General features: G+C 40.6%; 1 protein-coding gene across 8 annotated transcripts; it reads right to left on the bottom strand.

Moving 5' to 3' along the window:
* Positions 1-36,322: 36,322 nt before the first annotated feature.
* TBC1D1 (TBC1 domain family member 1) lies at positions 36,323-140,855 on the bottom strand. 8 transcript variants are annotated; one of them, XM_040063962.1, is made up of 22 exons: positions 140,751-140,855; positions 132,301-132,823; positions 90,671-91,204; positions 87,524-87,613; positions 86,424-86,528; positions 85,110-85,242; positions 83,595-83,686; positions 81,882-81,992; positions 79,230-79,358; positions 77,097-77,183; positions 75,720-76,009; positions 73,892-74,020; positions 71,447-71,566; positions 70,155-70,294; positions 59,613-59,798; positions 55,670-55,831; positions 53,741-53,899; positions 48,970-49,214; positions 48,370-48,529; positions 43,928-44,097; positions 41,076-41,246; positions 36,323-38,111 (listed from the first exon to the last, which is right to left on the bottom strand). In XM_040063962.1, exons 2-22 carry the CDS (start codon positions 132,715-132,717, stop codon positions 37,914-37,916), a joined length of 3,828 nt encoding a protein of 1,275 aa, XP_039919896.1. In that variant the 5' UTR covers positions 132,718-132,823; positions 140,751-140,855; the 3' UTR covers positions 36,323-37,913. The 8 variants fall into 8 exon arrangements, with proteins under 8 accessions (XP_039919896.1, XP_039919894.1, XP_058276587.1 ...); XM_040063960.1 differs by lacking the exon at positions 140,751-140,855 and adding an exon at positions 140,406-140,529; XM_058420604.1 differs by lacking the exon at positions 140,751-140,855 and adding an exon at positions 139,680-139,866 and having other exon boundaries at positions 73,892-74,050.
* Between the last annotated feature and the right edge of the window lie 3,324 nt (positions 140,856-144,179).

Raw genomic sequence — 144,179 nt, 5'->3', positions numbered from 1 at the left:
TTTCTGGAGACATGCCTGAATATCACTGTCTTGAGAGCACAAGTATTCCTCACTTCTGCGAGCTGAATTAACACTTCCTCTGAGTGCTGCAGCAAATTGCAGAGCTGCGTGTATTGTGGGTTTGCATAAGGCAAGACTGGACAGAATATTTCTAGGTTAGCTGGAATGTGGGGTGATGTGAACTGCCACACTCCTCTTGAATGCAAGGCTGTGGCATGGTTCCCCCAGCTTTCACAGAGCTCTTTAGGTTGCAGAAGTGAAGCCACCACAACATGCATGCTCACCATCCCACTAAGCCATGGCCACCATGGGCCTTGCAAAGGTCTCCTTTTGACGCTCGAATTTTGTACCCAGCCAAATTATGGTTCACCTTAAAAAAAAAATTGGAACAATTAGGAGGGAAAGGAAACACCCTCGTTGTTTTCTGTCTAACAATCCTCTGATGGGGGAGCCATTACTTAGCACCAAAGTATTAAGAAGCCTGTTTGATTAAGTACTAGGGGAAAAAATACACTCTGAAGGAAAAATATTGCAAGAAAGAACAACACTTTTTTTCCCCCTTTTCTCAGACTCAGGTCATGCATGTTTACATTGCTTAGGTGTTTATTCTACTGTAACTTAAAGTCTACATTAAAACTGAAACCATTATGAGATGCTGTTTGTAGAATAACTTCTAACATAGACTTTTAGGTATGAATCAAGATACTGAGGGGTAAAATGCTCATTCATTTCATAAATATTAGGATTTTTTAGCATCCTTCTGTATCAAGCTCTGATAAAACACTTGTATGAGCATTTTTATGTGGATTCCTCTTGACCCTTTCAAACCTCAGTTATGAGCTTCTAACCTCCTTTAAGGTGGTTTAAGAAGGAATAAAAAACTTTGTGCAGTCCTGACTCTACATCCATACACCAGCACTTCCCTGAGTAACAAAGGGAAACTTCTCAAAAGTGACCCAGAGGGGGACTGATTGTAGAGGAAGAACCACCACCATCTTCAGGGGTCAGCGTGAAGTTCCTTCAAGAAGGGGCCAAGAGCCACTTCAGTGGCACTGGAGAAGAGGTTCTTTGTAAGCCTGTGGGGTGAGGGTGAAGGGCAGACACCCTGCTCCACCCTGCAAGGTCCTGAGAGTGGCTTCCCCACCCTCCTGGCGCCCAAGCAAGCAAGTGCCTCATGAGTCAGGAATCTCTGTCCTCGGGTAAGCTGCTGCCTTAGGCAGAGGCAGGGAGCAGTGGAGTGGGAGCAGTGCCCTGCAAAGGCACTCATACCTCAGCCCAGTGCTGCAGAGAGCCAGGCAGCAGCCAGGGCTGCGAGGAGGGGCCACGAGATGGGAGAGGCAGGAAAATTCCAAAGGGTAAAAGTTATGTTGAGAAGATGCAGGGACACCTGTGGAAAAGACTTGGGCATAGCTCTCCCAGAAATTATTATTACTATTTATTAGCTCAAGAGCAAAGAGCAAAGGCTCTTCTGTGCCTCTTTTCTTATTTCAATGTTAAAAAGCTGGGAAAAACCAAATTAATCTTTAACAGAGAATACTTCCTCCTGTTGTGGTGTTTTTTTTTTTGTTTTGGGTTTTTTTTTGGTGGTTTTTTTTTTGTTGTTGTTGTTGTTGTTGTTGTGGTGTGTGGGTTTTTTTTTTTTTTGTTTTGTTTTTTTTTTTTTTTTTTTTTGTTTTTGTTTTTGGTTTTGGTTTTTTTTTTTTTTTTCTGGGAGCTCTATCATAATAATGGTGTGGCTGGGTATCCCCTGAGCAGGTACAAAGAGGGAGGCATAAGTCTTTCCTCACCAACCCTAGAGATACAGTCAGAATAGCCTTTTGACATAGTGCCTGCCGTGCAATGTGCTAAGAAGAAACACTCCACTTTCCTGGACCCCCTGTGTTTGCAAGAGTTCAGATCTTGCCAGGTAAGCACAAGAGGAACTGGTATTTCATTGAAGCACAGAATGGTTTGGGTTGCTAGTGGCCCTAAAGATCATCTAGCGACCCTCCTGCCACGGGCAGGGAACCTTCCATTAGGCTGGGTTACTCAGAGCCCCAGCCAATCTCCAGAACATCTCCAGGGATGGGGAGTCCACAAACTCTCTGGGCAATATTTTACTTGAAAATGGAAGAGTAAAGCCTTTGCAGAGCTTTTAATCACAAAACAAAAGTTGCAGGCTTTTTGTCAGAAGTAGGCTCTAAACAATTTTCACAATGTGAGTGGCACAATGCTCACCTCCTCAGAGTCCCCCTGAGGTTCTGCTTCTCTGCACACACCATAGCAGGATTTCTCTATCAGAGATTTTGTACTCTTCAGCCTAGAGAGGAGATTTTCATTTCTTTAAATGCTTAAAGTAAGGTTGGGAAAATCCTTCTTTTGTGTGCAAAATATTATTCTGCCACATACACGTTATCTCCAGCTGTGGGGTGGTTCATTATTCCATTGAGCCAGGACAGTATGTGGACTATGGTCTATTACTACTCTAACACCATTTGTTAACTGGCAGCAATGGAAGTGAATGTTGTTTCCTGAAAGGCTGACTGCTTGGCATTCATCCTGTCCTTGAAAAGTCCTTCATCAGCAGACAAAGGGTGGTGGGGCTGATAGAGCAGAGGAGGATACCTTCACTACATTTGGATGCGTGCCACGGAAAGCACCCATGTGCCAGAAGTGAAGTACCAGTGCTGGCCCTGGAGCACTCCAGAAAGGAAGTGTTCTGGGGAAAGCAGAATCCAGGTATCGGTCACTGCAAATATGTGCAATAGTAAGATCTGGTAAGAATATAGCTGAAGATGGGATTATGTGTTTTTCCCATAAATATCTACATTAATAAAGATGTAGTCTGCATTAGAATAGGAAAACGTGATAGATAATCGGATTATAATTTTCAAATAAATCTCATTCTGACTTCATGCACTGTATCTTTTACTTTCTGCACTGTATTTTATTCAGGTAATGTTTAAGACCTCCTCTAACAGACCGGGCATCTGTTTTGCACAAACACAAACTCACAAGATTCTCTGCTTGGGCCATTTTTTCTCCTGCATATTTTCTACAGTCTCCAGGAAGCATACATATGTAAAAGATGCTATTTGGTCTGTAACAGGGATATAACTGATGAGAGGTATAATGAAAATTCATGAAAATTTAGATCTGAGATAATGCTGGAATGTGTATCATTATTACTCTCCATGAATTTAAAAGTGTGAATGCAAGGATTATCTGGGTTTATGGCAATTGCACTTCTGGCATGTTAATCGTATTGCATTCACGATGGTGTAAATAGTGCATAGTAGCAGCAAGCACATAACCTGTGCTAGAAAGTAAATGATGGCACAGAAAGAGAAAAAAGCCAGCAGGTAGTTCCTCAGTTGACCATGGACATTGTCTTTCCCACACAGCAACAGTCCCTCAAATTTGGGTGAAGTGTAGCTCAAGCTTATTATAAAGATATAAAATCTTAATTGGAAGCAAAATTCTGTTTCCTCATTTATTCTACTGACAAAAACAGCTTTGTAAAAGTCCATTACTCCTTTAACCATAGTATATAAATGCTTTTGATTACATCACCTTTCATGATATGACATTAATTACAGATATCTAAATACTGTACATGGCTCAGGTATCACAGAAAACAGTTTCTCCTGAAGTATTATCCACAAAAGCATACATGTTACAGCTATAGATTTATGGCAAATAAATGCTAATTTTACTCTTGCTAGACATTATAAATATATTGAGATGGTTAAAAAATAAAAAGTATTTGTCAAAGGAAATTTCCAATACAAAGAAAAGTCTTTTTTCCACTAGGTCTCTCAAAAAAATATACTAACAGTGGAGAATAGGTGATAAAAGCCATTTTTCCCTATTACTGTTTATGGATAGTGCCCCACACACATGACCAGTGCTGGCCAGAAAGATGTAAATACATCTGAACTCTCTTGAATAATACAAATGTCGTTCCTTTCCTTGTAGATCAGGTTTAAAGGGGGTATAATCAGCTTATCTGTGAGAAAATAATTATAAGAACCATTTGTATATGACCATTTGGAGGAAATAAAATACTAAACTTGCTTTTCTTGCATATTTGTGACAGTAAGATCACTTTAAGTCTAATTAAGGATAAGGAATTATATCATGGGAATAATTTCTCCTAGTCACAACCATCCTAAAATTAAAATAACAAATTATGAAAAATATAAAAATGATCCCTTCCAAGTAATATCCAGTAAGAATCTTTTTGAGATTTCCCTTTTGCAATAGCTCTTTTGTGAACACTGTTTTCTGTGCTACAGTGCTTATAAAATGGGCAAAATTTTGATTTAATTGTTCATTTAGAAGTGGTCTTGGAAGCAATTTTCAAGCAGCTGTATTTCTGTGGGTTATTCCCTCAGGGTTGTTCATGACATACGGTATTACTAAATGTCACAAGTCATCCTGAGACACCGTGTATTGTGCAGTGCAGATTATTTATTTTGCCAAGTCCATGTTTTTCTTTCTTAGCTTTAGAATATGGAAACAATCCCAAAGGTAATAGGGAAGTTTGAAAACCTTCTCTTAAATGTGCCTCTTGCCTGGGTCCCTTTTCTGTTTTCTTGGCCTCTCTGGGGACACATAATCAGTGCTGCTCCTGCAGTCCTTATGAAGTTGCCTACAGGCCTTCTCAACTTCTTACATGTCAGAAAAAAAAATAAAAAATGAGCAGACCGTTTTGAAAACTAGGCTTTTTCCTTTAATCCACAAAGTCTAGCTGCTTTACAGTGCTGGAAGATGAAGCTACACGTGACTGCTCTCAGCTCTCCCACACCTGCAATGTGAGGGGTTATAAATCAAATGCACTAGTTTGCCTTGTTTGGCTTCTGACCGGGTCAACCTCCCCCAAAACAAAATTCCAGAAAGCAAAGAACCATAACAATCAGTTGCTGCACATAATGCTTCTCTATCATTACATAAAGAACTTCATAATAATCATAAAAAGCTGGACTGGTTAGTCAGGGATTTCACAACTGGAGTAATTTGAGGTATCTCAGTTTGTCTACACTTGGATGCTCCTTTCAGCTATTTACCTTTTTTTATGATTTTGGTACAAAAAGGGTTGGTTTCTTCCATATCCCTTCATTTACCAAACCAAACTCAGGCCAAAAGGCATCAATGAAGTCCAGTACAAGTTTATCGATTTATTTGTTTCTAGTTAAGAGGGAGAATGAAAGCTGAATTCCAGCAACAGCTACGTGTTTACATGAATTTGAATCTAACAAAATGAATGGATGTCTGCCAATTTAAAAATTCACTTCTCTTAAATCATATGGGCTTAGAACTCATTTGTCAATAATCTTGTTTTATTTATGAACATGTATTATAAAAGAAGAACCATCATTCTTTCTTCTTTCTGGAGATGTTTTGATTTCAAAATCTCACCTCTGTTGCTTTTACAGCTGAAATAGGCACCCTTTGCCTGGATATCAGATGATGTCCTCCCTCACATCCTGCCTTTCACACCCTCTCCCCACTAATATTGTGCAATACCAATGTTGAAAAGATTCAGCTTTGCTTTGAATGGAGCAGAAAGCCTCTTGAAAAGTAGCATGTGGTCAGGTAGTGAAAGTGTTGTTACATGATGTATGCCAAAGAGGTGACTCAAAGACATTTAGGCCTTTTGCTAACTTATTAGGCACCTCCTAAGCAAGGTTTTGGGCTTTGATCTTCCAGCCTTAGTGGCCTTTTACTATTGTTTAATCTAATTATATTAAACCTCACTGTCCCCCACACACTGATCATCATAAAGTGAAAGCACTCTTTTAATTACACACTTACTCCTATACGTGGGCAGGTGTCACAGGTGTGGCTGTCACATCCTCCTAATATCCCAGACTCCTCAGTGCAGGAGTCCTGTCAGCTCCATCCATGGTCACAGCTCTGGATATGTACAAGTGTTACAGAATAACATAAAATTTAATAGAGGATGAGAGCCTCAGTCCAACACTGCCAACGAGCATCCTTCTGGTGACACCCTGAGTTGAGGGCTGCTGAGATACACGTGACACTTGCTGAGGTAACTGCAAACAGGGATTTTGTGTGGCCCTTGCAGAAGGACTCTCTATTCCTCCAGAGCTTGTTTTGTGCTGTCAGGCGACTCTGTAGGGAAAGAAATTATCTCCCTGGTGCTACGTTGCCAAATCATGTTCAGCTCCAACAAAAGAAAGCCAGGAGGGGAGAAGGTCTGAGGTGCTGGCTTGCAGGGATGTGTAGAAGGTGACTGGGAAGGATCTCCTACACAACCCAGGGAGATGTAGCAGGCTCTAACAAACATTAGCTCTGGTTTGGAAGGGGGTTTTGTTATCTGGTGAAAAGGGCATTAGACATTGTCAGGAGGCCTGGATTACACATCCTCTGCGTTGCTGCCAAGTGCTGCTGCTGTCTCACTGTGTATTTCCTTGGGTCATCCCTCACATTTCTGTTTCCCATCCCAAAGTCTGACAATCTGATCTGGCTCTTAGGGCTCTCCTGGTGCCCTGATTGCCCTTGCACAGAGCAGTCCTGGCCCCAGCCTATGCTTCCACAGCAAACAAGGGCGATTCCTGCCCTTCCGAAGGTTTGAATTCACCTGTGGTAGATGTGGACATTTGCAATGCCTTTTCTTTGGTCTTTTAAATTAATTTCTTTTCTAGGAATAGAAGTATTTATCAGATAAAAACTGAGAGTAAAACAGAAAAAGCAATTAATTTTCCAAATTTTTTTGCTCATGGTGGAATTCACAGCCATCAGAGAAGTGAGCACAACAACTAATATATGCTTTTTTTTTTTTTTTTAAGATTTTGAAGCTTTTTAATTTTAATTTTGCTGTGACACTATGTATTAAGGAAATCTTCATTGATTCAGGAATTCCTTTAAAGGTCTTAAGCAATTAATAAGTTGAACTGAACTGATGAGTCTGTTACACTCATAATATTGTTCATGGACACAGAGGAAGCTTTACTTATATAAGTAAATACAAAAATTGTTACTATAGTGGAAAATGTATCAATCTAATTCTAGAATTGTTATTAGTCTAGATCTAATTGTTGCTGAAATAGAATGATAATTCTTTTAGACAAACTCTCAATTACAGTAATTGGTCCAACTCTTCTCTCAGGCAACCAGCAGCAGGACAAGAGGACACAGTCTTAAGCTGCACCAGGAGAGGTTTAGGTTGGACATTAGGAAGAAGTTCTTTACTGAAAGGATGACTGGGCATTGGAACGGGCTGCCCGGGGAGGTGGTGGAGTCTCCATCCCTGGAGGGGTTTAAGGAAAGACTGGATGTGGCACCCAGTGCCATGGTCTGGTTGACAAGGTGGTGTTTGGTCACAGGTTGGACTCAATTATCTCAAAGGTCTTTTCAAATCATATAATTTCTGTGATTCTGTAATACAACTGAAATCATAAGACTTGCAGTTCTTAGTAGACACCTATTTCTCAAGGTAATGGTCACCCTTGCACTGCGCCTTTGACTCCTGAAGTCAGCAGCTTTGGTCTGCTGAAGAGGGTGACACAGTAAGGCATCAGCCTCTGAAGTGCCTCTTTGCGAGGAAGATTGTATTGATGCAATTGGTTTTTTCTTGCTCCTTCTGAGATCCACCTGAGGTACTTTTTTTAGATTGCTAACATACTTACACACTTTTATTTTTCTTCTTTGGTCTACACTATCACATTACATCAGAATTTAATAGATATGATGCCTTCTACATAGGTGAATTACTGTTTCTTTGTTCTGCTTTCCCTAAATACAGTTTAGTGCAGCTCTGTACTTTATCATCCCACATTCTGTCTTTGTCTATGCCATCCCCTCTGCCTCTGCTTCTCAAGGCCTCTGCTGTTGTATCAGACCTAAGTTTCTCTCCATCGTTGTATTAGAGTTGTTAATGAATATTTTATTCTACAGGAAATAGCTGCTTATTGTGGGTACCAATATAAAACTAAGATTATACCATGCAATGATAAACAAATAAATTATCTGTAGATACTGAGTTAGTTAGAAAAATTGCTGCAACAGCCAAACTCAGTAAAACAAAGCTTCAGGCAGATAAGGGAGATAGCAACCTGACAAGGCTCAGCCCCAAGGTTATGAAAACTCACTGCAAAAGTGACGGCTTGTCTGTAGCAATGACGTGGCCACATTATGGAGTTACAGGGTTACCAAGGCCCTAAAGTCTTCTGCTCACAGGTGGTAAGGCTCTCCATCTCACTGCAGCAGCAGTGCTTCTTAGGCAGTTGTTTGGGTCAGAAGACACCTCTGGACATCATCTGGACCAACGCCCAGCTCAAAGCAGGGCCAGCTTCAGTGGCCTTCAGAAGACAGCAATGGCTCTGCTCTTCAGGGCTCTTCTTAACAGTGGCTTTTCTCACCAATTAAAATCCAAGATGTGATACTGTTGTGATTTAACCCCAGCTAGCAGCTAAACACCATGCAGTCACTCACACCCATCTCCCCTACCCTGGCCACATAGGGGAAGAAATAGGAAGGATGAAAGTGAGAAATCTCATGGGTTGATATAAAAAAAGTCTAATAATAATAATAAAAGAAATTTGTAATAATAATTAATAGTAACAAAAACAATATTAATAAATGGCAGCCAGCAGGGCAGAGTGGGAGGATAACAAAGAGATAGAAAAGTAAAACCCAAGAAAGATGAGATAAAAATTGAAACATTCATTGGAGGTGAAATTCCTCACCACCAATCAAATGATGCCCAGCCAGTCATCAAAGGGCAGTCCCCCCAGCTACATTATTGTTGAGCACAATGCCATATGGTACGGAATATCCCCTTGGTCAGCTGTCCCCTCCCAACTTTTTGTGCACTCCCAGCCGACTTGCTGGTGCGGCGGTGTGAGAAGCCTTGTGCCTTGGCTCTGTGTCAGCTCTGCTCAACAGGAACTAAAACATCCCTCTGTTATCAGCACTTCTCAGCACAAATCCAAAACACAGCCCTAGACCCGCTACTGTGAAGAAAATTAACTCTACCCCAGCCAAAACCAGCATAGGTGTTGTAAGGTAAAGAACCCAGAGTCAACGGGCTTAATTTTCTGCATGAAATAAAATAAACTCCTCAAGCATCCCAAAACTATTACTCTCAAAACAGATCCTACTGAACAGTCATGACTTTAAAATAATCCATTTCAACTTTCAAAATCAACTTTCTTTATGCTATATGGTTGGTCTAACATTATTTCAGCTGAGCAAGATGGAGAAATAAGAGCCTGGGCAAGGTATTGCTGCACACCTTTCTAACTCAAGTTCATCCAGTAAACTTGCCAGTCAATCCAGAGGCCGTATCTCTGATGAGGCTGCAGCTACTCCTGTGCAGAGCAGGAATTCCTTGTGACATGGGGGGTTCCCAGGAGCTGGAGTGTGTCTGCCTGGGTGAAGTGTGGAGCCCAGCAGCCTGGGGGAGAGCAGGGTGGGGGAAGTGAACAAGGAGGAGGAATACTGACCTTTTGCTCCCTGGGTGAGCTGGGAGAAAATCTGTCAGTGAAAGGTGCTGTATGTCCAGGATCACCAAAAGCAGCTGTATTTATAAGCTTATCTTGGAAGTACATGTTTTAAAAGAATTTGCTCAATGTGTCAATCTACTCAGATGGAAATAATCTGCAGGGGTAGTTTTATTTAAACACTCTCCTTGGTTATATTTCATGGGGATTTATATGCTTAAATAAGTCATAGAGGGATTACTTGAGTGAACCAGCCAATGGCTGATGCCAGAGCTGAAAAAGAGCAGAGGCATCCTGCAACCCTGCATATTGAGCTGACACTAGGCCAGTGTGCCCTTCTCACTGTCCCAAGGGGAGTACTCTGTATTTTGAAAAGGAAAGTGAGTTCAATGTGGCAAAAGTAAGATAAAGTTCAGAGGCTGTGAGCTCTAGTGGAGCAAATACAGCCTAGAAATATATAAAGGGAGGGTGCCAAGAGGATGTAGCCAGGCTTTTATTGGCGGTGCCAAGCAGGACAAAAGGCAAAGGGCAGAAAGTGATGCACACAAAGTTCTGCCTGAATATGAGGAAAAATTTCTTTACTGTGTGGGTGACCAAGCACTGGAACAGATTGGCCACAGAGGCTGTTGAGTTCACTGGGGATATTCAAGAACCATCTGGACACAATCCTGTGCCCTGTGCTCTGGGATGACCCTGCTTGAGCAGGGAGCCTGGACCAGATGACCCACTGTGATCCCTTCCAACCTGACCCATTCTGTCATTCTGTGAAATTAATTTCCATGCAGCTATAGCAATTAATCATGGAAAGGACTGAGATGCCATGAGCTCTCCATCTCTCATTTCTAAATATTCTCTGCTTTAAAACATATAACCATTTGGAAAAGAAATCATTCAGGTAAGGCTTTGACCCGTATTGTTTACAATGTAAAATGAAAACTTTCCCGACAAACAGTCTATAAATTGATCTATACATTTCCCTCTAGTGGCAAAGAGACATCGTCACTATTTGGTCTCAGGTTAGTAATTAATCTGATGTTGTTTTGACTTCTGGCAGTTTTTCTTGTAATTTATCCCCATAATTTAAATTACCACGTTCTGGATCACTATTTGTGATATTCCAGGAAGTTTTCATTCATTCAATTTCTCATTCCTTTTTTTTTTTTTTTAAGTAAAATATCTACCTTATTCACTTATTGTCCCTAATGACCTTCTTAAATTTTCCTATATCAGATTTCCTGTAAGAAAAACAGTAATGAATAAATGTTAGCTATTAGCTCTGTGAATCTCAGCCTAAATCAAGTAAGTGTGTAGACAAAGTCCTGATTGATTTATGGTAATGCAGACATTTTTCATAATCCCAAATAAATCCAATTTTTCTTAACAAAATTCTTTGTTGTTGTATCCTTAAATGACTTGCTAGTAAATAATATGTTTGCTATATAAACAAGTTCTTAGTAAAATACTAGCCATAGAGATTGGTTTCTCAATTTGCTCCTTAGCCAGTTTATTCTCAGTTGTCCAGTACCTGCACTAGAGAGGACTGACCAAAATGCTGGTAACAGGCCAGACAAGGGGTCCTAATGTTCCACCACGCAGTCATGGGCTGCCTTTAAGAATTTGAGATTTTTGTTGAAAATTATGTAGATATTCTAATATTTCCCCCTCAAAGCCTTAAAAGCCTTATCATTCCAACACTTTTTTTTTTTTTTTTTTTTTTTTTTCTGAGGCAAATAGCCACAGTGATACATTTTATAAATACTTTTACTCAGTTTTGGCTGGACCAGAATATGACTGATTAGGGTTACTTGTGACTGCAGCACTGGACTGTGTGGATATGGGCAGAACAAATGTGGACTGAATTGAAGGGAAGCAAAAATATGTAATGAGATTCAAATTAGGAAAACCACGAGTTTATTTGACTGGGCTGGGAGCAAGATAGAGGGGCCAATTGAGGGATGTTGATGGAGGGGAGTATAGAAAGATGCAACTGGGCAATGTTAGCTCAGTGGGAAGGAGTTATGGAGAAGCCTCCTCCCCTCCAAGCTTGGGTCCAGATTTGTAAAGTCTCTATAGTTTAATTCCCACCATTTCTTCTACACTTATTTCTGAAGCCTCTCCTTTGCCATTGGAAGTGGTGATATATATCACACATTTGACTTGTGAAGTAATTATCCCCTTCTTTATGTCTGCCTTGCAGGGCTCCTTCAAGAACAAGCTCAGTCATATCTGCAGATGATCTGTTTGAGGAAAACCTTTCCCAGTCCCACCCTTCTGGGTGTTGATAGGGCAGCAAATTAAAAATTCAAAGCCTCTGGCATAGGGGTGGCTGTTTCAGATACAGCAGAAACTGAAGATACCTCCTCCTATCTCTCTTTGATGTTAATCAGTTGCCAAGACACTGGCAGGATCCAGCACTCTGTCTAAACCAATGATGTCATTTCTACAAGTAGGCTTGAAGCCCTTGGCAAACCAGCTCTGTTTGTTTCCCCATCCTTAGGAGCTCTGTTATTGCTATTCCTGACTGAAATTCAAGGCCTTTGGAATTTCAGTTGATAGCAGAACCAAACCCAGAACTCTGAATCTCTCCATTCCTGATCACCTCTTGGGGCAGGGACCTGAGCATCCTTCCTGTGCTAGACCTGCCTTGCCTAAACACCACAGGCAGCATCTGAGTAACACTTTCTGCAGGGTCACTCTGTCCTTGGCTAAGCCATAAAATCTCTGTAAGAGATTGTACAACAAAATGTGACTAGTTGAAATACCAAGAACCGGCATGATGAATGGGTCAAGAATCCCTCACTTTTCTCCCATTTCTTCTCTCACAAAATGCTCGTGCATTACACAGAAGTCCTAAATCCACTCTTGATGTGAAAGAGCTTCTCACTTCATGCCTTGTCCAGTGCCAAATAACTTTTTTCAGGCATATGATTTTATAAATGAACATTTATCAATCAATTCCTCATCTCTATTACACGGTTCCTTACCATGACTAGAGACACTGAAATGAAGAAAACCATGTCTAATTCATGCTTGCTCAGAGATCCCAGCTGCTCTTCAGCGACTCCCTCTATGCAGGTTTTTTTTTCATGTTTACTGTCAGTTTTATACCCAAGGTAGTGGGAGAGTGCTAGCATTCCTCTCCCAGGGCACAGCCACAGGAATTCCCAAGGTGCTCACTGCTCAGAAATGGCAGGCATGGCACAGGCTTACACACAAGACCAAGATGGAAGTAAATGGAAAACTCAACATGGCTATAAATAGGCAGAGCTATTATTTAAGCTTCCACATATAGGAAATAGCTGCTTTAAGGAAGATCTTTGGTATGAAAATTCTCTGGAGAGAATAACTGGAGAGGCCCCAAATAATGCTATTTATATTTGCCAAGTGACAAAAGCCAGTAGTTTGCTGGTTAAGATCATTGCTGAAGTACAGCTGCAGAGGAGGTTTTCAAGGCCTCTGACCTCCAGCTGGGCAGGAAAGGGCAGGCTGGATTGAGTTTCTCAAATGTATGGGGATACTTAACTTATGTAACACCAACTGACGGCTGACTGTTACCATCAAATTATATACATTTGACTGAAACTTTCATTCTTTGCCATTTTAAAGACAAGGGGAAGTTTAGCCCTTTGTTTCTGCAGAAATGTGGCTCCTCAAATATGCGTAGAAATGGAAAACTGAGCTTGATCCTACCTTCTCTGCCACTCCTTTAAGAATAGGACTTTAGGCTCAGTAGAAGGGTTTCCTGGATTAAAAAAAAAAGTAAGAATGTGGTCCTGAGCTTTAGGTTCAGTTCTGAAACCATCATAACAGAAGTAAAAGCTGTACCATTGTCTGGGATAGGACAAAGATTGGGAAGGCAACCCCCTCCAAAACAAACAATGTAATTACAATGGCAGAAGGCAGGTGAATAAAGCAAACTGGATCCACCAAATGAAAACACGATGATGCTGCAACACGACCTTCCTTCACTGATCTCACGCAGTCCAACGCTCACATAAATCAGGCAGGGGTGTGCCTGAGAAGCGTTAGCTCACCGAAGACACCTGACCCCGGTCAGAGACCGCATGGGAAACCGGAGCGTGGCTCCAGGCACTCGCCTTGGGGCCGAGCAGCAAGCCGCACAGATATGCCCCGCTGAAATGCGTCCTGATGATCTGGTTCATCAGGTCAAAAGGACCCCAGCTTCCCACCCCACCCTGTGTCCCGCCTGGCTACTCCATAAGCAAGGCTTACCATTCCTGCAGGCTCCTGGCGGCTCGGGGCTGAGGTAAGCTGGCAGAAGGCTGCCGGGCCGCTCTCTTACAGGCACACGCTCCATGTCACACCAGGCAGCAAAGCGCACACACACGTGGCGTTTGCAGAAACTCTGCTCTCTGAGCCAACACGAGAATCCCCGCTGATGTCAGCGGCCGCAGGCGCAGGTCGCTGCTCAGCGCGCTCATGTGCACCCGCGCGGCCTTGCGGGCCGCAGGGCAGGACACCCGGCACACGCGTGCACCCCTGCGACGCGGGGAGCAGCGCCAGCCCTCAGCGCCCGGCCGCTCTCAGCTCACCCCCAAAACAAAGGCGCGGAACAAACCAGCCCCGAACCTTCCCAGCTCCGTTCTGAGGGAAGGTGACCTCCGAAAAGGTGCTCAGAGCCTGACCACACTGCCCCGATGGGAGGAGACTCCTCCTGGGAGATTCCCCAGAGAGAAATGCCTCAGGAGAAGCTCAGGACCTGACCACTTAGAAAAATTAGGGGAAAATCCAGTTGTCTTACTTCATATGATGGAAGGTCATTTTTACCAGTAATTGAAATCCATTTTCATACATTTTCTAAATAAACATACACAGTGAGCAGAGCCTTTTCCTTGTGAGCATCCCCTTACATTTCCTCTGCAGCCAGTCAAGCCACATCCTTTAAATAAAAACATTGATAGGGCAGTTGCAACCAGCAGTGCCTTTACACGTGTTTTCTCACAGTGCTCAGACTCTTTGCTAGAGCTCAGCCTGTTTAGGACAGAAATAGTTGTTGGGGTAAGTATATACCAGAGTCTCCAAGCAGCCCACACTTTCATCCCCTCTCCTCTCATGCCCTGGGGAAGCCTCTCTGCCTCCTCTGCTCCCACACCTGACCCAAATCCTCACCCTCCATCCTTGACACGATGCCATGCCCCACACCCAGTGCCCATGTCCTTCCCTCCCCTTACACAGCTGTGAGGAAGGAGCTGTGGTCTGCCTGCAGACGTGCCAGGCTGGAAGTCTCTCTGCAAAGCAAGCTTAGCTTGAGATGAGCGCTGTAGCAACATCTCAGGTGAAATTTGCTCCTCACATGCGATGGTCCCTTGTGATCACCTCTGAAAAGGTAACCCTGTGTTTCTGAGGAGCACCCACCAGACATTTGTGTAAAGGTCTGGTTTGTCTTACCCACACTGAGAGCTCAGGGAAGTGGTGGCTCTCCCAGCCAGGTTTTCTCATGCAGCTTGAGATTGTGATCAGGTGTGAAATCCAGTCCTGAGAGGGGCACTTCATGAGAAAAATCATATGCTTAAAAACCTTTCAGACTCCACAAAAATAAGAGCAGTCACTTAAGTTACTGGCACAGATTAACTCTGCTGATGGTCCCTGGAAATGCCTGCATGTCCATCTCGTTAGTGGAGAATACTCAAAGCAATTTCACCTGAAATCTCCCTCAGACGAAAGAGGAAAAGCAGAGACAGTGGCAAGTGCACTGGCAGATGGATGGGATATAAGGAAATTTTCATAATTCTACAACAGTGGAGCATGAGAAAGCACCTTTCTACGCAATATTATAAAGAAATTTCAGCAAGGTATGTGATGCATGCCAAGCAGCATTGCCCCAGAAGCTGTCATTGCAGCACCTGGTACTGGCTGCCTGGCAGGGAGTGCTGTGACATGTTTGGTTTCTCTAATAATTCGGAGCTTGCTCCTGCCAGCTGCTGAGCATGCCCATCTTGTGTCCCTTCGGCTGAAGGTAAGGACAGTCATCTGCAGGACAGAAGTTTTGGCAGGATGACAGGCTTTGAGGGCCAAAATTTCATCAATAAGGTCACATTAAACATCTATATGGTAAAAACAATAAAATCTGGAACTAAAATTAAAAAATCAACATCTCTATCTACCAATACACAAACCTCTTCATTTTCTTGGTCTGGGTTTTAAAAACATGCTGAATTGTGGGAAGCTGTTCCAGACCTGCATAATGAAAATGCAGTCTGTGGAACTGATGAATTGCAGTTTAGCTGTTAAATACAGGACATCCAAACTTTACTGCTGCCACAAACAAACTTCTTGGCAAAACTTGGAGAAAACGGAAAATGTTGTACATGAGTAGAAGGACATATCTTTATTAAATACCTCAAGGAGAAAGCTTATGTCTACATCATGCATGTTCTTGTCAAGAGCAGTCTGGAGAATTTGAGACAACCAATGGATTTCTTATTTTGAAATGATGTCAAATTCAGAATACAGAAATAGTAATAGGATGGTAAGATCATGGTATGGTCATCTACTTTACAGATCATCCCGTGGTATTCAAATAAATACATACATTTTGTAATCCCTGAGAACCCATTTGATCTGTGGAGAGTTGGACAGTTTGAGGTTTTGTTAATAGCTAGGAATGTTTTTTATGCTGCAATTGAGAAAGCAGCTTTTAAGTCATTCAAAGCAGAGACTTTGAGATAGGCAGATTTTTGAACACTCTAGCTACTGCTTCCATTCATTGACTGAGGAATATCATTGGCAGTGAACATTAGTCAAAATCCTGGAAGACCTAGATTTCACAGGTGATACCTGAATCATTGACCAGACATGATGGCATGTGACTGCAGAGACCGACAATGGGAGGAAACTGAAACACAAGAACTTACAAAGCAGGAAGCTGATAGGGCAGAGAAGATAAAAAGGATATTGAATAATGTAGCAAAACACACAGACTGCAGAAGTAGAGTCATTCAGGCTGAAAACTTTGTGAGTTTGATGCTGTGACATAGAAGGAGATAATAGTACTGGGACTGGAGGGGAACCAGTTGCTTTTACTGTTTCAAAGTGACATGTAAATTGAGATTAATGGAGAAATAAACTTCAATTCTAAACAGAAATGTAAAGGAAATTTTGAACAGATCAGAGACACTGGGGACCACAAAGGAACTGATGAGAATACTTCTAAACATTGCTATGCCTCCACATTTTAGACAGTAATGGATGGTTGGATGGATGACAAATCAGAGTACAGCACAAGGGAGACACATCAAAGCTACTATTAAAGAAAGTGGAAATAGATTAGCCACTGTCTGAGGAAATCAGATATCAGACCTAGCAGTCAAGCCATGGAGTGGAGTCTACAGGGAACAGAGAAAAAAGCAAGACCATAAAGGTTTGTGCTAAAGAAGATTTGTCTGGCTTGGAAAGATATCAAACAGCACTCCAAGAAAAAGATGAGTTATGGATCATCTCAGAGGCCCTGAGTGTCTCCTAGACAAGTCATATTAGGAGGAGACTTGTCCAGTATGCCTTTAAACAAGTCTCCGTGCTTTGCACCGGAAAATGGAGCTGTGTTAAGCAGGTGGATTACTTGTGTTCCCATGAGGGTGATGCTTGACTGTGCACTGATGAGACACTGGCTGCTTAATCAGGATCTGCTTGAAATGTATGGCAACTGTAATTTAGGGCATTCAAAAAAGACAATTTTTATTTTTTACTCTGTACTACTACACTGCTGATGGCTGCTAATGTCCAAAGCAATTGTGACAGAGACACATTTCAACTTTTACTTACCCTGTCACAGCAGTGACCTCACTCAGCTTTATTCCCTTCTCTCCACTCATTGACTCTCCTGTTTCTCACTTTGTTCTACAACAGCCAAAATTTTTTCTCAGCCACTTGTTTCCCTTTTACAGTAGCCACTGGTTCCCCTCACTGCCTTTACATAAATTTTGTTGTGACAAAAAAGCAAGAACCACAAAGTGGACTTCAAGTTATATGGAGAGGAGGAACAGACACAAGTGGGGACCAGACACAAAGACCTGTATCTTCACACATGTCTTGTGGAAAATACAAGTCACTTTCTTTCATGGAGGGGCGGAATTTACAGCAGAAATTGCTTTTAGAGGAAAAGAGAGAGAAATGCTTTGTATTCCATATTGGCACAGAGTTAGCTAGTAATTAGTTGGGGTGAGCTAACCAAAATATCAAAAGGAGCTATATGGAGCGCACACACAGCTTTCATGTCAAGAACCTTGCAGAGTGATTGCACTGTGCCTACTGCTTACGAGTCCAAGGAAACTATCCATCTAACCAAAATACAATATTTCATCAGGCAGGCTACTGGAACTAGACAGATTTGGAATTATTGACATTTAGAAACTCATTTTCAGAGACAGGCATCAGCCAACAAATAGGAAATATCTAAGCCAAAGAGACTATTGTAATGTGCAAAATAAATAATGCACAGACTGAATTATTAATTAATTAATGTTGTCATAAACAAACTTGTACTGTCTAGCCTTTCAAAGAGTGTAAACTCATCTAAGTAAAAGACAACTCCAGCTAAAATGAAGAGAAAATTATTCTGGATAATTAAAGCAGTGAAGTTAAAAAGCATAAAGAACATTTCTGCTAAACTTCCTACCTTGGGGTTCACAGAGACTGGAGCTACCAAAATACTGGTCAAAAAGATGGCGTCTAGTGTAGTGATTTATCAAAATACTTCACAAAGTTCTTAACATACATTGCTAAGAATACAAATTCCTCAATGTCATTTTAAGCTAATATCCACTCATCTTTAATTGCCAGTGACTTCACTCAGAACCTCTCTCAAAGAGTAGCAGTGGCACAAATATTTGTTAATGCAAACCTTTTTCCTTTAAACACACCATTATTAAAACAATTTTATATAAAGCGTTCTGTTTTCTTACCTTGGAGCTGCTTACCGAGAGTCAAGCTCTTTATCTCCTTGTCTGCTAAACTCAGTCGAAACGATTCCCAACCCAGTCTCAAAGAGAAACATCCTTCAGCCCAATTTTTTGCAATCATGCTTTTTTGGCTGAAAATGCTTTAGGGAACTCTATTCTATTACAAACTCACACAGTGATGCAGGCAAAATATGAAAAGCCCTGAAGTGAAGTAAACCCAACCATTCCTTGACCCCACTAAAAGTAAGCTTGACACATGAAAACTTAGATGTTCTGGCAGTTTCTTTGGCTGCTTCCTAACATATTTTCTGAGGAATAGTATCTAGTGGAAAATAGTTTCTTCCTCCCACAAAACTACAAGACTTTAAAATCTTTCCTATCCTGAGCTGGATGAAACTCAAGACTTTTTGAAGCAGTTTGTAGAAACCAGCCAAGAGCCTGATCTGAAACGTTCAGCACTGATTGTCCTTCTCCCTGGGCTAGCAAGCCATTTGTTCCACCTGCCTCAAGGTGAGAGGAACCATTAATCGATAAAAGAAACCATTACATCTGCAAAATGAGCAATTTTCTGTAACAAGCACAGGAGCTTTCATAGAAGCCACCCAAAACACATTCCTTATCACTCCCCAAAAGAGAAAACACTTGGGGAGGAAAACAGTGAGTGCTGTTCCCCTGGCCTGGAGCTGGCAGAGTATATATCCAGCCTTGGGCTTTTTTCTCATTCCAGAGGAGGGCTCGAATCCCAGCCAAATGGGATGTTATGACCAAATAGGCTGTTCTGTCCTTACAAACACTCCTCTTTCTCTCCCTTAAAACAAAAAGGAAGAAAAAGAAAGGGAGAAGGAAGGGAAGGGAAGGGAAGGGAAGGGAAGGGAAGGGAAGGGAAGGGAAGGGAAGGGAAGGGAAGGGAAGGGAAGGGAAGGGGAGAGAAGAGGTTTGTTTGATACATACACATCCTAGTGAAAGACTGTCAAGCCTGACCAGAGCAGGCAATATCTGATCAAAAGCATTTGGCTGCAAAATTCATGACCAACTCTATTTGAGAAGTGCTATTCAAAGGTAGCTTTAACCACCACCACCGCTCTCTCTGGGCTCCTCCGTATTTGTCTTTCCATATCCCCTGGTAAATGTGCACAAGGGTTGAAGGTCAGCTGCCGGGCACCCCTTTCCAGCCCGGTTCCAGGGACGTGCAGGGTGACCTTTGCCGTGCCAGCCCAGCCCAGCCCCGCCGAGAGCGGGCACGGGACGCGGGTGCGGGATGCTGCCAAGCGCCTGCCAATCTCATGGAGCAACGCGGAGCCGCTGGGGCTGCCCGACCCCGGGACAGTTCCCGTCACCCGGCCCCCAGCACGCAGCTCTGGGCGGATATGATTTCTTGGCTCTGCCCCCAGCACTCCCTTCCTGCCAATTGCTCCGCATTTGCATTCCGCTGGTGCTCCCGAGAGGAAAGGCGCTGCTCCCACCAGCGCCAGCCACACCTGCTGGAGGGTCACAGTGGCCCAATTCACAGCGCAAACCTTCCGCAGCTTCAGCCTCCCCCACTGCACTTCTGCAGCTGCTCTGAGGAGCCCCGGGTGCTGATCTCTGCAGGACAAGCCCCCGTTCCCCTTGCCCCTCTCCCAAGGGCACGTTGCATGAGCCAGCATGTCTACAAAAGACTCTCCAGAAGAATAACTTTGAAGTCTGTGTTAGTTACTGGTCTAAATGTAAAGGGGACGGCAAAGGAAAAAACAGAACAAAACAACATGAAAATATACTTCCCTCTAGCCACCCCCCGGCTCTCGCTAGCTCAGTTATTCAGGGGTTTTAGGGAAATATATTTCAGAGAGACAGAACAGAGATTTCAAAAGAGTGGCTCTCACCCCCAGCTTCTGTCCAAGCTTTATTCTCGATGTGATGTCCTAGGAGGCCGAGGGGAGAGAGAGAGAACCAGGAAGAAACAGGGGTATATCTAGTTTTGGGCCAAGGAAAGATATTGGCCCTGAGCCAATAGGGTCAGGAGTAGGTATGATAGGGAAAAAGGGTTGAACTACATAGCACAGGTTTCAGAGGGACTCTGAGGGGAAAAACCATTCCTCAGAGGAACACAACAACAACAAACAAAAATAACCACCCCCCCCCTCTACTTACCTTTGAGATCCTTGGTAATAAAAAACTTTGTTGAGTCTAGAACTAAAATAATAGGGAAAGACCATCAATAAATGAGATTTCTTTGGATGAACAGGGAGCTCTGCAGGGAAAAAAAAAAAAAAAAAAAAAAAGATACAAAATTAGAGTGGAGTAAAATCAGACAACTAGAGTGAGGCGAAATCCAGACTGGGATGAAGTGGTTGGTAGTGACTAAATTAAGAAGACATAGCTGAAGAAACACAATATTTTAGGCTTGATTTTCATTAGTAAATACAAGCAAGAATGCATGGAAAGTAATCCACACTCACTGTGCACCAGCTGCTCTGAGCGAGTGCAGTAAGGACAGCGCAGGCACTGGTACGAGCTGTACACAGCCCTAGGGCTGTGTCTATCCACAGTCTATCCACGAGTCACTTCTGGCTGCACTTCTGCACACCACAGAGGCAATGCAATTACATGTGCTCTTGCTTTTCCTCATCTCTTTTTTGGTTTTCTGACTCCTTTTCCTTAAATTCTCAGTCTGTAACTTATAGGATTTCATCACTTAGTGCAATGCAATTAGCCTAAACAAGGGAAACTGAATTTACGAGGAGGAAATCCTGGTTTTGCTCTAATGCTTCCTGCTTGTTCTGGATATTAGACTGAAAAAGATCAGAGGGGAGAGTACCTGTTTCATCACCAGTATGTTTTCCCTTAAAATCCCTGGACATCAAATGTATGCATTTACTTTCCTAATCATCATAGGTATTTATTCATAGCCCTACTGACTGGCATCTAATGACATCAAAACTCAACTTATAACACATGACATACACAGTTTAACCCCTTCCAGTTCTTCTGCAGGTTTGCCCCAAAGGCCTACACCAATTTCAGTAGTGCTGCCCTGCTTCATTAGCCCACCTTTTTCCTGTGCAAGCTTTCTTCTCTCAGCGCTGCTCACGTTTCAAAGCACACGCATGCTGCAGGTGAGATATTCAGCTCAGCTTCACCTCCTTTGCCTGCTGCAGGGGGTTCACCTTGCTGAAGAGGCTCAAAACAGGAGAAGCAAGGATGCACTGGGGATAAGAACTGAGGCAGCAGTTTCTCAGCATCTTTTGTAGAAACATTGCATTGGAGTGCAGCTTGCAGCTGGCCAGCTGTGCTGCTTCAGTGACCTGTAGAGAACTGGAATGTACCTATCTATCTCACACCGGTGATGGAAGTGGAAATAGACTCCACTATGCTGTTTTTTTAAGTTTATGTATGGGCAGCAATGCAGAGAGCTCTGCTCCAGCTGCAGAGTTGTCAGAAACAGGTGTTTAGCCTGTGGGAAGCCAAGACATGAGGTTTTGTTAGCCCATGGTTCCTTTGCCATTTCCATGAAGGGCCCAAGAAATTTTGTTGGTGTCACCCTCTCCCTGGACTCAGCCTGGTTGCTTGTAGAGAGGCAGCGCAGAATCTCACCACACTTGTTCTCAGGCAAAGGGATCTCAACCCCATCAGTCTGCCTTTTCCAGAGGTGTTTCCTGCTTCACCTCACCTCGTGTGTTTTGTTCTGCACAGACTACAACAGGATGTATCCTACCACCCACTCAGTCTGTCATGCTGTGCTCCATGAGCTGTCCCTCCAGGAGGAACAGGCAGTGACACAGGAGAATAATCTGGGAGGCCAGCCTGTCTCGGTGAGTATCAGTCGTGTCCCAACATGTCTCACGTGTTGATGCTTTTCTCAAGCCTCCCTCTAGTCTTAAGACTTACTCTCCCCTGGATCTGCCACCCCTGCTCACACCAAATACAAAGCTAGGGAATTTTAGAGGGCACTGCTCAACAAACTTTGGCTCCTGCCCTGCCCTGCTCCAGCCCTGCCCTGTTCACACATCCCTGGCCAGTCACAGTGGCCCCACAGCAGGCGAGGGGTGTTTGCTGTCCAGGAGTGCCCTGCCCAGCCTCATTGCTCACTGGTGCTGCATACATTTCTCTTGTTGCTTGGGAAAAAAACCTAGTCTCAGTGTCCTTGGATGTTTTTTTTATAGAAATACATTAATTTGGACAAAGGATGTTAATCACCTTTTGCTAAAAATAGGGATGACTGCAGTGCAGATCTAGCAGCAATATAGATCTGTGGTGATTTAATGTTAGGGTCCGCTCTTGGAAGAACAGCTAAATATTCCAGCTTTCTAAAGGTTAAGATACATGTCTGTTGATCATGATCATGATCATGATCTATTTAGAGAAAATAGTTCAGACATCCAGTACATAGCCAAAAGTGAAAGGTACTTCTCAAAGTCTTGGGTGGCAAGCAGCTTGCTGCCTATCCCTATGTCCTAGCACTACTCACACCCCCTCCCAGCTCAGCAAAAATTTTCAACATTTTCTGCCTCTACAGTTGAGCTTCTTTGTCCTGGCTCAGTGCCACCATGCTCTGCACTTTGATGAGTTTATGCCCAGGAAAGGCAGGGCTATTTCAGCATGAGAGTGTCTTGAATGGGGCTAAGGACTCTCCAGCACCCATCTCCCTTCTGCCTCTGCTTTTGCAGAGCGTGGTGAGCCCAAACAGAAACAGTAAACTCATTATGCTTCCACTGTGCTTACAAAGAGAGAAAAAATGGGACATCCTCTTCAAGGCACTTGAAAAATCTGCAGATGAAAAGTTCTATGGAAGAGCTTTGGAATGAGCTTTATGGAAGAGAAATGGAATAATTCTTTCTAACTAGCTTTTTGGTAACAGAGATGTAAAATTTCTGGATTCTAATTTGAAGTGATAAATTGAAAACATGGAATTTTTTCTAGGTAAGATTTATAAAAATGTTAAATTATGATATGAAGTATTAAATTTCATAACATTGAAAGATTATGAGCATGGTAAGTGCAATATGACACAAACATCTTACTCATGTCAACTTAAACAAAAAATTTGCATTTTCAGATCTTTTTCTCTGCATGTATCTACAAACTGAGCAGTGACATGGCAGCTATGCCATGTGTCAACAATGCATAACAGGTCCTGTCCCTCATGCCTGACTCAGAAGAAAATTGTGGGGTTAAGTATTGCCTTATCTGTGGAGTCTGACATCCAAGACATTCTGATGCCCCAGAATTAGATAGAGCAGCAGCTGCAAATTAGGGAAAAAAGCAAGGAAAAAAAGACATTTTTCCAGCTCTCTTGTGTGTTTTCTCTGGAAGAAGCACGTTTAGGCAGTGCATTGTGTAAGGTTGCGTGGGCCTCGTGTGTTGCTGTCACCAAGTATGGACAGATATTTGTATTGTGTGTAGAAGATGGGCTGCCCAGAGATTTTCTTAAGGACTTCTGCAAAACGTGTCAGAGGTGCTGCTCTCTTTCTGTGTCCAGATGATCACAACATGAAGAAACTTCTGCTCTGCATAGCTAGAGGCCCAAGAAGGTTGTAAAGGTCATTAACAACACAACGTGAATCTTAAATTATCTTGTTATGTTTCAGAGTAGCTGTTTGTGACAGAATATTGTGATAAAATCAGCATATATGCTGTGGTGTGGTGCAGACTGGTTAAGCACGACGTACTCATCTTTTTTCTTGGTCTTTAGACTTCAGAGGCAGTTTTGGCAGACAGCACCATTTAGCATCTTTAGAAATAACACCACCTTTGCCTTTTTAAACTAAGGTCTTTCTGACTTGTGTGATTGCTATTCAGCTGGGGACTGAAATAGACACAGGCACAAAAAGGTGTCTTTGGGAGGTAGGCCAGCAAGGACAACCAGTGTGGAATGCATGGGATGCCAAACCTTCCTTCAGTTCCCATTTGCAGCTTCCTGCCTGGACAAATGGATACAATCCGAGCCCAGAAGGATATCAGATGTGTCAGCTCTGATTAAAACTATTGCCTCTCATTGTAAATGTTGCCTCTCCAGATAAGGCACAGGCACAGCGACTGGCAATGGGACAGTGCCCTTAGAAGTGCCTGAGTGGAGATTCAGCTCATGTCTCTTGAGAGAGGGATAAACTTGTTTCTCTGATTTAAAGCAAAACTGACAGTTATCCATTTTTCCATCTGGCAAAGAATAAGGAATACAGACCCAAACTTGAAGCAGAGGCATTACATTTTTCTCCTCCAAACTAAATGGTGCCTTTCCTAAACTGTATAACAATCATAACAATGTCTGTAGCCAAGACCGGATTAATTAGTTAACAATAATTAATGGAATCACATTGCAGAACTATGAAAATCCGAAATTGCTACTTTAAATTGAACCTCTCTTGAATTTTCCTGGGTGGTACCTTTCTTAATCTCTTGTTCCAAGTGAAAGGTGAAAAGTCTTTTTTTAAACTTCACTTTATTACTAAAAATAAAACTAGCACAGATGAACTTTGAAGTATATGTAATTGAGTCTCATGTGATCAGAGGATCCAGTGCTGACAGGGACTCTTGTACTTTATGTAAGTTAAATTATGATGTTCTCAGCCAGTGCTAGAGGAGAGCAGGTTATTGTTTGCAAACAGCATAAATCTGCTTTTGATCTGTAACATTGGTGGGTCACCTCGAAGAAACAGACTGAGCTAATTTTAGGTTCGTATTTGTAACGCATCAGTTTAGCTCTATCAGCACATTACAGTAAAATTTAATGTTAGGGATTTCACTGAATTTTATGACAAATCTTAATACAGAAGCTGGAAACCTTGGCTCTCTAAGGTGGAAACGGTGTTTAGCTTTAATGCTACGTGCTGTTTAAAGACTTTAAAAAACATTTTCCAGAGCTGCGCTGGCCTGTGATATTGCCTGGGAGCGAGCCTGCAGTTGTTTGCTTGCAGCACACACTGGAACTGTGTTTCTTCTTATGGGGCAAGTTGGCGCCTTTTTGTTTCGTAGTGGTTGCCGAATGCAAATAAACAAACCATGTCTGTGTGACAAGGGCGGCCCTCCGGCCCCGAGCGCAGCCCGGGCTCTCCGTGAGCGGTCCGGGCCCGTCTCCTGAGCCGCGGGCTCCTGCACTGCCCGGCGGCGATGGAGGGTGCCCCGCAGGCTCCCCCGGAGCTACACCCGGGCTGGGATGGGATGGGGCTGGGATGGGATGGGGCTGGGGCTGGGGCTGGGATGGGGCTGGGATGGGGCTGGGATGGGGATGGGGATGGGACTGGTGCTGGGGCTGGGGCTGGGACTGGGACTGGGATGGGGCTGGGATGGGGCTGGGATGGGGCTGGGGCTGGGACTGGGACTGGGATGGGGCTGGGATGGGGCTGGGATGGGGCTGGGATGGGGCTGGGGCTGGGGCTGGGGCTGGGATGGGGCTGGGATGGGGCTGGGATGGGGCTGGGATGGGGCTGGGGCTGGGATGGGGCTGGGATGGGGCTGGGATGGGGCTGGGGCTGGGACTGGGACTGGGATGGGGCTGGGATGGGGCTGGGATGGGGCTGGGATGGGGCTGGGGCTGGGGCTGGGGCTGGGATGGGGCTGGGATGGGGCTGGGATGGGGCTGGGATGGGGCTGGGGCTGGGATGGGGCTGGGATGGGGCTGGGATGGGGCTGGGGATGGGGCTGGGGCTGGGGCTGGGATGGGGCTGGGATGGGGCTGGGATGGGGTTGGGATGGGGCTGGGGCTGGGACTGGGACTGGGACTGGGACTGGGACTGGGACTGGGACTGGGACTGGGACTGGGACTGGGGCTGGGGCTGGGACTGGGGCTGGGACTGGGGCTGGGGCTGGGATGGGGCTGGGATGGGGCTGGGGCTGGGACTGGGCTGGGGCTGGGGCTGGGGCTGGCGCTGGGACCGGGACTGGGACTGGGCTGGGGCTGGGGCTGGGGCTGGGACTGTCGCTGGGACTGGGACTGGGGCTGGGGCTGTCGCTGGGGCTGGCGCTGGGGCTGGGACTGGTGCTGGGGCTGGGATGGGGCTGGGACTGGGGCTGTCGCTGGGGCTGGGGCTGGCGCTGGGGACGCCAGCGTGCCGAACCCAGGCCGGGGAGCAGGTGAGGGAAGGGCTGCGCTCTCGCTGGTCGGCCTCATCCCCATGGGGCCAGGGAGGTTTGCTAGCACCATTGCAGGAGTGGTTTTCTGCTCCGCTGTCTCCATTGCCATAAAAGGAGGAGAAGGGCGCTTTTCTACTCCCCAGAAGAACTGTGGCTAAAAACAAATGAAGGATTTTGAGTCACTCAATAACAACGATGGGTATCAGATAGCATAAAGCAGAGATCACTCCGCTTGTCTTCTGCATTCTCTGTCAATTGATTCATCGCCTTCAGACCTTTCCAAACTTGTTTCATGATCTGACTTCCGTGATCCTAATAATTACAGTACATACAAAGTTTTCATCCAAACCTTTTCAAACCAAAAGTTATTTATAATAACTAGAAACTTTTTCTGCTTCAGGTCACCCGAAGATAATTTCTGGGACACATCTCATGGCTTCCGATTTCTTTTGGAATTGTTGGCAAGGAAGCTCCTTTAAACACAAACTATTTGAAACAACATTACCATCTAGTGGAGAATATCATCCAGCACCGATGTGAAGTCCTTACGGCCGAAATACACACTGTGTGACTGTTGCACAAATGCTGAATTAGGAAGTCAATTCAATATTCATTTTAAAAATCAATGTTTGAATACGTAGCTGTCTGGTTTAACACGGGAGTAAAAGAGTCTTTGAGTCATACTGTAGATCAGTAATATTAAAAATGCAGGAAATCAGTATAACGATCTCTAGATTAGTTTTAATTTCCTAAGGTTTTCAGAAGAAAACTTTGATAATCATTCTGACAAAGCAGCTACATCTTTATCTGGAAAAGAGATAGCAAATTGCAATTATTCTCTCTATAAAAAAAATTATGTAAAAACTAGAGCCTGAATTTAATCAATACAAATCAAACCCAAACTCTCATCTTTCAGGCTAGTGTAAATGGAAATCTCGAGGCAGACTCAGCCACATGGCTTGTTCTGGAAACTTCCTTAGGCCTGACCAGCTGTCCTTTCCCTGTCCCTTTCCCTGCGCGCAGGTGGTTCAGTGGCTCTGGTGCTGAATGCTGTGCGGCACTTCCAGTGTGCAGGACAGGGCTGGTGATCAATTGGCCAGTGGCAGAGGACAGGGCTGGCCACAGGGCTTTCACTTCCCGCACCTCCACGCTGCCCTTCCTACGCTGTCTCTCCGATGCTCAGTTTGTTTATTGGGTTTCTCTGCTGTGTCCCACCAGTTGCTTCCCTTGCACAGGCTTTGGTAAAACAGCCAGCATTCAGCGGGGCCTCCACAGTGAAGCACAGTCCTCGGAGCATGCAGGACATGTAACAACTCTCTTAAATCTGTCTGGTCTCATCTGTGTCGTTCCTGACCTACCATGCTTCTTCCCTCATTGCCACATTTACTTGAGCATTGTAGCTGAAACCAGTTTGCAGTTCTAGGCTTGGCTAGCTTGTCAATCCTCTGTGGCCCAAACCCGTCTGATTTAGGCAAAAGTTAACTGTTAGGAAAACACACCATTCTCTGGGGACACTAACTTTATACAGTGCTCAAATGCCAAAGTAGAAAGCTTTACAGAAGAATCAAGGCCAACGAGTGGTTTTAAATCCACCCATGATGGTTTTAAATCCACCACACTTTCACTTGTAGAAGGTTGCCGAGAGCGACGTGCACAGGTGTGAAAAGTCATACTAGGAACTTGGTTCAGCTCCTCTACTTTCCCTGCTGCTCTGTCCAACCCCTGGTATCACTGAGGAAAGCTGCATCTCGTGGGAGTTGCTGTCTGGAGGAGACGGAAGCGCTGTGTGCAGCACAGCCGCAGTGGTTGCACAATACTGAATAACAGCGTTCCAGCACCTCCTTTGCTTGGGGTCACGGTAGCTGCTCTGCTTTGGAGATTACAGGCTTCGGTGTTAAACTCCAAGGGTAATAAGCACATTAAAAAATAACCCAGCAACAACAACAGAGCCACTCCCCCAGAGGCGGTTTGTTCTCTCAGGCAGGACTAATCAGGGTGTCATCGTGTTCCTGTTGGAATCGATGATCAAATTCCTCCCTGGGGATAAATTTGGGCACTTCAATATCAGGCATTAAAAGGAAAGTAAAATGAGACAATAAAATATCTGCCAAAACTTTTGTGAGTTTTCTTTTTAGAATCAAATTTCTTCACTTCTGCTAAGATGCAGCAGGGTAGTACTTCACAATTGTTGGTGTTTCTTCACTTACATACACAGAACATGCTAGATCTGAGAGGCAGAAAGTCCTTAAAACTTGTAATTAAGAAGATCATTGCAATCTGCCCATGGTAAGGTTATATTGAAATCAGTCTGATTTTTGTGATGGACCTGGTTATGAGACCTGATTAATTTTTCAAACTTTCTCCAGTAACAGCAATGGCTAAATACCCTGGCTAATTTCCTGAAGCTTTATAATCCTTTTGCAAAAGATGTTTGGAGAGAGCTAGAAAAAGCTCTTTCATTACAGCCAGAAAGTAGGAAAAATGGCCAAATGAATTAAGGCAAGGGAATGGGCTTGGCATTTTCCTTGTGGAATATGCAGTACATCTTTTCACAATTCCATCTAACCTCCAGTGAGACTCATAACTGCTTCTTTTTGCTTCCAAATTAGGCCAGTTTGGTATCCAGTGAGAACATTAGACTGCATGTCCAGGGGCTTGGTAAACTAACACAGCTGACAACTCGTGAGTGCTTGCTTTTAAATGCTGCTTGCTTTTAAATGTTGCTCCTATCTTTGAAAAATACAACGATCTGGTCTCAGACCAGTGCCTTGCCCATATATGTAACAGTGGGGACTGGAAACACAGGAAGCTGGGTGGTCCTGATGTTCATAATTCCAGACTGGGAACTTCAGTGAATCTTGCAAACCTCCAAAGGGGAAAAAGAAATGCAAGTATAGAAGATTTTTTGCACAGCTGATGTTTCAGAACAAGAAGCTTCAGAAGGTTTCTGACTGGTCTTGATTCTTATAATGGTGTTGTGTCCTATGGAAACAAAATGCAGTGGAAATTATATAATCAGGAATGAATAATCTATGCCATAAACTACAGAATAAATCTTGGGATGATCAAAAATAACTGAAAATACCTTAGGAGCCATGTCTATTGCAGGTAAATTTAACATGAGTTCCCGGTGGGTGCTAGAACAAGAATGTTATCTACAAACATGGAAATGAAGGACTAGCCATGGGCATGCAGAAGACCACCAATGGACCATCCCATACAAATTCTGTGCCTGTCTTCCAAAAATTATGAAGAATGAAAGGTGGTACAGAAGCCCACAACATAAATGGTCAGGAGCTGGTAAAATGCTTCGTATTGCCTGCATGCTCATTGTACTTTAGTGAAGAGAAGTCTTGAAGTTGACCTGAAAACCTTCAAAGTAAGTCAACATGGAATGGTGTAGGCTGACATGAGCGAGCTCTTTCTATACTTCAAGCTTGCTGGGCATGGGCTAACTCCAAACTGGGAATCATGTAACTGCCTGAGTTTGGGACTGCACTGAGCTCAAACTAACAAACTTGGCCAGGAAACAGGGCAATAAGGTGTGGGTTCTGGGTAAAATTAACTACCTCTTTTGGAAGGCTTAGTATATCTCAGGTCACAGCTTTTTGTAAATCTGCTTCTCAGGAATTGTGGAGATAATGCCTTGAGAAGTAGCCAAGAATCAGGAATGGAAGGGAGGAGCTGAATTTGGAACCATTCGTCAGGAGTGGTACATGGTCTAACTTAACATCCTTCTTTCCTGACTGAAAGAGCAAGATCCAGACTGCCCATGCCCTTAGTTTCCTTAGGGAAGAGGACTGGCAGTGCCAACAATTTCTGGGCAGAAACCATACTTGGTAATGAAGGAAATCTGGGAGAAAACATAAAATCTTTTAAGAACTCCATTCCAGTGGTTGATCTGCCTGAACAACAACAACAAAATCTTTTGGCTCTGCAGGGTCTTCAATGTTTTGTTCTTTGTTTGACCCTTTTAGATCAAACTGTCATGGAAAGTGGAAGAGTCATCATCTCTTGACACCTGTTGGATCATATCCTGCTGGTTTTCCAGACAAGATTCTTCACCAAAATGCACACGACTGGTGTTAGTATGGAGCTGGTGACTCTTGTGGACCTCAAGCTCACAGAAGAAAAGTACCTTAGTCCTCAGGGATGGTTTTTTTTGGGTCACCATCAGGACAGGATGTTGTGACAGACAGCAGAGCTTGCAGATATTTGGCCTATGTCTGTGTTGTGTGCATGCCCCACCTTTATGTTGCAAGATAGAGTAGCTGGTGGGAGGGGAATACAGAAGAGGGAAAGTATAGTATAACCTCCACTCTGAGAGAATTTTTAGTCAGTGCACTAAGTCAAAATTCCTAAAATTTGTACCCCACAGCAGTGAACTGTTGCATGGTTTTTGCTGGGATCACTCTGGAGGTCATACAAAGGGTTTGGGTAAATCCCTGCTGTCAGCTGTTTGCTTCTGAAACTCTCATTTCCTCCTTCTCTCACATACACTTATGTTCCTTTAATCATAGAACTTCCTACTTCTTTTTTAAGAGAAAGCTGACAATAGAAGTTTTTATCTTTTGTTGAGACATGAAGTTTTTTAAAAGGGGAAATAAAAATTTACTGTACTTGCAGCACAAACTCAGCAAACAATAATTAGCACAGATCCACTCAAATGTCCAAATATATATTCTTTAATTTGTCCACAATTTTAAGCACCCATTGCCTTAATTTGTACCTATTTTGTCATGTCTTTTAAACATCAGCCCCAGTTAAAATGGTATTGCTTTCTGGAATTCAGATTCTGGAACAAATAAGGAGAGCTGAAATGCTGGTTGTGTTTTTGTGTTTTTTTTTTTCCTTATGTCCTTTCAAATAAATGCAGTAACACTGAAGGCAGCAGTTATATATGACTCCATCACTCTATAACATTAAATCCTGCAGAAGCTAACTGGGCCACCTGGAGTTTCTGCAGCTACAATTTCTGTTCAGGTGTGATAAAACACCTGCATATGTATGTTCTGTCTCACCATCCTTTTTCTTGTTTTCCTGCAAAGTCAGTGCATTAAAGCAATCTTTCTGTTCCTTTGATGTAGTTTAGCAGTTTAATGCCAAACAATGAAGTTAAGGTCAGAAACATGCCGATCAAACAATAAACCCCAAATTTGTGAGCAAATAACTTTCTCATTAAATGTAAGGTAAGGTGGCAGGTATCACCTGGTTCCAGCTGGGGCTGTATAATTATAGACCAGCATCATGGACTGCCTTTGTGTAGGCTCCAGCATAGTTACATATTTTTCTAAGTGTCTGTGGCTGAACTTGCTATTTAAATTACTTGGTTTCTAGGTGCTATGGAAGTTTGTTCTCAGCATGATGATGTCAGTGCGTCCCAGAGATATGCCAGAAGCTCTTGGAAGATATTTTTGTATTAACAAGTCTTCTTCTATTTTCCATTCTAGCAGGTCATTCTGACCAGCTGACTATGTTACGTAATCAGGTCTTGACAGTCTCCACTGTTTGAGAAGAGCAGAACATTTTCTTTATCAGAAAAACCCTGCTGACACTGAAGCCTGCCTTTATGAGCTCTGTCAGGAACTGCAAAAAAACTGAAGTTTTTTGAGGCTTATCTTCATTGTTTCACTATGGTCAGATTCGTATTGCCTCTCAGTTCAATGGATATTTGCACTCTCATCTCTTCATGGTACATCAGACATCCTACTTGATGTCTCCAGTATGGTCTCAAAAATGTCATGGCTTTATCCTGCCTGGCCCTACATGCCTCCCTAACAGTCCAACTCTTTCCATTTTTAATAAGCATCTTGGTTTTTCCTTCTCTCAAAATGAGCATAATGTCTATTAACAACGTGCTGGACACATTTTCTATACAGAATGCATTTCAAAGGCTCTAGAATGATTCTGTACTTACATACTAATTACATTGCTATTTTGCCATTCACAAGGTTCACTGCTCCTCTGTGTCTGCCTGTTACCTCAGTCTCTAACCACTGAAACCACCTGTAAGATTCCTTATCAAAAAATACCAGAGACAATTGGAGTACCAGGCCCTTAAACACTAAACAACAACCACATTTCAGGTTTTGTTTGTTTTGCAATCAGATTTTTTGTGATATGCCCTAAGAGAAGACTGTGAATAATGGGCTGGGAAGACATACATGTACCACTAATCCCACCAAGAATCCATGCCTTCATGAGCTCCAAGTCCCAGCCAGCAGCTGACTCTTGAAGGTACTCAGCTAATCTTAACTAGTACATGGAGGAAATGCTCTTTAAGACAACCATTGCCTTGGCAATTTCAAATCTGCAATATTACAAGAAATGTCACTATCTACAGAGCCAACAACATCCTGTGCATCAAATGCTGGAAACATGGAAAAAAGAAACCGTACGTAGGAGTGTTACTAGTGTTCACTCATCTTTTAACAATTTAGGAAAAAAAAAATCTGAGAAAACGGCACTTGAAATTTCTTAATGCTGGTTAAAGAGTCAACCCCTGCCCCTCCTTCTCCATCCCCTGCTTCCAAAAGAAACAGGACAATAGGACAAGCCAAATTGTAGCAAGACTTTTTGTACTGAGGACCATCTTGATTAGAATGACTTGCAAGTAACTAGTGAGGAATGAAAACTTGCTGCCTCATTAGTAACAGAAGAGCAGACAGATACAAAAAGTAAGTATCATATTCTGCTCTTAGCTAGAAAATGAAAAATGTATTTTTATCTCCTTTGTAGACAAGCAGTCTAGTCTGAAATGTTAACAAAAGGAAAGGCATTACAGAAGAGTGCTAGAGAGTGGCAGAAAGAAATAGGCATCTAATTGAACCTAGGATCAATGGCTGTTGTCAGAACATTTTTGTCAGTTTTTCCTAATCAAAAAAGAAATGTAATGAAATTTTCCTAAAATCTCTTTGGTTCTGAAATTATGCATGAGAAAAGTCAGGGATGGGGAGCTAGTACAAGCTTCTCCAGAAGCCCTGTTTTAATCATCTCTATTCTCTCTGCATGAGGAGTTCCATCATCTTTCAGCATCTATAGCCCCAACACTTTTTTAGCACCATGAAAATATAGGATACATTTAGACAGAAGGAAAAATGCATTTATACAAAAGAATAACTAGAGTCATATACATAATGAAGTCCTTGATTTGCTTTGGGTTATGTTGAAAAGGCCTGCTTTGAGGCACAGAATTCTTGCAGCCTCAGGTTTGTCTAGATGAAAGGAACATCTTCTGGCAGCTACATGAGCAAATGAGTACCTAGTGATCCACCCTAATTTAGGTTATGTAAAAGCTAGTGGGTGTAAGTTACACGTGCCTTCTGAAGGCAGTGCCTGGATTGCACTCCCAATGACTGGCCGGGCTGCCAGCGCTCTTCTCCCTCCCACACACCTGTCCTCGTAAAGCTCTGTTGAAGAAAAGGGGTGTGACACCATAGAAATGCTGTGCAATGATCTAAGGTGCCTCAAGCAGCCGTGGCATTCATCCAGCTGTAGTCAAAATGTATTCTTTTCATTTCAGGCACTTTTTGTGGTGTCATCAACACCAATATTGTGTTTGCAAGTATGGCGCAGTTTTTGATGTGGAAAAGAAGGTGAACACAGAATTTTGAACCAGACGGGAGACTAGTAAGAGCTGTGTTACACAGAGCACCCATTGTGCTGGAGCTGGCTTGTTCAGGGAAGAGCAGTGGCACGCAGACACCTGAACAAGCCCTGACCAGCCCAGCCCTGCAAACAGCAGCAGTGTGGATATGAAACCCGAGCTGTGTGCTGGGGAGCAGCAAGGGCAGGGCTGCTCCGAAGTGAGCCAGGAGCTGAGGGGGACAGGCAGCAAAGGGGACAAGCTTACTGACAAGGGGCATGTCCCACCATACCCAAAAAACACAAGCAAGGCAGATCAACGGTTCGGATCACCAGTCAAAGGCTGAGCTCAAGCAGGAAAGAAAAGCCCATAGCTCAGGCAAGGATCAAGCACGAGAGACTGAGGTTAAAGGCACCTAAAAGCTGGTGGCAGCGTGGGAAGCATCTGGCTTTTTCCAGCCTTCTATTGAATGGTTGCAAGTCCAGCAGCCATTGAGGCCCAAAGCTGCTGGAGGCCCGAAGTGCATCTAAACCAGATGTCTGCATTATCTAATTAAGCAGCCAAATCTCCAGGAGAGGGGGGAAAGTATTGAGGGCACTGACAGTATCCCAGACTTGGCTAAGAAGTGGTGTGCTCTGCCATTTTGACATACTAGGTTGTGGAATTGCACCACCTATTGTAGTGGGCTTGAAATAAAACACATTGGATTCAGTTCCTTGCTCCACTAAATGATGGAGAAAGATGTCAAAGGAGAAAAAGCACCAGTTATCCTGTCTTCTTTGCCATGCAGAGACTACTGTCCTTCATTCAGAGTCCTACTAGATGCAGTTTTGTGACTTAGTCCTAAATGATGCAATCCTTATCAGATTATTATGTTTGAAAAAAATCCAAGAACATTGATTGACTGCTGTACTACAGTCCTTGTTGCTCAGGATTGCTGGCAGTGCCTCCACTCCAGTATGTGTCAAGCAAGAAAGAGCTGGTGGTACCTGCAGAGGAGCTACCTGGTAAGGACACAACATGTTTTAGTGGGACTGAGAGAGTTAGTTTTGGGAGGGAGAAATAGCTGCCAGTAAAGGACAAGGTTCCAGGGACTGCACTTCCCATTTTACATTGTTTTGGCAGAGCATTGCCTGACATAGCAAGTACATGTTACAGACCTTCTGGAACCACCTTTCAGAAAACCAGTAAGACAAGTCTGATACTACTTGGAAGATCTGGATTGCACTGGATGCCAGCAACCAGTGAGAAAGTGAAACATTTGGTGCAAGCCATCACACTTTTTTGTGACTCAATTCTCACTCTAAACAAGGGAATTTGTGCCTTTATGAAAGTGCTTTGATCTTCCCACGATAGGCACGGTATCATTTCTCAGATTCTGTGTTAAATAACGATCTCTGGAAATAGACGACAGGGCAAAATACAGAAGTACATCAAACAGCCAGAAGCACGGGGAGTCCCAGGTACCTACCACAATCACTCACACTAGATGGAAGAAAACCAGAACTGGGTGACCACAACACACACTGCAGCTGGTCCTCCACACATGTAGTGCTGTTCACTGCAGAGGTTTCAGTGATCCTTGCCTTTTTCTTGCACATGTCAACATTAGTTCTTTCCACATTTCTGCCTAACTTCTCTCTGGACTACTGCATCCATGTAATTCATTATCAGCTTACACTGCATTCCTAGCTGCCTTTGTCATGCACCTTTGGATGCCTAAGCTGCACATATCAATGAACTCCTTCCTTCCTTCTGCACTGTTGTTTCTTTTCTTCAAAAATTAAGCATCACTGCTGGGGATTTTTATATGTAGAAGTGATACGGAGAAGATGTTGATTATTTCAACTTCAATTTTCCAGGAGTGGTTCATTTGCTATTTCTGCTGAGGGATTCGATGTATAGATTTTCAGGTACTCAGAAAATAGGAGATCTAATTTTACACGTTCTTAAGGATGTTCAGGTACAGCACAGTTGGAGCTTTTACAAAGTTGGGAACTTGGTAAGTGGTATTACTTCCCTTCAACTTCTAGTCCAAAGTCTTTTACTGAGAATTTGTGTAAGACCACTACTAAGTCCACTTAGATGAGACTGTTCTCAGAAAGCATGACTTTCTGAGAAATAGGGAACAAGCAATGCTTTTCTAACAAGATAGAACCAACTGTTTCATTGTACCAGGGAGCTGAATGGAAATTACCAACCACTGCAGACAGTACCGTACTTCCAGGAGGAGTCTCATCTTACGTGGTTCTGAACTGGCACCCCACCAGCTCTGGTTTTGTTTTTCAGTGTCAAAAAATGTAACAACATAGATGTAGGCATAGATTATTATTCTCTTTATTGCTCTTGTTAAAAAGTCAGTGTATGAACTATGCTTTAAAAATGCAACATTACTGAGTGATTTAACAGTATGAGGTCCATTATGACAAGATTTTAAACATGAAGCGTAAGCTTCACTATGGATTTCCAAATTAAAAAAAAAAAACCTTGGGAGGTAAATGGATTAATAATAACTCACGTATGTGGAATTTCAATACTAAGTGAATACAAAGTGGACTTGCAAAAACCAAACATATAAAAATCACATCCTGGGTGAATCTCCACTATAACAAAGCACCAGTGCCTACTAACTCAGCGCTTAGGGACTGAAAAAAACCCCATGGCAATATTCCTAATTCTGACGCAAACCCAAACAACAGCATATCCATGGGTGTTATTGCACAGTGTTGCTTTAAATGGCTTGCAAACTACTTTTGCATTAAGGAAAGTGAGACTTACTTTTTTAGATATGTAATCTAATTTGAAAGATGCTTTGCAAAAAGAATGGTGTCCTAATTAGAACTTATATACCCTTTACGAAACAGTTTAAACATATCTGGCACACCATGAAGCTCTTGAAACTACTCCACATCAGAAAAAGTCTTTACATTTCTCAGAGGATGCGTGGACACAGAGTAGCAAATAAAGGGAAAAAAATGACAGTGGACATTAGTTTCCCAGCAAAAAAAAGTCTTACATCACACAGCTGATCAGAAATAAATAAGATGAAATTTGAGAAGTCTGAATATAAATCCTTGAATGATCCTGCAAGAGTCACAGGCTTCACCAAATTAATATCTGTATATTTTGTTAAGAATAATGCAGTTACTATATACAGTATGTTTATCTGATAATGCTAATTAACAATACACGAAATTAATGGTAGTTAAACAAGAAATATACTAAACCAACATACTTTAAAAAAAGGAAGGCAACCCCCAGTTATGCATAGTTACATATAATAACGTCCAGCTCCCTGGAGTCCAATGGATTGACACCTTCAAGCATCAGGAAGCAGTTTTCTGAGGTGTAAACAACATAATTAACAGAACCCAGTCAAGCTGTAGGAGAATTACACTGTCAAAAATCTCAAGTCTAATCACAACTCACCTGTAAATGCTACCACTGCATAGCTGCAATGGAGCAGTCATCCACTCAAAGGTTTTACACTGACATATTTCTTCAAAAGACCTTCTAAAGGATGTGCTATTTAACATGTTGGTGGTCCAGACACAAACAAAAATGTGACAAACCCAAAGCACTTAGGGTTTAGAAGCACTTACTGAAGAATCCATACCATATTTACAGTGTATTGTGTATGACTGCACACACTAGTAAGTTTCTCCTGTTTACTGTTTCTTACATGGCATCTTACTCTTCATTGTATTTCTACATACTAAGAAGAGAAGAATCTTTTCCCCAGGAAAGCAACTTCTCCGATATGGAAAGCCACCATGCCCATATCTTGCTTTGCCACAGTAAGGCATATACAATGAACATGACAACATCAAATCCCCGTGGATCGTGACAAAATGACTTAGTTCTTCCCTTTGTTTCTTGCTCAGCTTCTCTGCTCCCTTTGAACTGTGCAGGTCAGTCAGCACACAGTTCTTGTCTAGTAAGTAGAGGCTTCCCATCAGTATCACCCATCTTTTTTTGCATCTCTTCCACAGCTTTCAGCAGAGCCGCTCGCTCCTGCTCAAGAGTGAGGATGGACTGCTTCAGTTTGCCTTCATTGGTCAATAAAAGCTCTACGGTAGCTTCAAGGTTTTGGATTTTTCCATTAGCCACCTATCAAAGTAAAAAGATAGGAGGAGAGAAAGGATGGGAAGGGGGGAAAAAGGTAAATTCATTAAGGACTGAAACCATCTTTAAACTATTTTCTGAGGTACATTAATACATATAAAATACTTTAGAAATTATGAACAATTAAACTCAGAATATAATGCAAAGTAATGTAAATAGAAAGTTATCAAATCTGCAAATTTTATACCAAAAAACTGAAGGTTAAGATAAGCTTCTGTATGGGTAAACTGGGAGATATTTTTGGCCAGCCACACTTGTCGCTTTGCAAAATAAAGACAACTCAGCATGTTAGCTGCATCCTCATTTCATCTCCGCTTTGAGTACAAGGAATACCAGGTTTGAATGTAAAGGACAAGAAGAGGATTTAGAGCAATATGCAAATGGAAAATACATTATGAAAAATTTCAACAATTCTTCCTCAAAAGGCTGCTCATACTGGTACTATACTTCATGGTGAAACAAAGTATTAGACTGTTCAAACTCATTATGTGAGACTGTAGGCACGTTGACAACATCAGATACCTGTCTGGAAGTCTCAGCACTGGATAACATTTGGAGACATGAGTACGGGGTGGTCTTTGCTTTCAGTGAAGTATTTGCCTTTCTGATGAGCTTACTACCCATCATGTGATTATGATGGGTTAAGAAGTTCAGCCTTTGGGGACAAAATATTGATAAATAATATTGACCCACGTTATCTGCCGATGCATTTTTCTCCTATCAGCAGTGAATCACTTTCCACCCTATGAAAAAAAGGGTGATGAAGCCCAACTCCAAGACAAAGGGATTGCTCAACGCTACGATGTTAGATAGTTAAGTTCCCTGCTGTGACTCTAGCTGCTTGCCAGCACTCAAGTGGAGATGAGCTTCGTAATAAACAGCTTAAGGCTGTCAAGTCTATAGGGACAGGAGTGAGTGGAAGATCACAGAATCACAGAGTTGATAGGGTTGGAAGGAATCACTGGAGGTCATCTAGTTGCAACCTCCCTGTCCAACCACGGTCCCTAGAGCATGTCACTCAGGACTGTGTCCTGACTGCTTTTGAATATCTTCAGCGAGGGAGCCTCCACAACCTCTCTGGGCCACCTGTGCCAGTGCTCAGTCAAGCACATTGTAAAGTCTTTTCTCATGTTCAGGTGGAACTTCCTGTGCGTTAGCTTCTGCCCGTTTCCTCTTTTCCTACTGCACTTCACCCTCCGAGTGGAGCCAGGCTCCATCCACTTCACACCTTCTCTTCATATACTGATGACCTGCTCCAGGAGCTCCATTTCTCTCTTGTACTCAGGAGAGGAGCTCAGAACTGGACACAGCACTCCAGATGTGCCTCACCAGGGCTGAACAGAGGGGCAGGATCACCTCCCTCCACTTGCTGGCAGGGCTCTTCCTAATGCCCCTGAGGATCCCACTGGCCTTCTTGGCCACAAGGACACTCTGCTGGCCCATGGACAGCTTGTTGTCCACCAGGACCCCCAGGTCCTTCTCCTCAGAGCTGCTTCCCAGCAGGTTGGCCCCCAGCCTGTGCTGGGGGTTATTCCTCCCCAGGTGCAGGACCCTGCACTTGCCCTTGCTGAATTTTAGATGGTTCTTCTCTGCTCATCTCTCCAGCCTGTCAAGGCCCTTCTGAAGAGCTGTACAGCACTCTGGGGTGTTGGCTGCTCCTCCCAGTTTTGTGTCATCAGTGAACCTGCTGAGGAGGCACCTGCCCCTTCATCCAAATCATTGACAGAGAAGATAAATAATACTGGCCCCAGTATTGAACCTTGTGCAACACTGCTAGTCACAGGCCTCCAACTAGACTCTGTGCCACTGATCACAACTCCTCAAGACCTGTCATTCAGTCAGTTTTCAATCCACCACAGTCCAGTGTCCAGCCCACACTCCTGAGCTTAAGATCCTTGATACAGGTATTTATAGGACATCACACCTTGAATTATCATCCCAGAAATCCATCTTCCCCTTACTATATTCAACAATTTCCTTGTCCATGTTGCCCAAAGCTTTATGAAAATGTCTTGCAGAAGAGTTCCTCTCGTTCTGACTTCTCTAAGGCTCAGCCTAGAACCTAAAACAGGATCAGATCTCACAGGATCAGAATGTACAGCTAAAGCAAATTTTTGTTAGGAGGGGCAATCTAAATCTGTATAATTGAATAGCTTTAGTCAGGATAAGGAAACAGTGTCTGAGAAACCTAAACTTCCCTCACCAATTATCTTACAAAGTTTATGTCTTTAACAATTATCAAGAGGTTTGAAATGTCTGCTTCTTACCCTTGAAATCCCTTTCTCCATCAAATTTAATGCACAGTCAAAAGTTTTATAGCAAACATCCTGTTATAAAGCAGCCAGAAAGCTGACTTTTTGCTCAGATAATCAAAAAATAACCCCTTACACAGAACAGGAGCATTGCCTCTGAAAATTCTGCAGACTGAACTGGCATTGAGCATATATATAGAAATTATTATTTCACATAATGTTCAAACAATCTGGATAACAGTTTAAAAATTGTAATAGAAAGTATGTCTTTAGAGACAATATATCCTTTCTCTAACATATCCCTAAATTGTGACATTGCATTTAGTTTACCCAATTTTGACAGAGTAGTATCCCTGTTGTAATAAAGCAGTGACTGAAAATGTAAAAATGAAGTTGAAAAAGCACTTTATTTTTAGTTATCTTCTACAGAAAAAGATTTTAATTGCAAGAGAAGAGGCAGTGTGTTGAATCAAATTTTCACTAACTACAATTATATGCTCTAACCACCCCTCTTTTAGAATTTCTTCTGCATGTAAACTTTGAGGGCTAAACTAAATAAACCTTTTAAGTGAGTACATTTTAAATTCTCTAGACCAAACATCAATCTCTCCTGTGATGTGGTGTAGGACAATCTCTTCTGAAAAGCGAATAAATCAGAAAATTAGAATGTTAATCATATATGAAATATAAATTGTACCTGCAGTTCTTCCAGGAGATCAAAGTTTTGTTTGCGCAGGCTACTGTTTGCCTTTTCTAATTTATCCAGTCTCTGATTGTCATTTAAAGATGAATCTATAAGCTCATCCTGAAGCACGTGATATTCAACTTCATAAGCTTGCAACTGCTTGGCAATATCCATTTCAAACACCTGTTGTATATAAAAGTATTATTAGGTGCTGTGCAGTTCAAAAACATTTCTCTTTCAAGGCTTTAAAAGCTATTGATCTAGATACAGACTTAGATATTTAATCAATGCATACAAAAAAAGGACTTCTTTTTTGGCATTGACATTTCCTGTTGTGGAAATGGCAAGCCTGAGGCAGAAGAGTGCAATACATTGGCATTGGATCTACTTAAAAACTTTGCTACTGATTTGCTGCCTGACTTCAGCAAAACTACTTGCACTAAAGGTTTCAAGGGTGTGGACTTTGTAGGGTATTCCCCTTTTCAAATTTAATACATTCAGTTCACACCCAGAATCATTGTCAGTTCAGAAAACGTGTGGTCCAAACTCACCTGCCACACATATAAGTGTAAGGCTAAGTAAAATAAAAGCTTTAAATGAAAACCAGTAGACTTTGCTATTTTAATTTATGATTCTATAGTATTTTTACAGACTGAAAGAAAATTAGATAATTCATCCTTACACACTTAACAAAAACATTACGTAACATCAAAATAGGTTTCTATTACCATTAACTACAAACCACTGAAATTAATACTCAGTCTTATCTATGAACATTGAGAAAACCTTTTATTTTAAAAGCAGACAAATAAATTGAGATGCAGAGTAACCCCAAGGAAAAAAACCTACTATTTTCTTTTCCTTTTTCTAGGTTTTAGCAAGCATCTGCTTTCAAATTATTCATAACTATGACTCCAATCTCCTCTACAAGCAGTGAAGAAGGTAATGAATTAAAAGGCAAGTGTGCCAATCACAGAACACTGAAGAAATAAAAGTTGATTTTAAAGTGTATTTGAAAAATAGTCCAAGAAGGGAAGTTCTAGGGTCATTCTTTGTTTTTAAACCTCTTCTCTTGTATGTTATTCATTCTGAAAGTAAGTCAAATGTCAAATCCCATCTTAAATGCCTATTAAAGGTAACAGGAACTTTTGCCTATTTTATTTATCTGCTCTGTCTACAAAACTTTAACCACTGGTTAAGAAAACATCAGTTTACGAAATGTTTGTCACATGTCCAATAAAAATTATAGTTAAATGGCAGCACAAACATATACTGAGCATCTAAGCACAGAAGGCTGAAATACAATTTTAATTCGAGTTTGATTACACATAGGGAAATTTCATTTTCTGTGAATTTGAGCATCTCTGTAGAAGACACCCTGTTCAAATTTCAATAAAACAAGCAGTGCAATTCAGCGGGGCAGAAGGTTAGCTCCTCTCATGACCTCTGCCACTTCTAGCCTCTGTGCTGCTGAGGAGGGAGGGAAATCCCTGCTGTCATAACCAGAGTATCAAATCTGAAAGAAGGGAAACATGAGGCAATAAAAAGTTTGATTTGAAACCTAGCCAGCCGAAGGCACATTAAGGCACGGAACCAAAGGCCACGCTGCAGAAGGATGAGGAGCATGGGGATTAACCCAGGAGCTGTGTATGGACTGTGGGCTGCTCAAACAGCTGCTCTCTTCAAAATCAGCCCTGATCAAAGCAGGGCAACTGCTCGTCCTTCTATTCACTTCTACCTACCCACACTTCTGCCTTCTACCTACCACTTCAAATTCGGAGCAGTCAGGGCTGCCTAAACAGAGCAGTCTCTCTCCTTCCACTCAAAGCACATGGTTTTCTGCAGGTCACCTAAGCACTAAAAGTCTTCCAGCCTGGCAGGTAACGTACAACCCCCTTGGCCCCTTGGAAACTCCTTGCTTTCCTTCCCTTGCGCTGACTTTCTAGGTCTCATTTCCCTCCTTTGACAGTAAGCACTAGGAGCCATTTTTCTGGCGCCAATGTGAGCTGTGTCCCCGAGAAGCTTCGCTGCCAGGGCTGGAGGGAGCCCCTCGCCAGCCCTCTGCAGAGCACTGCGCTGCTGCTGCTGCTTGCTTTATCAACCCACAGGCTGTGATCTCCGGCGGCCCCTGGGGAGCTGTCAGCATCTGCAGTTCTGCACAGTACAGACACTATGTTCTGGACCACACAAGGCCTTCAGAGAAACTGGCTAAAGCCCATCTTCTATTTGCCTGCTGCAGTGTAGATGTCAAGTGTAAAAACCCTTAGGGTTTTTAAACAGGCAAGCCTTAACTGAAATAATTTCCAGTTTTTTCATAGTCCTTAAGTATCATCTGGAGCATTCTGCTAGCTTAGCAGTATTGCATCATTTTCCTTGTCTGCTGTTTAAAAGACTTTTATCAAGGATTCCAAGTTTTGCTGTCTAGGGTCACTACTCACTGCAAGAGTCTGCACTGCCCCTGAGAGAATTACAAAGGTGCTGTTGTTACATAATGGGCCAGCACCATAAAAGCCAGTAGAGACAGAGTTGATGTAGGGAGGCTTCTAATTTCATTAAGTAAGGTTAATATTTGTGAGGCTCTTGTAAGTCAATTTTTGCTTTCGATATGAGACTTAGAAGGCAAGATTCTTTGGTGAAAAAAAAATTAATTTTCACTAAAGGCTTCATAAACTGACAATAACCAATAGTCAAAATAACATACAAAGTCATCTTAGTTTATAAGTCACCTGCTTCCAAAAAGTTTTCAACATCTTCCAAACTGCAAGAGAGTTCTCAGCTTGAAGTAGCTGTTCTGGTTTTTCTGTCAAGAACTTAAACAGGAGCATTCCTTTGCATACCACGCATGTGTGCAGTTTATTCCATACCTGACTAATGGTCTTCTCCATCTGTACCAAACCCAAGTTGGGGAGAGTGCTTTTAATGAAATCAACAATAGTTTCTAGATTCTCATGCTGCAGAATCAAGGGCTTATGGCTTCCCAAAAGACTTAAAGCCACTTTAAAAATAGCCTCTGATCCTTGAAGAAAGAGCATATCTGTGAAAACAAGGAAAAACCAGGTTATATCAAGCAAGCACATCTTTTTACGAGAATATCAAAACAATAAATTGTCCAAGGAAAACAACTTCTGACAGGAGTGACCTGGAGGTTAGATACACTGTGGTGTATCTATGTGCTCTTGGCTATGGCTTCAGAAGTTCTATAGGATCAAGATTATTACTGTGAATAGCACACTTGACTAACACAATCACTTACTCATTTGTTTAGTGAGTTTTCAAAAAAAAAAAAAAAAAAAAAAAAAAAAGGCAATTCAAGTTTAAGCTAAGTCTACAATAAACTAGGTAGTCAAGTTTACCAATGTTGCCACTTTTTGTGCATGTAATAGTTTAGTGGGCTGTTCTGATGTTTGTAGGAATATAAATTTGAACAGAAATCTAATCTCAATGCCCTTTAAAAATCATAATACAACAGGGAAAAAACTATGCCTGAAGACACAACTGAAGATCTGAAATTCTGTTTTTCCTCTCATGTGGTGGAAAAAGCCACAAAAACACAATACAACATTGAGCCCATGAGGCTAAATTCACACTTTCCAGTAGCCTGAAAGTTTCAGGTGTGTGTGTGTTTATTTATGTGTCTCAACCACTTCTGTTAATATGCTAATAAGGATATTAATAAGTACCCTGAAATCTTAGTCATACAGCTTAAGTGTAAATATTGCAGGTGGCCCTGCAATGAGAGCACCCGGCATACCAAGCACACTGAAACCACAGTACACAGTGACCTTTCAATGTAATGTCCTTTCCTTTCTTTTCTTTTACAAAGTGTCTATGTATTTAAAGAATAAAAAAATATAAGTCAACAATTGAGGCATCAGACAAGAAACCCAATCTGTATAAACAGCATTGTCCTGCATTTCCTGCTACTGTAACTCAGAACCTGCTCCTGGGTTTCACTGAAGGATGATCACCTTGCTATAGACAGAAGCATCTAACAAATGAAACAATACTGACGGAGGTGATAAAGGAATAGAAGATACTGTGGGGTTTTTATCATATTTCCTAAATATAAATTTACTTTGAAAGGGCTTCTCTCTTGTTCTTTCCCTGCTTTGTATTTGAAGCTGTGAATGCAGCCACAATCAATCACATACAAAGTAGCACAGTGACACAAAAAAGAAAGGTAAGTCTTGATGCTAAAAAAAAAAAGAGGAAAAAAAAAAAGAAAAAAAGGAAGAGTAAAGCAAAGATATAGAAAAAACCCACCATGCTGTAAGAGAAACAGCTACTAGAAAAACTAGTTATCTCTGATGTCGTGAAGAACCTATGAAAGCGCTGGCTAAGAGCCTTTCTTAGTAAAATCAAATTCTATTTCCAAATTTGTATCATAATGAAATTCCCCTCTTTTTCTCTTTAGCTTGCAATGTTGAAGCCATAACTCCTTTCACTCTCTCTCTCTCTCCAAGAAAGAGAAGCACGAGTAAAAACTAACCACAAATCTCACACTTTCTTGCAGTTTGTCCTAAAAGGGGTGTAACATTTTTCAGCTCTGTGTTGAGCTCAATGTGAACCCCAGTGGCAGAAATGATTAAAAAGTGGTAACAGAGCAGGCATCTGCCTCAATTCTCTATTGAAACTCAATACTATGGGAAAATGATTCCTAGGGAAAGCTCTATATTAGGACAGGAAATACTGAAGAACAGCTAGAAACACAAAGTGAAAAAAGCAGAACTAAAAAGAATGCGCATTTATGATTCAGCACCTGCCCCATAATGTGCAGGTTAACTCAAGGTTAGCACTAAAAGCTGTTAATGAATGTCTGTATGACTGAGCTGGTAATACATGGCTAAAATCCCTCATTTAAAACAGCAAGTACTTAACAAAGACCTGTTTGTTATCCACTCCCCATGCTTCATATTAAGTGGGCTCCCAGCCAACAACAATACAGTGAAGGTACCCAAATTAATGTCAGCTTGACTGGCAGCCTACAGGATTTTAAAAAATTAAGTTTTATCTACAATCTTGAAACAAAATAAATACTGTCGTAGGAAATCTCCTCTATTAATAAGTAAGCAGAGGTACTAAAGAATGCATCTTTCTTAACACTGCACCTTTCTTAACACTGCACTTTCATCAGCTCCTGCTCAGGAGAAGTGTTGAAACTTTGGACAGATAAAAACTTCAAAAGATTTTTGCTATTTCATTCATAAAACCGCCTAAGCCACTTCTTTTACACACTGCCTGTTAGATGTCTGCAAGAAGCACACTCTATGGAAATCCAAGGGAATGGTCTTCAGTAACAATTGTATAATGAAATAGGAGTGGGCTAGTTTCAAATACTAGCTCAGAGAAAACGTGTTAGAAAATGGCAGGGCAATCTCAGACTGCTAGTAACCCACAAATCAGTTACTTCAGCATCAACATTCCTTCCTCCCAAGGGTTCTAGTAAGTGAGCAATGAAAATCTATATATGTATATTCTGCAGGACTGTGTGACATGGGTCAGAAATTACTGGATTTTAACTCACCATGCTGTTAATGGCAGCCACTGGCAGAGTGACAGCTCTAGTCTTTTGTTTAAAGTTGTGTTTCAGAGTCTTTCGTATGGGTGAGGATGAGATTTTACTTTCTAATGTAAGAGAATGTCCAATGTTTCTAATCTACACAGCTCCAGTAAATACCGTTTTAATGAAATTAATAAATACAAAGGAAAATTAAGGAAAATACTAAATACAAAACTGCGGGTGTTGGTCACATTGAACTTTCTCTCTAAAAAACATCAGAGGTTTTTAAGAGGCAACAGCTTCTGTCACACATGCTTTTCCCTTCTGGACCTAAAATCAAATGTGTGTAGCTCTGTGCTTTCTATTCTAATGCAAAGCCTTTGTTTTCTAAAGCTCTATGATCCTTCAATGACAGAGAAAATACTAATCTGTGTATTAGGGCAGAAATCCAAACATACAGGATACACAAGGCACATTTATAACCTCACTGCAGACAATTCTTCAATTCAAACATTTCTTACAATGGATAATACTGTGAAAGATGAAGAATAACAAAAAGATGAGCTGATTATAAACTTGGTATATGACATTTGCATACAGCACTTCATTTGATTCCTACAGATTATTACTGTCAGCTACATACTTGTTGATGTACATTAACCTGCTTTGAACTCTTCCAGGAAAAAAACATGCTGTTTTCCCTGGAGTTTGGATGCTAATCATGGGACATATAGTTCTGCCCTTTACACCATCCTTTTCACTGTGAATTTTTCTAGCATTACTTTTAGCATGCCCTTAAACAGAAACCAGACAGAATTGCTGTTGGTTCTTCTTGAGCTCTATATTAGTGTTTGTGGTAGACAGGACCATATTGTTTGACGTGTCAATATTAATCCACTAAGAAATAATTTCTTCATTGCATCTCTTAAATGAGATGCAATGGAAATGAGATGCAAGGAAAATCAAACTAGCTTCTCACTAGAAGAGAAGAACTGGGGAGAAAACTCCAAACCAGCCCACTCATTATGGATAATCCAGTACCGCAGAATGAAGTTGAAAAACATAACAGGATTTTCAATTTCTTTGAAAAGGAAACAAAACATCTTCTCAAACACCAACCAATCTATGAAATATACATCCAGAAGATAGCATCAAGGTAAATTCTTAATTGGAATTTCATTTAAAAAGAGAGCTTCTGTAGATTCTAAAAACAGGCAACAGAAGTGACTTTGGAAACTAAACCCCAGATGATTCTAAACATTTTTGGAACTAAAATTGTCAGGATAAGAGACACTAGTTTAAATGTCTTGTGTTCTGCAGAGTAAATCCATGATTACACTGCAAGGGCCATCTCTATGTGTTTTAAAACATAACCCTCAAGCTAATTTTCCGCTGACACTGCTGGAAATGATGATAATGGAGTAAATGGATGTATTTCTCAGATGATGCCTTTGTTACATCTCTTTTCAGCTTGAAAATAACTAGTTGTTAGTGTTGAAGGATCTTTGTCATAATACAATGGCTGCCTTCGTGGCATTGCATTTTACATCCTCTCGAAAAGTGCTTACAAGGTGGGAAAAGGTAGCAAGGAGGATGAAAAGACATTAGGGACTGTCATTTACTTTGCACCTCTCTCTTCCAGTTTCACCGATATACTGCACACTTCTGTTGTTTTTCCTCTGTTCACAGTAAGCAAATATTTCTCCTGGGTGTCTGAAACAGTTTGGATAGCAATGCTGTTCCTAATAACGAGATTCCAAATGTAAGACTTCAGAAAGAGCAGAGAGAAGTTTTATGGAGAATTACCAAACACTCTGGATACAAATCCAAGGGGAAACTGGGAGGCAAACATGGTGAGAAACCAGGGAGCAGCGTAGAGGCTGGGGCCAATCTCATGTTCCTCTAGGTGGTTATAGAGGTCTCGATGGTAGTCATGAAGAAGTCGAGACAATTGGTACATCTGGATCTGCATGGAATAGGAACAGGAGACTAAAGATCAACATGTTTTAACATTCATAGCAAAGTTCATGCTTCATGCTTATCAGAAACAGAGAAAGGTATTTGTCAATTGATGTTTGGATGAAACTGTGTGGAAACAAGAAATACTCGGAAGCCACCTAGAAGACACAGGATGGGTCACCTGTGAGGCTACAACAGGCTCATCTGCAGGGTCATTTGAACTTCATTTGAACACAACAGAAGTCTTCTTATTTATGGTTTCCATAGTTTCCCCAGAAGTATTTTGATCTGAAAAATCATGCGTTTAAGATGAGGTATTCTTTTCCTAGATTATCCTTCCCCATTTTTAAGAACTCAATTTAAGTTCAGGTTTTGACAATGCTAGCTGTATTCCATTATTATTATTTAACATTAGCATCCTTTACTTAAAAAAAAATGAAATCATACCTGTAAAATTGTCATGTCAGGACGATATTGTTTTCTCAGGCCCACGTCAAACATAAGAAACTTCAGCATTTTAAAAGCATCTTCTTCACTCATATGGAGTAGTAAAACTCCTGCTACAAAACTGAGGCCCTGGCAATATCCTACTTCCTGGTCCAGAAGTGAATAGGCCTTCAAAATATTGTAGAGTGACAGCTGCCCAGCGCCCAGCTGTGCTGAGAAGTACGGATGGGTTGGAAACGTGCGCCCTGTGAAAAGAGCTGAAGTTAGTGACTTAAACTAAAAAATAAACAACAAAACCTCAAAACCTTGTCATGTTGTCAAATTAAGCGGTCTTTCAAAACTGTAGATTTTTTGAGAAGTAGATTTTGAACCAACCCAAAGAAAGACATTAGAAAGTTAACAATACAGAACAACTCTTACACTACTGTTTTGTTATAGTCATTGCAGAGTTAATTTAGAAACTGTCAGGGGAAAATGTGTTGTTTGGAACGGCTGAATACCTGATTCTTAAGACTGATCCCTGAACAGTTTATTAAAGGATAATAAACTATTATAAGGACTATTATAAGTTGTCCTAATAAGCTCAACTATTAGGATCCAGGCACAGACTTAGAACATCTGATCTACTCAGGCTGAGGTCCCTTCCCTTTACTTTTACTTTTTGTCTTTTTCATGTAAATCTGTCTCTTGTCACAACTGTCCTTGCCTTGGTCCCTCCCAGTCTCCATCTGCCTTTTTTTTCCCTGCAGCCCGTACCACACCAAGAATTGTGTGGCTGTATATAAGCTATGATATATGCTATATAAATATTATGTGAGAGCACGGCTAATCGAGGCAGCCAACAGACACAGCATTTTGTGCAGCCATTTCTGGGCTTTGCTTCCTTGAGCTTTGAGCATACACAAGACTATATCCAGGATCAGCAGGGGACTCCTGGAAGCATGAGGACACTGCTGCTGGCTGGTATAGCTGATGCTGGTAAAGCTGATGCTAACCAACCCTTGTCAGCTGCCCTTGATGACAGGGTGCCTGGAGCAGCCTTTGTTCCAGCTGATCCCTTACAAGGGCAGGTCACTAATGACCTGGGCAATGGGGCACAGCACACCCTCAGCAAGCCTGAAGGTAATATAAAACTGGGAGGAGTGAGAGATTCACCTGTTACCATTCAGAGGGTCCTCAACAGGCTGGCCAAATGAGCTTCAAGGACCTTTATGAAGTTCAGCAAGGTTAAGTGCAAAATTCCTGCACTTGGAGGAAACAAACCCGTGCACCAGTATTTGCCACCCATCTGGAAAGCAGCTTTGCAGAAAAGGACCTGAGGATTCTGGTGGCCACCAGGTCGAACTTGAACCAGCAATTTGCCCTTGCAGCAAAGAAGGCTGATGGTATCCTGGGCTGCATTCGGAGTGCTGCCAGCAGCTGCAGGCAGCTGATCCTTCCCCTCTACTCAGCACTGGTGAGGCCACATCTGGAGTGCTGTGCCCAGTTCTCTGTTCCCACTACAAAAGAGGTACAGCCATACTGGAGAGAGTCCAGCAAAGGGCCACTAGGACAACAGAGGGACTGGAGCATCTCTTGTATGAAGAGAGGTCGAGAGAACTGGGACTGTTCAGCCCAGAAGAGAAAAGGCTCAGGAGGATGTTACCAGTGTGCACAAATACCCAGTGGAAGGGAATGAAGAAGGAGCCAGGCTCTTCCCAGCAGTGCTCACTGATAGAACAAGATGCAATGGGCACACATTGAAAAACAGGAAATTCCCCTTTCTTTCCTTGTTGTTGTTGTTGTTGTTGTTGTTGTTGTACGGGTGGATAGACATTGGCACAGGTTGCCCAAAGAGGTTGTGATATCTATGGACATATTCATAGTCTGAGCAAACATGATCCTAGGCAGCCTGCCCACACCTTGCTTTGAGCAAGGGGGATTTGGATTAGATGATCTCAGGAGCCCCTTTCCAATCTCAACTACTCTGTGATTCTGTGAACAAAGACATTAAAGACTTAACCTTTATGGATTTTAAAAAAAAAAACTTCCAAAGGCAAATTTTTCACTTTTAGGAAAAACCCTTCCCGTATCAAACTTCCTCTGTGAAATACCTCAGCAGAGAAGAAATTTGAATACTTCTTTTGTTCTAATACTAAGTGGAGCTTGTTTGCTGGTTGCCCACTTGTTAAATACCACCCCACCCTTTAACTCCTGGAATGCTGCTGTGCAGCCAGATATTATCAGAACTCCCGTTTCAAGACAAAGCCTGGGGCAGAGTCCTTCTGCCATCTGGTAGCTGCTCTAGCCTGTCACATGGGACATGGCATTCAGTTCTGAGTAGGTCTCCTTGGCCAGGGTGTCACAGTTGAATGCTACAGAATAAGTATTTCTAGCTTTCAAATGAGAAGAAGCTTGGATTCCTTTGCTTGAAGGACAAATTACTACAGCACAGTCTAAAGGCATACCTGCACTGCCTCACTCAGGTGGCAAAGCTCATTTCATGTAAGTCATGAAATGGAGTTACAAGCTTAGCAAGAATAAAAACGCTAAGAAGTTCCAAAAACCAGTAAATGGATGAGGAAAAGAACTGCTAAACTCGCAAGCTGATGTGTTTCTGAGTGCTCTGATGTTGGCTTAACTAAGAATTTTAACCTTTATTTTGGAGCAAAGATCTCTGGCCCTGCCAAAAAGAGACTAAATTAACTGTGATACCTCTAGAGCCCCAGAATGTGAAAGTAAATACCTATTACTTTATTTTTTTAAATGTAATGAAACAAAGCCTAATTTTTTTGCCGTGTTCAGCCAACACCCAGTGATGGATGGTTTCCTACAGTGGCCAGCAAAGCAGCTGCTATACCTTAGCTCTGCATCCACATGCACATTCCTGGCCTCTGGAAGCACTATTTACGTCTGAGGATGCATCAATTCAACTAAGTGCAAGCAACACTGTTACAGCTTTGGCTCATACTGTGTTAACATGACCTATTTAGCCTAATTTGGGAAAGTATTTTAAGTATTATAATCACTATGTTTCGAGACCTTTTTTCTCTCAAGGTGTAAGTGTATGCTCTCAGAAGGATTCTTAAAGATTTGAGAGTAAACGTTTCTGATAGCCTGAAGGAACACAAGTCAGAACATGCAAATCCCTTCCAGCTGCCTATCTAGTTATGCTGTCTGTTACCATGCAGCACAGCTCTATTTCAATGTGAATCACTATGAAGTCTTCAGCTTCCTAAGTCACTTTATGGTTATGACAGAGCCCAATGCCCCTTTCAGCTAATGGCTGGCAAATAGCACCCTAGCAGAAACAACACCTTGCGTGAAAACCGCCATGAAGCTGCCAATTTGCCAACACATGCAGTCATTTGTTTCTACAAATTAAAAAGAAGAGCACATGGCTAAGATGAGAGAGTATTTGTGTGCAGAACCAGGTAGAAAATATGAACAGCTTGCTGAGCCAGTAAGCCTCAATATCTTGTCAGAGACAACCAAGCTCAGACTGACTGTGCTCCCTACTGTCCAACAGTCATCCCAGCACCATTCCTCTGCTAAAGTGTTCAATTAATTAACGCAGCACGAAACTGTTCACCTCTTACTGAACCACTTCAGTGTCCCACCCTTCACTGCCAGGGCTATCAACACCAGGCATGCTGGACAATAGGTATTTGCTAGGAAATCATCTCTGGCTGTATGCAAATGTCTCTCTCAAACACAAAAGATTCTTGTCTGGCACTGCTCGGTCCAGGGGATTTCCTAGACTGGTGTGCAAAGTCTGAAGGGAGACAATTTATACACACTGCCACTGCCTATTCCCTGCTGGCATTAAAGCTCCTTGGACTGTTACTTTCCCAGTGCCAAGTCAAAACCAGGCAGGTCTGCCAAGTAGGGGAAAGTGAAGGTGACATCCAGCACCACCCTTTCCCACCTCCGGTCACACCACTTTCTGCAGAAACACACCTGTGCCTTCACATTCTTATGTATTTTCTATGCACTGCTTTGGCATTTTGATTCACTTTCCCAAGTGTTGCAAAAAAGGAGAAAATAGCCTCTTTATCATCTAAAGCTCAGGTCACCAGTTAAACTTGACAAATCTTCTCACAGTTTAGTACCCACTGAAGACAGTCAGCACATTAATTTTTTAAATAAAATAATAAATCGGTGCTCCCAGGCAGCTCTGGGTAAAGGTAATCCTTCCTTATCAGGCAATAAAGGGAGTAGATGCATTTGCAGTGAAAAATGCTTAAACACTGTGCTGATAGTTATAAAGAGCAGAATTATAATGGGACAATTCTGTACTACTGCTTTACACAAGAGATGTAAGAAAAAAATAATGCAATGGGTATTAATCATTCAGATCAGGCCAAGTACAACTTTCCCCATAAATTTTTATCGTGCTTTCACATGACATTTGGTTACTTGCAGTGCATAATTTCCTTTGATGGAGTTTTTCACTGTAAATTCATTTAATCAAATGCAGTGATAATGGACTTCTTAAATTGAGCCACACAGCTCCTCAGAACCAAAGTGTCAGTGCTGTGCTCTGGAAGACATTGATTTTTTGCCTTTATTAGGGAAGAGCATAATGAATATTGAGTTCAATGTGGGATTATCCCACACAAAAGAGCTGTGATCCTCTTGGAAAAACATCAGGTCTTTGTTTCTCACACCAGATTCAAAGCAGTTCTTACCAACAACCTCTTATTAAATAGTGAAAGGCATTTTTGTTATCTTCTTTAAGCATCTTACAGAGATCTCAAACCCCTTGTTTTCAGACCACTATTGTACTTACCTAGGTCAATAAGGATTGCATGCTGTTGGGAAGTTAGTTGTTTCAGGAGTTCTTTATAAGGTGTGTCCTTTGGTTGTTGTTTACTTGGAAACTGATGTTTAAGATGGTATTGCTCAGCTAGAAACTTCCAGATCTCCCCACGGTGGTGACGTGGTACTCCTGAGCAGAGAAAGCAATTAAACCAGTAATTTGTACTCCTACTGAGGGTTCTGCCATAGTTGAGCTAACAGGATTGAGGAACTGAAGATGCCTATCTGCTACACAGGCAGGCAGATCCCAACTGGCTACCTCCCATGGACCATAGAAGCAGGTGAAACTACAGTGCTTTTACTTCCTCAACCAATAAAAGACATCATCACCTTAGCAGGAGTGATTTAAAGCAGAAAGAAATACTATGAACTGCCTAAGGTTAATGATAACATCCAGACTGAGAAGCACTAGAAGAGGCATCAAGAATTGCAATACTTGTCTCTGAAAAGCTATATGCTTATCTCCCATTTCTCCATGTAAAGTGCACAGTAAAGCACTGCAATAGAAGTAATTCACACTTTTCACTAATATAGCATGGATTCTGATGTTATGAGCACATTTTGGGAAGGTGGGATGCACACATACCAAAAATATAAAGAGGTACAAAAGAGACGTGATCTAGAGACTACAACACAAGGCAGATAGTCAGATAGCAAGTGCTGTATTTCTAGTTTTGCTATTGACTTGCTTAATGACTGGTATGTATAAAAATGTTTTAAAGTTTGAATTTATTTCTCTTTTAAAAGGGCAGATTTTCACCTACTGATAACCTTCATTTTTAAACTGTATGTAAAATTAATTCAGCATAGGACCATCACTCACTATTAAAGCATCTGCACAAGAAATCAATGCACTTTCACTTGGGGAAGTCTTCTGTCTAATCCATAATGCACTGGAACCAGATACTACAGCTTGAAGTTTTTAGGACTGTCTTTTTCTTTTGGTATATGTGCAACATATGGATGACAATAACAATAGGAGAAAACAAAACCTTCTCAAGCATACAAGTTACATGGAAAGATAACAAAACATATTAGGATTGGATATTGTTAGAAATCTAGACTTACCCAGTCATTTTAAATGGGCAATTTGGTTTAACTTGCTTGTATAATTGCACATAGTCAGGTGCAATATTTAAATATTAAACTTCTGACAGTGATTAAATCTTAATACTTCCTTTACATGTTGGAAAGCTTTGTAAAGAACTACAAAAAGCTCCTTGGAGCAGCCATCTTCACCACTGGTCCATATTAGCATTCAGCCTTTGGTTCCAACCATGGCAAATGTAACATTGAGTAACAGCCCAATTTCTTAGAATATTTAAAAAACATCCTTAGGTGATACTTTTGCTGCAGTAGGGGCAGCCCTGCAGTTGTGAGGAAGACTGTAAGTGGTGTTTGCAGGGACAAAGTGTTCTTGAACTCAAGAGAAAAAAGCAGTTCTGCAGAGATACCCATGTCTACTGTTTGTGCACAGACAGTACACAGGCTGGAACAGAGAATTTCCAGAAAACAGCGCAGAGGGCTTCTTCAGTTATTCACACAGTCATTTATTGGCATTATCCGGGCTTTTTTTCTTTAATTGTAGTTTTTAATTTATAAAATCAGGTTGCAAAAATTGTGATACATTGAGGTGACATACAGCTCTCCTGGTAAGGGCAGATGTTATTCAAAAATGTATGCTGTAGTTCCAGGGATACAACTGCAGCTAGCACTGAAAGGGACTGGTACTTGCATTTGCATAAGCACAATGGTACCAAAAGCTGTTACTTGTTTTGTCAGAAGCTTGAGGAACAGCACTAGAGAGAATATGGTTATAAGGGGTGGTTAAGTGGCCACACTGTTCCTTTTCAGACATATTTTACATGCATTTCAACAACTCAAAAAACAAACTGTTTACCTTGTCCAACAGCAGAGTGTATTTTTTCCACATCAAATTTAATCTTTGACCTTCCAGGTGTACTCAGCATTTTTTCCCAAATCAAAGTTACATCTTTTAAACATGGTGTGATTTCTTCGTAGTCAAGTTTCAGGCGTCTGTTCTGCAAATTGTTTTCAGATGCTAAAGAGTGATATAATGAATATAGCAGTTAATATTGTTTACTATTTGTAAAATTGATTAATTTAACTTACAGCTCTCTTGTGCTATCCACCTGAAACATTTCATATCTAAAATGTCATGATTCTGGGGCTGGATTGGTTTGTTTGATTTTTTAAAAGATACTGTATGAAACATTAATTGTATTAGGCCTGTTAAACTGAATTCCCTACTCCTAATCAAAAGATGATTGCTTCCTAAATATGAAGAAATACGAGAGATGATGGCTAATGAAATAAACATAAGATTTTCATAACAGGAATTTTCATTTTCCCAGCTCCGCAGTACAGAAGACTTGCAGCAAATAAAAACACAAACCCGATTTAGTAATTTATTTGTTACGCATACAGCCCCATAATAGTAATGACAAAGTAAAAACAATAGCTGGGAAAGCATCAAAAAACACGGCAGAAATTAAAACATTTCTGTAGCTGAGTGTAATTCCAAAGTTTAGAAGTAGAGCGAGAATTTCAAAGGGAGGTTTGGTAAAGCTTTTAAGTTTTTTTTCTATGGGGCATTGTAGTACTATAATGTGCCTGGAAAACAAGATTTATTAGTGTTAATCATGTAAAGTAAATAATAAAGCATGTTTTGTGACAGTGGATGGATTTGTGCAGGTAATAAGACTGAAAAAATAGAAGAGGAGAAAAAGAAGAGTAGCTCATATGAGATACAAATACGTCAGTCATCTATTCCTCAAAGGATGAAATGATGAAAGAAAATGCTATAATGAAACCAAGATGAAGCTACAAAGCACTAAGGGGAGACAAACAGTGGTAAATTTATGAAGAAATTAACAAAATAGGTTTCAGTTTTTTAACTAGGCTGTAATGTTGCTGAGTACTAAATGCACCTAGTTGCAGGACAAGAGCAGCCCTCTACTTGCAGAAAATGAGCAGAGCAAAAGTTCAAAATACATAAAAGACTGGAAATGTTCTATAACATTAAACAAAAATTAAAAGGTAATTCTCCTACAAATAGCAGGATTTGAAATTATGTTTATGAAATAGTGTATCATGAAGTGACCATGTTTTTTAATTAATTTTCTCTGATGTATTTACAGTACTTCTTTGTTGTGAAGATGCATTAGTATAATGGTAACAAGATACTCTTATTTTGTGGACATTCTGCCATTTATCATAAGCCTGCTGCTGCTTTTGAGGATTTCACAGTATGAACTCATAGAATCACTCGTGCATTTCAGTCTTGAGACAATCTATGTTAAAATGTTTTTATATTATCTTTTGGTAATTTAACTCTCCATTATTTGTATTTTCAACTCAATATAAATTTAATAAGCAGTTAAAGATTGTCTAGCATTTACATTGCCTAATGACACTATCACCACACTAAACTTAACTTGTTCTGAGATTATTAAGGTTTCTTAGATTGTTGAATTTTGACAATCAAAAAGGGTTATCTTGTCCTGTACTCCCACTGACTACACAAGATTTTAGATTTTAAAAACTGAAAAGAAAAGAACTGTTTATATCTGGGAAGTGTACCTCCTCATCCTCTAGCTGCTTTCACATGTGAATGACTTTATTCAATGAGGTTATTCATCTGAGTTGTGAGGTTACCTAAGTGTTTGCAAGATTTGGACCTCAGAATATTTAATTATTAATTCAGTGATTAACTACAGATACATGAAATACATGCACTCAATAGTTTTATTATAGCTGTGTGTTCACACTGAAAGTAATTTAGTCTATCTAAACTATTTGGCAACTTCATCACATTTTTGTCAGGTGAAAACCAACACATTTATAAATCAGAATATTAAAAACCTTAAAACACAGATGATATTGTATGGATATAACTAAAAAAGGGCCATTTAAATTTCAGCTTATAGGAAAACAAACTCAGAGAAATCTTTTAATGTTTCTGCAAAAAATGTCTTCTGGAGCTTGGCAACTTTTCAGACTTTTATGTCTTCAGTCTTCTTATGCTATGTGCAAAAGTGTGACGTGGTGACTGAGGAGAGACTATGCCTTTATCAACAAGCTTATTTAGATACTGACACTACCCAATTCCCAATTATCACATATAAGCACTACTAGTAAAGATGCTGTGCTCGCTGCAGCACAGTCATCTGTGGTTTTCACATCTGTCTCATCATCTGAGCTCTTCATGCAGCAGCCACCTAGGACAACTTCCTCACCTCCCAGGGCATACAGCACAGCTGGGCCTTCAGTTCTGCCAACACCCACCTCATTCATTCACTAACTATGGTCATCTTAATGTGTGTGTGATGGTTTTGCAATTTTTTCTTTTGGGCAGACAAAACTGGAGCATCTGGTTAAACGTGCTAAAATGTGTATGAATATTAATGACCTGCACTTGCCAGAAATTTGACTTCAGGCCATAGGTTCAGATAATTTGAATACAAGAGATTCTTTTTTTTTTTTTTTTTTTTTTTTTAAATCAGGAGTATAAATACACAAACCAGAGAAAATTTATTTCTAAATGCCATAAAAAAGTTACAGAAGCTCATTTACAACAGTTACAAAAGTTCTAAGCTTGAAGAGATTGTATAAATAATTTCTCTAAGTACCTCTTCTCCAGATGGTCTCAGCCTCTGGCCAAGGACACTGTATATCTGGTATCCATTGCCATATTTTATTTTACTGGATTAGCTAGCACATTGCTGGCAACATGCTTGTCACCTGTGGGGTTCTTAGGAAACTCAGGTTCATCAGGTGTCGGTTGTTCTTCAGATAGGGTTGAAATAGGAGAACTACACTGTTGGGAATAAACAGCCTACAGGGTGGGTCAAGTGCTTTGGCAGGCCATATCCAATATCCAAGAGGTGTTTTGTCCTTCCAGCCACGTGCCTTATCTTGAATTTAAAGAAGGATTTCATGTTTGGTGTACTGAAGTTTTCATACAGCTGGGTCCTCTCTCTACACACTTCTTGGAAGTCAATCCTTTCTTAAATTTAGACAAGAAAAATAAATATTGCCATTTTCATGCCAGGTGCTTCCCCTTTTGAGGGTTTAGATGCCTACTCCCTTCCTGAACATCTAAAATCACCCAGATAAGAATTTCTGTTGTCATAATTCGTATCTTCAAAGGAGCAGCTCTCAAAGGCAGCCACTTGTGATTCTGCATACAGCTGCTCTTTATGTGTAAAAATTGCCACCGAAATGGATTTATTGCAGCTAAGTCATTCACAGAAATATTGTGGTTAAGAACAACTGCAAATTACAGTTTCTCAAGTTCCTTCTTGTCACCCTTTAGACTGATCTAAGTCATTACTACTCTACAGAAACCTTGCCTGCACAGTGTGGGTACTACTGCAGGAACCCATAGTTTGAAGTCCACAACGACCTCTTTAAGAACTTTCTTTGAGCTTCGAGACTGGCTAAACACAACGCTGAAATAACCAATACTTAGACAAGGACCTGTGGATGTGAATGAAGAAAAGAATTCAGTTCATGATACTGATCATCCTGAATACCTTGTGAGAGCTTCTAGACAGCAGCCTAAAAAACCCTAGCCATGGCAAAGAGAGCGTCTCTTCAGATCAAGTAAACAAGTAATAAGGTGAAGTAATAAAAGAATTATCATCCATTTTCACCTACACTAATGAATGCTGAGGAAGGAGATGTTACTAATCTGATTTACCTGTGTGTTCCTAGAATGTTTCATTAAGGCTTGGTGCAGTCCACTACCAAGGCCACAGAGAAAACCAAAAGGTGAATTTGTATTGCAGTAGGGTGTAGTAGTCAAGAACTTCACGAACCTTGTAACTTCTGGTTTTCTTTCTCCATTCTGAGAAGCAGTATCTGCTGAATAATGGCTTTCTTCCACAGTTCACGAAGCTCGTGGGGTGTCCGTTTCCTTTCTTCTTTCACTGGCCCAAAGGGGCCATCTTCACACACTGGTTCCAATGGGGATCTGGGTGGAAGGTCCCCCAATTCACAGTAGTCTTTAAAAAAGAGAAGCTGTTGTTAACTACTTGGATGCCATCAACAGGTGAATGAAGGGACACAATTTGAAAGATTGCACATACATAGATACACACGTGTACATATGTATCCATCTATAGACAGATAGAGAGATAAGAGGTAGCAATACCAAGAAAGGTTTCCCAAATGCTGTCATTTCAAGCAGACTTAAAAGCTGCTTCAGAATAAGAATCATACAGGCTAAAACCTAGAATAGTTTTTTCTATAACCTAGTAAAAACACTGTACTACACACCAAGACCACATCTTGCTAATTACAACTTTGCACGCAGAGAACTGAAAGGAAAAGTCAAGTTAGAGAAACTACAAAAACATAACCTACAGCTGAAACATGGCATGACTCAAATAGCAGATAAAATCAAATGGAGCACCCACATAATTTGAAGAATCATCTCTAAAGCATGTTTAACAAAGAAAACACACACCCTTAGCTGCACAAATACACCACCACCTAAGGCCATGCAATAGGCTGATTACCAGTTCTTAAAGTAAATAGGCAGAAAGAGAGACAGGCCCTTAAGACATTTCACTTCTCATTTTTAACCATATCATGACCTTCTGCACTTTTTCTTTTGGCTTCAGCTGGCCTACCACAAAATATATCATTTTGTCAAGTAGGCAAGGCAATTCTAAGACTGAAAACATTACAAAAGAAAGTGAACATTAAATAAATCTCAGGTAATTTGAAAAACGATTTACTTTTAGGGAAAGGATATAAAACATTGTTTTAAATCAAGTAATCAATGTAAGAAGCACAAGCTATTATACTTTATTTGCTTAATACCTGCTGTAGTATCACTTAATTTTATTGTTTTATACAGCTTCTCTGGAGGCTCGGTAGTATTTGACACAACCTGTATCTAGAAAAAAAATTACTCAATTCACTTCACCAACTTTAAAATGAATGGTCAAAACAACCAATCTCTTCCTACCAAATCTCAAATGGAAGGCCATCACAACAGCATTTCTTCACCCAGCCAGAATGGCTATGAAACGGCTCCTTGAGCTATACATGCAGGACAGTGCTTTAAAGTTAGTTAGCAACAAAATCCAGTCACAGACTTGCCAGCCAAGGACAAGTACATCTGTGTGTGCTATTTCAAGCAGCTCCTGCAGAAGGAGCATTCCTGAAGCAATTATCCTGATTGCAGCTCAGGGGTCCACTTCCTTATCATTACCCAGCATGGTGGTAAAGATTAAAGATTAAACACACACATCATCTCATCTCTTTAAAACTAACAAAATAGGAAGGTTTTCCCCCCTTTAAGTTCTGGCCAGACTGTCACTCTACTTTGACTCATGCAGTTCACATGCAGCTATTCTTTCCTTGTTTGTTTGAAGGCACTCACACAACTGAGCTCAGATGGCTAAGAATGGAAATGTTCACAGCTGTTCACTTCTGCTTTTTGAAGTCTTGCCACTGTCAATCTTCTCCTCCCAAAGAGTCAGAGAGAAGTAGAGAGGCTCCAAATACCACCTGTTTCCTTATACAGCATTTATTTGCTAGTCACCACAAAGTCTAGGGCTAAAATATGCATATAAAAAAGAGTGCAACATTTTCAGATAGCAGAACAATTTAAACCTTTACAGCCTTGCACTCTGGATACAGATGTGGATACCCACACTTCTGGTATCTACAGCATTTCAAAGAACAATGAACATCATGGGAATGAGAATTAGCCAAAGGTCAAATATTTGACATTTCAATGGCAATCACCATTTTTGCAAAGAAAATAGGGAAACTGACACTGACATGAAAACTGACAGATGCACTCAGAAATACACCAAGTATCAATACGATGATCAGACTGTATTATATTCATTAAAAGAAAGTGGGAAACATTAATCTTTTTTATTTACAGGTAAAAGAAAAGACTTCAATGGGCTAAGATCTGCAATTATGAAAGAGATAAAGGCAAATGTCAGCACATAGAGAAGATACACACACTCAATAATTCTCAGCTTGTATTGACCATGAAAGGAAAATTATTTTTATTTGGTTGCTGGTATTGATGCAACTGTTGGTTTTGATGCACATGCTATACCGTCAACAATGTTCTGTACATTTTTATGTAGAATTTCTAAATATAGTAGCTTTGATCCCAATTTTCCTTAGTGCATATTAAGAAATAATTAAAGGGAAATGCTCTTAAGGATAATGCTGGTAAAATCCACTTAATTTGTTTGAATTAAATAATAAAGAAATACAAAGACAGTCTTCAAGGGAAGTTGTTCATTTCCTCTGCATAGAATAATGCCACCATAAGAAAGAGAAATCAAAGTGGTCACCATACACCAATGCAAAAAAGTAAAAGTGATCCGGATAGGAAACCCCTTATCTACTATACACTGTCTGTGGTCTATTCACATCTTACATTCACGTTCCATTCTCACAGCATCCAGTATGGAATGCAGGCACTTCTTGGGGGAAACAAGTCTCTTGTACACATCCTCCCAGTGGCTTATGTACCTCTTTTAGAGCCAGATGTGTATTCTGATTTTATGCATGCATACATGCACTAATATGGTAGAAAATAATAGACTATGTCCAGATACAGTTTATGGCTACCTACTTGCTAAAAAAGCTCTAAACCCAAAAACCCCCAATCTGACAAAGCACATGCAAAGAAACGGATTAAACATGACACATTCCTAAAGCAAGAATGAACACATTCCACATCTAGAATCTTCCTGTCTTTAATGTACACATCCCACTTCCTCAGGACAAATTTTAGTGATTGGTCTTCAAGTACCAAATTCACAAGTTTATCAGACTCATTTGTTCTCCAGTGATCAAAATGCAGCAACACCTGAACTGCTGCAAAGCATTAATTATTGAAGACCATGGTCCTGCTTCCATTTAGGCTGAAAATTTCCCATCTGTTGCTGACTAATCTGATAAAATTAAAATTCATTAAAAGAAGTAATGCTTAAGATTATAAAAGAAAACCAAAATGTTACAAAATTCTATAAGCTGAACAATTATGATTATCAACCCTACCTCTAACGCTTCTGTGAAGAATCCTAGGATTGATTTTGCCTTCCAAACAGCAGCTCCTTTTCTATTTTTTCTTTTGCTTCTTATCACTTGTGGACATTTAACAGAAAGTCTAAAGTCTAATCTGATAAAGTGCAACACATTCAAAAGCTGCCTTCCTTCCTGTCTGCATGCTGGCATGAGACAAGATTTACAGAATGAACCTGTTTAACTGCTCAGGAGGCCTGTCAGAAGTCTGCAGAGCTGCATCAGCTGTTTGGCTGGTAAAGGAGGGAGGAAGGTGGAACCTGAAGGTAATCCCTCAAAGCAAAATAAAAAACTCAGGCATTTGGTCAGTCAGCACTAACCCGTGTCCATGAACATAAAAGGTGATAGAGAGACATGCCAGCAGCTTCCAGATCCAGAACAGACGAGAGCAGAAATACTGTGACAAGGAACTGAGTGTTGCATTGTTACGCACCAGGGATCTGGAGGATAGCAGAGAAAGCAAAGATAAACACTAGAGCCATTCAACTGCATGTAACTGGGAGCTCACATTCCACTGAACCAAACTGCCATTTGTTAAAATCCAAGCAATGTGCAGCCTTCAGAACTTCTATGAGATTAGTAAGTGCACTTAAACAGGATCTGACTGCTTCAGCACACACTGAAAGACTGCTTCCCTGTTCATCTGCCAACTTAGTCAGCTTTTGTTGACTCTTATTCCACGTTTGACCTGATCCTAACTCCTTTCAAATATATAGCTTCCTTATAAAATTCTACCTCCATACATGCTACTCCTACAAGCCTATCACACTTCTGTTCTCTAAGGTTCAGGATTTGGCAAGCTGACTCAATAACTATTTGCATATTTGATAAATGGTTAATTTTATAGTAATTTTCCATTTGAGGTTCATACTTGGACTACGCTTCAGAGCTATTCTTCTGCACAATGGAATTTTACAAGTCTGTGTGCCAAACCCAAGGATTCCCTGAGAAACTGCACTTCACTGGGAAAACCCACCATCTTTTCCTGTGCTAGTAAGAACTTCTTCCAGGTACTGAATTGCAGATGACACTGATCATGAACCAGATGGAAATGTTGCTCAAATATTCTAGCATATCCATACATACCTCAAAAGCACTCCTCTTATGCTTCCACCACTTATAATACCCAAGAAAGGACAAGGCCAGTAGGAACAATGGACTGAAACGGAATTTGTACAGCTCATCTATTCATTTATACTCAGCTGTTGGCTTCATGTGGCAGTGCTTCAACCCTAAGATGCAGAGTACCCCTACACTCCAAAAGGATCAACAAATGCATTACACAAAACTCTTACGTGGAAAGAAAACAAAATACAAAAGACTAAGAAGGATGTATCATGATATATTACTACCAGGGACCACACTAAAAAAAGTCTGTACATGAAAAGATGGTGAATGACCTCAGTGGTAATTAAAACAGACAATATCTGATCAGAAGTGATATGAACAGGGATATTTCATTTTAAAATCACTAAGAAAAAATTAGTTTATCAAATATTTTCCTAATCAATCCACACTAGTATTAAACAAGGTATAAGTGACAAAAACCTAAAAGCCTAATTTAAAAAAACCAAACCATTCTTTCAGAAGCTCTTGGTCTAACCAACCTCAACTATTGAAACCAAGGCAACAAGATTCATCTTTGACTAGAAACTCTAACGCTTCAAGTAGAAAGGAAGGGCTGATAGGGAGGAGGCTCAATAATAATGCGTTACCACGATCCTCACTATGGAATTGCTTACACAGGGCTCTCTACATGTAGTGTTTACCACTCACATCCACTCTTTGGGGTTAAAAAGTCAGACAAGATATCCTAAGAATGTGGACAGAAGAATCCATTAAGCCTTTTATTTAGTGCGTTATGTTATTTTTCTTTTTTGCATTTTGAACTTTACAAAATTCATCTTGGCAAACAAACAAGAGAATTTCACAGTCATTTAAGATTCAATTGCCAAAAGAAAAGACATGAACAACATCCTTAATTCTTTTCAGATTTTCCATTCAGGTGGAACACCCTCTTTCACACATGGTACAGAAATAGAGAGGAATGAAAATTTCTATAACCTAGGATATAATAGTCCTATTATTTTACACAGCTGCCTGGAATAATTAACTTCATAACCAGATGTGGTATAATGACCAGGAGCCTTCTGTAATCAGAAAGTTTCAGATGCAGAATCACATGAAGCAACAAGTTCTTCTAATCTGACATACAACTTAAAGCAATGGCTGAATGAGGAATTCTTGAAAAATTGTGTATCTTAACACTGTTGATTAAAATCAGCTCTGAAGGATGCTTTGGACTTAGCTTTTCTTTTAAAGCCAAAGCTTCTTAAAAAGTACTCACTATCTCCAAATTAATCTCATTTGCTAGTATTACCAGTCCCTGAGAAAGGAATGCCCTGATAATTCAAAGGGTACAGAAGCCATCAAATGTTAATCATGTACTTACTGGCTGTAGCCAAACTTCTGTGCCGCAAATCAAGATTGAGCACATATTTGCTCAGAAAGAAGCAGAACCGAGTAATCAATTATAACCAAGTGGCATTAATTAATAATAACTGTGTCGCTAAAATAGTATTGGCAAACACATTACAAGTAATTTACACCCCATAAACACTCTAAGCACAGAATGCTAAAGCAACAATTTATAGTATTTGCAATGGTAATACAAAACGATTTTTACATAATCCAGAGATATAGCCCGCACCACAAAGTGCATAAACAGCTAGGTAGGTGTTAACTACAGCTGGATTCAAGAATAACAGTTCTTCAAATTCAAACTTTTCTTCAGCACTTAGGATTTAACAGTTTGCCACCTGTATCTGACAGAGGCTGAAACCAAATTAATTTTAATTAATGAATCAAGTTCATTTTCCTGTACAGAGATACTTGTGGTTTCTAAACCATTTTTTTTCTGCAACTCAAGCTCTAAAATAAAATGTAGTTGATTTTTTAATCTGAATTTATTTGCTGACTACTGCTAAGTGATACAAGCATCTCATTGCTCTGAATTTCAACTTCTTTCACTGTTCAACAGGTTGCCCACATTAAAACAAATCACCCATTCTCCAACCTAAAACTGACGTAGCTCTAACAAAAATCTCGTCTACCTCCAACATACCTCCCTCAGCAAGAAAGCTCCAACAAGCACCACTACTTTCCCACCATTTCTTTCAAAAACTCTTCACATCCCCCTTAAATCCAGCAACTGACTTGACTGTGGTGGGAGTTTCTGACAATCTCCAAAACAGTTCTCCTACTATGACCAGTTCTGAACAGTCAGTGTGTGCAAACTATGGTGAAAAATTGTCCACTGCACAGAGATTTGCAGATGCTAAATAAATGTAAGTGAATATCTTGCTGCACTGCAGTGCAAGGTGACGTTTTATTATCAGTCTACACTGAGTTAAGGATGTCCTGCTCCTGAGTAGAGTAAGGGCACCTACCCTCACCTTCCAGACACTTGTCCTTGCCTGCTCTATTACTTGTCTAATACCGTGAGCGGGACAAGAAAACTGACCCAGCCAAAAACTGGGGCCTTTGAGTGTGTCCCTACTTCATCTGTTTTAAAATAATCACTGAGTTGTTGTTCTCTTCACCTTTTTACCAGTGAACAGAGAACTAAAGAGGCCTAGACCACTAGCTAGCCAAAAAAATGTGGCTCTTGAGCGATGCTACAGAAGTAGCAACATCTGCCTCCAAGTAGGGTGGTGAGGTATAAAAGTAAAAATCAAATAACTGAGGAAACACATTTATTACTTAGAATGTTTAAGACAGTGTATAGGGGAGAGAGAGAGCTTCAGAAAAAGAATAATAAAAACCTCCTTTCAAAATAAATGTAGTATTGTAACAAATCAAAGCATGATCCATTTTGTAAGGAGACTCTGCTTCCCCTTTTCCATTTCTCCACTTTGCAGGTTTCAACACTCATTACACTCCCACAAATAAATGACAAAAATGAAATTCTGAGGATGAGACACCGTGTCTGAAGGTGCCAGTGAGAGAAACGTTGCCGCCCTGGTGCTCCACACCACCCGCAGCATCACGGCCATTCAGGGGAAATAACTAATGGCAGGAGTTGAGCCTGGAGAATTTGAACTGCAGCTTGCTACACTGGAACTAACATAATTCAACGCTCCATCCTCCAGCTACCAGCTGTAAAGTATTTTAAGTCTCTACAGATCTTTTCACCCATGTAGAAAATTCTTTCTAGGTCTTCAAACTGGAGATCAGCCTCATCTTCAGGCTCACCAGGGATCACCTGGCTCTCCTGTCAGCAGTGAATTGCACAATAGTTCTCTGATGTGCTTAATTGTAAAGTTAGGTACAGAAGGAGGGGAAAAATACTAGGGGAAGGGGAAAGTGGCAGCACCAACAAGCAGGAAGTGCCTGGAAAAGGGAGTGTACATGGGGCTTTGCTCCCACAACAAACAAAAGTTGCCTCAGAGTGCTTGCCTTGTTGAGCATGGCTACATTAGTCCAACCATCAGGCAAGGCAGGAATCTCAACTGGCAAGAAAAAATGGCTTTCCAGCATATCTATTTGCAGTATTTTTCTTCTGCTGGTTTAGGATTGAATACCCTCCCTTATGTATAGTAAAGCCTTCCTTTGAAATAATGGTGTCTGCAAAACAATCTGCGCTCTCTGTCTGGTAATTCATGATACAATCCCCAAAGCACAGCCAGCAACTATTTTCCTCCACCTGAGCTATAGAAAATGAAGTTTTAGCTCAAACTATTTATAAGCACTTCCGAAAGAACTGAAGGGTTCACAAGTGCAAGACAGTGGGATTCAGTGCTGTTTAAGCTGTTCAAGCTTCAAGTGGCAACTGAGGATATCGGACGTTTATCAAGTTCAGTACCTTGAAAGAGTAAGATCAGAATTTCAGCAAAAGCTGTGTACCAGTTGTCTGGGGTTTCTCTTCTTCCTTTTTAAAAACTTTTAGTAAATACACCTTCATATCCTGCTGTGTTAACCACACAGGGAGCAGCAATGAACATGATGCATCTTGAGATTCAGCTCACCACCTGTCTATACAAAAGTAACCACAAATGTCAGAGCCTAGGTTTTTCTGTAAGTATAAAGTTTAAAGCTGTGTTTAGTTCTTGTGAGAACTTATACATTCTTTTGTGCAATTTACTCATTACAACCCAGAGAAATTACAGCCACTGAGCAGTTTCATTTTGTTGACAATGCCTGCCCACATGTGGTCAAAGCAATGCACAGTTCAGGCACCCTGGTGGATTTCACCTTTAACATGAAGTTCAGTAAAGCAGCCTAGGCTAAACTTGAAAAACTCTATCATCTCTGAGTCACAGAGGTCTGGGTCTCTTGGCTGACTTATTAGCTTTTAAAGACACCCCCTTCCCAGCTTTTCTTCTTACTCCTCTCCTGCAGATTACCCTGTAGTAGGGTGTTGACCATGGCACCTGAAGGGAGAAACTGGTCAGTGGAGTCTCTGTCTATAAAGGGAAACCCATAAACGACAGATGTTCCTTTATTTCCCTCCCTTCATCCTTATTTTTGCAGAACATGACAAAGCATGTTGTCTTTAAAACCTTCTTCGTCCTGTGTCCAGTTTGACTGAAACTGATGTTTTGGTGATACATCAGCTGTTTGTACAAATTAAAGTAAATCAGTCTAAAAAGAGTGAGAAAGACTTAAAAAAAGAATATGAAAGAAAAATGAGATTATGAATGACAGGCAGTTATATTTACTTTGGCACTAGAGGGGTTTCTTAGTTAATTGTGGCAGTGGGTCCAATGTAAGACCAGCTGTACAGCAGCTCTCTTCAAGGCTACAGAGACTGGATAACAAACATGTATCCTTCACTGCCAGAAATGTTCCAGGAGTTGCATAAAAGTCCAAATAGAAAAATCCAGTATTTGCTCTAAATAATTAAAAATCCCGCTGACTCTGTGTTTTCTTCCGTTCTTAAATTATGTACAGTGAAACAAAAAAGAAAATGAATGAAGAAAAAAGGCCAAATATTTTAAATTGCTGCTCCTATGAATAGCACATCCTGTTTTCCATTTTGGCCGCACTTGTTTCCCAAACTATTCTGCTTACCCAGCTGTAGGTTGTTAAGATTGTATCTTGCAGCCATTATGCCTCGGAGGAAAAGCTTGGGTAGGCAATTTAGGTGGATTTTATTTTCCTATTTAATACAGGAAGGTTTTGTGGCTTTGGAAAACAAGTAAGACTATTTCCAGACACAAAGAGATGCATCAAACCTGTAAAAATAGAAGTTTCATATAACAGCCCTTCACACGCCTTTAAGTACAACAGAGCATTTCACATGTATGTTCATATGACATGCTCCTGAGATCACTTCACTTTGACCTACACTAAATTTGAGAGGCATCTGCACCCATATGCAGCTTACCTCACTCTCAAATTACATTGCAAGCAGTGCATTAATGACAGAAACACTTCTGTTATGTGCCTACTCCAGTTAATTAACGTCTCACTTTAAGACACAAGAAAAACATCTAAGTTACATTAGGATGGTTACTTTTTGCTACATTTACTATGAGATACTGTTCCTTTCTGTTTCTTTACACTTTTTTTTTATTTCTCATACAATGGCCTTAGAGGTAAGTTAGAAGGTATAGCTTACAAAGCTCATGCTGTGACATTCACACTTCAGTGAGCCAGAGGATTTTCTTAGGCATTCTTGCCCCCAGCATGTCCTGTGCTATCTGGCTTACATACAGTGAATGCACAAAATGATGCACATACGTGCTTATGCCCAGTGCTTTTCTTCTCATCTGTGGTTCTTCAGCTCTAAAGAATTTCACAAAATAATTATGGGAACAGTGGATAATTATGACTCAAGTGGCAAATGTCACACACTGGAGCAGCATACATGAAGACAAGGTATGCACTAAAGAATTCAACTGAGATCACAAAAGAAATGCAATTCCTGCTGGTACACCTGGATTTTTCTAGTCTGTAGTTCTATACTCCAACACAGAAAGATGAAATAGAAGCATCGTCTTTTCTTCAGAGCAATACTTGTTGATGCATTTTTTCCCCAGAACTCTTTAAAACAGTACACATAAAAATAATTTCTTCTCTGGCTAGTTAACATAGGACAATAAGAACAGTTTACATATGAAGCTGAAAAGTAAAAACTCAACAGCTAATGAGCTGAGTATTACCAAAAAGTAGGTGGTAAACTGCAATGGCAGTACAACCAGAACACCAGGCAAATATATCCCCTTGGAAGACACAATGATTTACGCTTCGCAAATAAGCTGACAGAAGCAAACAAACCCAGACTTTACCATCGTATCTGCTGGGAGAATCACATGCTTTCTGAGGGGTGGCCACCCGCAGGAATATCTGCTGCCTCCATGAATGCCTCCGAGTCCTTACGGGGCTGTCCGCATCCAGGGCCTGCTGGCCGTGCTTGGATTCGTAGTCGCTAGAACGGCAGAACACAGAACAGTTTGTGAGTAAATCACCTGCATCTGCCAGAAATGGTGGCACAGCCTTCAGTGAACACATGGGCCACTGCCTCGGGGGTGCAGCGTGCTGTGCACATGCCAGGCAAGCTCAGTGTGAGGAAGGTGAAACTTGCTTTGTGGCGGAGGCTTACACATGGCTGCAAACAGCACTGAGGTTCACAAACAGGGGCTGGCAGCTCTGTACAGTCTACTCTTTCCAGTTTTAATTAATTTTCAGTTCTATTTGCAGCAGTGTATTAATCAGAACATATTAAAGATACATACACAATAATGTAGCTTTACTATTACACTATATACATGCCATCCACAAAACTTCGCAATTATTCACAGCAGACACAAAGACTTGCTAATGCAAGTACTCATCAAGGAGCTTTATAAACACCAACTGAACTTCCAACCTTCTGTGCACTGGGTATGCAATATATCCCCTCCCAACACAGACTGGGAGAAAAACTTTTAACCCTTCTAACTGTTAGCAAGGAAATATGCGACAAACTTGGGAACAGAATCCAAGCACCTTGGATATGACTCCTTTAATGTCATCCACATGCCATACAGAGGTTTTTATTCAGAATACAAAATTAAATAGTGAGGAACAATGATGTTTTCCGATTAAAAACCCCACTAATAACTTTCATCTGTTAGAACTCTAAACTATTCATTGCTTTATTCCAGCCATTAGCTAAATGGTTACATGAGTCTTTGTAGAAACTGAAAGGGATAAATGAAATTCAGATAGCTCTGGCAGCAACAGGGAGGAGCATTTTACAGGTCATCCTCTCCTTCCAATTGGAGGACAGTGACATTGCTTAGAATAAATCATATATTCTCTTAACTGAAAACTCTCCTATGTCAGAAATAATCACAGAAATACATAGATAGAAGTTGCATAACCATTGCAACTTCATAAATGACTAAGATCTGCAATCCTAATGGAGAGTAGTCTGGGATAGCTTCATCCTTTTGACAGCAGTTACATGCAGAATACACGCAGGCGAACGGTTGCACAAATCAGGTTTTGCAAGTGCAAGAAGCATTTGAAATATTTCAGACAAAGAAATCTTTGAAAATACACAGTTTTACCTCCAGGCTCTAAGAGAGAACCCTACCTTGTTGTGCTCCTAAAGTCAGAGGTGTTATTTTCATCTACAGGAGCCAGAAATTTTAAGAAATTTGGCACAGAAGAGGAAGAATGAAGCTTTTTCCTTAAGGCAGTACGGTAGGAGATGCTGAGAGTGCAGTTGGGAAAAGTATAGTTTAGAACAAAGAAGCATAAATCCACAGAATAAAACTAATACACATTCCTAAGTTTCAAACAAAAGGCAGCTAAATCCTGAAGATCTGAATATCAAGGAAACTAAAGTCAAAACTAAAACTGCTAACAAAGTCCTACTTTGAGATACATATTTGTTTGGACAAACTAAAATGTTCCAATGTATATAATGTACTTCCAATAAAGTTATTATTCTTTGCTATATCCCAAGATTTTTAGTGCACGTTTCAAATAAATTCCCTTAATTTAGTAAGAACCAATGCCAACTTTATCACATTTTCTTAAATATCAGTTTCAATGACTGACAAAGACTGGGGGAAAAGGTTAGGAAAAGTTGACATTGATAATCATTGTGCTGGCAAATGAAAAATAAGACTTTGGCAAAAACTATTTTGTAAAGCATTAACAGGGTTTTATTCAGACAAACTTGGAACTTCTAAGTTAAAAACTTAGCCTTCTGACTGATCATTCAGGACTGTGCCTCTATTTATGCAACAGACAGGAGCGCTAATCACATTTCATCAGCAGTCTTCTAGCCAACGTAATACTTTTAAAATAAATTATTTCAAATTAAAAGAATTATTTAATTGTCTTCTAAAATAACGAGTCTAAAATACTCAGAAGAAGGTTAATAGAATGAAGTAAGAACAACTCAGATAATGAAAAGTTTTTGCATGGATTGAAAATACAGAAACTATTTGGCTGATGATACTAGAAGACCTTTTCTCAGATGAGTATACAAAATCATGAGTAGGAGAATTTACTCCTGAAAAAGTAAGTATAAGAAAGAATTATTTCTGATAAACCATAATGTTCTATGTGGATGGCATTTAGCGCTGTTTCCTGAAGATGTGAATGGAAGAGGGGGGGCAGGCAGAATACTCTGGGATAATCACTAGCATTAAGTGAAGCAGGTTCTTTAGTAGCTGGTATGGAGATAAAGAAGATAAGGTTGTAGCATGGTGTGTCCTGCAAGCAGGGTTCACTTACAATCACATTGTAAATCCATTACAATTACATGGTAATTCCACTTACAGAATTGGGAAGCTTGATTGTACTGATTTAAACTCATTAACCTGTTTGACGTCCCTATCAATTTCCCTTTTCAGTCTTGTTGCTTAGATGTTCAACATGACATAGCCTTGACATAGCCTTAATAGACAGGAAAAGGAAAGGAGAAGTTGCAATTGTGTGTACAGAATCATCACCAAATCACTTGGAAATATTTGGTTTGAGAATTTAACCTTCAGGATTCAAGTAAGTCTTATTAAATTGAAGATGCAGACTGACATTTCCTGTCCTGAGCTATGTCATACTTCTGAGGTAAAGCTGAATTAACAGATGCTAGTTAGTACTCAGCAAGCACAACTGAAAAAAGTGGTGAAACAGCATTCTCAGTTGAGTATTTTCTCAGGTTTAGAAAAATCAGGACCTCGGGGAAATATGAAACTTTCACACAAGAGAACAAAAATGAAAAAATAAAAACTGCTTGCCAATGGCCAGTGACTGTTAACAGTGCTTCTGAAGACATTTTAGCCTTTTGAGCTAAAATAAGCAGTTTTAGCTCAAGGGGTTAAGAAAGAGTTTCACAGTTTATGATTTTTTAGAGAGCCACTTAGTTTCAGGTTCTCAGGTAAACAAAGTGTTAATGTCCTTTTCTTCTATATTTTAATTCTAAGAAAGAAGGCATGGAAAAATATGATTTGATACTGCTGCAAGTAACCAAGACAAATGATGGGTTGATGGGTTGGGGTTTTTGCTTTGTGAGGAGTGGGGATGGTGATGGGGTTGTATGTGTTGGGGTTTTTTTCCCCTTTCAGCTCTCCATATTCCTGCTGCTTCTTGCTCCATGTAGTTAACTTGGTCATCTGGCCTTTAATGTCAGGCACAAAAGAACAGTATTATGTTTATGTGTTACCATGAACAAAGGACAGAACCAAATGCTTCAGGAAGGACAAGAGTGAGCTCTCAGGTTCTTGGCAACTTACACCTCATACAATTTAAGGAGTGCTGCTGTCTGCTGCATAACAAACTGCTTTGCAACAACCGGCTCTAAAGAAAGAGCCAGTGTCTGACAGAATTTGATTGATTAAAACAATAGATTATATAAGTACCAGCTCTACATTCAGTAGTGGAGCTGTTAAAAGAGCTCCCTCTCCCATAAAAATCGACCCCTTTTGGTCTATACTAAATTGTTTTAATTATTTATGCTATAGAGTTTCATATTTATGACATAGGAAAAACAAACCCTACCCCAAACTATTTGCAGGTACTAGCTCACCTTTTTTGTGCAAAATGCCCACTTGGTTCTCCACTTGAATTATGCCTTAGATATTTTAAAAAGTTGGGTGAAGAGGCCGAGGGATTAAGACGAGCTAGAGTAGGAGAACGTGCAAGTTGACCGGAAGAACTTTTAGATTTGCCGACAGATTCGTTCACACCACATAGTGCGGATTCCAACCAGAGCGAGGGATTTGAGGCAGCACAGAGAACAAAACAGAAAGAAAGGAAAGGAGGGAAAAAAAAAAATGAAATCCCTTCTCTAATCTTTGAAAGGGAGCTGGCATATGTAAATGAGGCATTTCCTATGTTTTTCATGGTTAATGCAGTAACTGTAAGGACACAAACTTTTTTTTTAACCCAATCACCAAAGTTCCGAATTCATGTTTACAGGCTTCAGCAAGGCATTTCAGAATATGACTGATTATAATTCACCAAAAAATGGCACTAACAACCCCATCTCTTTTTCCTTATATGTGCTTCCCCTCGATTTCTATGATAAAGTTAGGCGTACAATCAAGAGTTCCAGTGAATGAGAAGTGAAATGCTATAGGTTGAACTGAATATAGTTCTACTTTGAAAACCATTTTTTAATTGAGGTAAGCTGCTCAGGAATACTCATAAGACAGAACTTGTTAAAAGTCTGTAACGCACATGATTTTTGAGAACTTTAAGAATACTTGTTTCGTAAATTTTCCATTTCCTCTGTTTCTGTACATTTGCTATGAAATGGAAGCAGTTGGGATTTCCTTTGGGTTTGAGTTATGTGAGGGAGCAAGCAGACTCAGGCCTTACAAAAAATTACATGACCAAACCCAAACAGAAATAACCAAGGAAATAAAAAATATACTTAATTTCTAGCTACTTTCCTAGAGTAAGATAATAACTGATTGAACAAGCAGCTACAAGTTCCAGGGCAGCTCTTGTGAAGATAACAGACCATCAGCAAGTCCTAAATTGCACTACAAAAACATTCTAGTACTTAAGAATTAAAAAGGTTCAAAAAAGGGACAAAAAGGCAACCCAAGTTATGTTTCCTTTCAAATACTATAATTCTTTTTCTTCACTGTCATCATCCACTTCAGGCATGTTCATTTACTGCCCTGCCCCCTGCAGGAAAAAACTGGGCTGGAATACATAGAAATTTCCTACTAATTTGTGTAAACCAGCAGTTTGGGCAGTAAAACAGAAGCCTATAGAGAGAAGTATTTCAACAGTAATTGGAAAAAGCCAGGTAGAAGGATAGGAGTAAACTGACATAAAGTTAAGAGGGGACTAGAAATGCAGAGGCAGGCCTTCGAAGGAGGACAGCCTGAAGAATATTCATATCAAAGGAAGTAGTAGTTTGTGTTTGCGAGTTAAATCTAGATAGGCTCATTGAAAAGCTAGACAGGAGCCCCACCTCCACCAATAACTAAGCACGTTAAGTCACTTTTGTGTGCTATTTCAAAGCTACATATGAAATCACCAGCTAGTAAGGTTTTCAGGATCACAGAGGCTACTGGATTTTTCTCTGTAAACAGAAAACAAGAAGTAGCATTTATTTATACTGCTCACAGATCAAAACAACAAAAACAATTGCTTGAACAAATATAGCCAAATCAAGTAGTTTTGTGACATATACTGTGGAACTACACATATCATTTCTCTCCCCTGTGAAGCACCAGGGCTAAAGGTGTTTTTAAAAAGAATACCCACAAACCTCCAAGGAGTGACACACTGCTGCAACACATCTCTTATCCATTAAGAGGACATACCTGGTATGCAATTATCATCCCCAAATATGCCTTCAACAAACAAAATCATAGCCTGCTTTTAATAAGGCTTACTTTCTTTTGTGAGGAGTCTCTGTGCTCACTGAGTGATACCTCATAAGTTTCCTCTGAGGAACAGATGGCGATGTTTCAACAGGTCCCAGGGATTCCTGGCTCTCTGTCGGTAAATGACTGAGCGTGTTTGCTCGCCTCCGAAAGCTCTGCTGGGGCAGCACAACAGATCGCTCCAGGGTGGAATCCTCTGTGTCACTGTAGAGATCATCCACTGATCCACTGGTCTTGACAGCATTTTCTGCAGGAAGCGTAGGAGCTCTGTCTTTCTCCTTTTCACACAATGGTGGCTCCTAGCAGTGCAAGAAATAAGGTTATCGAAATGTGGGCTTAGAACCCATCTTTGAGACTGCAGTACCATGTCATTGTTCACATCCCGCAGACCTCTGCTCCAAACACACATATTTTTATCAAGCTAGGTCAAAGAAAGATGCTTGATGTTTTATGTCCTTGTTATTCATCACATAGGCCAAGAAAGCAGAGTCTTTACTTTCAGTAAGAGAAAATTTTGAGTAATTTTGGGAGTAATTGTATTTTATACTATGTTGAATACAACTCAGAAGAAATAGGGTCAGAACAAAAGGGTGAGGTTTGGTGAACAGTGAAAAGGGGGGCTTGTATGCTGTATCTTTAGCAACCCATCTAACCAGATAAGATTCCTCTTGTCTACCTGCAGATTTACACAAAGGACTTAAGCTTATGACTAGATGTTTACTTCAATCCCAAGCCATGCATTTTCTTTATTCCTCACCTTGTGTCTTTCCTGCAGAATCAGCCATTTTTTCAAAAACATAGCCAGAAAGAGCAGAGCTTGTTTACACGACAGGAGTCTGCAGGTGAGCAGGCATCACAGCAGAATCTACAGCTGTGTATCTGAGCCTGCAAAGTGCTATGTTGCTCCAGGGAAGAAGACTAGCTTCTTCCATGCTGTTTGCTTGTTTTGTTTTATACAGACTAAAAGCTTTCTAAACACACAAACAGGGAAATTACTCTACTTCTTGGTTTAGTTTTATGTTTCTTATGAATACAGTCTGGCATTCACAGTATGAACTTTCAGGGCTAAAACCAGTTAGATTAGGATAGGCAGCACGGTCATTATAGCACTCATGACACTGCACACTCTTGTAAAATTCAGATGATGTTATATAATATTTTATTTCATATATAATCACATATTCATGCAAAATATATGTCATATACAGTACAAGGCATTTATAATTCAATAGCACTTCTCTGGTTTAAAACAAAGGGAACAGAATGAAAAGCTTGAAAGCAACTTGAAACATTTCACATCTGACCATATTTCACACTTGCTTAGTTGCTTCAGGGAACATTTTTTCAAGTGTCTGAATATGTACAATTATCCCAGACTTTACTTACTTTATTTGTGCCGCTTAAGGTACTGGACATAGAGCTGTCCAAATCCACAGATCCAGAACTGTCCAGTGGGCCCCTGGCTTTACTGCCCTGTAGAAATAAAGCCCATCAGCAGTTAAGATTGTGACATATGGGGCACACCAAAGAGATCAGGGTAGCACAGTTGGGATCTATAATTTCCACAGATAGTATCAAATTTAATTTCCTGAAATGCCTAAAAATATCCTTTTTCCCTATGGGAAACAGAAGCTTCATTCAAGATAGTCTCTGTCAACTTGAAAGATCCTGTAGAATGAAGGAATTCTCATGTGCTTTCCATGATATGTAAATAATCATGCTTCACATGTACTAGAACTACTGTTGAAGTACCTTCTGTATAAGGTACTTACAAAGATACAGAGAAATGAAAAGGATGTCTTTTACTAAGGACTAAACCCACATAAATTTAGTACACAGTAAAACATAATTTCTGGTATTACCATTTCAGTGCCTACAAATCAGAAAGCATAAATATTTCTGTAGAATCTATGAACAATATTTTTGTATCATTTGTTTGAGTAATGTTTTTGTGTAACCAGAAAAATATCTGATGAATCCTGATGTGCTAAAACAATTATGGAACTTGTATCTTCCTAACCTGAAATCATATAGTTTTCTAATGTTATGAAGTTAAAGCTCATGTTCTCTTTGAAGTTTTATTCCAGGTAAAATATAAAATGCTGTCATTATTCACAACAGTGGCTGTCTCACTTTGAAGTTCAGCCAAAACTTCTGGCTTCAGATCTATCAAAATCAAGAGTTTCCATCAAAACAGCAGTGACAGTGAAAATGCAACCAGTGTACAGCTATGCTTATGTGAAGGCAGCTTATACCAGTCAGGAAAAACTGAAAAAAATTAGAACAGTATTACAGCTAATGTTACACTAACATTATCCCGAGCACAGCTGCAGCAGGATTTTATAGGGGTGGATTCTAGAAATGCTGTCTGGGAAGTAATAAGAGGAGATATGAAACTAAAAATTGTCTCTACACATACAATTATAACAGGAAATCCACACTTTTGCTATCATTCGTCTTAAGAGAATGGGTTAGATATGATGTTTGGAACAAGCTTAGAAAACCTAGTTTTGTCACTGTGAGTTGCTTGACTCTGAACTAATAAATTGCACTACATATTGCTTCAATGTAACTTTTTGCTGACTACAAATGAGAATGTCCAATTTCTGTTCCTGAGTATTTTTTGTTTGGCATTCTGTCACAACTCTTTTGCTGTAAGGGAGAAGATCTGATTTCTTTTTTAATTCTGTGTCAAGCAGAAGTCCTTCCAAGCTTCCCTACTATTTTCCTTAGACTTTTCTCATGAGGTGCAAAATGAAGTCTATTTGAATGAGAAGACACTCCATAGAATTAAATTGTGATTAAACTTGACATCTGATTTAATTTCAAACTGCTCCTGGTTACTTTTGGCAGCTAATTTCAGTGATCTGTCCATGATAAACATTTTCATAGAATCACGGTATCAACTAGGTTGGAAAAGAATCATTATCACATAGAAGCTTAAGTTCTTTCCACTAATCAGTATTTCCAGACACTTGTCTACAGAGAATTTTACCAGATGTAATATTGCATAGATGCCTTCATGTTCTTAGTGCCATTCTTTACATTCCTAACCTTCAAATAATTTACAGGATTTAAAAGTTCAGCTATCCCAGTATTCATCAGTTCTGTGTCGCTAATAAATCTCATTAGAAATGCTTAGTCAGTTCCTTAGTAGTTTCCTTCTACATAAAGAGAAGTGAACAATTATAATTACTGTCTTAACTTTCTAAATCCAAAAGAGAAATAGAACAGTTGTTGCTCTTCATAAATCCTCATGTTAAACTTCATATTAATTCTTTGAAATGACTATATATGCACTTTCTTAGGTAGGAATTAATTCACTTCATCCAGGACTTGGTATTCTCTCTACCAAAGCCCTGTTTTTTTGTCTTCTAAAATATACACTCAAATATTTTTGTCACTGTGACTTTAATAACCTTTGGGTTACAACCCGGAATGATAACAAATAAGACTTTTCTATCAAATAAACAAAGCAATGCCATTATGCTCAAAGACAATAAACGTGAAGATACTTACACGTGATAAAATACTTTCAAAAGATTCTGTAAGAGACCTTTTTGCTTTATTCTTTAACATGTCTAATCTGAATCTTGAAGCACTGCTGGACACTTCATTTACAGCATTTTCAGCAGGAGGTTGTGAAACCTGCAAGTGTTTAAAAACAGAAATGCGAAATTCTCAACAGCATGGACAAAATCTCAGTGAACAGTTTGAAGACTTCTGTAATCTGAATCAATAGATTTTCCTGGTGTTCTCAGCTTGTCATGCCTTTTTCTCTAGTGTACTCAAACTGAAGTTTAACAAACTCTCCTAAAATAAGGACAGGAAATCTCTTACAGGAAATGTGTTGAGTGAACTAGCATGCTCCAGAAGAATTGCTGTTTTAATATGGATTTACCGCTCTGCTGACAAATTTTAATTTATGCCAATGTAGAATTACAAATTCTAAATGTTTAAGTGTAACAGATGAGAGATTTCTCATGGATTTTCTTTTCTTCAACCAAGAAATGAATCAAAATCTTATCATTAACAGAAACTCTCAACTTCCTCCATTATAGGAAAATGGGTCTTTCTAAGGGCCACGAAGATGTGTAACAATTTAACTCTTCTATATATTTCAACTGTAGAAACGTTTCCACCTTAAAGCTAACAGTCAATTGAGAGTTTTGCATCTTGAATAAATATTTCAGACCATTTTTACTGCTGGTGAATGCTAATGTAGCAAACATAAAAACAATACCATGATGCAAATGTTACCATCCAAACCCAATATCTGCAGATGTTATCAATATGTGGGCTTAAAATCCATCTTTGAGATTGCAGTACCATGTCATTATGCATATCCCACAGAACTCTGCTTCAAACACATACATTTTTATCAAGCTAGGTCAAAGAAAGATGTTTGATGTTTTATGCCCTTGTTATTCATCACTTAGGCCAACAAAGAATCTTTACTTTGCAGAGAAAATTTTCAGTAACTGGGGAGTACCATTCCTAAACTGTGACACCTTCCCTCATTCTCCAAGGGTAAATCAGATGCTGCTTGCTATTACATTCTTACGAAAGGACACTTATTTTGAAGTTTTTGTTAAACAAGATCCATATAATAGTATCACATTTTGTCTTTTTTCTCCCCTGATTTAAATATGTATTTTTAAAAGGGCAATGAAAAGCATGAAAGTGAATATACAGAACAGACAGGAACAGGGACATCAGGGTGTCATGGGTTAATGATTGCTGAGACAAAGAGTATGTGTTCAAAGGTATGTGCTATTACACAGGCCTGGAGATAAATTATCAGAGTAAATATAAAATGTTATGCTGAGACAAATGATAGACTGAGAGGAGGTCAGTTCTCTTCTTAGAACACTGGCATCTTTGCAAGTATCAAATTAACCAATCTGGTTTCAGGAACTGAGCAAACAGATTGCAGCAGGCCTTAGAAATTTTCAAATCATTGAAGACATACTAAGATCTTATCTCACTTTGTATATCCCTGCTTCCAAGCTGTTTGTGACCAACAATTATTTGACCATCAGCTAGCATTATACCAAACAAAAATATTTCACATATGATGACAGAGGACCTCAGGCAATGTTTCTTCCTCTTATCCCACAATTGAAATGCTTTTTTCTTAAAAGCACATTTCTGGTAAGATGCCCAAGATAATAAATCAGAGAGTGAAATATGCAATTTTCTTTCTGTTTACTCAGGGAGGTCAATAATTAGCTAGTAAGCCATAAAAGGAGAAGAGATTAACAAAGTGAAAGTACAGAAAAGGAAGATATGCTGCTGCTTTCCTAATTTCTTCACAGGTCTAATTGCTCTCCATATATTCATTTGCTAGTTTTTATCACAAATGGCTGACAGCAATCATCACAGTGGAATTACCAACCAAAACTAGAGGGACAGTCAAGACTTTTAAAAGTGTCTAAATAATTGGAAACGAAAGTTTCCAGAGAACAGACAGAATCCTTTTTTAAATACTAACCTCCTTGAGTTGTCTCAAGGTAGCTACTCACAAGCCAAGGCATCCAAAATCACTAATCCCTGTGGAGAAACCCTAACTGTGCTGTATAAATAGCCAGTTAAACAGCATGGATGGAACCTGACAGAGAATAAAAGGTAGCTCATCTCTCTGGACATGGATGAGAGTCTCTGCTGCTGTTTCTGCAGCAATCCTCCTCATCTTAAGGCCACTTCAAATGGTTGTTTGCACACAAGAAATAACTTTCAGTCTTGAGTAAATGTAATAGGCTTTATCAATGATCAAATCCAATGTATTGTCATTACATTGACTCTGACAGCGAGATAGCTAATGCCACAGATCAGCTGAGAGCAATCACATATTCATTATACATTCTCTCATATATATTGAATTTTCATTGCAGTGAGAACAAATAAACAATTCAGGAGTCTGCTTTATTTGCACCTCTGTCTTGAAATCACCAGGCTTGAAATCACCGGGGACCTCAAAATCTGAGATATCTGTTTTGGTGCATGACAATAGTTTATGAACCATAAGCAAACCCAGTATTCACCACTGCTTACACACTGATGTTTCAAATTGCAAGCGATGGAAATTTTCCTTTGGAAAAATATAAAAATCGAACATAATTTTTTTTCCTGGCTTCTCCTTACATGAACTAAAATGGAATGATTACTTACCTGTTTTGCTTCTCCAACATGAACATGGTCCTTCTGTTTTTCTTCATACATGTTTCTCAAAAGAGAGATAATCAGCTCATTCTCTTTTTGCTCATTTCGTGGTCTTAATTTCTGTAATTGAAAACACCACAAGTGCAGTAATTATACACTGCTGTAACAATTAGCAAATATTTACTCTTTTCATTTAATAAATAAATCAGCAATGCAGGAACAAGTTTAGTCTGTAAGTGCTACTACTCCAGTCCACCAGAGGACACCAGTGTCCCAGGCAAAGCACCAGTACAGCCACAAAAGCACCTGACCTCACTTCATACACGACAGAATTTACACCTAAGACACAGGACAACTGTACAGATATCAAACTGCCACAAGAAGATAAAGGCTTTAAAAATATTTTTTCCAATTATCTTTTGATATAAAGAAAAATGAACCACTGTACTTCTGAGTCTGTAGCATACATGGAGTACTGTCCTAGAGATAGGATTCACAACGCTTCTCCTAGAAATCCTTCACACTGGACATTTAATTTTTGTGAAATGACATAGGTTTTTTATAAACTGGTGCACAAGGTGAACATATTTATCTGTACTGCATTTTATTTAGATCTGAATTATTGTAAGAGAAGATTTTAAAACAATTTATTAAAAAATTTAATCCCAGAAATTCAACTTCTGAAAAACATATGCTGCCTTAAGCCTATTGATATAAGGCAGAGGATGCAGTATAAACTAATGCCAAGGCAGCACATTACATTAATAAAAGTACCACAGGATGACAGTTACCTAAAAATGCAACTCATGGTAACAATACATGGATCTGCAAGAATGCAACATTCCAGGCTGTCCAACTCAAAAGGTTAGCTGAGAAAGATGGGCAGGAGATTTGTACTTTACCCTTAGTTTTACCAGGTTAATCGTTAGCAGACCCTCACCAGAAGCCATTAACAGTTTCCTGTGACTACCAGAAGCTTCAGACTGTGTGCAGAACACTAAAAGGCACCAGTGCTCCTAGCTGCTGTATGCTAAGAAATTAATTAGCTCAAGGAATTGGTCCCACAGAGTAACTTCCAAATTTGGTATTGAGTGATAAACTGCAACGTGGAAACACGGAAAGAGACTGAAATGACTCAAGAGAGAAAGGAAACATTACGTTTTTAAAAGTCTAAAATTTCCTAATCTTCAACAATGTGTAAATCCCAGTGACATTTGCTACAATGCACATCATCTGTTTTAAATCCAGCTATGCTCTCCTCTGTCCTAAAATAGATTTAATTAAGAAGATAGAAAGTTTAACTTCTTTAGTTAGTTTGACAAGAATTAAGATCTAGGACAAATTTTAGGCAAGAAAATTTCTGATCTGGGAATATTGCAGTAATTTGTTTTGGTCAAAGTAACAGTTTGAATGCCCTCACAGTACAAGTTATTGCCTTCACCCATAAAAAATGTGTTCAGTTTTATTCAGTGAGAAGGCAACATCTTCACGGAAAGCAAGGAGTATTAGGGGATGAAAAATGGGTAAAACAGTCATTTTCATCAAAAGAGAAGTTTTTTACAACTCTAGACAAACATTTGAAATTAAAGCACAAGCTGGCTAACAGTCTATTAAGTGAAAATAATGAATGATTCACAAAAAATGAAAATAACTTCTGTGTTTTACACAGATGTTAGCAAAAAACACCAACTGCTTTAAAATCGTGTAGGAAACAAAGCTTACCTGAACCTCTTCAAAAACAGAGGCCTGTTCCTGGTTATTTAGTGTGGTTAGATGCTTTTGTAGTTCTAGTTTAGTCTTAGAAGGATGCAGCCCTACCAAGAGGAACAAAAAAGAACAAATTACAGGGTCAATTTTTTCAGAATTAATCAATCACATAAATATGCTCACAATGTAAGCTGAAGCTTGTCAATTATTTGAGCTGGTTCATTCCACTATTTTTTAATAGGGCATTAGAAAGAACTCTAGGTTAATTTAAAGCAACTACTAAACTCAAGCCTTTAAAATGAGGGACATGAACTCTGCAATGAGGAGATTTACTGAGCACAGACCAGGATTATACTCTTAGCTGAAGATTCCATTATCACAGAAGATAAAATAAACCCACAATCTACTGCACTTTAGCAGACTGGTTTGTTCATGTTTTGTACAGTGCTGCTTGGATTTTGTTTATGGTATAAAGAGAATTCCCTTTCATTTTCTCCCATTTCTATGTTGAGAGATCTTCTGAAAACAAGTAAATTCACTGCCTGTTAGTGGAGGTCTTACTTTGCCTCTTGAAGAAAACATTTATTGACAGTCTAAAGCAGACTAACTACCCTTTCATTCAGATTTTTTTTTCTATTGTCATCCTGGGTTAAATTCCTTTTCTCTATTTTCTGTGGAAAACAGCAAACTGTCAACAGTATTGTACATTTCAGTTTCTGATCATGGAATATCTCCTTCAGAAGCAGATGATACAACTAACAAGATGGCATGATTGAAGGCATTAAGGAACATTTGATTTTAAGGAACTTCCTAAAAATCACAGCTAGCTGAAAACCAAAACAGGGTAAAAGTAGTTTTGGAAGTTCTCCAATTTTATCAAATTAATACTAGGCAGGTTTTAGTCCAACAAGCCACTGTCACGTGATTTGACAAGCTGCTGTTGCCCTTTATTCACCCCAAACATCACTTAAATGGGAAAAAATCTAACTGCGAAATTTGCTGAAACATAAAGATGTTTGAACTTGTGTTCTGGGTGACAAGCACAATTCTAATTTCTGCGCTCTTTCTAATTTTCATGAAGGGGCGTAGATCAGCACACTCCAAGCACACATATTAAAGGCATATTGTTCAGTTCCTGCTCAGTGATAGCATAATGCCAGTTTCTAAGTGGATTCAATAGGACCGCAGGTCATAGCTATTGCAGCATCTATCCTTCAGAGGTTCCTTATCTACAGTCCTCTGCATTTACAGGGCTAAGAGAGCCAAACAAGCTGCAACTCACTACTGTTTACACTTGCAAATAGTTTCCAAAAATTCGACTAAAACACAATAAAGGAGCTTAAATCTTGTTAGAAAATTCTTATTACTTTACAGAAAACCAGTCCTCTAAATAAAAGTACTGCCTTTCAACTTTCCACCCCAGATCCCAAGCTCTTTTTAAGCACTGATTTCCTTAGGATTTTACATACTGCCCCCCCCCAGTGAATCTGCCAGAAAAAATATTCACCCAGAAAATTCTTTAAACCTCACCTTCTATCTTTTCACAGAGTTTATGCAAACTTTGCATAGGACACCCTTCACAGAGCTGTGGCTGTGCCTTGGAAGTTTGTTGAACAGCAGCCACAGTGAAAGCCTGTTTCAATGTCATCATGATTTCATCAACCTGAAAAGAATGGCATGCAAAAGAACAGAATTTCACTCTTCTACTGTTTTCCTTAACACAAACACAACAGTCTTTTAAAATGATACTGCCCCTTGCCTTGCTTGGGAATGTGCTTATGATCAAAAAGACAAGCTGTTCCTACGTCGGCTCTGTGCACAAACACACAAGCACAATAAAACTCCTCATGAACTCATGTCTCCTGCAGGCCACCCAATTTTATTACTGTGATCTATTGAAAGATCCTGCTCTCTATTTCAAACCCCTTTCTTGTCTATGATAAAAAAGCTTACTGCAGTTGTGATGCTCTGGTCTTACTTAGAAGACAGGAGTGTAGTCCTGATTTTCAGAACAAGTACCCTAAGAGAAAACTCTCCCCAAAAAAGAGGCATAAGGTCTAACTCAGTTTGTGAAACGAAAAAAGATTTAGTGGATTTTAAAGAGGATTTTAACTTCTGCCCTCAAAACAAATGAAAAGGTCTCTTGCAGACCGCTATATTAGTTACTGCTGGGGAGGATGAAGCCAAAAAGCCTATAAATATGATTGCCTGTATTCTGAGAATGAGAAACCTGTAAGTGAGATAGAATTGAAAGTAAGTTTTGATGTTTGAGATGTATTAGATACTGGATGTCTGGGAAAACAGTTATGTGACCATCTGAAGGTCACCTGCAGCCAGACCCAGGTCAAATGGAATGTCCTGTCTCACCCCAATGTATGGTTCATCCCACACCTGTACCCCTCCCCTGAAGTATCAGGTATCTGTAACCCCATTGGCACAAGTCCTGTTCCAGCCCACCTTGAGACCCCTTATCAGGGGGCTTCAAGGGTGAGAGGTCCTCTTTGCTCTTTGCTTTTTGCTCTCCCCTCTCCCTACCTCTCCCTTCCCCCACCTTCCTGGGCCTTGCCACGAGCTGTGTCTGGCAGCTCAGAGCAAGGCCTCACATCCCTTACAATAAACCTCATCTTCTAAAACCCAACTTCAGAGATCTCTCGTCTACATTTATCTACACCGTCCTGGAGTCCTCAGCAGCAGCAGCAAAGCAATCTACAAGTTACATTTTTGAAACACTTGTATTTCTGAGTGAAACAGGATTTGAAGACATTCAGCAAAATATAGAGCATGGAGCAATAGAAGACTTTTAGGGCCTAATATTCTATTTGGCTGTTGTTTTCTTTCACTTACCAGTGCTTCATCTGTACACTGAAACACATAGCAAACAAAGTGGAAGCCTCCATTTTCTGAAGACTCTCTACAGATGAACCCAAAGTGATCCACATGTCTAATTCCCTAGCAAAGAAACAACAGCAATGAAACAGTCATTATCTACTTTCAATGTTTTGTACCTGTATTCCTTTCAGGAAGAAAAGAACAAATTAGCATTACATATAGGTCACTTATGTCTGTTACAGCTACATTAAAGACATCTTGCCATTAAAATTCTGTCCTGTTATAGAACTTAATATTTCATGAATCTTTGGAATTTTAATTGAGTCAGACATTGTTTGTTTTTCTGTTTTGCTTTTAATGGATGAAGTATAAAAGAGCCATGTAGTAGAATTAGAGACTAATAAATTCTATTCAAAATGCATTTTACTCTGAAATTTCCAGCATATGTGCCTGTATGTATAGTGATGAAAGCTACTGTCATCAAATTAAAAACCAAAGCAATTTATGGAAAACAAAACCTACAAAACAAACCAAAAAACCTCAGGCAAAAGAACAGAGAAACAAGCTGTGGCACAAGGAACAGGGATTAATAGTGAATGAGGAGGCTCTGACACATGCCAGCCCTCAGTGCATCACACATACTACCTCTGCATGGCAGAGGACTGTCCTCGTTTAAACACATGCAACTTATATTCTTGAAAATAACATATTTTAAAAGTATTTTTCAGATAATTCTTACATATAATTTTTCTCTTTTCATTCTCACTTCTTGAAAAATACGGCTCAGAGATCCCAAGATTTGCATGACCGCAATCGTGCTCACTGCAATCTCAAACAAGAATGTGCTCCTGACCAGCGTGTTCCTTCTAGCTAATATTATTCATCCACTGCTCACAGAAGTGTGTCTTTATTTCAGAAATCACAATGCAAAGCATGAAAGAAGAATGATGACCTCATAAAATTACTGATTAATTAGCAGCATTTCAATAGCAAGCACTAAAACTGCTGTTGAGAGAATCCATGTGGAGTGCAAGGACAGAGGATTACATGAGCATTCACAAGTAGAGAATATTTAAACAATAAAAAAAGAGAAAAAGAATACACTACAGTCTTACCTGAGAGCAAAAGGATATTTCTTTAAAGCTTTTTTCAATTGCGACTTTTTTTGTGTCAGGACTGATAAGGTAAACTTCAGACTGGCCAATCTAAAAAGAGCAAAATAAATTGCAGCAAGTGCAACAAGTACCATTACACTTCCTTTTGTCCCACTACAAAAATGTTTCCTGAATATAGAACTCAAATTTTTTTCTACCTGTATACTTATACCAATGAGCGTATTGCTACCAGAAAGAATACTGAAACAACACTGATTTGGCATTGAGAGCTCTGCACATTATGGCACTGAGGTTTAACAAGACAAGAGACTGAAAATAATGTTTAAACAGAGAAAGCAATGTTGTATCACAGGTAACCTACTTTGCACTGAGAGAAATATACTCATGCTCCCTTTTCTTATTTTCTGCAGTCTTGGAAAGTACCACAGTCACAGATGCTACTTAATGAGATTGCTCTAAAATTTAAATCTAAGTGTGTGCCTCTTCCTGCCACTTAATAATTTTTTGAGTTTTATTTATTTATTTATGGTACACATAACATTTAATTTATAGCACTTAACTCAAAAACTATGCAAATTAATTTACTTGAGTATATTTTCTTATGTAATTTAATCTGTAGGCCATTTGTACAGTCAAAAGACAATGCTAAGCATTGATGGGCATAGGGCATTTTTAAGGTGAAACTATTGTTCCATTTTTTCAGCTTCTGGCAACATCTTTGTCAGATAGTAACAGAAAACTTTAAATTTCTCATATTTTCTAGCATGTCAGAGACTGCTGAAAACAAGTCTCATATCAGATTTTAGGAAGGCAGGTGGAATTTGCATCCACTCATGAGCATAGACTTAGAGAAACCTGCTTCAACCACTACCAAATCCCAAAAGATGCAGCACCAATATAACTGTACTTTCTTAAGAAAGGGGGAAGGGATGAATCTTGTGTGTGAATAGATCAAGTGAGATGTGCCACCTCTGTATGTCTAAAAATGGTCCTGTGCCTTCACCTTCCACCTCTTCTTTCACTTCAACCAGTCACAGTGGGTTTCCCCTGATGCCTGCTGGTTCCCTTGTATTGTCCCTGGGGCTGACCTTGCACATGTTCACGGAGCTGTTCCTTCCAACACGGTCTCAGCAGCCTCCTGACTGCTGCTGCCTCCCTCTCCCCGCAACAAGAGGCTCCTTCTTACTGCCCAGTCCCACATAATTCTTTCACATTTGGCCTCTGGGCAGTAGTGATCATCTGAAGTCAACTGAACAAGGGGAAAAACCCAAAACAAAGAATCTCTTCCCTCTCATTCCCAATATACAGTCAGGAGAAAAACCTAAAAGTACCACCTCTCTCCCCCCCCCCCCCCCTTCTAAGAAACTGGCTAGCAAACTTGTTCTTCAAGAAGATATGTGAAAATCAGGACTGTATGGATCAGGTGAGAAGAGCTGGCAGATAACTAATCTGAATATTTTTCACACTTCATGCATCAACCAACCTTTGCTTCAGTCCTGGGGAAAATCTAAGTAACTGAGAATATACCAACCTTTTTATTTTTTTTTTCCCCCTCTGGATATTAAGTTACTTGTAAGTGTTTGATATGAAGCCATACACAAACTGATGAGACCTGAGCATGCTGCCTGCATTCCCCAAGAACCTGCTGAACACCAGGGAGAGGTAAGCAACAAACTCAGCTCTGCCATGAGCTGCTGCCTGTGGATACTGAAGGCACAAACTAGAGTTGCCTCACTTCCTTATATTCAGCTGAATTTAGACTGGCTGAATAGGATAAAAAAATACAGCTGTGCATAATATACAATATTTTCCCAGGAAAAAAGCAACTAAAGGCACAAAGTCAGATCAGCAAAGCCTCACAATTTGGGAATGTCCCTGCCAGCATGTGACTGACATTATAGTCAGGCTGAAGCTGCGGGTGTCTTTGCGAGCTGTTGCATCTATTTAATATAAATTAAAAATGCACTCACTGGAGTAAGAGCATCTGGACCTATCCAGCCCAACTATAATCTCTCTATTTCTAAAATATGTGCCATGAATCAATAAAGGAGTCATGATTTATTTAAAACTAAGCAGTAGTATTACAAAGGGTACCTATATTTTCTATGTGAAATACATGTTCAGGGGAAGAAGGTGAACATGGCTTTCTTTTTACTAGGGAAGAAACATTTCTCCATCTTCTTGCACTCTCTGTTTGATGTCAGCCTGCCACAACCAAACAGGAGCTTTAATTCAGGTATAGCTGACTACAACATTTTCTGCATGCTACTTTTTACAGATATAACACAGCGGCAATCCTTCTTAAGGATTCTTTTTCTCTGCTTTAATAAAACCTGTTAAAATTGCACACACTCCACTCAATTACTGGCCTTAAGAACACCCAGCTCCAGCAGCAGCTGATGGATCCAAAATGACCCAAGGAGATACTCTTTGCAGTATCAGCTGCAAGTCTGTATTATGCTCAGAAGACATGAGCTAAGTAAAATATGTTACACAGCTCATCTGTCATGAGGATTGTAAGAGGAGCACATACCACATTTCTTACTTGCTTCTCAGTTCTTGAAAAATAGTTTTGCTGCTCACCCATCAAGGCGAGGGCATTGCTAGCCACACCAAAGCAGGGCAGGAGTGGAGGCATTTGCAGAGTAGTGTAGGAAGCTATTACACTACTACTCCACTATTACACAGACTGGCAGAAGGAGCACCTTCATCAATTACACTGCTTATCACGGGACAAAGTCTACTACCAGCTCCCAGTCATGGTTTGGTCCTTCTGCTCTAGTTACAGGTAATTCATTCCCCTGGAAATTTACTTCTGCTGTTACTAGCTAGTCTTAAGTGTATATACCATTCTGCACAGCTACCTACTAACTTGCAGTTGCTATCTAAAAGCTTTCTTTAGAAGCCCAAGGTTTCAGGCAGTACTGTTTTAAACTATTTAATATAAACTTATTTAGAATATGTAAACCAATTTGCATTAACAAGTCATGCTCTCCAGAGAAACAGGCAAGTTTAAGTTAAGCTTTGGTAATTGCAATTAAGTTATCAAAGAAGTAACTGCCATCTGTCAGAACATCTGCTTTAGTGTCTGCCACTCGAAACTCCAAGATGTGACAACGCCACCAGAAGGTGCCAATCTCGCTTTACCGTAAACAACATAGTCCGGTTTTCTGCAATGTCAGTTGGCTGCACAACGCTGTGTCCATAGATGAGTTGACTCTTCAGGTTCAGTGAAATTGCATCTTCTTCAAAAGACCTGACAAAGCTGCTACTCCTAAGGCTTCCCTCTTGGAAATCCTTCTTAAAAGCAAAGGAACGAAGTCCAGGTTGAGAAAAAGATTTCCTAATTGGCCTTTTTGCCTCCTCTTCATTGACCAAGGGCTGGAATACAGACCGCAATTTGCTGCTGAAAGAGAAGCCTCCAAAGTTATTGGCAGTTTCATGCTGTTGGGATGATGAGTTGAGATCTGAATTTTCTGCACAACTTGCACGATTAAATTTCTCAATGCATTCATCTATGAGCGCTGGAGGTGCATTTTTATGGGCTACTGTTACCCGTCCACAGAACAGCACCTCAAACTTTTTGGCAAAAGGGTCTTCAACATCTGAGAGGTTATTCTGAAACTCTTCTTGACGGGCAATTTTTCCAGCTTGTCGAATAGAGCTTATAATCTCAGGCACCTACAGAAGGGGAAAAAAATACACATTAGCATCCGGCGCTTTATGACAAACACACTGCAAAATTAAGAGGCTCCCTGTTGTGATTTTCCTGGAAGGATACTTTGATTTAGTTTCAAAAATAAAAGACAAGTTGAAGTCATCTCGTATTTATTCTACAGATACATTATAGCAGCTAAACACGGAGAAGAGGAATTTCTCATTTGTCTCCTTGCCAGGAGTTCACCATCATCAACACTTTGTCAAAAGAGCTTTGTCCCTTGCAACGCTCTTCATCTTCAGTAAAACTTTTGCTGCTGAAGCAACCAGTATAACATGACAAATTCCAACTCAAAATGAAAGACAGAAGTACTTCAGAATGGATACAAGAGGCCATGGACTAATTAATTGGTAGTTATTTAATCTCTGTTATTTTTCACTCCTTTCTCTTACTCAAACACTCATGTCACGTAGGTTAATGAGTCTCTTGCAAATTTGCTTTCCCCTTCATAATAGAATATTACATTGTTATGTCAGTTTGGTGGGGGGTTTTTTTGAATGTAAATAGCTGTATTTTTTAATAACTATATTCATTATTTTAGATGTTCATTTTTATTCCACTATCCTTGAGATAGACAGCACACTCTAAAATAATATTACCTCACATACAGTATGACTTGCAGGGCATCTGTATGAGACAGCAGTCTGCTACAGATCACAGATGTTGTAATTAGAACCCAAAGTGCCATGTGATGCATTTTGAGTGACAGTAAACAGCCTTAGTTGCTGATATGGTTAGACAGTAGTGATATACATATGCTCTATGCTAAGCTGCTGCGAGGCCAATGCTTGGTTACATCACACTGCTTTGACTGACCTAGGAGATTAAGGTTCTTCTGCAGTCTGTGCTGCTTCTGCTGTAGTGAAAAATGTGATGCCACCATCTATGATTACAACTGGTAATTCTGACAGCTTTTTTATTTACCAAAGTTACTTCGAGAAAAATCCATGCAAAGTGTGCTGATTTCCTAATTGGACAAAACAAATTTCTCCTGTCAAGCATCAACTGGAACTCACTTTACTTACAAGTATTTGGTTGCAGATAGTACAGAAAGAAGTCTGGGAGCAGCTGACTAAAATAGCAGCCCAGAAGAACCACCTCCCCTAGGAGAAAAGCCATCCCTAAACCTAGAGAATATTTTGGAGACCTGGCCTCTGGTTTTGTTCAGACATTTTTACAGTCATCTATTGATTAATCATAATGCAGTAATGTGCATAAACCAACCGAGGAAACAGCACAAGACTTTGAGGGGAAAAAATCTGAACAGTGAAAATTGAATGAATATTCTGGGTGCTCATACAGACCGCAATAGGATTCCTTTTCTAGACAAAGAAACAAAGATAAAGATATGGATAGGTAGGTAGATAGGTGGACAGATAAACAGACAGACAGATATTCACACACATATAGCTAGTGGATTTAAAAGAGTAAGTAACACATTACAAAATAGGAACTCAGAAAGCATTACTTCACTGTTCAGTGCAAGACATGAGTCATCAGTTAATCATTCAGCAAGGACAATACGGAAGAATGGGCAAGAAAAGCAGGATCAGGAATTCATAAGTCCATTCTCTGATATGTCACAAAGCCTTGCACTCAGCAGCTTTGTGCCTAACTTCTTAATCATACACAAGAACGTTAAGGGTAGAACAAATCTTTAGTACCTCAAACAATATGCATTTGCTCTACAGGGAGCTAATGGTCTACCTCAGTTTCATTTACCCAACACTCCTCCAAAGAAACAATTTTGAGTGGCATAGCATATCAGAATCACAGTAAAACATAAAACTTCATTCTACCCACATTTGAAGCTGCAACTTCTTTAGCAATTTTTCATAAACACGTTTTTCTCTTGTGGGAGTGTCTGGACTCATCAGCCATAGGCAATTTTACTACTGAGCTGCCCGGGATACATGCAGAGACCAGCAATCCCACCTCCACTTTTGCTGAGGCTGCAGAGGCAGCAGCAAAGGACAGAGGCATTTTCTGATCTTTGCTTACTTTGGTAAAGCCAGGAACATAGCTCTCACCCAGGCATAGCCACTATCTCAACCACAGTTAAGCTCCCCCAGCAACACACACACCAATGACTACAAGGACAGTTTCCAGCAGCGCAGGTGCTGCAAGGGTTACAGCTGAGCTAAAGCCCTGACAAGGCATTAGAGATCCAGCACATATATGCAGTTATTGAATTTAACTTCTTCAATGTTTTTTTGCTATCAAACACCTTGGACATTGACAAAATAGCTATTCAACAGTGGCTATACTTAATGTACAGACAGTGGTTAGGGAAAGACACTGCTTCACACAGAAGGACTCTGCAGTAGTTAATAAACTGTGTCTGAGAAGAGTCAGCAGGCCTGCTAATGAAAAATCAAGGGAAGTATTTATTTATTTATTTTCACACATGCTAGGGCTTGAATCATGTCATTGATAAGTAACAGCTGGCTTCCGTGCTACACTTACTAAAAAACACAGACTCTTCTGTTCTCACTTACAGACCTAAAAAAACCCCCTTCAGCCTGCTAATAAAATTTTATTACTTATGATTAGACAATTGATGTAGCAGCAGCAGAAGCACCAAACCACCACTTCACTTTCCTGTGATGCTTATGTATGTTAAGCATTTATCTATTTTTATTAGTAAAGACAAGATCCATGGTGAATGAAAAAAAAAAAAAAATCCAAAATACTTATTTCCCTGGAACTGCACTTTGACTGATTTGTGCTCTTTTTATCTACCTGTACCACTCCAGACTTTTTATGCAAGTATGGAAAATGAACAATCCACTTGCCCTCGTGTATCCTCTGACACTGGCTCTCTTAGTAAACAGACCTGGATGCTAAGTAAACAAATATGAAGTAAATAGTAGTTAAAAATAAATATATTATAATTATTTCAGGGTATTAGAATAAAGATGTAGGCTCTATCTTTGCAAATGTTTCTTAACCACAGCTGGAACATTTCCAGATTAACCAGCATGCCACTGGGTGATCAGTAACCACATCTCTTGCAAACCTTCAAAAATTAATTAGGATGTAAACAGAATCATGTTTTATGGCTCTTCATTTTGTATCAAAAAGCAGCAAGGATGAAGTTGCTCCTGAATTAAGTTAATGATGCTTGGAGTCCTTTTAAGGTTGTGGGCTCTTTCTGAACATAAGAAAAATATATTTTTTTTAATTGCAAAGGTGGCCACAAGCTGGCATAAGTTGCCCAGAGAGATTGCAGAGTCTCCATTGTTGTGGATATGCAAACTCTGACTGGACACAGGCTGAGCAGCCTGCCCTAGGTGACCCTGCTTTGAGGTGACCTCCTGAGGGGCCACCCTATGTCACCTTGGTGATATAGACACCAACTGCTTTTATACATACCTATGGGAAATTGTGCCTACTAACCTGAACTTGCTAAGACAGTGGGGGAAGACTGCTGTACACAGGATTTCTTCCTGCCATGCAAATCCTATTTTCTAGCATACTTCTATGCTTAGGTGTATTCTGACTTGTTTCTTAATATAAATATATAATTAGTGGATAAATATTATTTCTGTAATTAGAAAAATTACAGTACTGACCTTAAGTTATTTCCCTAAACCTACAAAACTATGTACAGAACATCAGTGTAAGCAACAATGAACCTTTACCAAACACAGAGCATTACCTTCTTATCACTTCAGGCCAAATATGCCTGCTGAACAGAAGACACAACTGTAATGTCCTAGGGAAAAGGTTTTGTGTTTAGAGTGTCTGAATTAGATCCAGAAAAAGATCACATATCTATAACCATTAAAAATAACACTGGACTTGTGGGTTTTTTAAAAGCGTACCACATTATTCCTGCTGTAATGAGAATGTTTACTTGCAGAGACAAAGCAAGGAACTGAAATGCTGAGTATTCTTTTGATTTATCATGACAGAAGGCAGTAATTTTTAATCATCTATGGATTTGCTGCATCTGAAGAACAAAGAACTGCTCTTCCCCCTCACATAAACTGCAGCTGTATTTTTACCCCTTACTTCCAGTCACCCTGGAAGTTTACGTACAAACACGTCAGAGGTCAAGGTCTTTATACAGTCAGTAGATGTAAGAGTTAGAAACTATTTTAATGAAAAGACCCAATAACAGCTGAATGCAACAGCTGACTTTTGGTAAATAAGACCAGACTAAAAAAAAAAAAAGATTCCTCGTTTCTTTTTATACATAGCAGCTAAGAAAGCAAAATGTGCTGCAGAAAAAGAACTGCTAAGAACTGCATCAGCTAGGAGGACTAGTGAAAAAAGAAAAAAGTGGTATAATTTATTATTCTAGATGTTATGCAATGTTTATACCTGCAGTACAAATCTACCTGTTTATACCTACCAGTCTGTGCATAAGGCTTCAGGTCAGTGCAGGGCTCAAGCACTGGCTTAATGATTTCAAGGACATAGGGGGTTTTGTTTAACCTAAGACAGACCTGTGCTGACAGGAACTGGTCCTATGCAACATACTTCAGGAATTGCTGGAGACTGAAAAATGTTAGGGTCAGATTCTTAGGCTGAACCCCAGAAGGTCTCACAACACCCCAGCTAGAACAAAGCCTTGAAAACCTTTCACAAAGCTCTTGAAACAAGTAGATGGTTTGATTGAATTTTGAATTTTTTTTAGCTTACTCAAGTGAGAGAGGACATCTGAATTATTTTTAAGTGCTTTTACTTGCTTTTTGCTCCTGATCAATAGAGCAAGCTCAATAAAATATGTCAAGAAATCTAATACTGTACGCTGTTAGTATCTTTCCTTCTTTATTTTAGTAGAGAGTACAGCTACAGAAAAGATAGGGTACACAGCTATTTAACGTGGGAGAAGCCATCTACTTGTATCAGGACAGATAGAATATTTTTGTCACCAATAAGTTATTTACAGTAATGGAATATTTTGTAAAAGCAGTAGAATGAAGAAATTAAAATATTTTTAAACATGTACAACACATATAAAAGGTAATACAGTACAATATTTACTTGCATTTTTTAAAAAAGACTGCATAAAAGTTTTTATTTCAGTAGTTTGATATGTAATAAAAAGCAGCTGGTCTGTTTTCAGCACACTGGTGGCAAAATAGCTGTCCAGAAATTAATGCAGATCAGCATTTCCTGTCCCTACCCCTCCTTAACTCACAGTAGTGGTCAAGTGACTTCTCAAACTCTGTTCTCCACTCATAGGATTTAAAGTTTGGCATTTTTAAACCAAACCCATTTTAATTAATATCTTTTACAGATGGCCTTCTTCTTTTAAATTGAGATACTGCACAATTTCTCCTTCCAAAATCACAGAATAATTTAATTTGGATGTGACCTCTGATGGTGCAGTCTCCCACATAAAGCAAGGCAAACCTCCAAGTTAGATACAACTTCAAACTTTGATGAGGGGCTGGGGGTCACATCCAGCTAAGTTCCAGGTAGGAATGTCAAGACAGAATTTCCTTACACTCCGGCATTAGAAATTCAAGGCAGAAAGAGTTATAAACTTTTGCAGTTATTTTCTATTTCAGTGAAATGCCTTTTATATTCAGGTCTTATCTCAAGTGTCTTCACAGGGCGTTCTTTTTCTTCTGTTACCTTGCTTAGAGACTGATCTACACCCTCCTACACCCCCCAGATTTTTTCCAGTCATTAACTTCAATTCTTGCTTTAAAACCTTTTTACCTGTTGACCCTTAATAAACAGATTTGATTTTTATTCCTCCCACAAAGCCACTTTCAAACCTAGATTTAATTCAGGGAACGACAAAGTTTACAGCTTTTTCAGTCCCTGGCTGACGACTGTCCTTGCAAGCTCCTGTCAGTTTTTCGGTGCATAGCGAATGCACCAGGGGTAGAACTAAAGTGACATTCCTACCAACAGCTCCCCAAGTACTTAAGATTGGCAGGTGCACAGAGAGAAAAGTCACCTTTACTCCATGACTTCAGTTCTCAACACATATGATCCACAATTTTGCTGCTGTGTCCTCACTGCTCATAAAACAATTATAAACTGTATCACTCTTAGCAGCTTCACCAGCCACACATGTTGGTCTAGCACATTTCTCCCCTAGGATGCACTGGGTGTCTCAGCTAACCAGGGAACTCATGAATGTCTTGAGAAGGAGAACAAGTTGGAGCACAACCAGAGGGCTGGGAGGGGTAGCCAGGGTAGCAGCCAGCAGGACTAACCACAGTGCAGATGTGTTGCTTAGGAAAGGCTGCAAAACCTACAAAAGCAAGACAGGGGTGTTGTTTCAGCCTTAATAAGGGAGAGTTCAACAACTGAGTATCACCATGGGCCCATGAGGGAAGAGCAGTCATACACATGCCTACTTGTGGGCACGGTTTCCTTAGTAAGGTTTGAATGGGCATTATACAGAGAAAGGGATAAGGAGGGCGATAAGGCTAAGACTCAAGTTTTGCAGGGATGCACGTAAGGAGCTGATGAATCTGCACTCAAATTCAAAGGATATTATCTGTAGGGCAGAAAAGAGTTATCTGTTTAGATCTTTTTGACCTGGATGAGTGGATGAATGCCACTAGCATCGTCTGAGATGACCGACACAGTAAGAACCAAGAGCAGAGCTCCATGTAGCCAACACATACTTTTAACAGTTTACACATTATCATGTAAAGCTGTAAAGGGGACTAGACTTCCCACACACATCAAGTGCTCCCTCCAGAAGATTGTTGGGCCACTGCAGACTGACGTCATGAGTACTGGATGCCACTTTCACAGTCTTGCATTCCTTTAAATATTACAGGCAAATCTCATCTCGAGAACATTCCTCATGATTCCTCAGCCAGACAGAAAAGAGTACACTTTTTGCAAAATCATGTGAGTTCAAAAGCACTCCATGTAACTTTAAGAGGCACAAAAAGGTTTTATTTCCCTTAGAAAAAAAAAAAACCCCGCAAACCAATATTTGCAGAAACCATTCATAGAGTATTGTAAACAAGCTCAGAAATGGAACTTAAGTGTACTCAGTATTCTAATGAAGCTGGACTGTTCTGTTTTGTGATGGTGTTTTCTCTCCAATAGGGATGAATCATGTTGCTGATACACTTAAAGGGTTTCTTACCCATGCTTTTAAGACATACTTTAGTTCAAGCCTGAAACACAACAAAAGCTCTCTCAACTCTCCATAAGCAAACTGCCACGTCCTAGATTGCCTGTTGCTTTTGCACCCCTCCCCACGAAAATGCACGACCCAAAAGCAAACTGCAGTTGGCAAAGTCTACATATGCTTTTAGAATACCTCCAAATGCAACAGTACCTGTTGGTTCCGAAAGGGCTGTTCCTACAAATTGTTCTTCTGGGAAGAATACAGGTACATTCTGCCATATACCTGATGGGCTTATTACATGGTGTTCACTAATTCATATCTGCCCAGTCCTTTCTGACCTTACAATAAAACCCATTTCTTTTCATCCTATACAGCTTCATCAGCTCCTCCATTCAGTACCATAAATTTATACAGAACAACTGTGGAATAAATCAAAAGATATTTCAAATAAGGCATTAAGATCTTCAGGTGTATTTTCTCCATATTTTTGTTTTCAAAGGCTCCTTTTCACACAAATGAAAACAGCATTTCAAGCCATAGAAATAGTTGCTGGTCATACCTAGAGGGTTCCTGGCTCACATTTTACAAGGTGATTACTGAACAACGAGGCAATACCTGTTGTAAAGCAATATACAGAAATATCTATGCTCATTCATTATCAACAGAGATTAAATCCTTTTATCTGGAAGAGGTGCAAGATGGAACTGCAAGCAGCTCCCTTCACAGGGTTGAGACAGGCTTAAGACTTTGCTGGAGGCTATGGGCTGGGAAACAGAAGGAAGCCTATTCTTAAATAGCTATAAATGGAAAAAGACAGCAATGGCATTTTAAAGCTTTCAGGACAAGAGTTCTTTTCTGTTTTGAAATTTTTTGAGGAGGAGCGGAGAATTTGTCTTTTGTAACTGAAAGGCAGTAACAGGACGTAAAACAGGAAATTAGGTAGCAACCTTTTTTTAAAAATTATTATTAATCAGATTAAATTTCATTTTTACAATAGGATGCAGGCTCTCTCCTCATCTCCTGGGCTCTTGAGCTTCTGGCAGTTATCAAAATTGGTACAACTGGCAAAATAGGGGTTAGCAAGACAGACTGAAGTGAGTATTTCTTTACAAATTAAAAAAAAAAAAAAAAAAAAAAAAGCAAGCCTGAAATAATTTTGTCCTTTTTATCAATATCCAATTCCAAACAAGAAAGGAGGAAAACTTCATGTGTATCCCCACTACAACTAAGTTTATTTCTAATATAGCCTTCTTGGCAGCTGACCCAAACGTGTGTCAAAATCTCCCTCCCCTCAAAATTTCAAAGGGAATGTAGTGGGGGGAAGTCAACCTATGAATGACTTTAATTGACATGACGTGTAAGTTTTATCTGCAGCAGAGTAAAACACCATCTCTTACCCTGACAACAGAGTTGACAGACTTCCAAAGGAAACAGACAGCCACACAGCCCGTCTTCCCAGGGCTGCTGGTGGGAGGCACAGGGACAGATGATGTTTTTAATTGGAATCCTACTTGAACATTAAACTTATAAAAGCCCCAGGGGAACTGGAGCAAAGAAGCTGATCAGCTTTTTCCAGCATTCTGCCTGACTGGAACAAAATCCTGGTGAACTGATTTGCTTGTGGCTGAGCACATTTGCTGCTTTGTCATACAGTAACAGATTTCAGCTGCATAGGAGAACAGGAGGGGAAAGTAATGACTAAACATCCCATGAACACTACCCTGACTTTCACTTAAAAGAGCAGTTAGTTTACCAGTTTTCATTCTTCTCTGCTGTAAAACAGAAGAAAAAAATGCTGACGGAATTATAAGAAGCAACAATAAATAATTTTTATATGATTCCACATTTCATAAACAAAACAACATCAGCTGCATTACCTGTGTTCACATGTTAAAAAATATGCTTTAGTCTAAAAAGGTCAGCTTTCAATGACTGTGTGTCAAGCAGAAATGTTGCTTTCACAGAATGATAAACTCTGTAGGTTATATTACAATGGGACATATCCAAATCTGAAATTCCAAAACATATTACTGGTTCAGGTTCTGGGTAAGTAACACCAGTTTTAAAGACAGGCCCCTTGTACATAATTGTCTAAAACTCTAAAGCACTTCTACAAATTTCCTTTTCCATGACTTGCATTTGAGGATTAGAAGCTATAAAAAGCTCCACAGAAACAAAACCAGCACGAAACATTTAGCGCCAACCATCCAAATTTCCATGACAACGGCTTCAGTGAGCTCACCTCATTGGTACTACAGCAGCAGACCAATAGTTCAGTAAATATAGAGAGGCAACTGTTAAGATCTGGTAAAAGTAAGATATTTGGCTACATGGGTCCTCGAGAAAAACACATAAATCCCCCAAAATGTATTGAAAAAGAAAGCAGCTGTTTAGTTTAGCTCAGCTTCGCCATTTCCAGTAGCAGGGAGTGTGCCTGTGCAACTATGCATAAGCAGTCTCTTTCCCCCAAACCTGCAATTTCACAGAATATCTGTACCTGAAAATCCTGTTTGGCAGCTGCATATCAAAGGTTTCCTCTGGAAAAAAACACATGCTTTTGATCATAGTGATGGTGCTGCAAAGGTATAAAGAGAAACAATCACATGTCCAAAGCTAGTAAGTTTTGAGTTGGAAAGAAGATATTTCAGAATAATGTTTGGTTTGTTTTTGAAATATGACTATCAACATGTGTGCTTACATACACAGTGCCCTGAGAATGGAAGACAACAAACATTTTTACACTCCCTTCACAGTTCTTCAGTTAGTGACAGACAGAAGTTTAGGGCACAGAAATTCCAGATAACCTCTTCAGGCCTGATATTTTCACTAAGCACTAGCCAAAATGTCAACATCCCAATAAAACAAAAATTCCCTGATGGGCCCCTACTCCCTCCATCAGGGCCGTTCACTGTGCCACAGTGTGTCCACATAGCCAAAACCAAGCCTATGCTGTTTGTCCAGCTTTTCTAACTGGACTCTCAAGCATAATGTAGTGTGACCTCTTCATTATTTTATTTTGAACAAGGAATGTGTTTGAGAGTGGATTCTCCCATTCCACTTCTTGTGTGACAGATTACAGTAGGGGGGTGTCTCAAAATACCAAAACTGTCACCCATTTAAACAGAACTAAACCTTCCTTGTGTGATACATTTCACTGCAAACAGGCATTTGGTTCATAGCACCTTCACTTCCCAGAGTGAGGTATAGAACCTCTCCTCAGCACCAGCAACGCCCTCCTTGAATAACATGTTGCTGTATGGTACTTACTAACATAGATGCAACTTACAGGGGATTTCTTCCAGGCTAAGAACTGCAGCTTTCATGCACCTGGCCAGCTGATCCAGGAATACTGGCCTGGCCTTTTGGGGACTTGAAAGCACAAGGGAAAAGAGGCAGCAGAAACCCTGTTGTTATGCTCTAGTCCACTGAAACAGGATAAAAGTGCCTGAACCTCCCTCTTGCTTCTCAGTAAAAGAATCACGCTTTTCAGAAAGATTTTACTTAAAAAAAAGGGGATACTAAGCAAATTTACAGATGATAGAAAATTGGGAGGCCCTGCAGAGTGACCTTGATAAACTAGCAGACTGGGCAATCACCAAACATAGCAGTTCAACAAGGGGAAGTGCCAGATTCTGCACCTGGGACAGAGCAACCCTGGATGTACGGACAGATTGGGGAATGAGACGCTGGGAAGCAGTGACATGGAAAGGGACCTGGGGGTCCTGGTCCATGAGAAGCTGAACATGAGTCAGCAGTGCCCTGGCAGCCAGGAGGGACAACCCTGTCCTGGGGGCATCAGGCACAGCATCACCAGCCAGGGAAGGGAGGGGATTGTCCCACTCTGCTCCACTCTGGTGGAGCACTTTAGGTGGCCTCACCTAAAATGTTGTGTGCAGTTGTGGGTGTCACAGTATAATAATAAGGATAAAAAGCTGATAGAATGTGCCCAAGAAGAGTAATGAGGATGGAGAAGGGCTTGAGGGGAAGCCACATGCAGAGTGGCTGAGGGTACTCGGTCAATTCAGCCTCAAGAAGAGGAGACTGAGAGGAGACCTCATTGCAGTTCCAGCTTCCTCAGAGGGGAAGAGGAGGGGCAAGTACTGATCTCTTCTCTGTGGTGACCCTCATGACAGGACATGAAGGAACGGCCTGAAGTTGTGTCAGGGAGGTTTAGGTTGGCTTTGCCCAGAGGGTGGTTGGGCACTGGAACAGCTCCCCAGGGAAGTGGCCACAGCACCAAGCCTGAGAGAGTTCAAAAGTGTTTGGACGATGCACGTGGTGCAACTCTTGGGGGTGTCTTGTGCAGGACCAGGAAGCTGGGCTTCATCCTAGTGGGTCCCTTCCAACTCAGCTTATCCTGTGATTCTGTGAAAACACTCCTATTAAAATTCTATATCTATGCATTAATGCATCTCATGATTTGTTATTGCAACTTGGTTAAAAAGCAAGAATAACTGAAATTGATTCAAATACAATTCAACAGAGTTAACTCAGTGATGAAACCAATATACAGTAGCTAAAATCATTCCCCTGCCTCAGCTACTGCTCTCTGGGTTCTGGCTGCTTTTCCCAGTTCTGCTGCCTCACCTCCTCATAAAAATTAGTAAGCATCTCTTGACATATTTTGTGTATCTTAACTGATACGTAAAATACTACCGAAACAGAGGCTGAGAATATTTTTCCTCTGAGTCACTGCCATACATAAGTATTTCAGCTTGAACAGTTGAGCTGTAAAGGCTTCTAATTAAAACAAAAACAAACAAACAAAAAACCAATTAAAAAAAAAAAAAAAAGCCAAGCTGTAATTCAATTAATTGAATAATTCCATTGAGGATTTACTTGTTAAGTCATTAGTCAACCTCTGTACACCATACACAAACCTCAGCTCCTTCAAATTTAAAATAAAATTGTTCAGAAGACTTCTTAAAGTATTTAAAGCTTTTATTAGATGGCACAGTAAAAAACTTCCAACAACCTCTTATAGCAAAAGTTTCTCAGAAATGCTGCAGCTCCTACATTCAGGCAATGGGAAGTTATAAACTGTAAAGAGGTTCTTTACCTGACTTTTCCCTAAGGATATTTCTATTTACAGGATCCAGAGTGGAACTGCCGCTTTGGTGTTCTCATTAACACCTCTAGTACACATAAAAGACTACTTCATTACAGTAGCCTTTCAAAAAAAGGCTATGATGTGAAACAGTATTTTAAATCATTAAATGTAAGGCAAATAAAGTTAAACTGCAGTGCTGCAGACATACGTATATATGGAAAAACCTCCAAACAAACCCTTAGTTGTATTATCTGTCTTTGATACGACCTGGGGTTTTCCCCAATCCTGCAGGATTTACTAGTAGTTTTGGTATTGGTTGGCTCAGAACATGTTAACCACATGAAGACAGCTAGCACCAACTTCCAGAGTGCCCTTCAGCAAAGGAAAGCAAACAGTGTTTGACTAGAGGCTTAAAGTTCTGTTTTGAATTGCAGAGGACAGAACCTGTACAAAAGAGCAAGCTCAGCTACCTTGTCAGGATCGGCTTGTTAAATCTGAAGGTCAACATGAACCTGAAAGAAGATACTCATGAGAAATTAATTCAGAAAGGCATAAATGATTCAAGAGAAAGACCTTGCTAAACTGCAATCTACATGGCCAGGAATTTCTCTGTGGAAAGCTCTACTCCTTACTAAGCATCCCTAATGTACCTGACAAAAGCAGAGGACACTGCCCTACTACACCTGGCAGACACACAAATGCCACGAGAACTACTGTATTCCAGCCCTCTCCCATCAAGCAGGGAGCATCTAAGCACAGCAGGTGCAATGTGAGCCTGGCACGCAGAAAAAGAAATGGAAGGATGAAGAATAAAAGCGAACAGTTCCAAAGGGAACTTAACTGCTGAGTAACGGAGGGGTTTCACCACAGGACTGACTTCATTTCAAATGCTGAGCGCATATTCCTCAGTCATCACCCAGGCCCCCACAGGGGAAGGCGGGGAGTGACTGGCATACAGAAAACAGTGCATTTGAACTGCCGGGTATTTTGTGATAATCTGCATTTATCTGAAAGCTGTCAATTGGCAACAACATTTAACACCAACATAAACTGACCTGGAGAATCACACTGAGCAGAAACGTAGTGTTCTCTGGCAAGGGCATTGTGCAAGCTTGGGCACCAAAACACAGCTCTGGCAGAAATCTGCACTTTCTCTTTGCTACATCGCTGGCATCCAGCCTGGGAGACAAGTGAGGGTCTGTCCTTTCAGCCCTACCCACAGCGTCAATGGCTTCAAGGAGATTCTTCCACAAGCAGAACTATGGGTTTTGAGCCTTCCCTCCTCAACAATTCCCAATTCTTCCCTGGCACTAGTTCTCTATGAACTACTTGATTCTTGATACAGTTTGCAAGGATTCAAATTCCTTTACAATAAGGGTCATCAGGGATAAACGCACTAGCACAAACAAGACTTGCACCCCATAAAATACCACCACTTACCTACCCAAATAATTTATCTTAAGTAATGTGGGCTTAGAAGTTAGACAGGTTTAACAAACATGTAAGTTTTTTGGCTTTAGACAGTTTTAAAATGCTTGGTTATGAGGGCTCCTGAAGAGACAAAAACTTGATTTGTTTGGCTAAAATCTAGGTCATTCACTGAGGGATTAAAGATGTCCAAAGGTGCTCAACTTTGCTGGAAGCTGTGGGGAATAAAAGAAAGAGGCATGTCAGTTAAACTGGAGCAAAACATCCTCATAAATGAGTGTGATATATCCTAGAACAGACCAGCAAAAAAGCCAAAATCATCCTTTCAAAACACTCTTAAAAAGGAGGGGAAAAAAAAAGGCAGGAGGAGATTTCTTGGCCATCCTGATTTTCAGTCTTTCAATCCTCCTCATTCCTTTGCAGAAAGCAAATTAATTTCATTTGTAGCTTCTGACCTAAACTAAGAAGTATATTGTTACTCCCATGTATGTTCCTCCAGAGGTCTACTAAGCGCTCTGTTATATAGAAAATAGTAGGAATGATGGCAAAACAGTGGCAAGATCAATTCTAACAGAGCACATAAAGCTGTATTATAATTACAAGAAATATAAGTGGCATTTCCAATATTATTAAGATTACTTCTTCAGTAATGTTTCATGGTACAAAAGCCAAGTAACCACATCTAGCTGCACTGAATGGGATAGAAACTTCCTTTGTTGCTGGCTTGAGAGCTTCCCAAACTGAGGAAAGCTCATAGGCCCTTCAACTCAAATCCTTGAAAAAAACCTAAACCATACTAAAACTTACTTTTTGATTTGCTGTTGGGAATTTCAGAGCATCTATTTTGAATACACCCTAAAATCTGATTTTCACAGAAGGAATCCAAACAATCAGCTTTTTCAAGTCAAGGTCCAACATTAGCCAACCCAGCTGAGGACAGCTATACTGTAAACCCACCCTTTTCTTCCAGTGCTGGTGGCACATACATGAAGGTCCCTCAGGCTTCAGCAACACAGTCTATCAGTCTCAGTTCCCCTCAGGAGGGAGCATCTCTTTCCCACCTGCTGTCCTGCAGATTGGAGGCAGCTGCTCAAGGTGGATTAATCCCCACCAGCAAAATCATTATAGAAGAAACCTTGAATTAAATTGTGTAACTTTGCTTGGCATTTTATCTCAGTTATTTTCTTTACTGGTTCCTTGTTGGTTTATAATCCTTCAGACAAAATAAGCTGAAGTTAACACAACTTTTAAATTATATACAGTACCTTTTTTTTGTAACTAAAAAGACAAATCATAAATTTCATAGCTTGCTGAAAATCTGAGGACACATTTACTCAAAATTCTCTATTTATACAATTTCTTGCCCTAAGAACTGCTTCTATTTCTTCAGCAATCAGTTCTCTAATTCCGATTGCTGTAAAGCTGCTTCTGAATAGAAAGTTGCATTAGAAAATTAAGCAATTTGTAAACAAAGACAAATCTCTTTTAACTAAATCTGTATTAAATACTATAGGAACAGAACTAAAATTACTTTTAACACTTGTCACTGCATTATTATCTCCTACTAATGAATTAATAATGTGCCAGTTTACCACTAAAACTCTGCGTCTTTTTTTTTTGAGACTGAAACCTTTGACATTTTTCGACCCCACAATGATTACTTTTAATAACAGTTATTTTTGTGATCTAAACTGAATACGAATGGTCTGCGTATCTACACAAGCAACTGTGTTTTCTGCTCAGAACAGCGCATAGTTTACATTTTCAAGAGACTGTGCTTTTGGGTCAAAGGTTTCCCTTAAGTCAGTTGTCTAACTTTGTATCAAACCATGCAGGAAAAACAGGTATAACTATTCTTTTTTATTTAAATAATTTCAGGAGACTAAAACAAGTCAGTACTTTAGAATTCATTATCCACAGAGCCATCATTCAGGGGTTTAGCCAGCATCCATATGGCCAATGGGGGCAACATCAATTCACACATGACTCAAGCAGGGCTTTATCCTCCAGCCCAGAATGGACCCCATGGCTGAGCCCAGCAGCCCTGCAAAACTCAGCCCCGAGGAGTCTGTGTGTAGGTAAGAGACAAGCTGGGTAAAACTGCATGTAAAAGCGTGTAAACAACGTATATTAAAAGGTAATGTTTATACAAACAGCAGGGAAATCAATTTTATAGCATATGGGAGTAACTTGCTTCACATGTAACTATCTGCAAGCCTGGTGATTTGCCTGGTGATCCTAAATACTTGTGTTAACTAAGCGGGGCAGTTGGGGGGGTCACTCATTTTTAAGTAGTAGATGCAAGGGGACAGCTTTGCTTCCAGAGAGGCAGTTTCCTCTTCCCTCCATCCCACAGTCCTTCCTTGTTCTGGAATGGGCCACCACCTTGCAAAAACTGGAAAGACTTGCATTTGTGTTGAAAGCCCAAAGCAATAGCTCCTACATTTTTACTGATCAGATTTTGGCAGGCAGGAAAGCTTTCCCTATTAAGCCTCATTTTATATTTCTAAGTGCACTGCCTCGCTTTCCCTCCCAAATTGGTGCTGACAATTAATGGCCATCAAAAGACTAAAACTAAGAGGTTGTGAGGAACCAGCATTGAAATAATTAGTTTTGAAAGCCCAGAAAGCACTCCTAAAAGCAGATAGAAGTGTGTTTGTGCAAGAGCTTGTTTGTCTAAAAACACAGCGAACTCCGCGTGCTACAAGTTCTGACCTCCTCCGACACCATCTCCTCTCCCAAGCAGCTGCCTTGTCCAGCTGACGAGTGAACAACCAGGGAAGGAAATGAGCCATCCCTTGGGGGCATCCCTGAAGTACGTACTCGGTGGCACCACTCATCTTTGACAGCAGCCACACGTATAGGAGACCGGCACATTGGTAAGAGTCGGGACGGGCAGCGGCCGGAACCCTTCCTTCAGATAACACGGCAAACCGGGTCTTTTGTTACGCGTGAGACAGAGCCTGAGGAGGGCAGGAGAGGCTCCACCCAACAGGTCTTCACCCAGAGGAAAAAAGGCAAGTGGAAAGAGAGAAGGATACATTTCGGTTTTTCAGGGTGTGTCTAAAAGTCAGCAGTCTCCTTTCAAAGCAGAATGGAGCAAATCCTTCTATCTGAGAATCTGAACAAAGGCAACAGTCACATATCAAGCACTTCTCTCTTAGTATCACCCGAGGGTAGGTATTTCACCTGTTAAATATTCAAGAACAGGGTTGCACAATTAATTAAGCAACTGACCATTTACACCTGACAACAGAGAAGGGCGAATCAGGTTTTACGTGGTCTGCCTAGCAGCCTACGCTGTTTGTTGAATTTCAAGGTATAGGATTTTGTTCCCAGCTTATTTATTCAAGAAACTTACAATTCCTGACTGCCATACAGCTGTTTCACACACTTGTTCTTCTTCTACATGTTAAACCGTGCCTTGAGAATATCATTTGCAGCTCATTTTAAATTCAGAATGACTGTTACTTTAAATTTTTTTAAACATCAGCTCAAAACTATAGAGATCTTTAACCATCTTTACTACTTTGCATCCATATGTAATTTCAGTTACAGTGGAAAATCCCACTGAAGCCCTAGGCACACAGATGAAGAAGCCAGCACGACACATGCATTGTCACAGTTAAACATGTAAGTGTCCGACTAAAATCCAACTCATTCTTCATAAATTCAGAGCATGACAAAAACCTTAGGAAAAGAAAAAAAAAAATTGCTCCAAAACAAACAGTGGGAGCGCTGTTACACATTCCCCAGAGCGCAAAAGTAGCGTTAGACTTCAACAGGCACTAAGATCAGGCCTTTTGAGCAGTTTTAGTTACAGCTCTCCCCTTCTGCAGACCCGCAGCAACGTAAAACAAGTCGGCCAGACCCGCAGCTTCGCTTTTAGCCCCTAAACCCAAGCCACGTCTGACAGCAGGTTGACTTTACCGGTCACTTTGAGTACTCCTCCTTTTTCCTGGCTGAACAATACAGCAGGGCTCTGCTCCCTTCCAAGAGACGACCGACTTGCCTTGAAATTACACGCGAACATCTGCAAGCCCTAAGGCCGGACTTTACTTCTCGAGCGCGGAGAGCGGCGGGCGCCGCGCCGCCTACCTTGGCCACCCAGCTGAACAATGGTGACATCCTAGGGGCTCCGGCGCGGCGATCCCCGGCTCCGGCCGCTCCTCTCCGCCTCTCCCGCCCGCCGCTCCCAGCGCCTCATGCGCGGGGAAGGGCCCGGCCCGCGCGGACTCCCGAAGCGTCCCCGCACCGAGCGCCGGCACCGCCAGCTCTCCGCGCCGGGAACACTGCCCGTGGCGGCGCCGGCTGCGGCCGCGGGGCTGCGGGGCGGGAAGGGAAGGGATGGGAAAGGAAGGGCCGCGGCCGCGTCCCGCCCCCGCCGCGCTCCGCCTCCGCCGGGCTCACCGCGCCCGGGCTGCGGGAAAGGGAGCGAGCTCGGGAAGGGAGCGGGCTCGGGAAAGGGAATGGGGCTCGGGAAGGGAGCGGGCTCGGGAAAGGAGCGGGTTCGGGAAGGGATCGGGTTCGGGAAGGGATCGGGTTCGGGAAAGGAGCGGGTTCGGGAAGGGAGCGGGGCTCGGGAAGGGAGCGGGTTCAGGAAAAGAGCGGGTTCGGGAAAGGAGCGGGTTCGGGAAAAGAGCGGGTTTGGGAAGGGAGCGGGGCTCGGGAAGGGAGCGGGGCTCGGGAAGGGAGCGGGTTCGGGAAAGGATCGGGTTCGGGAAAGGAGCGGGTTCGCCGTCCGGCAGCGCGCCCGGTAACGCAGACAACCGCCGGCGGCCGCCTCGCGCTGCCCGGCCACGTAACTCAGCGCTGACGACGGGATTCGCAACTAAAAGTTTCTGGGAACATCCCGGCATCGAAGCCATTCCTAACATTAAAGGATCGAGCGAAAAATCATCTGTTTGAAACCACTGAGAAATGTTACACTTCCAGTCTGTCTTGCCATTCGTGTTAGCTAATCACACGCTAGCTGCTCAACTTCCAGAAATCAGACTGTCGTGGAAGGCCAGACAGTAGTGTGCATGTTTCCGGCAGGTCCAGGGATGTTACTTGCCACTCAGCCAGGAATGCTCATTCCTGCCGTTGCTCCGGCTGAGCTGGCTGTGAACACCGTCCTCCCCTACTGAGCGGCCGCAGGGCTGCCTGAAACAGCTAAAGGGCACAGAACCAGGAAAGGAAAAAAGGTTTGGAGTTCACAGGAAATAATCCACTGGGCTCAAAACAAAAAGCCCTTTATTTTCCACCACCTCACAGAAACAACAGGAAGAACTAGATTTGCACAATTGTAATAGGAAAGCAACTCATTCTCAATAAAATTCAACTGGTCAAAGTTAGATAATGAAGTGCCAAATTCAGCTCTTCATTTTGCTCGAAGACACACTCACGGAGACAGCTACTCCACTGTGAGAGTGCCCTGAATATGCTTGCACTTGCACACTAATGGCCAATGGAATGGTCTCTGGGTCAGAGCTGACACTGCTCCAGTTGTTTGAGTTATTAAATGAAAACAGAAGGGGAAGAGTGACATCCATGCATATGAGCCGGGGAGAACCAGAGCCAATCTCACAGGTCACTGAGGCAGAAAAGGGGTAGTTTTGGTGCCTGCCTCAGATTGCAGCCCTGGCTTTGGTTCGTGCAAAGCAAACAAGGCATCGAGCTGCCAGAGAGCTCTATCACCTCCTAACGTGGTGCTGGTGAGTGCCTTAGCACTGTTGTATGTCTGTAACGGGACACAGAGGGATGAGGGGACAACACAAAATGGTTCTTCTCAGGCTGTACCTAAATTACAGTTTCTGAAATGAAAACCTTAACAAATACATTTCAGATCTTCATAAAAGGAGAACAGAGTTCCATTTTCTAATAGTTACACAGATTAGAGATAATTCACAAAGATGGCCAGTGGTTCTCTCTGTCAGTTCTACAGATGTTCTTAGCCATAGGCCCAGTAAGTGACTAAATATTACTGATACCCATTTCAGTAGCAGTCTCTAAAGGTTTACTGGCATGATAGAGAGAGACATTTTCACTGCTGCTACTATTCATGATGCACAGAGCACATACATGAAAAAATAACATCTGTTCTCAGGGCCTTAAACTCAGAACGCAACAAGAACTGTAGAAATAATACCATCTGAAGGACAGAACCAGGTCTGCTTTTATTTCATAAAGCAACTGAGGGCACGAGCAAGGCAGAATGCTATTCATTACGTGCTGCTCATAGCCACTATACAGTACAGTATAACCACTATATTTGATGGTAGCATGAGAGTCTCAAGAGTCTCATTTCTCTAACACTGAGTGTGAACAGTATTACATCTGAGTAATTATTTCTTCCCCTATCTCTGAGGAGATCCTGCCAGCTTGGGACTTTGTCCAGCTCCCCCATTCTGACTGACATCTTTACACAATTTTAAACTAACAATACACACATCTGCCCCCAAGTCCACATTAAACACTGATGTCACTTCACACTACTTAACTTCGAAACCTGTTGCATGTAGTTGTTATAGCGACATTTGTATGTTTTTAGATGCACTCTGAAAACTTCTACATGCTTCTGTGGTATATGTCGTAAAGTTAATTCGTGTTAAAAGATATAAAATGTAATGCAATCTCTATAAGGATACGTTTTTGTTTTAATCCCGTATGCTAAGAGTTAACTCAGAGAAAAGTAGCTCAGAAAAGGCACAGGAATTTCTCTTGCCTGAAAGACATGGGAGGGACATGAAAGAAAAATGATTGGAATTACCAGAAAGGGAGACCCAAAAATGCCTCTGCCGGGAAACGTTAGAAGAAGAACAATGACGACGGAAAAAGGAGATGAGAGCCCGGAGACCCAGATGATTACATCAGATCGATATCTAGACTGTCTCCTCCTGAAATTAACATCTCCACACCACACCTGGCCACAGCCATTAACGGCATTGTCCTCTCCCGCCGCCCTATTCAAACTCTTAGAACTGGAACATGAATGTTTAATGAAGATGCCTCGGAGGAAGAACCGTTGAAATCCCAAGTTTCTCTCAGCGATCCAGTGTATAAAAAGAGGCTGCTGCAAGCCAGAAATGTGAACTTGGGGGATAACAGACTGGCAGAGTGTGTTATCATTGTTCACCCGGCGCCGACCCCAGGCTTGACGCTGTCCTTTTAATTGTGGCTGTCTGAGATTGTAATTTTGTCTCTCAATAAAATTCCAAAATTTGATTTATCGAATTTGGTCTATCGTATTTATAACACTTCTATAGGATTGGGAAGAAAAGCAGTCTTGTGGTGAAGATAGCGCATTAGGAGATAGAAAAACAATGAATGAATTCCAGCTTCTGCTGTTAACATGGCTTTCAGGCATGCTACGTAACTGCTGTCTCTGCTCTAGTTAATCTGTTAAACAAAGATGATAGATGCTGGCCTTGAAGGAAGGAGAACTGGGCACACTTTGGCATTTGGGAAAACAGCTGGAAGTGAGATTTAAGTGTTTAGCTATAAAACCACTTAGCAATGCATGAAATTCTTCAGTGTAAATTTAAAAGGTCACTGTGTTGCTTACCTTCCAAAAAAGATGCATTTAGTAATGTTGTGGGAACAATAACTGCATTAATTTTTCAGGATGTTCAAATTTCTAAAAAGAGAACCTCTGTATTTTATTATTTTGTCTTGTGTAGATTACTGTCTCTCCAAAAATACTACATAAGCATTTTGGGGAAATGGAAAAATTCAGGGTCAGGGAATAACATCTGTACTGCATAAATAATAAGTACCACTTGACACCATCTCATCCAAGTGTATGATCTCTTAAAAATCAAAACAAACCCCTCAGTCCTATAAGCTGTCCCATGTTACCATGGAAAGTATTAGCAAGGTATTTGTGGCTGTTTTTAAAATAGCAACAATTAAAATACTTCAAAGTCATAACTTAAAGCCTACATCATCAGAAAGGTGATCTTTCTGTTTTACAGATGTCCTACATAAATTTACACATACACAAATACCCCCATTATTATTTCTCCAACAAACTTTTCTCCACTAAAAGAAGTCATTTGGAGAATGAACGAGATATAAAAAGAGAAGAGAGACATAAGGAAATATTAAGAAGAAAGGAGGGTGCCGTTGACCTTTCAACTCAAAAAAGGAGTATTTCTGGCTCATTTTCCACTGATTTCAGTTTCTCTAGGTTTAATGGCCATGAATATTTTTGTGTGTTCACAGTGGGTCATCACTGAATGATGAGAGAGTTCTTGTGAGAACAAGAACTTGCATTAAGGGCATCGCCACAACTGTGGTACCTGAGAACTGGCCTCTTCCGTTGCTCTTTTGTTACAACTAGTGGTGATTTCAAAGCAGATCCTATTCCCATTTAAATTTTTTTCTTCTGTATTGTATTTAAACTTATTTTGGCAGTTATTCTTCTCATGAATTATCCCCTCTGTCCACATTCACTTGCAACTTTCGCTTATCTCCTTCCTTCCTTCATTACACAAGAAGGTCTTGATAAATTCAGGTGAAAAAAATACAAGAAAAAATATGCCTGACATTAATTATCACTTTCCAATATTAGGTCTTTGTTTAAAAACACCCACAATTTTTATACTTTATCACTTATTTCTCACTGTACTTTAAGATTTCCCTGAGTATTGTCTCATCCTCTCACCTTCCAGGTGTGATGGTTTCTACTTTCTGAGGAAAAAAAGAGAAAAAAAGTAACTACTTTAAGAGAACTGTTTGTGATGTGAATTCAAAATGTAATAATGTTTTGGTTCTTAGATGCAGCTGTAATAAATCATACCAAAATAGACGTGTCTAAGGAAACACCAGACTTTTATGGCACCTTCACACAATGCAAGATGTAAAAAAATATTTATCTGAATCCATCGATGGAACAGAGTAATGAATCCTCTGGATTTCATCCTATCCAAAGATTCAATCAGGCTTAACTCAGTGGCTTCTGAATAGATACTCTAGTGAAGAAAAAAGTAAGCTTTGTTACTTCTTTTTGCAAAATTATAAGCAAACTTTTTCCTCAATACAAAATAAAATATTAATCATAAAACCAAATTACTTCACCAAACCAGATCAGCACCAGCCCCCTGATGAAAAACAACAGCAAGACCCAACAGACTGGTAGTGGCTTTACTTTTGAGTTAAAAGTGCATAGGAGCCCACTGCCCAGGCTAAAGATGAAATCCAGCTTTCACCAAAGCACCTGGGATGACTTTCTTGGTGCTTTCTAGACATTCAGTGGAAACAGAAATTACACAGATTTGGATAATCTTCTTGGTACTGTGAGTGAAATTTTCTGGCTATTTGCTAATCAGTAGCAAATACGAAAAATGCTGACATTGGGCCAGTGCCCAGAGATAGCTTGCAATTCACTCCCCATGTGGCATACAGGATAGAACAGTTCCTTACCAGACTGCTGGGCAGTGATTCAGCAGAAGAGTCCTTTCCAACCTCTCATGTACATTTAGTCTTTTCCACCATAAAATTTGTAACTGCTAAAATGCTTTGATTCAAGTGATATTAGGATTTCTCACTCAGGAATGAAAAGTTGTGTTGGTGATGGGCTATCTGTCCTGTTCCCTACCACCACTATCCTTTCTCTCTCCAACAGTGTCAGAGCAAAGAGGGAAGAGGGTTACCATGTGCTGAGGCTCAACTGAACCACAGCAAGAGGACTGAGCGAAAGCAAGATCTGTGAAGGGAAAGGTCATCTACACCTGTAGGAGAGAAGCCTAAGAGCACATGGGCCATGTTGCTCACTCAGCAGACAGAGGAAATGAAGTCTTCCTTAGGCAAGTAATACCCTAGAGGCAGGGTTACATCAACAGGAGTGAGGTCATGAGAGTATTAGAGGACAAAACACCTCATAAGATTAAAGCAGCTTTCCTGATTGGCTACCATTATCTTCAGATTCTTCCCGATGGGTCTGTTTTGGACAAAAAAGTATTTAGGCATTCTTTTTTTCATTTGAAAAGTTGTATCTAGAGAAAACAGTTTGTGCTTTGCTTATGCCCTGTTAGAAGGCAGTTGTGGGTGACAGCAGATGCTCGGATGATCAGCATGGATGATTTCCTAGTATTTGCTCCAGAAAGTTCAGAGTGGAAGGGTTTTGGTGAAATCCTTAGTCAAACAAGAGACTGGAGAAAATACTACTCACAGAATGTGGAACCCATCATCCTGTAAAGTTAACCAAGACTATATATAATCAGCATAACAGTAACACAATCTAGCTTTAGGGTCCACTGATGCCCATTCATAAACATTAGGGTCGTCTGATGCAAAGAGCACATCTGGACTGAAATCACTGTGCCGCTTCAAACACTTCTAAAAATACTGATGAGCAAACTTTGGATTGGCAAGCTTTATGCTGGACTGCATCTTTTTTGTCTTCCCACAGACAGCAAAATAAAGCTTAAAGCTGTCAGGAACTTTGCCATGGGTTCTGACTAATTCCACTCAAGCATAATCATATGTCTGCATTTGACCAAGATGAAAAGTACATGGTGGACTTAATTGTAATCAAATGATCAGTTCTCTATAAATGAGTGAAAAAACACAGCCTGAATCTACAGATAAGTCCAAGCAAGACTTATGAAGATCTCTTGTGAGGAGGTCACTTTGATCTGAATAGCTGGATGCAAAAAAACCCACAAGGACAATGTGGCAAATGAGCATCAGGGGAAACTCAGAGCACAGCAGGGAATTGCCACAAGGAGACATCAGAGGTTCCATGCATTTACTCTGTTTAATAATAACGGTTTTCTGGAAGCTGTGAAACGAGCAGGAAGAGCAGAAAACAGGCAGAGCAAACTAGGAAACTGCAGAAGTAAGCCACAGAGCTCAAAATAAATGAGGATGCTCCCAGTGTGCAATGACAAATACACAGGTCAAGCCATTGAGATCATCAGCTAAGTCTTGACTATAGCTGAAACAGCTGGAAACCCCCTATTTTTCCTCCTGTAAGGCAGTAGCTTTTGGTCTTCTCAGTGTCACCAAACCAAGGGATAACTTATCTGAGCTCTCCAGAATGCTGAGGTGGCTCTGGGAAAGAGAGCAGCAGATGCCACAGTGATGAAATACACCTGCACACACACCCTGACACAACTGGATAAACTATAAAATACTAATTATGCAAGACTGCTTATTTTAAAAACCTCCTGGCACTGGGATGCAAAACATGTGCAAATCAAGTTGCCATTAATGTCCCCTGCCACTAGATAGATGGCTATGAAAGGACTTTGCACCCTTTTCCATCAGCTTCCTGCTGCTTCCTTGTGACATGCACTCACAGATCTCAGGAGGAAAAAATTGTAAACAAACCCTCTTAAAGTTTAAAAAACATTTTCAAAATACAACTAGTTATACTTAAAATCCTTGCTGATCTTGAAGCTTATATGATTAACTCAGTCCGATGGGAAAAAAGACAATTCATTTGAAGATAGGTCTCATTTCCTTTGTAAAGAAGCATTACCTCACAGTGGAAAAAATCCCTCAAACTACTAAGCACTGCTACTTCCAGTAATAGATAATTTATAGAGTAAAAAATGTCTAGAAAGTTTTGAGGACAACCTATGAGCAGAACATGACACCTCTCATTTGACTGGTAAAAATCAAAACATAATTATAATTTTAACAATTCCTCATATGCTATAGGAGCCATATATATTATGAATGGCTATTTCCATTACATGAGTCTTCATGTTAGACTAGTTATTTACTGTAGCCTACTAGAACATTCCAGTAATGAGTAATATAAAATCAGCAATCATATATGCATCATTTTACAGAGTTATAGCCTAGCTCTTTGTTCACATAATTAATTATAGATACAAAAATAGTCCCACTGTCCTAGGCATATTATTTTGTATACTTCAGTTGCAACAGTAGGAGACTAGGGAAGTACATTGAGTTCTATAGTACGGAGAGCCGTGAAAAGTAGCCAGCCTTCTCAGTTCTCCACAATTTACATAATAACTAAATCTATTTCTAACAGCATTGATTTCTCATTATTTAATCCAGCCACAATCCCCACAGACAGTACACAGATTCTAATGGGCTTATATTGTAGTTCACACACTCTAAAGCAACCCTCATCTCAGTAACCGAAAAAACCCTCCAACAGTTAAAATAAAACTTCAAGTGTTAGCTATTCTACCCCCAAACCAAAATATTCTTGGTGTTCCTGTGAATTGCTTAACAATAAGAACTATCAGTTCAGGTTTATCTCTCAGTAGGTGTAGAGTCCAGAATTTACCTACAGTCATTGGAGCTATACTGCAGTTCACATGATGAGCAGCTGAGTGTAAAAGCTATTTATTTGAGAATTGCCACCACTAATATCACAGACCAAGCTGTTACTATATCCTTACACATCTTAAGCGTAGATAACAAAAAGCAGAAACAAATACCATGTTGTCCTGTTTTCTTCCAGAATCAAGCTGAAGAAATTTTAATGTCTGCCAGGTTGCCCTCATATCATAAGCCTCCTTATTCGGATGCTCTTGGAAAAAACCCTGGTGGGAGAACTGCAGCAGCCAACTGAGAACTATTGCAGCCCCTGGCTGCTGATTAAGAAGTGCTCTTAGCTGCCTGCCCAACCCTTGCTCTACATCACTTCTCATCACCAGCCTTCCATTTGTTACAATCTGCAGCACAGTCCTTCCCTAGATATTTCCAGTGTAATGTGAAATTGAGAATACCACTGGAATCTACTAATATAATAATTTGCATGCAGAGTAATTTTATATGGAGTATATAAATCTGCCTTTTTATTAAACTATCTATGATTTTTATTTTCCTGTGTTGTGTTGTTGATTATATTCCTCCTCAGCGGTCTTGAAAGCAGAGACCTTTATCAGCAATGTTCCGTTGTGCATATTTTTAACTTACTGTTTCTAATCTCTCCCATTGAGTCTATCTTTGCCAGTGATGTGGACTCTTGCTTTTGTGTTTTTGGCTAAGTCGTACTGTCTTTCAATTACAGTAAAAGTCACAAAATGGCAATAAACCATCTTTCAAACAAGAGTCAAACGCTGTCTTTTCCAATCTGAAAAACCACTTTCCCCACGGTTGAGCTGGCTTTCCATTCAGAAATGTACAGTTCCAGGTTTCATTACAAACAACATTCCACATTTAATTACTTCAAGGCAATTCTATTTTAACTCCTAAAAAACACACTGGAAAACACTTGTGAAATATAACACACAATAGAGAGGCTTTTAAAAGAGACAGCAGCAGGATTTGTCCTTCTGTGGTTTTGATAAAGCTGCATCTCTTCAAAGGCTCAGGATATACTACTGTAAGTCATCGCTGCACATTTCAGCCACATGTGCTGACTGCGCTTCCGCTCCTCTGCCAGAACAATGGAAGTCTTTTCGTGCTGAGTCAGCCATCCAAAAAAACATGGATCCACACAGCCCCTCCCCACAGGTTCTGTTAACCATCTTATCACCAAGAAGGGGAGACAGCTGCATCATTTCATGTAAGACTCATGGAGTTGGTTAAATTTGGAAATGTGTACATATTTTCAGGAATAAAGTCTACATTATTAGTTGACACACAGTACAGTACTGAAATACACAAATATGTAACTAATCATGGGTCGGTTCTGCCATTTCCTCCTTTCTGGGTATTCTTAATACCAACAGGGAATGGTGGCATTCCAGGAGAAACCTGCACAATGCTGGATGGATGAGCTAGGCAGCTGAATTCTTCACTGAAGCATACTCACAGATACCACTGCAACTTGCAAGTCTGAGCTCACATACTTGAATAACTTGCAAGTCTTAACTCACATATTTGAATGCATTCACAGGCGCAAAGACTCAAATGGATAAGTGAACCTCATCTGAGCAGGTCTTTTAGAATCATAGAGTCAATTTAGGTTGGAAAAGACCTGTAAGATCATCAAGTCCAACCACTAACTCAGCACTGCCATATTCACCACTAAACCATGTCCTCAAGTGTCACATGCACTCATTTTTTCAACACTACCAGGGATGGTGATTTTACCACTTCCCTGAGTAGCCTGATCCAATACCTGAGAACCCTATTATTGAGGAATTTTTCCCCTAATATCCAGTTTAAACCTTTCTGGGTACAATTGAAGCCACTTCCCCTCATCCTGTCACTTGTTACCTGGGAAAAGTGGCCAATCCCCACCTCACTACAACCTCCTTTCAGATCATTGCAGTGACCTTGTCTCCTCTGAGCCTTCTCCAGGTTACACACCCCCAGCTCCCCCAGCTGCTCCTCACAAGCCTTGTGCTCCAGACCCTCCATCAGCTCTGCTGCCCTTCTCTGGTCATCCTCCAGCCCCTCAATGTCCTTCCTGTGGTGAGGGGCCCAGAACTGGACACAGGACTCAAGGTGTGACCTCACCAGTGCCGAGCCCTGCTCCTGCTGGCCACACTGTCACTGACACAGGCCAGGATGCCATTGGCCTTCTTGGCCACCTGGGCACACCCTGGCTCATGTGGCTGTGGCCACATCCCAGGCACTCTGTCCCCAGTCCGTAGCACTGCCTGGGGTTGTTGTGACCCAGGTGTAGGATCCAGCACTTGGCCATGTTGAACCTCTTGCAACTGGCCTTGGCCCATTGATCCAGCCTGTCCAGATCCCTCTGCAGAGCCTTCCTGCCCTCCAGCAGACCAACATTCCTGCTCAATTTGGTGTCATCTGTGAATTTACTGAGGTTGCCCTCGATCCCCTTATCCAGATCATTGATAAAGATATTAAACAGGACATTTCATCCAGGGTATATTAAATCCTCAAGTGTCCCATTGCTTTCAATTATAATTTATGAGTAAGAATGTAGGCCAGTTTTAATCATTCTTCCCAGCTTTTTCTCTTAGCATGCAAAAAGCTGTAATATACAGTCAAAGAATTTAATAGGAATCAAGTATTGCTTTCTCCCATTGTAGATCCACAATGTCATGCCCATACGAGTACTTTGATTTTACTCACAACTCCAGTTCAGACAAAACCTCAGAAGTCTAATTCAGCTGATGTTTCAAGCTGGCATCAAGACTTCCAGAACAGGCCGATATGCCTGTGATAACGTGTACTTTAAATCAGGTCACTGAAGGTTATCAGGCTAAGGAAAATTCGTCATTTATCTAGGTTTTATATGGCTCATTGGAAGTACATTGCCTCAAGATGTGCAAAGGGCTTTATCCTGAGACCTTGACAGTTTCTATTCTGTAACTTTAACAAGAAATATAACCAGAAATCTGTGGTTTGTTTGTTTGAGGTTCCTGGGAACTTTTCTGACTCTTACAAATCTAGAATGCATATGGATAGTCTGTTAAACACAAAAACTGAAAAAGAAGGGGGAAAAAACAACAACTCCATTCTAAAGAAAAACTTGAAGCATGCCTTCTGCTGTACACAAACTCCCTGCAGAAAGCCCACTGAAAACCTCCTCCCAGTAAAGAGAAGAAAGCCTGCAATGCAGGCACTCTGAGATGTAAAAGCTATTAATTTGAGAATTGCCCTTACTAAAACCACAGATCAAGTTTCTACTATATCCTTATGTGTCTTAAGGACGTATTTGGTTCAGTATAGAGTAAATAACATACATGTAAAGAATATCCATACGTCCTGCAAGTTTCTAGAAGATAAACTTCTGTCCTTACACATATAAAAACTTATTATAGCAAGCTCCAAACATGACCGAGAGCTAATGTCTTCACATCTATCGGATATTCTGCTGAGGGGAGCTGAAGCACCCCAGAACAGTGGCTGATTTCAAATACCAACCAATGTTAAACATGTCTTGTTTTGTGAAATTTAACACACAAGAATAAACTCCAGAAACAGCAGTATTTCTGTTCTATAGACTTTACATAGTAAAATACAAACTCATTCCAATACTTTTAGAGGCACTGCAAAAATATTGAAAAAACACCCCAAAGAAAAACAAAAAACCCACTAGGAGAACCCAAGCAGAACTTCAGTAGGACAATTTGGGAAAAAAAAGTAAAATGGAAATTACAGTACTGAAACTTACTGAAAACCCACCAGCATCTTTCAACTGATTTCAACCAGTTTTAGGATTAAGCCTTCAGTATCTCCATGGTAAGGTAAGCGATTCTCCTGCTGGTGGAAAGCAGAAGAGGTGAAAACTGTCACAGCAATCACAGTATCCTACATTTGCTTCGGACAGCCACTAAGTGGCACTTAAACACCTCATCCTAAACCCTGATGAATGCGAAATTGTGAAGGGATTGGAGGGACAAGAAGGAGTTATTACTCAGGGGAGTAATCCCTTTTAAGAACAATGAAGCCCTCTTCCTGCAATTAGAAAAGCTTCCTAACGGCCTGGCTACGAATGTTGCTGTCAGGAATGCTGTACAGTGCTCCACAGCAGCAGAGATACTGTGGAGAGCTCCGCAGAAGCAACTGCTTTCTCTCCTAAATCGCAGTCCTGGTTCAGGAATCAGAGTGCCTCATTCCAGCGTGTCATTACCCACCATTGTGTCGCTTTGAAATACGCACTGAAATGGGGAAAACTGAAGTGCCTCATTGCTGCTGGACAGCTGGTCCAACGAAGGCAATCCTAACATGATAACACAACTTCTAGAAATGACTCTGAATTTAGCTTCAGCGAGAGACCTCTGAAGGTACCAACACTGTTTCTACTTGAAGATGCACATTAGAACATGGTTTTCGTAGTCCGCAGAGAATTAAAAGTGATGAACAGGGCTTTGGTCTCCTTAAGACTTTAGTAAATTATTGCTTCGTAGACATATGGCACACCTCTATTTGAAATTTTAAATAAGGAAAGAAATCTCATTTTTGTAATGGTGGTGTTGAATCAACCATGTTAATAATCCTGAATATATTCTTGCATTTGAATTATAATTTTTCTTGTCCGGCTTTAAAAGTGCTTCTGTTTCATTAAAAATCTTTCTAAATGAACTAATTACAGGTATTGGAAACCTTTTTTTCCCTATGTGAACAACATGACTGCCATTGAAAAAAATCTAAGGATAAAACCAAGCAGAATAATACATCACGTATTATAGGTGCTAACCAAGCAAGCATGTTTAAAGGCACTGTTGCAAGCATGTCTTTTGTCTTCAAAGGAACTAGCCTGAAGTTAAGGTGCATCCAGATTTTCAGCCCCAAAGACTCAGAAATAAGACTTATGTATAATTTGCTTTCTGACTCTCAAAAAAACACCTCCATTTCAGTTGGTCACAGGTTTAGATGCAAATACACCACCAGATATTCACTGCAAGCCCTACTTTTCACCTTTGTGCTGGATGTGGCCTCCAAAAATGTCAAATGAGGAGTTATAAAATAAAGCTTTTATTCCCTCTTCCTGTGCAAGTTTTTTACATTCCAAGTAGAGGCATAGCATATAAGCAACAAAGCAACATGACAAACCACATCATGATTACTAAAAGGACAATTTGGAAGCACATTCTGCCTGTGTGAAGCTAATTTTGTGTGGTTCTTTTAAAGGCTGGAACAAGAAGCTTGCCAATGAAAAGCATCCAATCAGTTATGCAGAAAGACCCAACTTAACCCAATGCAAGAGGCATCACCATCAGTGAAGCTGTTTTTATGACTAGCAATAGATCTCAATTACTGCCACTCTGGGAAAAGTGGGGGGAGGGTGGGAAAGAAAGGGGAAGTCCACATCAACCAGCAGTTTCATACAAAGGACAAACCAAGTATAAACTGGCATTATCCACTCAATCCTTGTATCAGATCCTCGATGATCAACCTTTAGGGCAAACACACATATCCATTTAAGCCTGTATTTGTCCAGTCGCACAAATCATTCCTTAGGAAAATATTTCCCACAGCCCTTCCCATAACTTGACGTCCACAGAGAGGGTAAAAAAAACAGAAATACAGAACAACTGTGTCTACACCAGGCAAGGGAAAGCACTGATTTTACGACAATGATTTTCTACCATTATTCACTTTGACATATAACAGGATGGGAGATTGTACTGCTAAAGTAAATACAGCGGTTATATATGCCTCCTCTGCTTTGGTTTTCTGCTCCACTACAGCCAAAGAGCCCCCGTCTGATGACCTTGGGGGCACAGCATAAATGTCAGCCCAGGAAAGGCAAAACTGTAACTGAAAAGCCAACTGCATGGAAGCATAAGGAGCTATTTCAGGAAGGTGATTTGCTCAGTATCATAATTTATGGATTGGCATCTTCATATTTTAACATGGATGGCTTGCATTTGTCTTTCAGGACCATTTTAAAATCTGAAAAGAAGAAAATACAACTGCCTGAACATGAATGTTCATGTTTAAGTAGCTCCAAGTGAGCTAAAGCCCAAGCTTCCTAAAGAAACTTGCAAAGCACAGAAAGTAGGAGGTTTTGGTTTTACTAGTCTTGAGGAAAGATAACAGATATCAATCAGATATGAGCGAGAACTATACTAGAGTCTGTCTGTAGAGACTGTACTAACCTACATGACAGATACAGCCTTTGTTTATTCATATACTTGACAAAAATTATCTTCTCACTTTTGCTAACTAAATCGCACTGTCCTCAATATGCTATTGTACTGTGTGCCACAAAAACTAACACTCTTAGGTAAGACTGATTTTTTTGATAAAAACTGTTATTTTCAAAGTAGTTTTTTCTCCCCTCTCTAATATACACTTCCTGGCTTTAAATTGCATACAACTATCATTGCACTAAGTAGCCATAAAATTAATTTAAGAACTTCAGAATTGTGCATACTTTGTATTACTTAAGAGTGTTAAGTAATTAGATAAAAAAGAAAAAAAAAAAATCTATTGAGTCTAGATTAGACTTTCTGCCTTGGAGATCAGTAAGGCAGCATTCAAACTTCCAAACTTCTTCTAGTCTTAAATCAACTCCAGCAAGCTTCAGCAGTGTATAACTCAGAAAATACATTTGAGTTCCTTCATCATTAAGTATTTCTTTGTGTAGTAGTGTGCATGCGGTTTATATTCAATATTGTTATAAATCAAACAGTATTTTCTAAACTCTTAATTCTGTATACACAACTTATATTTCCCCATTTCTATTTCTCACTCAGAATTTTCCACAGGCATTAAGTCTTTCAGTTTGGTTTGGTTTTTTTTTTTTTTTTTTTTTTTTTTTTTTTTTTTTTTTTTTTTTTTTTTAATTTGCCCAGCACTGTCTGCTTGCTGAGTGTTTGTTTGAAGCTGTAGGACGGATGAGGCTGCAAGGCAAGGAGGAGACCCATTCACTTCCTTTGTGTCTTGCATCCAACACCTTCACAGAAATCAGACTTTACTACACCACAGTAAGGTGAGCTGGATATTTGTTGCTACACATTTTGCTATTGTTACAAGTTGTGAAGCTAAGGACTTTCTTAAGATTAGTGCTCAGGTCCTATGTGGATAGACCACCCACTCCATGATGTTTATTTATGTTTATGTCTTTTTAGAGCAAGGCTGCTTTGGACTCACTGGGCAGGTATGCAAGTGATTTCTTCTCACACATTACCAGCAGGTCAGATTCCACTGACACTTTCTGAATATTTCAGAATATTCTGAGTTAGGAGGGACCCACAAGGATCTCGAAGTCCAACTTCTCAGTGAATGGTCCATATGGGGATTGAATCCACAACCTTGGTGTTACAAGCACTATGCTCCAAACGAGGTGGCTCTGTGTGAAGAGGCCAAGGAAGCCTGGAAGTGTCCCTGTGCACCTCCCTCCTCACAGTCCTACTTTTAAGATCTATGTCATCCTACAAAGAAAGAACAACAGGTTTCCTGCTCCACAGCCCAATCCCTTTGGAGTACTCCTGGTGTGGCACTCTATTTCCCCCACCTGCTTATGAAAGAACCAGGAAAAACCTGTCCCAAATTATTTAATGTTCATTTTATTCTTTAATAAATAATAAATACTTTATTATTTGTTTCCAAATTTATGTCAACTTGAAATTTGACAAAAAACTTCTATGGTCATCTAGCAAGGTGCACAAAAATGGTTTCGGAGCAGAATGAAATCAGTTTCTTTTACCTTAGCCACTAAAGCAGCTCAACACACAGCTGGACAAACATAAGTGCCAGCAAATGGGAAAGCACCAAGGAAGTACATCAAGGCAGATGGATCAGAAGAGAAAAGAATAACAGAATTGCCTGTTTTGACAGAGGACAGCTATAAAATCTCCTCAGTGAACCATCCTAGATTACACTTGAACTAAAACCCCACAGCAGTTTAAGACTGAATGAATTGGGGATCTGAGGCCAGGCCTTCTCTCTGCTCCAGATGGTGATGCTCTGACTCTCACAAAGGTGCACATGAAACTGTTCTGTGATCATGCTAGGATGCTGATTTCATTGAAACTTTATCACTTTTCCTTTGGAATATTCAAATTGCTCTGAAACACCTCACTGAGTGATACCACAATATAAAGAATAGGGGGAAAGGTGGGAATGTGCAAATCAGCAAAGAAGGGAATAACAAGGCCACAGAAAGCCGACTCAAACTTGGTTAAGACTTTAAGAATGAGCTTCTCTTGGGAGATACATAAGGAAGCTCTTCTCTGTGTGATCAGGAGCTTTTAAAGAAAACTGCTACAGCTCTGGAGGATGCTTAAATATTCATGGCTCCAGTTACCTGTGCTGGACATCATAGGCTACAAGTAAAGAAAAAAAGAATGGTTAGTAATCAGATGAGAAACCATCACAAATCCACTAATTATGTTTTTGCCTCAATTCTACTGTTTCATATTTCTGCTACAATCCCCAACATTGAAGAAAGAGCTAATAGCCATGAACAATAAATAGCGTTGGCATAAGCTCTGATCCTAAAATAAAGCGCAGGTAACATCACAACACAGAGCTACTTTCAGTATTATTTAAGTTGAAAAATACATTAAAAATGTCAGTTTACTATACAGTTAACTATTACATTAAGATAAGAAATCACAAGAATATGTAATTTTTATGTTGCTGCTGCCATAAGAGTGGGAATAGGCAACTCTTTTTACGAACCTTGTGATTAATTTCATCTTCCTGGATCAGACAGTATCTCTGACTAAGTCAGCAGGACTGGTGTTACACAAATTACTTCCTACATGTGGCAATCACACAAGGTTTAGGAAAATCCCACAATATTTTTTATAAAACAAGAGTGAACACACAAGCACTAGCTGATGCAGCATGTCACAAAGTCTCTAAGATTTGAAAAGAGCCCCAGAAAGGCTTGGAATAATGCTGCTAGGGACAGGGTCACTGGCCACTAAAGTTCCCTGACAGAAGAGCTCACATAAATGAATTGTTTGAACAGATCCCAGGATAGAACTAGTGTCATCACACTCACGCTGAAGGCTCAAGAAGCCTTGATTAATTGTGAGAGTACTGAGAGCACAGCTGGTTGTTTGCATCATACAGGATATTCTGCTAGGATTTACACAGCTAAACTTTGACCTACTTTATAGACTGGACTGTGTATGTGCACAGCACAAATATGTATTTGATTTTTCATTTGTTCTGCTTCATTTTTTTTCCTTCTGTATTTTGCATTTTCTTTGCTTAGTATTTGAGGGACAGATGTCCTAAATTAAAAAGCAGTGCTAGCAGTTCGCAATTACAGATTCAATCAAAAACGCCGAAGGTGAATAAGGAGACAGAACACAGCCAAAGTAAGTTCTCACTTGCACTGACATTAGTCCAGTTATTTAATTTTGTTTCAGTGTTTTATGTTTTTTGCAAAGGAAGAACCATGTTTTAATCTCCCTAGACTCATCAGGCAGTAAAATAAAGAGGAAAAAGTTCTATCTTTAAAATTATCTTCCCTGAATTATTTTCAGGAAGGGAAATGGTGCTATTAGAAATGAGATACTATACCTTAGAGTATAAACTAGGCTCTACCTTAGAGTCTAAAGTAAAACCAAGTTGTGTAAGAATCGACAGTCATGAAGCCAAGGCTCACAACAACTGCTTAGGAGTTCACTGGGCCCCTGCCATTCCTTTTATAGATGAATAATGTGAAGTTCAGCTCTGTGCAGCCTCACAGAGAGCTAAGTGTTGATTATCTGAAACCAGCTTCTTCAGCACATAATCAGATCATAAACAACATGTAACAGAGTGCTGCATTCCAGGTAAGACAGTGCGATCTACTTAAGTGCATAAGCTATTTTAACTCATGAAAGTAGGTGAAGGTTGTTTAAATGCACACTAACTGTTAAAGCAATGGGTGGACAAAAAACCTGAAGACCTCTGGCAACAGAAGGCACCACAGTTTTAACCAAAAAGCTCAACAGGCCAAGTGCTACATTTCAGGAAGTGCCTCAGTGTAAGGAGATGGGTCCTATGTGTGTTTGCCTTGGGGCAGATTTGGCACAGGCGAAGTCAATCAGCGGGCTCAGGTTAACAGCGGGTCTCCCAGTCCGCTGCAACCGAACAGCCACTGCACCTCTCATGGTAACACTCGCAGCTGCCCGGCCCAAAAGCTGGCCCTGATTGATGGCGCTACAGAGAGAAGGTTCAGAAGCACCACACAGAGTTGTGCATGTCTTGTGCAGCTGTGATCCTGTTTAAATCCCAGGCAATATATCTCTAGTAAGTTCTGCCCAGTGTTTTGCCATCATAGCATTAACTGCTCTGGTAAACACGAGCATATATTACAGGCTGTTATGACAACTTGTGTCCAGAGTCTTGGGGACAAAAAAAAAAAAAAAAAAAAAAAAAAAAAAAAAAAAATCTAACCCACACAAACAAAAACACCAGTACAAAATGTAACCCTTTAAAAATCTGAACTGAACTTTTTACCTTTCTCCATATTTTAGTTCTGCATTGGTAATGTGACAGAAATATTTTCCTGGCAAGATATCAGGTTCAAGTTTCTAGGCTTTCCCTCAAATTCTCTAAACCTCCAGTTCATATCACAGAATTAAAAAAAAAAGGGAAACTTTCAAGCATTCTGAGCATCTGCTTCACTAAAAAAAAAAAAAAAAATTAAAAATGACAGTGCTGTCTGCCAAATTCTACACTGCATAAAGGAATTTATTTTACCCTGTGATCAGAAAGATGCATTCTACAGACAGCTCGGAGTAGCCTCACATTAGCATACCCTGGTCTTGATGAGGGACTTCAATAACTTAAATATCTGCTGTAGGAAAAACACAGCAGGGCATAGTTAATCCAGCCAGTTTCCAGAAAGCCTCGATACGAACTTGCCAACCCAAGACAGAGACACGATTAGGAAAGCTGAAGTCCACCTGGAATTGAATCTAGCAAGGGCTGCTAAAGGCAACAAAAAAGTCTTTATAGCTCTGTAGGAGACAGAAGACAGGCTTGGGAAAATGTGAGCATGCTCTGAATGGAGCACAGGACATGGAAAAAGGCTGAGATACTGAATGTCCTCTTTGACTCAGATCTCTGTGAAACCATTAAATTTAGAACTGTTAGACTTCACTTACAATAAATATAAAAGTATAATAAAGGACAGCACAACCTTAACTTGTCTTAAATCTAAACTAGCTCAGGGCATGAGTCAGATAAACTAGTGACCTGTGTTCCATTTGCCAGCCCAAACATCTATCAAGTAAGATTAAACATACCTAAGTAAAACAAATCATTTGATACACCAAAGAAGGATCAACATAATGACATCTGGAATGACTTTTCCAAGCTGAAAGTAAGAACAGAAATTACTCATCCTCCGTAATGTTTTGGCTACTTTGCATCTGCTGGAGGGGCATACCCCACTACAGTATGCCATTAGCCTCACTTTATTTATCTCTTTCATTTCTTGGGGTGAATGATGTGCTAAAGCAGGGCTTCATACAGAAGGAAAGCTGGGGAGAATGAGCTCAGGAAGGAAATGGCACACCTCACCTGCAGTTCCAAACCGTTTAGAACTAGCAGATTTCAAATGTAGGACTAAAATGCCAATAATTTTTAAAGTGTATAGTTTTCAACAACAGTGATATCGATAGCATCACACTTCTGTAGTACGTAAGCAAATGTCAGACCAGAGGCCGCTGGGGAGATGCAGAGGGTGGAGCATGTATGGTTTCACTTCCATTGTACTCCTACAGTAGCCAAGCACTCTCACCAAGGGGTTCAGCAAGGCTTTGTTCTTACGTTGAAGGGATTATTCTGCAAACAGATTTAGTGGAGATTTAATTTTTCCCCAGCTTGCCCCACCATTACTCACCTGACCTATAAGTAGCCTTCATAAGCTCTCTGCAATATAATTGAATCCAGCTCCATTCCTGAGCACCTACAAAGAATATGCATTAATGCTTCAGCCTCACCCTCAGGTAGAAATTAATTGTGAGGCCACATCAGAACCTCTGCAGAATGAGGGTGTAAGGATAAAAAAAGCCACTATCTGTAACTAGTGGAAACTGAGATTGTACATGAAGGAAGGAACACTCCAGACCCCATGTCTGACAAATCTACTTAGAAAGAAGACTAATCCACAAGAGGGGCTCTCCCTAGGCAGAGTAAACCCATCCTTTAAGCACAAAGTAGAGTGGAATGATCTCTATATTCACATGCTTTTTTTTCGAGTAATGTAATTTCATCCTTCCCTACTTACTGCTATCCAGCAGTAGGAAAGTGAGCCACAGGTTGCCATGATGGTACAATTATAGAAGATCCTACAGAGGGAGGACAAAGACCGCAACGGGGCACTACCTTTTCTTCCACTGCTAAAGAGCAGCATAACAAATAATTCCTTGCAAGGAATCCTGACATTATTTAGTGTTAATTACATGTCTGCTAATATCCTCTCAAAAGTGGATATGTTGGAAATGCAGCAACAACAAACCCAAGAGTCTTGTATTCCTATGCAGGTAAAACATCGTATTGCAGGCACCTCCATCAACTGTAGAGCTGAGATAAATATTACCCAGAAACATTAACAAAGCTCTCATACTAAACAGTAAAATAATCCCTCACTAATCAGTTGTATGTTCTTGCTCAAATTATATTTACAAAGGAGTAAAACTACAATAAATGGACTGCAGTCCATCTGCAATGACGATGCTAAAAGCCTGACCATTCCTGGATTTCTGTACTTTCTACCACTTCCAGTGGTATGCCTCTGTCTGCATGACTTTCAAGTTTTTGTCCTCGTCTTAAAGACTTTAATTGTTTAGTCTTCTACTCACCTGCCTTCCTCTTAACATCCTAATCTTCCTACTGTACTTCTCCCACAGGCATACCTCTGCCCTCTTTTATTCTACTTATCTTAAGGTGAGGATATACACAGAACTTATTTACAAAGCCACAAAGTAACTTCAAATCCTCAGTCAGACCCAACTTAATCCAAGAACTCTGTCAAATATAGCCCTACTACAGATATATATATGTAGACACAAAGAATTGTGGCTCTTGCGGTTTACAATATTATTGTAATTAGTAATTATCACAAAAGTCTGGATGTCCAAGATTGTTGGCTAAAGATTGTTATGTACATGTACATTCTGTGACTAAAAATATCTGGACTGCTATGATTGATTCTTCCACAGACATGAAGCTAATAGGAAAAAAAGAGTCCTCACAACCAAGAGTGCCAGCACAAGAGTCTGCTGAGTTGCACAGACTGCAAAAGTCCAGTTTCTAAAATTTATTTCTTCTGAAATGGAACATAAACTGCAGTAACAATTCTAAATTCTTCATCCCAACTCACTGGCTTTTAACAAAGAGCTTCTTCAGTGTAAAGGCATATGTGCACTCCCTATCCTTAAAGCTGGGCATCTGCAAAACAGATGCAACACAAACATCAATGAGCTAAAAGGCATTATATGACCATATTCAAGGCAAAGTAACAACACCCTACAAAGCACAAAGAACTTACTTAAAATGTGGAAATTGCATAAAATTTAAGTAAAAGAGGCAGAGCTTCACTTTGGATGGTAAGAATACCTGGCATTTCCATTACCCTTTTGTTAAAACATAGGTCCACAAAAGCTGATTAGATGTCTGCCTAGACTGCAAAGAAGTCAAGAGAAACAACTCTTGCATACAAGGCAAGTTGATACCAAGTGGAAGGTAGTTTTTGAAAGGATAGATATCTGTGTGAATCTAGAGCTAAGCAGTTAAAACAGGTATCCAAAAATTTTGGGTGTTGTCTCCAAAAACATGTAGACACAGCTGCAAATTTAACTAGAGATTTAATTTGTTCTTGATAATTTCAAACAAGTCCAGGAATTTGATCAAAATGAAGAAAAAGTACTTGAATCTTTTGTTGCAAAAGAAAATGCCTAAGAAAATGTACTGTAGGTGATCAGTGCTGTGTTCTCACCATAATCCTGGAAAACCACAAGCACAAGTAAATGCATAAGCAAACTGAAAAATGCATTCACCAGCTGCTATCCAAAGTGAAGTTTTGAAGTATCTATTCATTATTTTTACTCTTACATAAACCTGGTATTCTAAATTTAACTGGGCAGGATTTCTCACTTGAATGCTTATGATTTACAATGTATTTGCCTTTTAATTTACTGGAACTGCCATTCTGTCTGGAGGGATTTAACTAAAGCTGTTTCCATATGTTTTGAGCTGTAAGCTCGAGAACACCGATTTGGAACTGTACCATGTTTTGTTATCGGGCAGGTTGGCATAAATCCTATGTGCGGTGTATATTCACATAAAACCTCCAGGGCTCTTCAGCAGGACACCTCCTACGAGTCAAGTGATCATGCTGTTTTCCAACATTATGGAGACTAGAGAAGACATTCAAGAAGTGAAGAATACGTCATCATTTTGTCCCCAGTAGTTCACAATAACTTTGTTTTAAATCTTACTCATTCTACTCATTCATGAGAATCAGTGTCTCACATGACTTTCAAACAGAAGAGAGAGACAATTTTAATGCTTCCACTTTTTCAGCAAAGACACAACTGGTTAGGAACTTCTTAGGAAATGCAGACTAAGCCAGATCCCACCCACTGCCAGACATGCATACCCAATTCTTGCCTCACACCAAGCAGCAGCAAGCCTTCATGTCACAGAGGTGCAGAGACTGTGCCTTTCTCCCATTCTCTAAACCTGCCTGCCAGGCTTTGTGAATTAGAGAGCTAGGAAAAGGTTCCCACAGGGTCCTGTTGTTAGAGATATGATACATATGGAGGTTCCACACTACCCTCTCCTCTTTCTGGGAAAGGAGGTATCTCTGTTTCCCAGTCACATAGGTCTCAGTTCAGGAAAACAGAAATTTGAGAGGTCTGAGTGCAGGATTAGATAAAGTTCACAGTGACTCGAGAGTGAAATACTAGCCCTAGTGACATCAACAGAAAAGCTCTCACTGACTTGAGGGCCAAGATTTCAGCCCACATCCCAAACTAAAGTGTTTTTTAAGCTGACGAAATTAGCTTAAAAGGAGATGTATGCACCTTTCATTTCACATACCGAGCAGTTCAAATTAACATCAAATAAAGTAAGTCAGTAAGTTTTAATGAGATCTCATTAATCTCTAACTGTTAAGTACAACCTTACGGTCTTACAGTGTAGTGAAAGGATTCAAACAACACAAAAGCAACTCCAGGGATGGAGTTCTCTTTGGTTCTTTTTTTTTTTTTTTAACTTACTTTTGTCTGATCATCAGCTTTAAATACATAGCAGATACTTTGCTGATTTGCTGCTTCATCCTTTATCAGACAAGCAAAGTAGCTCGGATCATGGCTGTTGTGAATCAGTTTGTGGACCTGCTGTGGCTTGTATTCAAACAAACTTGAACAAATTAAAGGATCCCACTGCTGGGTTTTCCCTGTGTCTGGCTCACATCGCAAACTGGCTGGTGAAACACAAAGTTGGATTTGGCTGACGCTGGGTTCTTCTTTGGAAGACTTTCCACTGAGCGACCGGATCTCGGCCACAATCCAAGGCAGCATTGACATAGTGGTTAAGGAATGCACTGGGAGAGAACCCACGAGCTGGAGACTGAAACTTGCTGAGAAATCACTAGGTGTTTGACACTTTTTAACTTTGAAAGTTATTGGCTCCATTTTACAGTTCTTTAGCAAACCTGGACTAATTCACCAATATTTCGGTTCCATGGAATGACATTATCTGGATGCTGGATGACTCCTTTGGTTAAGGAACAGAAGAGTTCTGAAAGGAAAAGAAAGAGTTATGTAGGTGATGGAACTCTATGAAAAACCAACTCTCAGTAACACAAATAATTAATAGCTTAACATCAGAAGAGAACTACCATAGCCCATCTAGAAAGTGTCCCCTCTTTACACTGGGCCTTACTATTTCAGGTCCAACAAACATAAATGTAATAAATACATTGCTTGGAAAAGAGTCAGTCCTGATTTACAATTTGCTTTATGACCTTAGCTCAACTATCTAATGAGTAACTAAATTACAGTGAACATTCTTTCTAGCCTGTGTCTGCTTCATGGGCAGGCACATGCAGATCACAGTGGCCTATTTCAATCCTGTTATCACAGGAAGAACTCAGCTGAGCTATTCTGACCTTCCTGACAGTTGAAGTCACTGCCTGCTAAGACACCTTTACATCTGGAGGAAAAAAAATGCAGCTCGACAACTTTCTTGTCCATAGGTGAATGACTTTGAATTTGGCTACTAACGTGGAGTTGTTTCCTTAGGTATAGTTTGCCCAGTGATTATTGGTTGTAGCTAAACAGATTTTTCCAATAAATAAAACCCTAGAAATCACTGTCATCTAAAAATGCTAGCAGCAGTCAACTGAGTGATCACTGAAAAACCTGCCAGATAGCAGTCACAAGCAACAATCCTTACAGCATTCTGAGAAGAACCAGACGATGATCACAATTCATGGTCGCATTTTAATGCTGGTCAGCCAGACAAGAATACTTAAATGTTAGCCAGACTGACATTGTATCATTTTCATTTCTTAAATATCAAATGGAATATACCAAGTAAGACACAACCTTGTTGCAACCCTATTACGTCCAACATTTACTACTGCTACTGTTATTATGGATTAGTACACATGGTAATGAAATCCAATAATTGCATTTATTTATAAATTCCATTTCACAAAATGCAGTCTGTGAAAACACAGAGATTGGCATTTGTTGTACTAGCCTGTTTTAACTCCTCTTTAATTGACCCTGGTTTCAGCTGTTACATTTATATTGTGTGAGACTGACATGAACCTGACAAGTCTGTAATTGCCTGTGTTTAAATACCACGACAGTAGTTCACCACCAGTCTTACAAGCGTTTGCCACTATAAGATCTACTAAAAACAACATATATAGTACCAAGACATCCTTAAAAAACACTTTAATTACATTTGAACAAGTATTGAATAAGCAGCATCTGTTTACTGTGGCAACAGTATTTCTCATCTTTGCTCAAAATACAAATATCAAATATCAAAAACAGCACTATTTTTCTCAAGAGTTTGCATTAAACTTTGTCCTTAATTTGCTTTTGTAATAATATTTTCAGACTGAGTTTTTAACAGCCTTTCACCTTCTTGAAAATGGAAGGAAATTTCAGGATTTAAAAAAACCCCAAAAGTTTTTTTTAAAATTTCAAGATTGAAATTAGTTCTGAGCTGTTTAAAATGCAACCAATCTGTAAATGTCCCAGTGGGGAAAAACGTTTCTACAGTAACTGACAAACTGTAAAAACAAAAGAACTGCAGAAATCATTTTTGGATACATTTACATTTTTGAAAGTTTTTTGAAAGTTTTTTGAAACTTCTTCATCTTTTGAACACTGGCAACATTACCAGTGCTGAGAATAGCAAATTTATCAAGAGTGCAAGTTTTCAAAATACTATTCAATGAATTCATAATAAATAGCATTCTAGATGTGTAGATCAATTTTTTAAGTTTTTTCATAAACCTCTGAGTGTGTATCTGCACATGGAAGGTGTGGGGAAAAGGGCCATAAAAATCCAGAATTTGTACACCTCATTTTAAATCTACTATAATTGGGAGATTTTTTTGTTTATTTCACAAATGAGCAAGAAAATAAGCATCTTTTAGATTAATATAAATGCATTACATCCTAAATGAAATGGCATTAAGCTGTGGCAAGGGTGGTTCAGGATGGACATCAGGAAGAATTTCTTCACTGAAAGGGTGGCAAGGACTGGAAGAGGCTGCCCAGGGATGTGGTGGAGCCACAATCCCTGGAAGTGCTCAAGAAACAACTGGATGTGGTACTTGGTGCTATGATCTAATTCACATGGCGGAGTTCAGTCAAATGCTGGACATGACGATCTTGTAGATCTTTTCCAACATCAATGATTCTGTGATTCTAAATAGGATAAAGCTTCAGGAAGCATTTTTACACCTTATCAACACAGACTGCTAAACACAGTTACCATTACAGTTTTCCATCAGGCAAGAATTAAAATGGTCTCTTCTTTGACAAACTATTACAAATTTTTCCTCCTTAACTGCAACAATGAAAAATAGTTCAGCAAATGCTGGGAAGATTGGATTAATTCATAACTACTATGGTGTGCAGTCTAAACTACATAAAAATTGAGGCTTTAGCTTTTGGTACTCTTGTCACTTAGTGGCATAGATAATAATTGCAGGATAAGAAAGCCTAAGAAAACTTCATGCTTAGTTGCAAACAGGAAAACTGAGCTACAACACACATGATGTATAAGCCACATACTTTTTGTAGCCAATTTCTTGTGTTTTCTGAGAACTCTTAAAAAAATGTAATTAAAGGCATGTAAACATACAATAAAGTCACCCTTGTTTCAATCAACTTTTCAAGTTTCTTTTTGATTACCACCATCTACCATGATCTTTTACCAGAGATCTACGAGGCAATGCTGCCTCAAAGAGAAATGAATATCACAATATAATACATTATTTTGCATGCTAACTCTAAGGACTGAAGAGTATATAAAAATCCCAAGGCTGATACTCTGTCATACTTAAACAAACATTGTACTGTTGGAATGTGTTTAATATAAATATGAAGCTTCTTGGTTTTCATCTCCTTTTTAAAAAAAATAAACACCTTGCAAAGTCAACAGCATAAATACTCAAATGTCTGCATTTGTTATTTCCAAAGAAAAACACTTACTACTAAATCAGTTAAGTAGAAGTCAAAATGCTACGTTTTTTTCCTAATGTTAGGAGAGGCTGAAAGTGTAGTTTCTCAGGGCACAAATTTAGCAGCCTCAGAAAGTCTCCTTATCTAACCTGTATCATTCTGTATGTTTTCTGCATGTTCCAGTTCCCTATCCCAGCCATTCTTTCTTTGTTTTCCCCTCCTGTCAGTTATTGTAAACAAATCCCACCAGAAATTATGCCAATTTCATGCTGCTGGTATTAATGTCCTTCAAGTTTACACCAAGGACTAGGTTTTACTTCAAGACCATGAAGTATTTATGGACATGCTTTAATTGAGACCTAAAAATAGTTTTATTCTTCTCAACAGGCCTATTCCCAGCCATAAAATTCGGCACACATTACAGCCAAAGAGTAGCCATGCTCTCAGCCCATCCATGTCTGCCCTGACTGCACCACCTGGAATTTTAGCACCTTTACGCATCTCTGGTTGCCACCTTTCAGTTCATCCCCTCTGCAATTTGGCTCTGCAGCTGCCATAGGAGTTTACCATACATATTAATGCTCAAACAAGTTTCCTCTTCCTCTCAAGTGTCTGATTAACTCATGCTTATTAAATGTTTATTTCACCTCAAACTCAAGAGGGAATAGAAAAGATATAAAAATAAAGCTGTCCCCTAGTTTCCTTCTACCTCAACTTTGATGCTCCCTTGGCAGCCCTAAGCGCCGCTATTCAGCTTCACTGATCTGGGCTTTGCTCAGCACCCTGGATCAGTCTCCAGTTGTTATTCCAGTGCTCACAGATACAACTGGGACAGTTCCTCTTTCTCCTCTCCACCAGTATCTTTTGAAGGATCTTGGTTGCCCTTGCACTCAAAACTGAGAACAGCTTGAGTAGCACTCCTCAGCTGACAGCTTTGATGCTGAGAAAGATATAGTTTATAGAGATATAGAGAACATGAACTTTACTGTTCTGCTGTTTAGCTTGTTCTGATTCAGCTGTATTTGCTCCATCAGCATAAAAACAGCCAGTCAAACTGTTATGCATATTTACACAAACCACATTAATGTATCTAATCCCTGCCTTCTATACTAGGGGACACCAGAGCACCATTAATGATACACATGGGAACGTATGTGTTCCCTCTGTCCTCAACTTCTCTTTTGCTCTGATCAACCCAGACACGTCTCTCAAGTGGGGAGCAGACTTAGCATGAAACACTACACTGATGGACCTGTTCACTGTGTTTTTTAAAAACCTAACCTAATTAAAAAAAATATATATATAATAGACTCTTGCTCTCCAAAATTAAGTTAACATTCTCACTGTGTTATGCCACCAAGTTAAAAGGGACCCCTTCAGAGAGAAGTCAGTGTGATGGCGAGACAGCACGAAAGGGAGAGCTCCACAAATTATTATTTCTGCCATTCTGGACCCCATGTGGAGGTATATGTCTAAGCAGCATTGCATCATGCAGGACAGCATTCCTCAAAACTCACCTTCTCTCAAGAGAGAAAAGACTATATCACAAGGGCAAGATATTGGCTCCAGGTGCCAGTTGGTTAGATGGGGTCAGGTAAGCTTTGAGGTTAGGAAGGAGAATCTTGTGAGGTTATTGTGTTAGCAACCTGGGAAAGGGAGGCACCGAAACTTGGGTTTGTGCACCTGGGGGAACACCAGGCAGATCTGGGATAGACTCAAACTAATACAAAGAAAAAGACAAAGAGAGGAGAGAGAATATTCTAAACCAAAAGAACAGCCCCCCCCAAAGAAAAAAAAAAAAGGCAGAAACTTTGACAGTGATGAAGCATTATACTTTTGTCCTTTCTTCCTTCTCAATCAGACTAAATTTAATACAGACATGCAGGCAAAAGTTTTAAACTATTGTTCAGAACATTGGTAAATGTAGAATTAAGCAACCCTTCACTATCCTCCAGCTCCTTCCCTGCTTTGGCAGCAGCTGGAGTGCTGGGAGTCACAGCAGAACTGACGAGCTCACAAGATACATCAAGCAAGAAAGCAGGCAGAGCTTTCACACAGCAATGAATAAATGTGGAGTTTGAGCTGGGAGTTGAACAGAAAGATACCATCTTCCTCAATCTCTGCAGCTCTTCTCAGAGACAACTGTGCAGTGACTCCACATGAGGCTCAGGACATGACAGCAGCTTCAGTTTATTTGAGTTTCTGTACATCAGTTTTTCTCCCTTTCAAGAAGCTAAGCAAAAAATGCAACCATACAGCAAGGTCTTATGAAAAACAGCTGGTCCTAAATAGCACAAATTTGTTCAGCTCTTCTCTTCATGGCATTAGCACTGAACCCTGTTGACAAATGGAACCAGAGGCACTGGTACTGACTGCACTTCACCACTGATTACTTTAGCAGAAATATCATACTACTTAAGGATTATGAGGAGCCCTGGCCTGCAGCCAGAACTCTGGAACACTAGCCAGAACTAAACACCACTTGTCTCCCTCTCTTTCTGATCCCTAACTGAAATTTACATTATCTTTGCTCAAGCTGACAGATTTCTCTATCCACCTGGATATATAGAAAAACACAAATGAGAATATATATTAAGTATGTCATGACATGGTCACTGTTGAGAACAGTATTCAAAATGTTTTTTTACACTTTTAAGGGCACTTACAGCATGACACACCCCTCTTGTTGCAAGGATATTCCTTTTATCTCATAGCTACTTATTATCTGCTGTTTCCTTCTGAAGCTATGGTTTGCTGTGAGCAACAGCATGTGCAAGTCCAGAAACAAATTTGCCTCAGAAACTAGTTTTAATTCCATTATTTTTTCATTAAATACTGACTTTTAAAAGACTTAATGCTTAAATGACTTAATGCTTAAATGCTGTCAGTAGCTCCAGACTGGTTACTGAATAACATTTGACCATATCCTCTGGTACTGACGCCAGTAATAAACACACCTAAAATATTTACCAGTACAGCCAGCATTTATATCACTCCTCAAATAAGTTTCAAAAATAGGCTGTTAATAAAAAAAAAAGTGTGCAACACAATGGTAGTATATTCTTGATTACAAACATAGACATTTATAATCAACTATCAAATGAAGAAAATAGCTGACTGTTCCTGCCCTTAACACCTATTGCTATTTCACTAATCGAGTCCACAGAAATTAATATGCTGATGACTTAAGTCTTCTGACTCAGCCTCATACAGACCTGAATAAAATATTGACCTGTTCTACAACTGTAATGTACTAAAAAAGAAAACAAAACAAAACAAAAAACCCAAACCCAAACAAGCAAACAAAAAAAAATGCAACAAAACTCAAACCAAACCAAACCAACAAACAAAAACCCCAAACAAACAAACAAAAAAAACCCCACACCCCACCAAAAAAACCAAAAAAACCAAAAACCTTTGCAAAAGAAAGCTAGCTAAGTAAATGAAATTATGAATACCATTCCTTTTTATTCAGTTGCATATCCACAGCTAAAATGCCTGCATTCAACTTCGCAGTTAAGCAAATTAAAGTGAAACAAGTGTCAAGTCATCCATGTATCACTGAACGTGTTTCACTTTCCTTCCATCCTGTCGTGTTTTTCACCTGCAAACATTTCTACTTTTGCGCATTAGCTATGATTTTCAGCATTCCTATACAGCATCCCATGACAAATTTCTGTTTCAGCACTTACAAGTGTTAAAAGTATAGGCATATGCATCAGCTCAGAGGTATTCCCTATTCAGAAAGTGTATAATTTATTAATTTGGACCCACGATGTTTCGTTCAATCTCTAGGCTTAAGGCAGACACAAATCCCACCATCTGCACTACTAAAGGTTCCTACAGCGGATCTGCCATGTTAGCCTCTCTCCCAAATAAAACACAGCACACAAAGGCCTCGATCTTTTCAAACTGCGCTATAAATAACCACATTCGTTTCATACCTCTCGTGAACGCAGTTTCAAGAGATCATTCCCTTGCTGACTTAGTTGGCGAATTTAAAGGGCCATGAGAACACCGCGCCGCGCGGGCGGACCGAAAGTTACACTCGGCTGTGCTGCGGTGGGAAAGGTCCGGGTTTGCCCAGGGAAGAGCCGCTTGGCTGCTCTGGGACGGAGCGGGGTCTGGGAGCTGCTGTACCCACCGATGGGCGAGGAAACAGCAGACAAGAGAGGAAAAGAACTAAAGGCACCTCAGGTCGCTGACAGATTAAAGACAAGCAGGTTTTCTGGTTATTCTGACCAGGAGGCAGCTCTCCCAGAACCCCTCCAGCCGAGAACAGCGGCACCGGCGGCCCCGTCCCCGCTGCGCTCCCTCCCGGCCGCCCCGTCCCGCAGCAGCGCTGTTCCCACAGCCGGAGCTGCGCCTTCGCCGGGAGCCCCGTCAGGAGCGACGGCGCGACCCTGCCGCGGGCACGGAGCGGGGCCCCGGCCGCACCCGCCCGGGCCGGAGGCTTCTCCGCCCTCGCAGCGCGGGTGCGGGCACGGGCCGCCCCGCGGCGGGTGCTGCGCTCCTCGCCACAACTCTTCACTTCCTCTGCGCCAGGAGCTGCTCTTCCTCCTTCCCCCGCCCTCCCAAAACGCCGCTCGGCCCCGCCGGCCCGCAGCGAGAGCACGGCGGGCCCCACCGCCGCCCCCTGACAGGCCCGGGGCTGCCCCGGCGCCGCTTACCGCCGCAGGATGTGCTCGCCGCAGGGAAGTGCCCTCGGCGGCGGCCGGGCGCGGCCGAGAACCTCCCGCGCGGGGAGGCGGGCGGGGCCGGTAACGGGCGCCGGGCCGGGACAGCGGCTGCCCGCCGCCTCCTGCCACACTCTCCGCTGCCTGCCCGCCGCCTCCTGCGCTGCCCGCCGCCTCCTGCCACACTCTCCGCTGCCTGCCCGCCGCCTCCTGCGCTGCCCGCCGCCTCCTGCGCTGCCCGCCGCCTCCTGCCACACTCTCCGCTGCCTGCCCGCCGCCTCCTGCCACACTCTCCGCTGCCTGCCCGCCGCCTCCCGCCGCTGCCCGCCCCGCCCCTACCTGCCGGGACGAGGACGAGGAGGGAGCCGCGCCGCACACCCGGCCGGGCCGCTGGCCAGCGCGGGCGAAAATAGCAACAGGCGGCGGGTCCCGGCACGGGGGGGCGGACGGCACGGGCGCCCGGCAGAGGCGGCGGGCAGCCGGCGGGAGGGGGGCGCCCGTGTCGCGACAGCGGGCAGCTGAAGCCTCCTCCCGTTCTGTTCCCCTCGAAGAGCATTTCGGCGGCGCTGCCCCGTGTGTCTGGCAAAGCCTCTGGTCTCTCGCGGGAAACGTTGTCGCCTTGCGGGGAGAGCCTGGGCGGATGGCGGGCTCAGCTGAAGTGGCGAGCGAAGTTTGCTCACAAAACTGGAACGAGCCCGGCTCGAAAGCTCTGAAGCTGTCAAGTCCCTCTCGGCTGTGGGCCCAGCCCTGGCTGAAGGGCAGCCTTTTGAGAGCTCACCTGAGTCACCTCGATGGCTTCCTCAAAGAAACCACACTTGCATACTCATAAAATCATTGTAAGAGTAGGTATTAGGTGGTCTTTCAGTTGCCAGAAAGGATAAGGCATGAATGGGTCTGGAGACTTAATTATACCTCTCTGCAGGCAGAGATGATTAAGGCATCCCACATCCCCGTTGTGCAAACCACTTTTGCACTCAATTAATTTCAAGTCTTCTTGGCAGTAAGACTACTGATTTACTTACTTTTAAGCCTGTACACATTTGTAGAATCATAACTTTCTAAAGGAAATCTGCTCTCTTTCTGTGAGGGAAACAGTCAAGCTGTTAAATGCAAGCAAACTCTTGCCCCAGATTATGAAAAACAAGTCAGATTTTGGTATCCAAGCACATCCCCTAATTACAAAGTGTAGGTTTTGTATTTATACACATAGTGCGTTGTGTCTCCATGACCTTTGGCATACAGGTGTACTTCCACAGCATCGCTGGTAAGTGAATTGAGATATGTAAGTAGCAGTTCACCCAGAGAGCTTGTTCCCAGTCTGTGCTCAGGTCATGGTTTGCTGCTTCCACTTCAGACACAGGAATAAGTACAAGGACCTCTTGCCTTTCAGTGACAGCTTTATGGTCCCTGGAAAGAGGAATGCCATCTCGTTGCAATCAGTGCCTTATTTTTTTAACTATCACATCTAAGGACAATGCTCTTAGTCCAGTTATCACCCAATATGAGTACCTAAGTCAAGTATGCCCTTTTGCTCACTTTCAGCTTGACTGAATATTATATGCCTCTGGTAACCATGCTCTAGTAGAAGGTGAACTGCAATTCCCACCCAGACAGCTCTGGCATTTCAGATGAGGCTCATGCATCCCCAAATTACCAACTGATGATCTTAGAAAGACTTTTTTTACTGCCTCACTGCTGCCTTTCAAAAAATATAATGAAACAGATAAGGATCCTACAAGACTATTTCTCGCTTATTGGAAAATCCTTGAACAACAACAGGAGTCAATACTAGAGCATCACAATTAGAAATACTTTCTTCTTTCTTGTCTTGATACTGGAAAGAAATCAGCCTCAGAGTGTTCAGCCTGCCTGCAAAGAAAGTTAGCTAATCATCACCTTTCAGGCTACATTGGACAGCATTCCTCCTCTGCTTCCTGATGAAACTGTTACTTAAGTAGCAGCAAAAAACCAGAACCACAATAAGGGTTTTATATTCCAGTCCCTAAAAATTAAACACTTTTATGTGTTCCAGGGACTGCAATCCCAGTATTCATGTGAAAGCTATGAGCACCAGTCTTCTGAACACTATTCTTTTTTCCTTCACAGGTTAGATTTTCTTTACAGTAGCCTATTAACTAAAACATATACCACCTCATTTACTTCCTCAGACTGAGGAGGAAAATCAAGCTGTGCTTTCCACATTCTGCAAACTTGATGTAAAAATAACACCAGTTTAACCATTTTCTCTTTGTCCAGTCATGCTCTGAAAACACGCAAGGAAAACCCTACTACTGCCTTTTAACAGACCCTGAATACACGGGTTTGTATGAGGCATTCTGTGAGAACATGTGGGTAATGAAGCTTCCTTTGTAGGTTAAGGACCAGAAGTATCTATTCATTTGGTCCCAGCTGGGGTAGGTTTGTAGATCAATATAAATTTAGGCTGAATGTGCCAGCCCATGAGTGAGGGCAGAACTTGGTGCTGTTCCCTTTGAAGTACCATGAGGCAAACAGGAAGTTTCCACCCAAGCAGCTTTCAGAGTTCAAGTTGCTCCATAGCTGGGCAGCAGCTGAGCAATAATGTTCTTGGATTGTGAATTTGAATGCAGGCACCTATATTGTGTTTCAGTTGCCTTGTAAGCTTCAGTGCTTTTTCCCTCTGTTACCCATAATGATGATTTTGATTGTTATTATGTGAAAGTCTTTTTTTGTGACTTCTTTCATGTACTCTTAAAGCATTACTGGTTTTGGGTTTTATTTTGGCAGAGTTTTGAGTACTGTGCTAATTCTTCTCATTTTTTTTCCCTCTAGCCTCATAGGCCTGATCCCCTATAGGATCAATGTTTACAACTGCTGCTGGAATTGTGTTTTCATCTGTTGTAAAAACCAGGCTTTGGTTTTGGTAACATAGGGGTGTGTCTTTGTCTAGAAATAGCCAAGAATTCCCTTACACCTGAGATCAGTCTGGGCTGCAAGCAATCTTTATTACAGTCACAGCAATTCACAGTTCTAGATAAAATACTAGTGCACCTGCTCCCAGTTCAAGGCTGCTTTTTTACAAACTACATTTACCTGTATTTTAATATCCCTCTCAGGTCTAAGTAGGCTTCATTATCTTACACAACACTTTAGTGGAAGAATTAGACCTGAAGAAAGCTCTGAAGACCAGAATTAGCTCTGAAGAAAGTGTAGCTTAACAACCTGTTCTTGACTTGCAATAGTAACTTCTCTCTCTGCTATACTGTTGCTGCCTTTGGTTTGATTTTTGATTTCAGTTCCAGATCCTCATTCTCTGATGCAAGACGAGGTTAGTAAAGACTTTAGCAATAACAAGCTTTCTCTTGTAATTTTGTAGTTTGTTGTAAATGCTGAGGGAGCTTGATAAACCACTGTGGGTTTGGCTGTTTTTTGTTTTTTGTTGTTGTTGGGCTCCTCCTTGCCCCAAAATGGTGAACTTCTGTCTGCAATAGAGAAAGGAATGGAGCAAGTAAATTCCTTGACCGTAGGAAGACAGAATAAAGATTAGGTCATCATTCTATATCTGTACTGTTTCTGAGGATGCTCAGAAAAGTCCCATATTAAAGTCAACGGGAAACCTCCAAAAAAGCCATCCTAAGAATGTTTCGGTATACATGAGTGCATGGCAGATGTCACTTCGAGACTTTTAACATTAGCAAACTCCAAATCCAGGTTTGGTATATAAAGGCACATGTAAAAAATGCCTCTCTAGTCTATGGAGATGTTAAAATAAATACATTAAAAAAATCA

Source organism: Hirundo rustica, chromosome 5 (assembly GCF_015227805.2).
Source record: "Hirundo rustica isolate bHirRus1 chromosome 5, bHirRus1.pri.v3, whole genome shotgun sequence".
NCBI classification, from domain to species: Eukaryota; Metazoa; Chordata; class Aves; order Passeriformes; family Hirundinidae; genus Hirundo; species Hirundo rustica.
Note: the sequence above shows the minus strand (reverse complement) of the source record. Positions and strands in the feature narration are given on the sequence as shown.

Bases quoted from the DNA above. Each gene is read 5' to 3' on its own strand.
- TBC1D1 (XM_058420604.1), bottom strand. From the start codon at position 132,717: ATGGAGCCAATAACTTTCAAAGTTAAAAAGTGTCAAACACCTAGTGAT. The intron at 91,205-132,300 runs GTAAGTTAAAAA...CCCCTTCTGTAG, and splicing joins AAGCTGATGATCAGACAAAA to GTGCCTGAGATTATAAGCTC. The intron at 85,243-86,423 runs GTAAGTGAAAGA...CATTCTTTTCAG, and splicing joins AGTGTACAGATGAAGCACTG to GTTGATGAAATCATGATGAC.